The 104991-nt window shown below is 39.7% G+C and overlaps 2 protein-coding genes and 1 long non-coding RNA gene across 20 annotated transcripts; 1 reads left to right on the top strand and 2 right to left on the bottom strand.

The window, feature by feature from the left end:
• Nucleotides 1-14634: 14634 nt before the first annotated feature.
• LOC143421516 (uncharacterized) lies at nucleotides 14635-19916 on the bottom strand. The gene is made up of 3 exons (XR_013101193.1): nucleotides 19783-19916; nucleotides 17014-17090; nucleotides 14635-14816 (listed from the first exon to the last, which is right to left on the bottom strand). It is a non-coding gene; the product is annotated as an uncharacterized LOC143421516 (long non-coding RNA).
• Nucleotides 18691-93568, top strand: kcnt1b (potassium sodium-activated channel subfamily T member 1b). 16 transcript variants are annotated; one of them, XM_076891098.1, is made up of 37 exons: nucleotides 19286-19882; nucleotides 20333-20522; nucleotides 22655-22703; nucleotides 24352-24519; nucleotides 44596-44634; nucleotides 52887-52966; nucleotides 54841-54946; nucleotides 55941-55997; nucleotides 56114-56162; nucleotides 56357-56416; nucleotides 58104-58178; nucleotides 58400-58483; nucleotides 60622-60716; nucleotides 61332-61512; nucleotides 62051-62215; nucleotides 63249-63385; nucleotides 64271-64334; nucleotides 64487-64595; nucleotides 64702-64810; nucleotides 66095-66244; nucleotides 66350-66582; nucleotides 66910-66930; nucleotides 67593-67806; nucleotides 68917-69022; nucleotides 69179-69351; nucleotides 70325-70396; nucleotides 73177-73311; nucleotides 74007-74118; nucleotides 74361-74456; nucleotides 75580-75681; nucleotides 76052-76135; nucleotides 76236-76364; nucleotides 76830-76850; nucleotides 77048-77345; nucleotides 80668-80730; nucleotides 85049-85133; nucleotides 92189-93568. In XM_076891098.1, the coding sequence occupies exons 2-37, from the start codon at nucleotides 20486-20488 to the stop codon at nucleotides 92307-92309; spliced, it is 3879 nt and encodes a 1292-aa protein (XP_076747213.1). In that variant the 5' UTR covers nucleotides 19286-19882; nucleotides 20333-20485; the 3' UTR covers nucleotides 92310-93568. The 16 variants fall into 16 exon arrangements, 15 of the variants coding, with proteins under 15 accessions (XP_012778891.1, XP_076747215.1, XP_076747212.1 ...); XR_013101192.1 differs by lacking the exons at nucleotides 19286-19882; nucleotides 20333-20522; nucleotides 92189-93568 and adding exons at nucleotides 18691-19126; nucleotides 80974-83519 and having other exon boundaries at nucleotides 85049-85136; XM_012923437.4 differs by lacking the exons at nucleotides 19286-19882; nucleotides 20333-20522 and adding an exon at nucleotides 18693-19126.
• A 2796-nt stretch (nucleotides 93569-96364) lies between these two features.
• On the bottom strand, nucleotides 96365-103812 carry LOC101469607 (uncharacterized). Of its 3 annotated transcripts, none has more exons than XM_076891106.1 (17): nucleotides 103727-103812; nucleotides 103547-103642; nucleotides 101888-102412; nucleotides 101653-101796; nucleotides 101470-101556; nucleotides 101304-101372; nucleotides 101097-101195; nucleotides 100915-101010; nucleotides 100668-100769; nucleotides 100503-100577; nucleotides 100320-100400; nucleotides 100125-100226; nucleotides 99952-100026; nucleotides 99771-99851; nucleotides 98529-98627; nucleotides 98375-98431; nucleotides 96365-98284 (listed from the first exon to the last, which is right to left on the bottom strand). In XM_076891106.1, exons 1-17 carry the CDS (start codon nucleotides 103731-103733, stop codon nucleotides 97041-97043), a joined length of 3039 nt encoding a protein of 1012 aa, XP_076747221.1. In that variant the 5' UTR covers nucleotides 103734-103812; the 3' UTR covers nucleotides 96365-97040. The 3 variants fall into 3 exon arrangements, with proteins under 3 accessions (XP_076747221.1, XP_004566784.3, XP_076747222.1); XM_004566727.6 differs by having other exon boundaries at nucleotides 99952-100020; XM_076891107.1 differs by lacking the exons at nucleotides 99771-99851; nucleotides 99952-100026 and having other exon boundaries at nucleotides 96366-98284.
• Nucleotides 103813-104991: the final 1179 nt, after the last annotated feature.

Here is a 104991-nt window from a genome sequence, read left to right as displayed (position 1 = left end):
TGTAGATAAAACTGAATTACCAATCAAAAACACCAACAACAGCAACAATAACACCAGCACCAAGGAAGTATGCAAGAAATAGATTTTATTGTACTTAAATGCAAATCTGAGTTGGAATTCCAGTAGTGCTGCAACACTGCATTACTTCCATCCAGTACAGAATGGCTCAGTGATTATGTTACTGCTGTGCATTTGACCTTAGTTTCCAAGATGCCTGAGAAGCCACTATGGTACAACTTACTATCCAATGGCACAAGAGGACAAGTACAAAGAGGTACCACGAGTACAATGATTATATCAGGTTAGTCAGGATCAGACAACTGGTGCTTTGCTTTCAGTAAATGTCTGAAAGCACTACACAGTACAAAAGAAACATCCCTTGGGGAGAGCTGTTCGTGCAGTTTTGTATAGCAACACAGAGTAGCCTCTATTTAGCTACGAATGTTCCTCTCTGTTGGGCAACAGATTGTCAGCCACATCACAACCACTATCTTCCCTTGTAATGTAGTATGAATAAAAATCTTTTGAAGTACTGTATCCCGCCTCTGCAGACATCCACCATGATGTATTCTGTTTCCTGTGTTCTATGCATCACTTTAAAACCCTCTCGTCGTTTTCGTTCCCATACTGTATGTAATGACTGGCTTTAACAACAAATGATTCAGCATCATGGGAATTCAGTCGAATCTCTTGTAGTCAGTCATACACATCCAGGAAATTGTAAATGTGATCTGTTGAAGTGCTGCCTTGTGCATTTTCAGTCATGGCCACCAAAAACCATAAGTAGTTGCTACCAGGGTGGCCTTGGTTTTAAAATGAGGAGATGAGGCTCACACAATCAATAACCTCTTTTAAATCACTTTCTAAACACATTTTTTTCAGCCTTGCTTTTATATGATTCCATTATGCATCATATTTGACTTTTTGGGTATTTCTGTTTTCTTGATTTAATATGTCTATCTATCTATCTATCCTATCTATCTATCTATCTGAGGTAATCGATTGCATCTGCACCAAAGCAACATTTAAGCTGCACACTCTGAGTGTAAGTTTCTATGAAAACTTCTATAATGTAATATATACAGTGTTGTTAGAGCACATTACCATTTGTTATTTGTTTTTGTTTTTTGGAAAATAAACATTTGAAGGAGAATTTATATTACAGTTTTTCTTAGTGGCTTTGGTGCTTTTCCCACATCACTATTAACATTTGCACAGCAGTTAGTGTATTTCTCAAAACATTTGATGTGAACGGCAAAACCTAGTGGATAACCTGCAAAAGCAGGTCACTTGCTCAAAATCGATAATACATTCCTCAAAAGGAAGTATTGATGTCAATGAAACTGTCAGTGTCATCAAAATGAAAAGTCTTGACACCATCTTGATGAACAAGATAATCAAATGGCTTTGTCACGTTTTCATTCTGACAGTGTACACTATTCTCTCAGTGTCTTCAATGCAAAAAAAGGTCAGAACTCGGTGACACTACCTGAAAATGCTCAAGACAGCACTATCCACTTTTTGCACAGCCATGTACAGTAAAATCTACAGTAAAATTAGACATTCCTGTAGTTGTGGAAGTAAGTGAGTACAAGACACTGAATACGTATGTTTCACATTTTTACTGTGTAGGATGTTTATAATTCTACAACATTGTGCAAAAGGAAAATACTCTACAGTCACGTATTTAGAATAAACATGAGAAACACCCTTTTGGTAGAGCTGTGCACAAATGTGAACAATATAACAGTACAATGTAACAATGTAACTGAACTAACGTAAATCATTCTGGCACATTCAGACGTTCCTGTCTGTCTGGCCACATATTCTCATCTACATCACAACGGATATCATCCCTTGCAATGCAGCGAGGAAAGTATCTCCTGGAGTGGCGAATCCACCCTCTGCATGGCTCTGCTGTGATGTCGTCACATGCTGCATCCATGGCTGCTAGCAGGGCCATTTGTGCATGTGAATGCTGGTCATAAACCTTCCACCTCCAGGCAGGCAAAAACTCCTGTATCGGATTAAGGAATGGCGAGTAGGGAGGAAGATATTCAACAGGTATTCTGTCATGTGCTGCAAACCACTGTCTGACCAGATGTGAGTAGTGAAAAGGGACATTATCCCACACAACAACATACTTGTTGAGTTGACCTCCACCCCTCTCATTCTCAGGGACTATGGCATGAGAGAAATTGTTCAATTTCGGGGACAGGAAAAAATAATGAAAAAAAGGTATAACATTTGCTTGACAGCATTTGAAAACGAATTCACCAATTTTGTAATGACTCAAGCAATGAAATAAAGACTTATTTGTTTATATGTTTTATTGGGAACAACTATTTAGCATCCAAAAGTGTAGTTCATTTTGACTGACATGACATAAGCGAATGATAATGTTGTCGATGGCAGAGAATTGCACGAAAGCAACTGATACATGTCCAAGAGCATTTGCAATTTGTTCAGAGGAAGGAGAAATTGCTACTACGATGTGCACAAATGACTAAATGTTGTGGAGGTTGCACTAATGGTTTTGAGAATTTTCATTTTGATCTGAGAAAAGCACCAAAGCGACTGAGAAAAACTGTAAAGGTGAGAGGATCTACAACCCCCCCCCCCCCCCCCCCCCCCCCCCAAAAAAAGCCATGCGTTCGACCGAGCTATTGGATGATACAGTTAGTACCAGTGTGCATGATTCAACAATACAATTTCCTTTATTATGTCATTAGAGAGTGTAACGTCAGCTGAAAGAAACACTTGCTCAGAAACTTGTGCAGTTTTATAGTGGTGTGTGGGCTGGATATAAGCCTCTTGTGAGACTTGTCTGAGAATTCAATAAAGATGAGAATCTGATTACTAAGCCGTGTGTTTTCAGGAACCAGTGACCTCCTGCTTCTGGTTTGTCGTGCAGCAGTAGGTCTGCCCACACTCAGCTGTAAATTGCCTGTCTGGTGGCTGTGTGTTGAAGAACTGATTCAATGATGGTAATTTTGCATGTTAATAACAGAATATTTACAGGAAATATAATTAGTATATTTATGGTAATATAGTAAGAGGGTTATGATTCGGTTAGGAGGTTCAAAGAGTGAAACATGTCACGGTTGGCTTTATTGTTGCACTATATTTTAGTTGCTCAGGTTTTATTGCATTGTGAGGAAATTTTTGCTGTTGGCGTTTTTAATTTTTTAAATTTTTTTAAGATATTTGTGGAAACATGTTCTTCACGTCAATAAATTACTGTAAAATCAAAAGAGCTATATACCATATCACTATGAGGACTTCATCTGGGAATGTCATTCCGTGCTGCACATCCTAATATTTATTGCATTCCTTTACATACTGAAGGATTGTATAACGACTTGTATGGTGGATAAACTGTGTAGTTTAAAATTATTCCATCAAAGTCAGCTGTGCATTAGAGTGTAAGAGCATGAGGCCTTTTGCATATTTTTGTAGGTGATTAATTTATTAGTATTTTCTATATTTTTGCACACAGAAGATGGCATTGTTCAAAATAAAGATTTTTAAGTTTTCAAAATGTCAGATTTTGTATTGTATTGGGCTCTAGGACCTACTGTCTTCATAAGTGTAGACTTTTCTGCTGGGTATTGGGTGCTACACCATAAATGTAATATACTCACTAATTTCAAAATCCTGGTTATGGTTTATAGTGTTTTAGGCTATAGTGCTTATAGTATCAATATTCCCTTTGGTTGGGAAAAATTTGGGTCTGGTTTAGTTCCTCCTGAAAAAGTTGGTTATTTGCGAGTTATAATCTCCATCTGAGTTAGAGAGATGTAAAATTGCTCTGGAAAAGAGATTAAAACAGCAAATTTCACTATTAATAGATGTGGTTGACTTTGCATAACTTCTCACAGAGGCAGCAAGTCAAAAATGGTTTGTTAGAAATACTTTACATTATCTAAACATACAACATAGTGAAAACATTAAAGGAGCCAATATAAAGGCGAAACGCACAGTAGTGTTGATGAGTAATAGTTTGGGATCCTTTGCATGGCCTCTATATTACTTTTAAAGTCAGCTACACCATTTTTAACAACAGAAAAAACACTGGCATCACTAAAACCTCTGAACATCATATTTGGTACGTTGATCATGTACTTCTCACCTCTTGGTTCATCGTGTATCACTAATGTCTTTGAAGAACGGCTCTGTTTCATCGGGATTGGAAATGTTTTTCTTGTCTATGTTAACCACACCATTTTCAGGAGTTTGTGTGGGATGATTATACAATGACTCAGTGGCTGCTCCCCCTTCAGCTACAGTAATACTAATCTTACCCGTCTAGACTGCCAGTTTTTGAGTCGGCACAGCAGTAGAGTTTTCATTTTTCCTCTCCAACTGCTTCAAAGTTGAGGTTACGTCAGAAAAGCTATATATATCATCCAGCCACTGCTGTGAATCGAAATGCTATGTTAAGGTTGAGGTTCAATTATATCGGTATGCTGCTGCATGCTTTGTGGTTGTAACAGGAATGACGGTCCGACCACATAGTTCGTACATTCAGCACTTTATTTCCGGTTGCTGTTCCCTTTAAACCCCGGCTGCAGATTTCCAACACCTCAGGTGAGGCACGATGAGCTGATGGAGCTCCGGTGTGTCTCAGCCTCCCATGCAGCCGCGCCCAAGCCACACCATGCCACAGTGGTTATCAAATTTGACTCTGGAAACAGTTGTAGGAAGATGTTTCATTTGCTGGCTGTTTAACATGTGGATTGTCTTACATTTTAGAAGTGATCAGTAAAATAAATGTTTAAATAGGGATCACCTTCCGTTATGAATCTGTTTTAAATTCCTTATCTGAAGGATTTCCCTTTAACCAACAAATGGTCTTATTTGGTGCATTATTACCTACAGAAGGTTCTGAGATTTATCAACTGAACGATTAAATGGTAAGCTCTTAAGACTGACTTAAGGAAACAATTTATGTGTAAAATAGTCTGGGATGTGCTTGCTTACCAAAGTTCAAAGAGAATTGAGTCATATCACTAAGGCTTCCAATACTCTGACATTTGAGATTTACAGAGCCCATGGAGAAATCTTTTATCTCGTGTTCAGAAGTCATTTACCTCATGGGGACAAGTTGTTTTTTTTAATTTCACACCCTAGTACTTCAGGGTAGAGATTAATACGAATACTGCAATTTTAAAATGCTAAATTCATTCACTAAACCCCCAAAATGCAGCAGATGCATAAACAATATAGCAGTTTTAAAATAATGTGATAATAATTCATTTTATTTGTACATGTTGATTTTAATTATAAAGTCACTGGGTAGCTGAGAGTAATTTTTTCCCATTGATTCCAGATCGTGTACTGAATGCTTGAACTGGATAAGATTGTAAAAAAGCTTAGTTCATATATTGCAAAAAAAAAAAAAAAACCTCGCGTTTTCCTTTGTAAATAAAAATATATTTTCCCCTGTCTCCTAAGCATAAAAATGTATTATAGTTTTAAAATGTAATGCTGCTGGAAGTTGAATAGATATCTAGTTTTGGCTAGTGACTGAAGTCATCCATGAAACATCTTGATTTCTCTCTGACTACTTGAGCAGGGTTTAAAAAGCAACTGATATATTCAGTAATTCACATGCCTATTATTCATCCAAGTCAAAGAAGAAATGCCCTACATGCCTTACATAGAAATCTGTTTATGAGAAGATAGCTTGTCAGTATTTATTTTTCCCTTACAGACTTCAATAAATCCCTGACCTCCTGAAAATACTGGATTTTATTTTACAGCTGAATCACTCAAGAGGCCCTAGGGTGATGAGAGCAGCCCAGATACTGAGGTCACTGAGTGGCCAAATCAAATCTGCCAGTAGAGTGCACGGGTGTCACTGCTGAATCTGGAAGGAAACTACAGACAATTAGAGAGATCAGTTGTCTATCTTATACCCAAAGACTTTCGACTCATTTATTCTGCAGGTCTCGCTGACGGGCAGACGACTACAATTTAGCCTGGTGTAACTGTCTGTTTGTCTATCTGTGAAGTAAAGGTGAAGTGCGTTTATTACCAGATCTCATAAAACAAATATTAATCTTTACACTACACATTATATTGTTTCTAATGTGTAGTTAAGACACAATTTGGCAGTCAGCCCTGGAAAAAGGACCACAAGGAGGTAACAGAATAGTCATTTTTACATCAGAATTTGCATTTTACCGACTTTCCTTGACCAACAAATAATGAATCATTAAAACATCCGAGCGGTTCCTGCTGAGCAAAGAAATAGAGATTTGTGATGTGTGTTTAATTGTTATAATTTTTATAACCCAATAATTGATTAATTAGAAAACAAATTTTGCATCTAGAATTTGTACCTATACATACATATCTTCTACTTTCATTAGATAAGAAATCTAACATATACAACACCTTCATGGGCCACAGAAACCCTGCATGACTTTAAGTTATGAGGCAATCAAGTCCATCTGAACTTAAAATTGAGCACACGTCAGCAATTTCCTATTAAAGGAGGAGTCTGGGGTTTCACGGATGGTAGAATGAATCACCTGGGGAAGTTATATAGGGATTTGTGGAGCAACTGAGGGAAGGCAGGTTTTAGCACTTGAAATGTCTTACAGTTCAGAAAGCTATTGCAATACAAAGAAGACACATTGCAGGAATCAGAAATGTGTTTACAGATAAAGCACATAAGGTTGTTGCTTTCAGGCAGATTCACAAGTCTGACTACAGATACTAAAAGATTAAAACAAAAAATAACAGTAGGATAATGAACAAACTTCCAGCTCTCAATCTCAATCTTGAGTCTTTTGGCTGGAAAGATTTGCAGTAGCGAAACAAGAGGGGACATAATGTCTGAACATCACATGTCTTGTTTTGCATAATGCAATACAGGAAGATGTATAAAAACTTGTTTTTGTTAATTATTGGCAGTAGCTGGGAGAAAGTTATGAGTACACAGTCACTGTAATTTGTCCATGTCTGCTTTATCGCTTCATGTCACAAAGCAGCCCTACAGGAGCAAGAGGCCCGCCATATGCTGGTTTGTTGGTCAAAGAAGGGTTATTCTGCCATCATGGCATGTCAACTCCCCTCACTCTGCAGAGACAACTCAGCAAATGCATTCCAAAACATGTCCTCAACAGCATGTTTATGGGTCAGTTGATGCATCACAATTTGAGAGTTTAAAGAGTTCAGGAAAAGAACAGATTTTCTTTTTATTGCAACACTCAAATACAATATTGAACTGAAGAAATGTTATTATGAGATTGTATTATGGAAAGTGTACCTGCAGGACCAAGATTTTATTTATGCTTGCAGTCCTCTGCTTCCCTAAATATATATCATCTCAGGCACACAGCTCTGGCTGTCAGCACAGCAGCTCCACTCACCAATTGTTCAAACCTAATGTTTGCAAGGAGCAGCCAATTAAACTCAATTTTTGGCTTAGGTAGTATGGCTTTACAGGGAAAGGAGCTAAAACAGTCTGATAAATCTGATAAATAATTGTTATTGTAAATTGTGGGTTATTCACAGCTACTCTGCTAATGCCATTCTTCCAGAGTTGCTTCATCCGGTGTTTTGATAATGGTGTTAGAGAGCACTGTCCTACTCCCATAGGTGTTAGATTCAAGAAGAAAAACATGGGGCTGGAATGTCATAATAGGTCCACTCTTAGTAAACAGCTTTCGAAGGAGTCTGCAATCCTCATTAAATGAATGCATCTGTTCACTCTCTCACAAGACCAATTAATGCTGGATCTTGCAGTTTCAGTACCATACTGTTGTGAGACTGCTGTGGTCACTTTATTGTAATTGCTGTAGTCTGTCCTGGGCAGGCTTTTTGGTTAATAATTAATGGATGCCTGGTTAAATGGCAAATAGATCAAACTATTTTTCAGCATTTTTGTACTCTAACTTAGCACTCAAAGTGTTTTTAGTACATATTCAACCATTCACACATACACTATTCAGAGGAGCACTCGTCACACAGTTACTGCAGATGTTTCAGCTGCACATCCAGGTCCTAGTCTACCACACCCCAAAGGTGCTTTGTTAGATTGAGATCTGGTATCTGTGGAAACCATTTGAGTACAGTGAATTCATTGTCAGGTAACCAAGCCTAGCTCAGATATGAGCAATAGAGAGCTAACTGAAACCATACTGGTGTGGATTAACAAGGTCTGCGTCAGGTTGCAAGGAACCAGGTCACTGATGAGAAGAGGGCTATTTGAACACGAAGGCATATGTGGGAGAACAGGGCACTGTTGGAATGCTACTACCAAGTAACTCCAGCGGAAGGGGTTACACAGGGAGGATGTGGGACCTATGAAATACCCAGCATCTAGACTGACAGCAAAACAATTAGTAGCTCAGTGTTTCAACACTTGGATGAAACAGCTGCTATCACAACTGGAGATCAATGAGGTATAACACAAATACTGCGACAAGTGGGAGCTGGGATTGGGTACCAAGCCCTAAGTATGACTGAAGGTGCGCTGATTGCCAGAGCAGCTGACCTGAGAGATAGGATCGTGGCAAAGGTGGAAACCTGGTCCCTCCATGGCCAATTACCAAGACTATGTGAAGTACCCTCTGAAAGTCTACTAGAAGATGTGGATGCAGCATTACAGAAGATCCCTACTGCAACCATCACCGAGACTACACCATGGCAGCAGTGAACCAGAGGTGCTTGGCTATAAGATGAACAGCCACAAGTAGCAGTGTCCTCCATGGAGAAGGAAACTAGTGGCCAAAATCAAGGTAGCTCAGAGGGAAGTTAGCCAACTTTTGGAGTTGCATAAAAGGTGCAATGAAGAAAGGGGTGCCTAAGAAGTACAGACACCTGCCCATACCTGAAACTTTGGAAACTGCCAAGCAAAGACTCACAGCCTTGACCAGCTGCTTAAACAGGTATACCAGAGAGATAGAGGCCAGGAGAATAAACCAGCTGTACTACACTGAACCATCCAAGATATACTGTCGGTGGCAGGGGAACAATATGAGAACAGCTCCTCCAAGGATGGACACAGCGCAATCCTGGAAGAGCATATGGGAGAAGTAAGAAACCCATAATGGTGATGCGAAGTGGTTAGTGGATCTAAGAGCGCACCACAGCAACCTCCCTGAACAGGGTCCAGTATCCATCACAGTGGCCAGCTGCCAGCATTCCATGAGCATCTGGCAGCACAAACGAACCAGCTGCTATTAGACAAGAGACACCCAGAATGGCTAATTGAAGGCTGGACTTTCCTGATCCTCAAGGGTGCCCAGAAGGGACTGGTCCCATCCAAGTACCAGCCAATAACCTGCCTCAATACCACATGGAAGTTCCTGTCAGGCATCACTCAGGAACAACCTCTGAGATATATATGCAAATCATGGGGAAGTGAGATGTTTTGATATGTTTTTATACAAGATCTATACTGTGGGTAGGGGAAGATAACCTGCAATGTTACAGGAATGTGGGGAGTTGAGATAGTTTTAAAATGTCTTATGTGTGTACACTGGTCTTATTCTGGCAAATAGTTGTATTTAAAAATGACACTCTATGGAATAACTTCAAAACTTCTCCCCTGGTATTAACACTTAAAGCCCTTTAACACAAAGGATTTGTCACTGTGAGCATTTCACGCCATCTTCTGAGCAGATTGAGTTTTCATTTTCCAGTTAAACTGCTGACTTCATGAGAGGCTTTAACTGAAATGGGTTATTTTCATTTAGGCTAATTTTGTGGAACAAGATGATTCAACCTGCATTTCATTACCTCGCACAAGCAATCACAGCAAGGAAAGGTGAAAGGAAGCATGCTCGAGCTGGCAGCGACAATCTGAAGTCAGCTCTTAATAAGTACCAGCTGCCTGGCTCTAACAGAGAATTCCTCCCAGCTCGAGCTGATGAATGAAGTCGTGTAATGTAATATAGGTGTCATGTGGAGACATCAAAGTCGGTGAGTTGTGGACCAACTGCTGGCAGTAGGCTATGGGGTGCTGATGCTTTTTCATTAAGCCAAGGCTGGCAAAAGATGGTGTAAGTATATACGGTCCAAACATCTATATATTGAAAGACCTCTGTCCTATTGTTGATGTAACTTTCTTTGACCAAGAATATAGCATTGTGAAACTTGAATTTAAGTTAGACTTCATGGTTGTTTTGACAAATATAGCAGCAGGCTTGTAGATAAGTCAAACGCTGAGGGTACAAAACTTACAGGGCAAGACATTCTTCTCAAATTATGCTTAAGGTCAGTGTCGTATTTGTCAATTTATGACCGCATTCCCGCATGAATTCCTCCAAGGGTGGTCAGATTTCCTGGATATGATGGTTTGCCTCTCTCTTTGACTTCTCAGTAGAATAATTTCCCATTAGTTTGTGTAATACAGTCAATCTAATTTGTTTTCACTTTTATCTCAGGGGATACTTGGATCCACAAGTTTAATGTTCCTTTCTTTACAAAACCATCCCATTTCTCTGGACTGTGTTTGGGTTTGTGTGTTTCCTCCCAGTCAAACGAACCAACCTAACACAACTATTACCTTATAACTTGCATTCTCTTCATGACACATTACAATAAACTGTAAATTGTGGTGGATCTTGATTGAGACAAGCTGCTACATCACTGACCTTGTGTTTTTATTTTTACCCAACCTGAATCTGGTAATCTTAAAACTTAACATCATTAGCCATACACTTATTTTAAAGTACTGCTTAAACTGTAGATCAATGTTTCATATTAAATAAAAAGAAAGGCAACTGCTTTAAACTGCATAACTGTGTATGCTGTAGAACTAATGGGAGAATGAGAGATTTGTATTTATTTGCCGTTGTTGTTGTTGATAGTATTCGACAGAAGAGGTCAGTATTAAGGCAGAAATTTGATGCAGGTGCCTAAAAAAAAGTAAAATCAAATTGTAATTATAAAATCTTATTAGTGAGCGATGGACTGCCCCAAATTCTTGTTTTATAGGATTTTCTCCATCTCCTGATGTTTCTGGGGTATTTATTTCTCATAGGCCCAGAAAGTCCAAAATAAGCTATTTCACTCACACACACAGTGCACTAGTCGACGAGTTTCTCCTTCTTGCTCTACTTCGTCAGTTTCTTCAAATATCTCAAAGGAGCTGGCCAATTTCCCAGTTCCCACAGTTAGCCATTTCTTAAATGGATGCCAGCCAACTGACCCAATAATAATCATCCCAGCAGGCTCTTGACAACAGTATGGGGAAGACCTGCTCCAGAGTGATCAACTCTCTATGCATTGATCCTGCTAGCTCTTTTTTTTTTTTTTTGCCCCTTAGCCGACTGCACCTAATCTCTGAAGGGTGTTTACATCACTGTGCTGACATTTCAGGGGAATATCAAATGTCCCACTCAAGCAAAATTTTGCCAATTAGGAGAAAATATTGTTCTGTAGGATGTGGGTTTTCAACTAAGAGTCTTGAATACAGAGAAAACAATTTTAATAGCCTTCCTGTGGAGAGGAAACTCTTTGACAGATGTTTGCACAGATGCCCACACAACTAAAACGTTTTCACTCAGTGCGAACGTGTGTGTGTTTGTGTGTGTCTGTGTGCAAAAGCTAATGTATGAGAGTAGTATACTACTCTAATTAAACTAATACTTTATCTTCATTTTGAAGTATCTCTCTGGTAACTATTCTTATTTGCACTGTCATTTTATGCTACTGAGGCTAATAAGAAATTGTGGCTATATAAAGGGGAAAACAGTATTTGGCTATTGTAGTAAATGGGCAATTTGACTAATTCTGTCTGTTGCAAGACCCTCCTAAAGGATAGAAATGAACCAAAAGTGACATTCCCACACTGCCCCATGAACAGTGTAGAATGGTTTTCTATTTTTATTTGTGTGTAAGCTTGAAAAACTTTAAAAGTAGCACAAAGCACAAAGATTGCAAATACTTTTTTTTTTTTTAAAAGCTGAGTTTCTATGAAAGCATCTCTCTGTGACTTGTCTTCTCAAAATGTTATTGCCAGCAGCTGATATTATCTTCCTCCAACACTTTGACATCCCACTCTTTGATTTCCATCCTGGCAGGTACAATCCAGACACAGACAGCTGGAGTACAGATGTAGCACCCTTGAACAACCCCCAGAGTGCAGTGTGTCTGGTGGCAATGGACAGATATCTGTATGCCATTGGAGGACATGATGGCATTACTTTCATAAGTACTGTAGAGAGGTACTTTAGCACAAGTGCAAACTAAAGGTCAATATCTTACAAAATGAACTGTCATTCCACTTTGTGCAGACTGTAAACAAATGAGACTGTTTTAAAGAGCTCTCACTGAAATGAAAGGTCTCTCTTTAGAGTTTGCAAATAAAATAAATATGTATCTTCCATTCCTAACACAGTCTTCTAATGTGTTTAGTTTACTGTCCATGTATGAAACTTGTTTGTGCTATGAAAAAAAAATCTATAAATGTAGCTAAAACTAATCTAATCATTTTCTTATTTACCTGACATTTCACATTAATTTGATGACAAGCTGAAGAGGCTGACTCAGAGGAAGGAACAAAGAATTCAAGCTGCACAAAAATATCAATGACAGACAGATCACTTGCTAAAATGATAACCTTTGTTTCGTTGTTATAAATATGATCCAAAAATGAACAAATGGACCAAGCAGGTACCGGTGCTGACAAGAAGAACCAGAGCTGTGGCTGCTGTGCTGGAAGGTAACCTGTATATAATGGGAGGGAGTGATGGTGAAAGGACTCAGGTGTGCGATGCTATTGAAAAAGACTATCTTTGTCCTAAACCTCACAGATACTGATTACATCAACAGGATAAAAGGCTGAAATCGAATATTATGCCTAACTTCAATAAGGAAAATCTGTAATCACTCACCTGCATTCATCCCTGGCTGTTTGGCTAGTAGTCGATTCTTTACGTCACTTCCACTCACCCACATTCTCAAACTCAATACTGACATCATTACTGTAGTCCAATCATCTTCTTACGTGCCTCGTTTGAGTCAATCTGCTTACATTAAATCTCAGTACTCCTCTGTTAGTCTCCCTTTTAGATTCTGATTCATGCAGCTCACTTCCTCCCCACCTCAGTCAGAGCCTCCAGCTTCATCTTCACCAGCATCCAAACCCTGGAGTCACTTAAGTCCTTGATGATGGTTATCAGACTCTAATTGGCTAATAGATTTTCCTGTCTAATAATTTTTCTAACACAATAAATCATGTTCAATTCTCCCACATGATTTCTCCTTGTTGAATTAACAATTATTCACTATGAATTAATGTGAGCTAATCATAATAATAATAAAAAAATGTCTTTCATAAGACAGACTTTTTTTTCACCCACCGTGCTAACCTGCAACCATCCACATTTGGGCAGTTGGAAGCAACAAATACCCAGCATTTTGCTTTGCTTTTATATGAAGATTTTTTTTTAAACTAAAAGAATAATAAATAAATAAATAAATAAATAAAAGCTGAAAAATAGTATGTGTTAATATAGGAAAGCTATACTCACAAAAAATATTTTGTGCCCTGTTTGTGACCCGACCTCTTTCTACCCTCAAAAACTGAACTTGCCTGCTTTTGGACATAGGAGAATTTAAGAAACACTTATTGTGTATCTTGACCCCTTTAATTCCATGTATCCCACATTACCACAAGACACACACATGCATACACACTTACAGGCAACCGCTTCAACCTTGCCAAAGATAAACACGGGTCACTTGTTCCTAACTATTTTTGTCTGTGAGAAGTGCACATCGGTGCAATTCCCACAACCATTTTTTGGTTCCCATCAAGTTCTTGGACACAATCTTGGCTTGGAATATCCAACATGTTTTTTTTTACAAACTGAAAAATGTACGTATATTACAGGAAACACTTTTAGCTTATTGTGTAGAGTAGATTAGTAAAGCCTGTGTTATAGGTCTTAAACCCAGGGCTTAGTGTTTCTCTGCGGGTTCAACACTTGTTTTTAAGATTGCCTCTTTTTGCATATTAGTGCAGTTCACATTTTCCTTTGGCATTTATTATTTCCCCTGTCTGCAGTCTAGTTCATCTTCTTGGTTATGTAATATTTAGTTATCCCTTTCTATTTCCCCTGTCTTCCCCTGTGTTCCCATGCCTTCTGTCAAGTCTTTGTCTGTTAATGATGCCATGTTTAGTTACTTCCTGTTTTATTTTGCTAGTATCTTGTCTCTTGTGCACTCTGTTTGGCTTTGCTTTCTTTGTTTTGTGTTCCCAACAAGTGTCAGCTGTGTTCCCTGGTGTGTCCTGTCTCTCTAATTACTTGGTGTGTATTTATTGTCTGAGTCTCCCTCTGTTGTTTGTTTGTATCCTTCCCTCATGGCAGTTTGTTTACCTCCTCCAAGGGTCCTCATTTATTTTTCCTTATGTGCTGCTCTGCATTTCTTTTGGTTTTTTTTCTTAAGTTCCAGCAATAAAACTGAGTTTTTGAGTTAATTTCTGCCTCCTGGATCCTGCATCTAGGTCCACACTCTGCCTGCCACACAGTCGTTCCCATGACAACCTGGGCATTTTTCTACATAAACACTCCCAACCTGTAGTGCTACACACATGGTGTATATGGTTGTGCATTAAATAGTATACATGGCCTCCCCTCACTTGTGCTATCTTCTAAATGTTCCCCAGTGTAGCGGTACAACCCTGCAGATGGAACCTGGTCGATATGCACGCACATGCTGAGTCACAGAGAGAGCGCTGGTTGTGCTGTGTACCTGAGACACCTCTACATGGCCGGGGGCAAAGATGAGCTCAAGCTGGAGCTCCATGCAGCTGCAAAGGTTCAATTGTGACACCGTGAGGTTGATGCCTGTGAAACACATGAGGAGTGAGAGGGTAGATCGGTACAACAGACATAAACTGTTCTCTCTAAAAAAAAAACTTCTGGCCATATTTGCATACGAATGATAAAAATGGAAAATATGGAGCGAGGAAATATGAGTGACATGAATGAGAGAGGACCACATGATTTTTCTTTTGTTTTATTGTTTAATAATTTACACTGCAATAAAGGGTTCTTACTGAAAACATTTTCTAGCATGCTTTCACTGGATTGTGATGGTGCTGATGATTAAAATGAATTCATTATAAAGTTAGAGGACCCAAATGTAGGATGCTAGACGGGTAAGAAAGTTAAAAAAAAAAGTATAAAATTGAGTAAGAGAGCATGAGTGAAGCTAATCAGGGCAGGGAATGCAAACATACAAAATTGAAACAAGACAAATGCACAACAAAACAAGGAGATTCAGGAGACGTTGGGGAAAGAACGGTCAGGGTTTGAAAAAATAAATCAGGAATCAAAACTAAACAAATCCAGCACTGATAACAGTATAATGTTTTCAGTGCTCACCATCTCCGTTTCATATATTGGCATACCAGCTTTTGGCAGCTAAACAAAACACTAAGTGTCATTTAGCAGTTATGTGTCACAAACTTAGTTTGGCTGGATGATGGCATTTTCACACTATGGGCATAAAAGTATCTATCAAATTTGAGCCAAACCAACTATATTCTAAAATATTTGACTGAACATATTTGAGTGAAACATCTGTCATTGTACTCTGGTACAATGTGAAAAGTCTACACAGATTTATTTTACAAATGTAAAGCAGCACACTCGCAGGTCACTTTGTTAGGCACACATTTTCAACTGCTGAGTAACATAAATTCTGTTCGGCCAATCAGAGGTTTGGGGGAAGTGTTAGAATGATTGGAGGTGATTTAAGTGACCTTAAAGTGGCCAAGATTCGCTTTGCATTCACTTAGTGGCTTTTGAGCCACATGAGCTCAAGAAACACTGAGGTGCCAAAGTCTGAGTATTTCCCTCCATATCTTACAACACTACCACTGCTGATCCACTGGGATTTTCCCACACAAACATCTCTAGGGTTTACAGAGAGTAGCCTGAAAAAGAGAAAATATCCAGTGAGTGGCAGTTCTCTGAGTGCAAATGCCTAATTGTTCCCAGAGGGAGAATGGCCAAACTGCCTCCAGCTGACAGGAAGGAAGCAATAAGTCAACAAACCACTTTTTAAAATGAAAATATGCAAAGTAATAAATATGATAGCCTTATAAATAAATATATAGAAAACCATTTTTTTCTGGCACACTTTGGATCCCTTAGTACCACCTGAGCAATATTTAAACATCATAGCCTGCCTAACTATTGTTACTGACCATGTCTATCTCTTTATGACCACAGTGTACCCATCTTCTGATGGCTGCTTCTAGCAGGATAACGCACTATGTCACAAAACTCAAATTATTTCAAACTGCCTTCTTCAACATGACAACGATTCACAATTGATTTCACAATGATTTCACAACTGGCCTCCACAGTCACCAGATCTCAGTCCAACAGAGCACTTTTTGGGATGTGGTGGAACAGATTTGTAGTGCAGCTGACACATCTGCAGCAACTACGTGATGCTGTTATGTCAACATGGACGAAGATATCTGAGTAATGTTTCCAACACCTTGTGGAATCTATGCCACAAAAACCTGAAGCAGTTCTAAACGCAAAAGAAAGACTAATCCAGAAGTGTAATGTAAGTGTAAATAAATGCTAAATCTTTCCAGTAACTGTTGAGATTATTTACTTTTGATGAGAATGGCACCTTAATGACACAATTTCAAACATTGGACTTTGAGTTTCAGAAAGTTTTTTCTACTCTTGACTCTGTATGATATCAGTGAGATCAGATGTCCATAAACAGTCACGCTGGTCTGGTTTTGACAGCAATCCTACCGACATCTTGTTTAAACCTTCTGTATGTGACAGGTAATCATTTGGGAGAAAGTTTGCATGAAAGGGGTGGACTTAAAGAGATAGAGAATAAAATGGCTTGTTTCCCACAGTGGAAACAAGGCGCAGTATAAGATAAATGAGGATACTTCAAGAAAACACTTGGAATAGTTTTCAGCACTGAAACAAAGACTTGGTTCTTCGTAACATAATCTGAAATCCTGGGATCAACAAAGTATATATATGTCTTTCTCTATCTTACTTGTGTATTTTCAGATATCTCTTGTAGTCTTCAGTGGTGCACTGCTGGCTGTAGGAGGATCTGATGGTTTCACCCATCTGAAAACAACAGCAGTTTACAGCCATGAAAACAACACATGGAGGTAAGAGGAGAACTGAATTTGTGACAAAACTAATACAAAATGATTGCTACAAGCATCAAATGATGCCATAAGCCCTGACATAATTTTGTTTTGATTCCCTGTTAATTACATTTGCAGGAAACATGAAAGCCATAATGTAAACAAGCTATGAACTGAATCACTATTCAATGACATCAATTAGTAGTAGAGAGCTATAAAGAGGAAATGTATTTACATTTAAACATCATGAAGGGCACAGCAGGCCACGAATGCATTAGCATAAAACATTAAATATGTTGTATAAGATATATTGATACAATACATTATATTAATATTTTCCCGGAGGATTATTGTTTACACTTTGTTGGTAATATGGGAGAAGGATTAACTAATCAAAATAATTTTATGTTTAACTGGATTGTTCGAATCATTTATGTTTAGTAAATGTAATTACACTGGATGTGGCAGGTTCAGATAATGGTGTTAAAGGGAAAAATACAGACTCTTACTTTGGTAAAAATCAAGACACAAAAAAGAGGAGAGATGTCTCTTCCAAAATTAGTTAAAATTCAATGTAACATTACATCGATTAATGTTAAAGAAAGTGTATGCAGGATGAAAATATTATAAGCGAGACAAATATATAGTCTCTTTGTGATTCATGCACTGTGCTCATGTATGGCTCCTATATATTATATATGCCTTCAGGCTGCAAGCTGAATCTGGGTGCTTCACTGTCTGAGCATGTTTCCCTTTCCATCTGTTTTTAGACACTTTGGAAGCATGAAGAGTAAGCATCCAGGTGGGAGAGTGGCTGCGCTGTGCTGAGACTCAACAATACTCATATTATATGAGCAGGACAGAAGTGTTAGAGAAAAATAGCCTAATGGATAGGCTCAGGGACACATTGCAATATGGTTCAAGTAAAGGCAGTAGAATAAATGAATAATGGAGGAGTTCGCTACAAAATGAGACATAGCTGCATTAGTACATGGTGACAGCTAACTAAAATTAAAGCACATCACATGCTACCCAGTTTTGATCTTTTATGTCTGTTGTCTAGAAATTATAAACAGATGAAACTGTAGAAAGCAGATTTCAAGAATAGGTTAACTTTTGGATTGACAGACTTAAAATGTAGATTTTATACAATTCTGAAAAAGAAAAAGCAATCAAGTAAAAATGAGACAATCACAAAATGCTCATAATATGAAAAAGTGAATCAGTGTTTCAAGGGATAGCACCATTTAAGATGATTTCATTTTAACTCATGAGCTTGCTAATTAAATATTAATGTGGAGTAACAGGTGTTAGTCATGGATAAATCATAGCTAAGGCACGGATTTGGAGGTAAAAACATAGAAAGCGCATATTGTTAGTCTTACAATGAGGCATGGTTCATGTGAAGTGTGTTAAAAGTAACCAATCACAGCTCCTTTCTGAGTTATTTCAATAAGCTGGAGACATCTTTGAAATTTATGTAGACGTTAATCATATCACTGAATTTTTGCAAGTGGCTCAGTCTATTCAAAGTATGCGGGAAATGACTGTAAATGACCCACAGCAGTGACTGTAAATAAAGTGCTTCACCATATTTAATCATTGAGCTTGTGTAAACATCCACTGATAGGAAGGGTGCCTGCTGCGGTGTAAACCAACAAAATCAGACAAATCAAGTGGAGAAGAAAATCTGTGGGAATCAAGATCCTTAGCGAGACTAGTGAGTGAGTGAGTGAGTGAGTGAGATCTGACTGCTGGCATGGGAAAGCATAAGAGGCTGTGTGGGCTTTAAAACGATGACGCTCAGAGCTCTTTCCCCTGGAGAATAATGGGCTGAAATGTGGAGAGGCTCAGCACAAGGAACGCACACAGAGTAGCGCGGCTTTTCCACAGACACACAGGAACCAGCGGTGTCTCCCCAGTCGTGCCACTGTGCACACAGAATGAATATTTTCTTCAATGTGAGGGGGACAGTTGTGAGGCAAATAGCAGAGGACAGAGCAGCTGTTGCAGGTATGGTTTAACAGAAATACATATATACATTTATGTATGTAATTTTTCCCTGTGTGTTGTAGGAAGATATTGCAAGTGTAACTTGCCAAGACTCTACACGTGCTGTGTATATGCTCCATAAAATGTTGCTGGATATTGATAATTATAAGGATCAACAAATAACTTAATAATTTTGGGGACTGTTGTGATGTTTTGGTCTTTTCCTGACCAGTATGCAGCTAAGAGTAAAGCTCCCCCCACATGCAATTTATTGTGTGGTAGTGGAAATATAATAGTAGAAGAATAGTTGCACTTTAATGCACTTTTTTTCTCCAAACAAACGTGTTTGGATATATAGGTACATCTGTCACTACCCATTAAATACCACTTCTTAAAAATAAATAAACAAGAGCCAGTCTTTTGCCTTGACATAACTTTGAAAGAATTCTGCGCTGTCATGATTTGGGGTGGGAATAACCGTGACAGCGCAGAACTGCAGAATCTATTATTAGGTTGTTTTTTTTTTTCATTTCACTAAAAGCTCTTTTTAAATTAGAAATTTCCTGTCAGCATTAAACGCTTCAGTTTCCTCGGCAGACGACGAATTATTCCAAGGTTGTCCGGTAGGTGGCGAGGCACCGGTGGTGACTTCAGGTTAGGAAATCAGCGCCCCTCACCCGCTGTGTCCTGGGAAGCAAGGATGAGGATGATGATGTTGTCCGGACAGCGTGGAAACCCGGTGGACAGCGCGCTTACTTGATGTGTTACTTCATATGCGTAAGCAGACGTTACATGGCAGGAGACAACAGCGAAGAGAAGCTGTACTTTGAGTGATTCCGAGGGCAAGGGTTGTTATATAACAGCAGCTGACAACGGTTACAGGGGACTGCGAGCTAATTAAAAAGACGAGCGCAAGTTTATCGTTAACTTAACGTCCGTCCTCCTTCCGCCACGAAATGTAGTTCGGCAACAGTGGCAAACAAAGTTGTTGCTAAGCGACAAGGAAGTCAGTCGGTTGTTTTTTGTTTGTTTTTTTTTCGCCCATGAATATTTACGTTTAATGTCAGGTGTGCCATAATCGCGTACATGTGATAATGATAATGGCAGGAAGTTAGCAAGTCAGGCTTCGCGCTTTGCCGTCAGGAGACCCTTCTTTGGGTTGATGGGATTTAACTAAACCCCCAAAGCTCACTGTTGGATCCCTTTTCTTCCCACCTCTGATCACAGGAGCTAACTTCCACCCCACAACTCTTGCAATTGTCACTTTCCAGTGATGACATAGCTTTCGCGGGTACTCGTTGTTGGGAAGCATCCTGTGTCGCACACGCAGTGCAGTATGGAGAGCGAATGGAGATTATCTAAATCAAACCTAAGTTTACGATGCTGGGACCTCGGCCAGAAACGGGAGCACAGCCAGGTAAACGAAGTTAACAGGAAATCACAGGGTACAGATGCACCTATGTGTTTTAACGCGTATTAGTTCAGCGAATATCATCAAGTTTATTGTAAAGCTTTGGTGGCAGATGCTGTACCGTGAAGTAAGATTATTATTATTTTCTCTGTTATTTATATTGTGTTGCCATAACATCTGTGGTGGACGTAAATGCAGATGTTTTGGTTGTCATGAAAATATCATGACTGCATTTCTGCGTTATGTATGTCTGTATTAATTGTATCTGTATTAAAGCTGAACCCTTGGTAATTGCAGTGAGGATGGGCTGATTCGCTGTGGTGGAGAGCATTTTTCTGCCATTGTTCATCACTGCAAATCAATACAGTTATCAGCTTTATATTGATGCTCAGTGGGCTCTTCCAGGATTCCATTACCTTCATTCATAGGGGCCACTGAATGCCTTGATTGAGTCAGAAAATAATGTGAGTTTGCTTTAGAATAGCATCATCAGCTGGGGAAATCTTGGTGTCCTGCCTCTCTGTGGAGGTTAAAAACGTTTGAAGAGTCAATTCCGATGGCTCAATCATCCAACACCTTAATAAGTAACCCGCCCCCATTTTTCCACTAATTAAAAGTTTTGTTGTCACTAACAAACTTTTTTCAAATGTGGAATTTTGATAAATATGTTTCACAGATGATGGTTTTAATCACAGATTTCCTTTTTTTTGCTTGCAGACTGTGCTGAGCATTATGTCTAGATATTGGTCTCTGCATTGAAATCTGAAAGGCAGTTAGTCTCATCTGACCTTTTGAAATACATAATTCTGAAGAAGACGATTGCAGATTTTTACAGCCATTGTAAGTCGAATTTGATTCTTTTTAGTCTTCTTCTCGCCCTGGTTCCCGTTATTTATTTAAAGACGAGTTTTATGCCTTCCCTGCACATGCTTTTCCTCGCTCCATCTGCTCTCTTTGGTCTGAATCCACGACATTCGCTCCATTAAAAGGAGACACTCTCTTACCGCAAGCGACTCTTTTTCCCTTTTATTGTGGTCACTTTGCCTCCTCCATTAAGTGAGCTCTCAGAGGTCACAGGCTCTGTATTTTTTTTTCTTTTATACTGTATGGGGACGTGCTAATTTTACTTGCACAGCTGAATGTACAGTTCTCTGTCTCTTTTATCTTGTCATGTAGTTCTTCTTAACTTCTGATGTCTCCTAAAGTAAAGAACACATTGAGAGTACTATATTCTTTATTCTTCTGCATTCACCTCCTTTTGTTTCTGGTTTTGGCTTTCTTTCCTCTCCACCGTACTCGCGGTCATAACCCATCTCTCTTTTCTCTGTCTGCCCTTCTGGGGGACTGTGCCTTCACTGTTAATAAGGGAGATCATGTTTCTGGTTGCTATTAGCCCACTCAAGATTGCCCACACCGTAGTATGAAAACCACAGACACACACTTAGCTCTGTATTACCCACTTATTTTCCCTCTGTAGACAGTTTAGCAATAAACCAAAGGCACATCAACAGAAAGTCTAGGTTTATCTTTTAGCTGGAAATGTAAAAAAATGTCATGGAAGTGCAGACACGGATGCCCATCTTGTTCAACCAGACAGATGAAGCTTTGGTATATTGAACCTACACTGTATGTATTTAAGAACGGTCTTTGTCCTGTTTCTGAAATGACCTTCCATCTGTTTGTTTTGCTTCATGGGCAGAAAAAAATGTGCTAACAGCATCTTGACAAGGGAATCCCTCCTCACTATTGCAAAGATTAAAATGTACACTAGGGTGCCTTTAATAAACACATGCAGATAGTAGCTGATTAACCCACTTGCTGCTTTCCACTTTATGAAAAGATGCAATATAAAAAAGTTAAGCACCATCGAGTGGAGATGTTGGAGAGGGACAACTCGGTAATATCAAACTGTACCCTTGCATAAATGTGTTGGTGTAATCCTGCTCTATGTAAAAACCAGAAAGTTTGAGAGTGCGCACTGATCTTTGCGTGTAAGCTGTGAAACAGGCAGTGGATGTGATCGACCTCTTTCAAAAGGTCTTAAGAGGAGAGTTTTTATAAGTGTTGTTTAATCTCTCTTTTCCCTTTTCTCTCTCTCTCGCTCTCGCTCTCATTCATCATTGATGTCCCCCTGTAAGAGCCAGTGATGAACCCTCCACGCCGATCATCGAGTTCCCTCGGTGACAGGTAACTTCCTGAAGAACTTCCCTACATGTGTTACTGTGTGACAAGGTGGAAACGCATGCAATAATTAGCCACAATATTTGAAAAAAAAAACAGCTGCTTAATTTTGTGTAAATGCACATTGTTCTTTGAAAATGGTCTTTACCTGTAGTGTGCCTCCACTACTACTGCTCCATAGATTGCCTTATCAAAATGTAATCTGAATTTTCAAGTTGCTCTTTGCATTCCTTGAGTCATTTTGGAGCTTGAAATGAAAGTGTTTGGGCAAAAGCTTTAAGTGTTGAGTTACCAGCTCATGGAGACTTGCTTCATTTGCAGGCTACATTCATAAATTTGATGGGATTTAAATACAGTCAGCCAAACAGAAAACTAGACAATTTATTACATAAAGCACCACCACAACCACAATAACCTTGAGCTCTAGTCCATGACTTGAATTAGCAGAGCAGAAGCCTTGGAGAGAAGTGCTGACTACAGCTTGCATCCACCTGTTAGTTGCCATAAATTAAAGTTTTGTTTTAAAAAGTAAAATAATAAATGACAATAGGTGCAAGAGAAATGAAAAATGAAAAACATTTTACTTCAGCTTATTTATTTGCACCAATCTCATTTAATCTCAGTGTGAGTCATTAGGCTACTGCATAGTGCTGACATTTAAAGCTGCATTAGTTACTTCTAGTTCCTCCTTTTCCTTGAAACATATTGCATGTGGAGCTGGTGAGAGAGAGCTGATGTGAAGTAGTATTAATCAAGGTAATGGCGTCATGTAGTATTACACTAAGTGTAATATACACTTCTCAGCAATTGTTGCAACAAACCATCATCCTTCTGGCTTCATTTCTAATGTCTGGATTTTAACTGTTGACATTCTGGTTGCAGTAGTTTTTAATTTGACCGTCGTTTTATGTGACCAGGGAAATGTTTATTGGGGATGGACCAATAAGGCCGCAGCTGCAGCAATAATGTATATTGTAAAATGTAAATAGGTTGCATATTCATATGTCGTTCCCTTTCTTTTTGAATAATGCATGTATGCATGTTTGTATGTTTCCTTTAATACAATAATACATAATACAAGATGTTTGTGAAATAAGTCAGTTGCATCAAGTCACATGGTTTAGATTATTATCCATGTCAGGATTTAGGCTTAAAATAGGGTCTGTGTGCCCATTGCAAACCATTTCTGCTTAAGCTGTTTTCTCAGCTGTGTTAGCAGCACAAGAGCTTAATAGCTGGTCAAGAATCTTCATTGTCATTATCAGTGTGCTCAGTGTGTCATCCTCATAAATGCATGTCGTGTTTACTTGGGATTTCATGGAATGGATAATGGGCCTTTTCTGTTTGCTGTGGTTTCCTTTTTGTCCCATGTGAATAAATTGGCATGTGAGCATTACAGTAAAATGTTTGTCATTGTTCCCCCGAGCAACCACCTTTGTGATTGCAGACAAGTGCATTATACAACCATAACTTTCCTCACATATGTTTTAAAACTTTGTAATATGCTTTTTCAATTAGAGCCAGCCTCTAAATTAACAGCGTCACGTACACTTTTGTTGTGTCTGTTCTCAGCTGAATACGTTGTTTTAAAATGTCACCGTTGTACTAGCAGACAGGTTGCTGAGCAGATTCTGCTGTCTTTCTCGTCATGCAGGCCATCCACTGAGACCGTGCAGAAAAACAACAGCAGCAACTCTGGTGTTATTCTGGACATCTCAGCTCTCAAGATGGCCGATGTGGATTCAGGGGTGCCTCCGCTCCCACCTCGTTACCGATTCAGGGACTTGCTGCTGGGGGACCAGACATTTCAGAATGATGACAGGTAGCACGAAAAGCTCTCTTTAAGTTTGTGTGTGTGACATGTGAGAGACTGCCCAGGAATATTGTGGATCTTTTTTGTACAATAACAACAACAGAGAACCTGAAATCTTGCAGTCTTTATTAAGAAGAAGTCTCTCCTAGAGTAAATGACAATAAATTGAGCAAACTGATACTACTTTGGCCAGAATTCTACTGAAATAAGAAAATCACATAAAATAGAATTAGCTGAAAATTCTACTTGTAACAGCTGTAACGAGATTTGTGTTTTTCAGGGTATAGCTGGATTAAGTATATATATATTTATTTTTTTATTTACCCTTGACTGGCGCTACAGTCACCAGAGTGCTGTAGTGTTTGGGAGTACAGTTATCGCTGCGGTTGGAGAGGCAGACCAACAGATGCTGTTTGCTACCCAAGAGGGGAAAAATTAGCCTCAGGCATGGCTGAGTGCTGTGGAGCTCTCCATGGTGCTGAAATGAAGGCATCTCACTAAAGGATCAGCAGTCCATTGTATACTGGCTTGCAAAGAGGAAACTGGCAGCCAAAGCTTTGTATGGTGGACTTACTTTTGATTTGTCAGAGATTTGTGTGTTAAAATGAACTTTCACTATTTCAACTTGTGAGACTTTATATGAAGGCTTCCATAACGTTTTATCCTCAATGCACTGCGGCTCAGTGATGTTGAAGTTCCTGCTGTAGGTGAATCCAGTTCCTAATCCAGTTCCCCGTTCTACACTATGGAGAAGTATGGAGACGACACCCCCCCCCCCCCCCCACACACACACACACACACACACACACACTGCTTTGTTATATTTCCTAGTTGAGAAGGGAAGTGATATTAGTTTTCTAGTTTTCACAGCTTTCCTGTTAAAAACAACAGGAAAAAGGAGCAGAACCATTGAAGCTTCCAAAAGACGTGTGGTTGTGTTCTCAGTATTTTGTTCTGTTGCATTTGATCCATTTGAGTTCGAGAAAAAGACTTATGAATACTGGTGGTTATAAGCAAAGACTAAAACCAGACGCTTTGCCTACAATGTTATCTCACAAGGTGTCCAAACACTCTCAGACAATGAGTGAAAATTGCTTAAAGAAACAGGAATGACAGGGGACTTAAGAAGCTTTTTTTGCTAGGCTACAGCAGATGCTGTATCTGAAAACACACTAAATGGCATGACCCTAGTGGTATCTGGAGGTGTCTGACATTCTGCCAGTTCATACTGCAGTTGCCTGGACAAATCAGATGGAGCTGAAGGTGGCAATCACATCTAGCCGGCAATTATGGACAGTGTTTACGTGGGTGAACACGACCTCTCATGGTGTATTCACATAATAAAAATGTGCACCCCTAACATCCAACAAAAGGCAGAGGAGGAGGAGTACAACTGATAGCTTAAATCAGAAACATTTTTTCAGAACTTACCATTAAGTCCTATAATTTCACTCACTTCTCTCCAAGCCCACTCCTTTTCTCCCTATCTTTGTCTAGAAGTGCAGTTGAATCAGACAGCTCCAGCTGCCCACAAACACAGTCAATAAATTAGTTCTCAATTTCTCATCGTCAGCATCAGGATAATCCCAGCTCTAAGGGACATACTGAGAAGCAATTTTTCTTCCAAAGTTAAAATATTGTAATTCCTGCAAGATGCTGATTTCCCTTGATTTGTATATCAATTTGCTTTGCTGCATAAACTCTGTCTGAAATCTGGCCACAAAGAAACTTTGCTTTGCTTAGTGTAATCACAGCATAACAACTGTTGACAGAAAACAAAGCTCTCCCTATCAATGTAGAGGGGCAGTTGCTGCGCAGATACTGATTATGATTAACACTTCATTTTGAGTAATGTTCAAAGTAAAAAGATAGATGTTTATCTTGCCCTAAGGTCCAAAGACTTGGACAGTTTGTCACTAGAGAGTCTGTGCTGCTATTTAAATGAAGTAAAGTTACAATGTGTTTTTTGTTTTTTTCTGTTTTTTTTTGTCAGTACTGTTTGATTTCTGAGGTTTATACGATTTCAATAACTGATGTTTGCTCACAATGAGCCAGACCAAGTCTTAATTAATGAATTGGAATAGATAACTTGCAAATGCTTTGGTATACCACTACCTATCATTTTATTTCTTTGTTCATCTGCCTAGTGTCACTGGGGATCCTATCAGTTAAACGCCATCACTATGTTTTTAGAGAGAAATGCAAGGCATGTGTCTACAGATAACATTTAGAGCAGCAGAAAAATACACAATCCCCACCCCACCCCCACAACCCACCCCCCACTACACGCACACATGTTTATTGTTCAAGTGTGCTTTCCCAGAGTGCGCAAAGGTTTCCCTTTTACTGCATTAGCCATTTAATGTTGACAAACAAGTCGTTTGAGTGAAAGTGAGATAATGCACAACTTGTGTATAATATATCTCGCTGTATGTTTAACAGTGGAAATGCATGGAAAATATACATGGCAATATAGTCATTAGGTAACATATCTCTTATCTTTTGTCCCGTATGGGTTCTGTGTCATGTATCTTAAGACTGTTCCCCTGCAAATGAATGTTTTGCTGAACATTATTGAATTGCAGAAGGTAATTAGAGCTTGTTGCTTAGCTACCAGCACATGTATGCCTTAGTGTGTGTGTACATATGCATGCACATTCTTGGTGTTTCCACAGAGCCACGTAATTCACAAATCCTGCCAAGAAAAACAGAGGATAACCAAATCCAAACAACAGCTGTAAAATACATAGATACACATGTACATATACACAGGAAATCAATAGGAAAAGCACCAAAAAGTACACTGCTATTGATACTGTCTTATGCCAGTGCAGAGTAATCCCTATTTTCTGATCTCTGGAGTGGAAATTCAAACAGATGATGTCACTTTGCCTTGGGGACATGCTTTTTCTAGCTTGATGATCTTCTGCATGCTCATGGGTTGAGATGTTGACTATTTCCTGTGCTGAACCTTTGTGAAGTCTGAAGCCTGAAAACAAATTAGCTCCCAGAGGGAGGAATCAGCACCTTGCTGCCCTGATGACCTTCTGTATCTGTTTTTCTTTCATTTGTCATGATGTGCTTTTAGAGTTAAAGGCAGTGGGTTGCAGAGATAACGCACCAAATAAAGATACATCATTAAGGGAATCCACCAAGGCACCGGGTTATCAGAAGCACATAAAAGGGGAGGGGGCAGTTTGTTGCAAAGTGAATGAAATATTAATAAAATAATGGCGATAAGGCCATTCACTGCTTATGGCCTTATCGCCAAAAACAAAACATATTAGTAATCTGTTTCGTTTTTGTGTTATCTTCTACAGTGATTACTATCTTGCAAACCTTTCTAAGTTTTAATCCACAAAAATGGCTTTTTGGTTAGACGGTGTTCTCTCATGCATGTAGAGTTATTGCTACTCACTTTTATTGGCATAATTTAGATGAGATTGCTCAACTTGCTCATGTTTACTGGAACCTGCTTTGTTGTAGTCGTGTTTTAGATTTGCAAAGGACTGGGGGGAGACAAAAGCCAGATACTAAAACCGTACTTTTTTTGTGCCTGGATGTGAACTCATTTATTGTGGAGAAGTGCCTGAGTGTCACTGTGAATGTATTCTTTGCTGTTTTTCTGTTTGTACGCAAATGCAAATTGTTCAATGTGCGACGGTGCAACAGTATTAAGCCCTTCTGTGCTGTCTATGTAAGTGTTTCCCTTTATTTCCACTCATCTCTGTGTCTGTAGTGTGGATGTGGGCGTACAGTGTAGATGCCTGTGTGGGGAGGAGGGGGGTAATCTCCCTCCTGGGCTGTCATTATCTCCAGGGTTGGGTTTCAGAGGGCCATAATGACGACTTGGTTGTGTGGGCGCTGAAGAGCAGCATTCACACTGAAGTCGAGCAATTTGTGTGTGTGTGTGTGTGTGTGTGTGTGTGTGTGTGTGTGTGTGTGTATGTGCATGCACTAAACAGGTGTTCGTGTATGTGCCCTGAGTGTGGGCACGCTGGTGTATGGACCTGTCAATGTCTGATTATATATCTGAGTGTGTGTGTGTGGGTTTATTCCTCAGTCTGTCAGCCAGCTAACCTCAATCAAAGTCAGAAATGGAAACAGCCCACCAAATTCATGTACAAATGCCAATAGAGTTAAAAACAGAGCAGAAGAAAATTAGTTGAATCTGTCTTATCTCTGTGGTCTTTTTTGTGTTTTTGTGTTTTTTTTCTTCTGGCCTCTTATCAAGGCAGGGTCCCCTGGGTGTGAAGCTGACAGGGTGAGTGTTAATCGGTCACCTTATCAACTCGACACATCCTTGTGAGTCAAATAGAGCCACTTGCAGTGGTGATCTAATACTGACTTGTGATCTGCTGTCAAGGAACAGCTGGTCTCAGATTAGACTCATTCATTCATATTGCCATTTATAATTCTGAATTATTTCATAAACCTCAGTTGTTAGATTTTTCCAAGACACCAGGCTGTATGTTTCTGGTCAATCAAAAATGTCATGTTTTGTGAAGTGGAGTTGGACACACTTTGACTCAACATGGTTTTGTTTTGACCATATAAATACTGCAAAACCAAACTCCATGCAGAATTACACATCCTGAGACAATAATTGTGCACTGATACTGGCAGCAGCTGTTTGTTTGCACTGATTCTGTGGCAGAAGTGGCTATTGGGATTTGATGCCTGAATGATTTCAATCGGACCGAGTTTAGGAGGAGGATAAGATACAGAACAAAGCGAAAGGGGAATATGATGAGCAGAAGGAGCACAAAAACTCAAAGGAAGGGAACGTGTTGGAACGAGTAAATGGGATGGAGGAAAGAAGAAAGACAAAGGACCAGAGGGAAAGTGATGAGTCAAACTGTAAAGATGAGGATGGATTGGTCCAGCTAGATATAATCAGATAATACCAGGTGCAACGTGCACACAATGATGCCTTTTGTTAGTGAACAACTTGAATGCCATTTAAATGCATGCAGCAAATTCATTTCATCATATATAGGGGGCAGAAATGGAAAAACTTGTCCTTATACTGATGTCTTTATACATTTGTCACTTATTATCTTATGTAACAAGCACACACAGAGAAGTTTTTGTTGTACATTTACATTTGATGCAAAGTTACTGATGTTGACTTTTTCTTTTAAATAAAACAGCTAATGCTTTATGCTTAATATTTGCAAATAATTATGACTTATTTTTTAAAGAAGCCAAACAGAAAGTGATATATGGTTATATTTGACTTGATCTAGCTATACCCTGAAAAACACACAGCTAGTCACAACTTTTACAAGCAAACCCTAAGTGAAGTACCATCTGTAGGTCTACTAGAAGATGTGAATGCAGCATTGCAGACAATCCTTACTGTGACCATCAATGAAACCAACCAGCTGATCTACACCACAGCGCCTGTGATTTCTGAGATGCTTGGCTATAAGATGAACAGCCAGTAGATAAGATGAACAGTGCCGTCCATGGAGAAAGAGACTAGAGGCCAAGATCAAGATAGCACGGGGGGATGTTAGCCAACTATCGGAGCTGCAGAAAAGTGCGATAAAGAAACACCAAGCTGCCCGTTACCTGAAGACTGCCAGACAAAGACTCACAGCTTTCATCAGCTGGTTGAAGAGGTTTACTAGAGAGGTAAGAGAAGTGTACTCTCAGTGGAAGGGGAATAATATGAGAACAGCCCCGCCAATGCTGGACAAGGAGCAATAATGGTTGCGGATATGGAAGAAGGACAGCAATGCTTAGTGTCTAGTAGACTCCCAGAAGGGACCCATTCAACTACCGGCCGCTATAACCTGCCTTACTATCACATGGAAGTTCCTGTCAGGCATCATAGCGGCTAAGAAGAACAGGCACATGGCTCAATACATTAGCTGGGCACAAAAAGGAATTAGCAGTGTACCAGAGCGGGAAAACACCAGCTATTTGTAGACAGAGCTGTTGCCCAAGACTGCAAGATCAAGCTCACCAACCTGTGCACTGCCTGATTAAATACAAGAAAGCCTATGACTCAATGCCTCAAACATGGATCCTGGAAAGCCTAGTATACAAGATCAACAGGACCCTAAGAGCTTTTATTTGTTTACATGTGTATATTAAACAAAATACATTTTTGTACTTTGCATTCCTCTCCAGGACATATACCAAGATTTGTTGATTGGTCTTTGCATAAAAAACTTATGTAGTACCTATAGCTACAGGCAAGGACATAAAATGCAGCTGTACAATATGTGGGCGATGATAAACAAGTCTAATTATTCACTGCAGGAGCCTCTATACACTGACTGTAGCTTGAATAATTGAAGAATGAGGGAACAAAGTCTGGACTTTTTAGGATCCTTGGATATTCGGTCATCACGTTGTAACCACAGTGATAAAAAATAAGTTACTTCATAGTATAATAGTATAAATAAAATTAGTATAAATTAGTATACATTAAATGTAATGTCACAGAATATCACCATGTGACTCATTTATTCACTAAATATATTCCTTAACTCTACTGACATGTAACTCTGTAGTTGAATCATGTATACATCACCTACTTTGTCTCAAGTGTGTTTACAATTCCTTTAGTCTGGTCTGTTTATTGGTTTTCTGTCTTAAATCTCAGCATTTCAGTAATAGTGTTCTATAACAGTTTCCTTCTTGATCATTTCCAGGGGTACTCACTGGTTTCTGCCACCACAAAGTGTTTATGACTACAGTGACCTGACTCAAACTGCTGTATGTATGTCAAAACACTGTATATGAAGTCTCATTTCCTCCACTAGTTTTTCATTTGATTATATGATTATATGTAGCTAATAAGCAGTTACATATAGCAGCATTTTCCAAATTTTTGTTGATAGCAACAAATGACAGCTGTCGTTTCATTTGCTGTGGCAAGCATTGTAATTAAGCTATCGCCTGTTTGTGTCCCTAGTTTCCATGCTGTCCAAATTATTAGTATGTAATGATAAAGGAGAAACGGCAACTTGAATACCATGAGACATTTTGCATCGCCAATTTCGACCTGATGACTTCCAGACGTCATCTCACTTAAAAGTCTGATGTGCTTCAAAATGTGTGTGTGTGTGTTGTTACTGGTGACATGTGCATTTCCGCTTAGCAAACAGAGCTTGAAATTAAGACCATAGGTGGCATTAGTCATTGCAATCAGCGCAGAGTGGGTAGGCGACACTTAAGGACGGCAGACTTGTTCTCATTAGCTGCGGAGTGGCTGTGTTTTTCTTGACATGCTGTGAGTTTAAGAGTTGTTGTTATTGTCACAATGAAGTGCAGAACCCAAGCATGTTGTCCAATTTCTGTCTATTTTGAGACAAGTTTCTCTAAGGATTTGTTCAGCCAGTGAGCGGAAATGGTGGAAATGAGTCTGTCGAAGCGTTGCATTGCTAAAAAGCCCAATTTGTAGGGAGCTCTGTTTCGACGATTTCTAGCCAGATTTATTTCCCATCAGCGCAGTGGAGGTATTAGTGAAAATGACACGACCTGCTTAAGCAGAAAGGAATGAGCATGCAGCTCTCATAAAAGGTTTTATTAGTCTTTATATGAAATCATTTGGAACATCACAGTGTCTGAGTGCATAGTCTCAGAGGGATAGCTCAAGTGGGACGTGCAATTAGAGAAAGACTGCAAAGGGAGAATTATTGAAGGTGGTGCTTGAGAAGAATTAAGATTTCATTTACCCCCTCAGAATTTGTTTCTCTTCTGGGCCACTGCATCTTTGAGCCTTGAAATCTCTGGTGCATTTGCCATTTAGCTCTCGTGCTTTGTCTTGCCAACTTAATTAGCATCAGTGGACTTGGCTTGTCAGACTTTAATAAGCAAAAGCAATGATGGAAGTACTTGGTTGAGCTTGTAAACATAGACCAGGGAGCTCCGGTATTGAGGATGCAAGTACAGCTCCACATAGTGGATTATTTAGCAATGGCCAACCACATTTCTACCCACTAGTTCAAAGGGTCTAGCAAAACTGCAAAACCTAAATACTAAAACTGGCTTTGAATTTGAAAGCGTTCCCATGTTTTTCTTAAATGTTACAACAACTGCTTTTTCCCTTGAGTATAATAAGCTTTAACACTAATTATCACTTATAAATCTATCTTAAGTTGCTGTTGTATAGCTGTGTTGTAGGGTGATTTCATGTGTGCTGCTGTGATTATCTGGTTCTCCTGCCTAAAGGCAATCAGGTAAATGTTTTATAATCAATAAAGCTGCTATGGTTCACTGATCATGAATGTGCAGCAGTATTTTAGGAAAGAGCCCAGTGGCAGCCCTTTCAAGTAATTCATCTGCCTGCCAATCACCTGATGACTTTTTCATCTCCTGTCTACAGCACCTCACATCATAGCATTATAGCAATTTTCTCTGTTCCTTTATATTCAGTCTGTCCTGGATTCACTTTCCTGTCTTGTACATGAGTGTTAATGTAGCAGCATTGCTTGCTCATGAGCAGACATGTGCTGTGTTAGTAAACTGTTGACATAGAAGTTCTGTGGTATAAGCTTCTGAAATCTGCAATTGATGTGTGATGGTCTTAAAGGCTAAATAAGATAAAGTGGTGCACTTTCTTGTTTTAACAGATTTTCTTTTTCAAACTGTGCAAACTATTAACTAAACTGTGTGTTAATTTAAATGCATCATTAAAGTTCTTTATGCTTGTATGTTCCTTCAGGTTGTTTACACTGAGTGATCAGTACTATATAGACTGAACAGTAATTTTATTGTAAGTGAAATGAAAATTGCAGGTATGTTTTTGAATTATTACATGATTCAGCTGTTCATTTAGTAAACGAGTATCTAGGTAAACTAACTGGAGTATATAGTGGATGCTTTCATGTAAGGCAAATGAAGAGAACCGTGCCACTCATTTTTGGTACAGCGTCATGCTGGGAGCAGCTGTTTTATTCATGGAACTGTCGATTTGTTTGCCATTAATGTGGCTTAACGAAAGTGCCAGAAAAGGTTTCAAACGTATTTGTATCGGGGGGAAAATATTCAGGAGTTTACCGAGATGGTTGTGGTGTAAATACATGTTGCACAAACTGAAGTAGTGTTTCTTATTACTTTAGCGAGTTTTCTCTGTTCATAAATAACTTAACAGCTCAACTGACATTTTGAAGAGTTGATGGCGTGTTTCTTCTAATTATTATTATTATGGATGAATCAAGCGCTCTGGCATACTCATTCTACTCAAGTAAAGTTCCACAGTCATCTTCATTTTTGGAAGAGAACATAAGGTTATGACTGATAAATGGTTGTTGAACCTTTTCCGCACCAAACAGCCTCTGGCAAGTTTGCAGTTAGCAAGCAGTAGGATCCCCGTTTGCAGTGCTCAGATGCATGTGTACACTCTTGTGTGTAAGCCTGCCAGTGGAATTGGCTAGACTTCTTCCTCCTCTTTGGCTATACTGAGCACAGGGAGACAGCTCACCCACAGCAGTGCTAGCTCACTGCGTTAATATGTTTTGACAGAGGAAGCATTATCACAGCTCTCAACTCTCATCTGCAGCACGAAGCACGATGCTGAGGCGACCCCAGTGATCACGGAGATTTAAAGGGAGACTTATTAGGCCCACCAGCAGCTTTGGTTCAGTCTAACAAGCTTTTACCACTTTCAAAACATTAAGTGCAAATAAATGTTGCTGTCAGGTGACTGCTTTTAAAAAAAAATCCCACTATATCAGTGTCCATTTCTAAACAAATAAATTAGCTGCAGTTGTGCATCCAGCTATACAGCTCAACAGTGACAGCAGTAGCACTATGGCACAGCATGATGTTGCATACATCAGCTCTGCCCCCAAAACCCTGTTTCTTTTTTAAAAGAAATGTCTTTTTCCTTTCATCTTTGCAGCTGGAAGTTACTCATCTTGCATAATTGTGTTTAGTTCTTCTGCCAAGCATTTCTAAGTGGAAGGCTGTGCCAGCTATAGCCAACCAGCAGGCTTCACTCCTCTCTTAACATGTTTGTTATATCCCTGCATTGTGCTACCCACTAATGTAATTAATGCAAATATCCAGTGTGAACAATGGCACTCGTTCGACTTCTTTTGTGCTTCATTAAATCTCGTTTTTAACCCTGAGTTGGGTCTGGGCTTCACCTGAAGTAACTGCAAGGGTTGAACAGCTCGTTCAAAGATGTTCGTTACTGCAGCCTCACATGAGATAAAACCCAGGACTATACTGCCATCTGTGTGGTTAGATATACTGTAAAATACATGAAAGCGCTCTCTCTCTCTCTCTCTCTCTCTCTCTCTCTCTCTCTCTCTCTGCTACACTGTCTGCAATCCTCTATTTCACCACTAAGTGTCTCTGTGCTCAAATCTGTACATTTCTTCCTGCTACTCGTGAACTCATTTACAATCCACTGTCTGGTTTTATGCCACATACATTGTTGCTTTTCTCTTTCCATTAACTGTCATTTTATGCTTCGGACTGTTTCCTTATGGTCAGCTATTACCTTTCCAGCACTTTGGATCACAAACACAGTCTTGGCGAGAGTATGTGTCACATGATACAACATGATTCATTTATCAGTTTACAGTTTGAAATGCAGCACCGCGCTGCTTGACAAATATTTATACAGAGATAAATGACTTTAGTACACGGAGACAGCATTATTGTCTATGATTTTACGAGTATGCACACATTGATTTTTAGAGAACATGAGCCTGTTAAAAGGTACTGGGTAATATCAACAAGTGTTCCTCGAATTTTATTGACCCTGTTTCCCACTAAAGCTTGGTAAAATGCAATAAAGTATAAGACTACCGTAAACTGCAGCCTTCAAAATAGAGTTTAATCAGCATGTTTTTAGAACAGTGCAATATGAAAAAGAACATAAACTAATCCAGCGATCAATCCTACCTTCGGAAAAAGGGCTGTTGTAAAAGGTTGGTTTCATTTGTACTTAAATCCAAACTGACTGTATGCTATAGTTACAGATGGGATTGTTAAGGTAGTTGTGTAGATCCCACTAAAACTGAAGACGTAACCGTTCAGTCATCCACAAGCCAGCCTCTCTAATCCCCAGGGTACTTTAAGCAGATAATTTAAAATGTTTCCTGCAGGTTGAACTGAGATCAGCATCTGCATCACAAATGGAGTGTGTAATGTGTTTTGTAAATGCATTACCAATGGGAGTTCAGCATGTATGGCTGCTTTGGCTAAATTAGGAATAAACCACACTGTAAACACATAACCAACAATAGGTCTGTGAGCTTGTAATCATGAACAGAAGATGAGGAATGTAACTGATTTTGAGTAACTATTCTAGATTAATGCCTAAAGAATCTTTTCAGTGAGCAAGACAGTTTTTATTAGATGACATAAATTTGAATTATAAATAAAATGTGAAAAATCTGGCAATCAGACTTGGGTTTTTGATGACAACATCCATACTGTACAGAGTTTAAATATATTTGCAAGGCTACTTACCTGTTTTTACCTGTCCTGTTTTAGTCTAAAGGCCACTTTTGAGGTGACTACCAATGAAGTTAGTTTTTGTATACATCGCTTTGTATCAGCTGTGGTTGTTTAAGAAGTGTTTTACAAGTAAAATTGGTATGGTGTGGTATGGAAATTCAGGATAAAGTAATTGAGCAGATAAATCAAAAGAGGTAAACTATTGCAGAATACCTTCACATCTTTAATCCCTGGTTCAGTATGTGTTAAGCAGTTTACATACAAAATGATCAGTGGCTGCAACGTTGGTTTCCCTTTGAATGACTTAATATGTACATTATGGGTCCTTTATCTCTGACTAACTGAGAGAGCCCTCCTTCCGTTACAAGACTTGAAAAAAACCCAAAGGACATATAATTCGGGGTTAAATTCATGTTTACATGTTGAGTTTTATTCTAACAGTTCAGGCTTCTTAAAAACACTTTTTAATTAATATTTTTCTTTAAAAAATGACTTTGTAAAATCAATTCCTATTTTTTTGTCATTTACAACTTTAAACTCTGGTGGTTTCTTTTTCATCACCTGCACACTCTCACACTAATATCATGTCAACTCCAGGTGTCCCGTGTTCCCATGCAAACCAGCACGATCATGCCTGAAGTGTTTGCCTATCCACCTGCTCATTTGTATGTGGTTTTTCGTCACTCCTGCCTGCAGCTACTGAAAGGATAGCACTTCTAAAGCTTCCAGTGAAGTTGAGATGAGGACAGCTTGATTTATTTTCAGCACTGTTTTTAATCATTAAAACGGTTTCAATAAGGTGTAGGCGCATCTAAATCTTCAGCTCGTTTTAGCTGACTGGACGATTTACTGCGGGACAGGACTGAAGAAGAATGAAGGGCACGTTGGCCTGATCAAAAGTAATCGGCGGTCATTAAATTTGAGCATCTTGGTTATGTAACATGCTGGGAAGCCCGGTTGGTCGAGCTCTTGGCGCTACACCGTGACGACGTGAGGATCTCACAGACGCGCACGGGGACCTCTTATCTCCATCAGGGATGGAGGTAGATTCGATTAACAGGAGACAAGTTCATGCTTCCCTCAGTGTGTCTGAGGACCCCGTGATGCGACAGGGAGAGAGACAGTCTTCGTCCTCCTTCGTGCACCACCAGTGAGACCGGGATGCGGTTTTCCGGCGGTGTCGGTCGCTAACTGAGCCCATTTTGACACCAGGAGGAAAAAAACATATTGGCCGTTATCTGCTGGAGGTAACACTCGGGAAGCATGGCAGGCGCAAAGCTGACGCCCTCTCCCTCGGAGATCGACCCAGACGTCAAGACCGATGTGCAGAAAACACCAGAGCCCACCTGGGTCAATCCCTCCACCCCTCTCCGGACCATCGGCTCTTTGGGGAGCGATGTCGACCAAAGGTAGCTGCCGCAGATCCGCACCAAAGGCGCATGTTTCTAAATGCAGCTCGCTTGCACACACGCAGCATCCTCACGGTAATACGGTGTTGCAAGCGACCGGCACATCAAGTCTTCCTAATAACTTGGCTGGTAATTAACAGTAGTCGTAATCAATATTTCATTACCATTAAAGCTGTCCGCCTGTAAACTGACATTTCCCACAAATTTACAGCGTAGTGTGGGAACTACGGTAGTTACGCATCGGGTCCTACAGGCTATATTTTCCCATTGGGATTAAACATTAAGGCAACCAGTACGACTCTTTGAGTCACTTTCACGACAGATGGCTGAATGATCGCAAACATTTCTGTCGTGAGTCATTTTGCTCCAGGCATCAATGGGATTCATTTAATGACTGCAGTGTATGGGATTACATAATTCAGTGGATGCTGCATTCCCATTACAATTTTATGAATCTGAGAGTTTGCGTGGGGTAGAAGTAGTCTTTTGCAGGTTGCATGAGCTAAGTTTTTTTTAATATTATTAATGCATATATATTAGATTGATAGATGAAATAAAAATGCAAACCACAGGAGAGCTCCTCACATACCCCCTCCCTATATAAAAATACTACATGTTATTTCACAATGTGCGGGCACCAGTCCATAAAATCTGCTTTTACTCTGCTACAATTTGATAGACAAATTAGATGTGGTTCCTGTAACAACTGAGGGATGCATTTTTTTTTTTCTTTCGGAGACAAAAGAACTCAAGAGCTGCAGAAATGCTGCTGTTCAAGCTAATATTTGCACTGTTATCTGCAGGTTATGAGGTTGGGTTGACTGAAAACAGAGTGTGCTTATTTGGCTGTGCTTCAGAAACTACTGCACAGCCAGTATGCTGGTGGTGCAGTGTGCCCTGTCTCTCAATATTTATAGCACATATTTTTCTTCTCACTTTTTATGTGAAATACTGATATTTATCTGCATGTTTGATCAGATCTGCTGGGATTTAATCTGTTCTGAATGATGGAACATTTGCTGTTGGTTGTGATTTTAATATCCATATTGAGGCTACAAAAGCAACAGAGTGGCATGGGAAATAGCTAAACAACGTGATTACAGGAAGAATGTCAAATGCAGCACATTTGGATCAAAAAATCATAATCCTAAAATAATTGGCTACATTGTTTATTAGAAACTTTAATAAAAACAAAACAAAAACAAACCCCTTTAATTAAATATCGAGGATAGATTAGAAACATTCAGTTTTTACCACAGAATCCACCCTTCACTTTCTCAGCTAAAACCATGGGCAGAATACACACACCTCTGCAAAGCTGCCTCCCCGAGGCAAACGCCTCAACTTTAGCTACTGGATTTTGGATGACAGATCTGGAAGGATGTCAGAGTTTGTTACAGAGTTGGCAGAGATGTCTAAAGCCCTGAGAATTCAGGTGGACATAAATCAGAGTTGAGGCTTGAGCTATCACTAAATGGGAGCCATCTATTGATTCCGTTCAGTTCCAATTATTCATATAGTCCATACTGGTTTCTCAAGAACTTTACCTTGCAAAGTAAAGCTCTCACAACATCACAGGGACAAACCCAGTGATTCATATTGGATTTTTGTCTTCAGTCTTCCTTTTTTCAGTGTTTTTTGTCAAGCTTTATTAGCTGTCAAATCCTAACCGTTATGTTCAAACGGATGTTCAGTGTGGTGAACATGACAGTAGAGCAGATAACAAAACATGTCTACTAAAAATTGCAATTACAGCTGTGATCAGGACAATGAAGACAGAGGTTTAAAGTCCTATATATGCAAACAGGTGAGCTCAGTCATCAGTGCTACCAAAAAAAATAGGAGAAATATACACTAATGAAAACATTATTCACAGATGACACATCAGTACTTGTGATGATGATGATACTGGCAAAGACAGTGAATAATTAGCCAAAATTATAATGTGTGATTTTGACACTGAGGGAGGAGATGAAGCTTTTGAAGTTACTGGTGTCCTGTAGGTGGATATAGTCAAAGTGACAGTTCAGATCCATAAGAGCAATTAAAACCCAACAAAAGCCAGTAAGTCTGTTGGCAGCTGAACACTGTAAGAATAGGTTTAGAGACACTGAACAATATTGACTATTGCTTTATTGCCATCCAAGACTGTTTAAAGGGTTGTCTAGTACACTATCTACAAACGGGTTGGCTGTAAAACCTAATGCATTAATTGGCCAGTTGCCCTGAGCGCGGTCCATCTCCTTTGTTTACAAGGTAGCGAGTTTTGTTGATAAGGGCTTATATCTTAATTGAGGACATAAATTAATAAAAGTTGGCCTTCATTTTCATCCAATCATTACATGACCAGATTTTTGCAGAGATAAAAAAAAAGTGTATTAATTTATCCAAGTCACTTGCAGGGTGATGTCTGTAATCTGAGAGCTTTCTGGGTTGTGAAATGTGGTCAGCGGGGATTTCTGTCCAGCGGGCGATTTCTGTCCAGCTGGCTCAGGAATGAAAGGATGCGGAGAGAGTAAAAGAATCAATAATCTGGTCCATCGTATAGCACGGTCTATAGGGAATTCATCTATTTTGGCATAATTTACAACACCTCTATGTTTGTTTATATCGATTCTCTGGCCGTTATTGACATCTTAATATTGCAGGCAGTGAGAGACTAATTAAGTCTTGGAGGATTTTCAATAACAGAGAGAGAAGGATCATCTTTTAAACGCGGGATGTGGTCAGAACTGATAAACACATGCAGATTTATTTTGGCTTCGTCCATCTTCTCCACCACTTTGTCCTCGCAGTGAAAAATGTGTTTGCAAATCGAGCATTTGGTCTGCCTTGCTGAGGCACTATTATGCACTGTATATTCTCACTAAGAATGGACCAGGATATTGCAAAGGATGATTTGAATTTTTTAGGTCAGCTGCGTAAGAACTTGATAAAAGGCAGAGTGACTGATGTGCAGCGTAGGCTTTATCCCATTTGACATTTCAGCAACGCAGAGCCTTTCACGAAGCTCACGTCTGTCAGTCCAGAGTGCTTCTGCTTTTTTAGCCAAGTTAGCAAACTACTTGTGTACTTGTATCCTTGTACACTTAATATTACCTCTTCAGTATTAAAGCATCAAAGTTGACTTTAAATTATTAAATTTGTGCAAAAATGCTGGGCAAGTAGAAGGTCGTTGGTTCAGTTACAGTCAAACAAACAAATCACCATTGATGTTTTGTCAGGGAGGACAACCAGGCTAAATCAAAAATGCAGAGCTAGCTGCTGTGCTGACCCCGTCTGGCAGGGGAGTAGCCGAAAGTAGCTTTTATAGTAGGATTAAGTAGAAAACTCAATACGGCCACAAAACTGCTGTTCGATTAGACCCAATAATCCCAAAGATATAAAAGGGACAAATTCCACAGTATATATGTAATATGTGATAAGGTTTGTCTTTGTGATGTTTATTATTGCATCAGCAGAGATATTATAGGTAATAATTCTTTACTGTACCTGCTCTAAGTAGTAACTTATGCTAAGTAATATTTGACACTGTTGCAAAGCATATAACCTCCCTTCATTCATTTTGTTACTCCAGTTTTCAAGATTTAAAGTGGAAGAATAGTATATATTATATACCAGAATGATACTTTTGCTGTTAGCTTTTTCTGTGAATACAGACAGAAAATGTGATGAGGGAGCAGGGGAATAACATTAGGTAAAGGTAATGGGAGTTGACTTGGGGAAGGTGCGACTAAGGGCATTTTGACCATTTAGTATCTTTACCATCTAAACTTCAGTCTAGGATTACTGTATGAAATGGAGATGCTGCAGTGTGAGTCTCTTGAGTTGCTTCTGGGATGTGTGGAGAACAGTATGGCAAGCTACCAGACTGAAAACTACACTTCCCATTTGCCTTTGTAATTTCTGCAATCATAAAGTATAAGTGCATGAAGCCCTCCCACATTATCTCTGTAGCTCTCACAGCTGAATGTTACTGGAAAACATACGTTGAAAGTGCTGGTCATGTTGCACATAACTCAGTACCTCCGCTCACACCTTCGCTCCAGATCTGCTCCAAAGAGGTGAGAATCAAGTTGTTCTTTACTGTAATTATTTGATCTTAAGTATACTAAGGCATGACGTTAATGACATAATCTAATAACGTCTGAATTATAATTGAAAACGGGACAGATTAGACTCTGCATGCAGTGTATCTGTTGTAAGCTAGTCTCCATTCATTTTAGCCTCTAAATTGTTTAAGCTCTTAGTAGCCAGATAGCATCTTTATTGACCAGTAAAGTGCTGTGAAATATCCACCAAATCACTAGCGGGATCACAGCAGAGCAGTGATGGTCCTGTTTTTATGTACATTATCTCTTATATAAGCCGACTAATCATTTGCTCATTGGTTTAACTCTGAATTAACATCTCAAACTGCTGAAATGTAGTAATAAGCAATGATAATATACTAATAAAACTGTTAGAAAATTAGTAAAGTGTTGCATTGCAAACCTGGTTCAGTGTGTTTCGTATGGTTCAGAAATTTCCCAAAAATGTCCAGCAGTCCACATTTTTTTTTTTTATCTTAAAGTTCTGTGTGTGCTAAATTCTCAAAGTGAATTTACTGAATTGAATCTGTCTTTCAGAAGTGGAAAATGTGATGTTATTAATCATTTAAGGTTGTAGAAATGTTTTTAACATCATTCTAGATTACTTGAAGAAAGAATTGCTTGGTTTCAGGTAGGGCTGCACGATTTTGCGTAAAATGAGAATCACGATTTTTTTGCTTAGAATTGAGATCACGATTCTCTCACGATTTTCTTTTCCAGTATAAATATTTATTGCACTTATTAACTGCACATCAACTTCAGGTGAGACTGAACATAAAAACAATAAATAAACATAAAAACAACAAATGTCTCACATTATGTCGTTGCCGCAAAACGTTGTACTGCTTGAAATTCCATCTCCACCGTTGCTCGACGCTGCGTGTATAGAGCAGGTAGTGCAACAATAGAAAAATAGTTGCGGGACGGCACTGTGTAGCGTTTGTCTAGGGTGTTGATCATTTTCCTAAATCCCTCGTTTTGCACAGTGTTGATGGGAGCCATATCTTTGTTCAGGTGATAAGTAATAGCCTCCGTAATTTCTTTGTGCCTGCGGGAGTTCGACGGGTACAGGGAAGCGCTGTATAAGGTTCCCGTTATTGATGTTTGGGTGGTTGACGGGGTTTTTTTCCCCTGCCAATTTTAGCAGCCAGCTTCTGTATCACGTGGTATAAGGCTCCGCCCTTGTCATTTGTTGAGCAGGAAGAGTGAGCGCTTGTTTTCATGCAGATTACGTCCCGGATCAAAATGCGGTACAATCGTCGTCTTTTTTTTTTTTTTTTTTAAATCATTGTCATTTGGAAATGAGATCGCACATAAGTATGAATTGAGATCGCAATTTTCTAACGATTAATCGTGCAGCCCTAGTTTCAGGATATTGAGCCATTAGAAGAAAGTTGCAGATAAATGAGTGTACATGGACACTGATCTTTGGAAATTAGAATGAAACCCATTTTCACTGGCATGTTGGAAGTGAGAGCCATTGTTGAGATGGTAAAACGTGCTTGATTAATTACTGAAATGGCAAAGTCCTCCCTTGTGACCTCTCTATTTCCTGAGTGGAATGGACAGTCCATTAGTCCATTTAGAGTTTTGACAATCTTCTCAACGCAAACCTCTCAGCTCTGCAGTCTTTATTTTCAACACATATTCCTCCACCACCTCTTTTTTTATAGGTTTGACTGATATAAAGACCTTGTTCATGTAGAGATTTCAAAGACAATTCAACCCACCCTTTGTCCATTCACTTTTCCCCAAAATTGATATGGAATATTTTTAAATATACTCCAGACACTGAAGCAGCTTACTTACTAGATTAACAGTAAATTCAAATTTTTTTTGAGTTTTTGGGGGTTATTGGGATATTTTCATAGGTCATAGTGAATATTTAAGGGTGGAGTGGGGGCAGCTGAACATGTGGTGTTACCTGACTGAATATAGTATACATATAGTATGTATACATACCGTTTACAAGAGTTAAAGGAAAGGGCTGTGCTGTGATTTCTTCTATATTTACTTTTACCTCAAGTTCATAAGTACGAAGACAGAATATCACATTTATTTTTCTCTCACACAAAGCTAAGGTATATTTTCTCACTTTAAAACAAAGGAAAGTAATGTCCTAATCCCAAAGTGATACTCTGAATATATACCAAATGAAAGCAGTGTACAAAAGAAGAATCACTGGTATTAAAATGAGAAAAATCTGTGTAATAAAAGTCTGCCCCATGAATGGCCTTTTGACTCAGACAAGACCCCAGACAAGATTTTTTTTTTCCATGAAATTTGTACCTGTGTAATTACTGTGTTCATGTTGTTTCCATTTTTGAATCTGTGACGTTATGTATTACAGTATAAAAGAAAAATCCCATTTAAAAACTCATACGTTTTGATTTGTTGTCAGACAAAAATGCACACTATATTATATAAAATACTACAACTTTCAGCCTCAGTAAGAAGAATGTAAGAAAATAATCGACGTAAGACTACTTCTTCTGCTTCAAATCAAATTGTACATTTAACCTGTGACCCTTTGCGCCTCAGATCTATTCATTTGTTAGTGAGTGAAATTATCTGGGTATGTCTCTGTTTGTCACCTCCCTCAGTGTTACATACTTCCCTTCTTTTAACGGTCATCTCAATATGGCAACTTTGAGACTGACCCTGAGGATGTGTACACTGACTCCCTGTGGTTTGCGTTAAGTGTTCCATCTGTTCTTATGGTTAACTTAATGCTTTTTTATGTCACGTTAACCTCAGATATAACCAGTATCCACTGTAAATGTTTATATTTACTTGCATGTGAAGTTTAATGGTGACTTAATGAAACCTGGTGGAAAAGTCTTGCAGTAAGAAACAGCCACTCAAATATAGTATTTGGTTAACCTGTTTATTTTATATGCCTTAGGTAGAATTCCTTTAGGAATTTCACTAACATATTGTCACATTCCACTTTGGCCTTTCTTGCTGCACAACTGATTTAAAATTCTCTCTGAAGTTTAAATTTGGCTCCATTATAACTAAGATGCAAGTAATGAAACTACATTGCAGTGGCATCCTTTTCTTGCTTTTCATCCTTTCCTTCCCTTTCCTGCTTTCTTGACCCCACTCTCTCCTAACCTGTACCTATCTGTGTCCGTGTGTGCTGCGTCCAGGTATCAGGAGGAGTACAGTATGGACTCAACCAATGCCCAGTAAGTCTCTGGCAGCATCATGCTTGCATGGCATGGATTGTGTCTGCAGTGATAACTGGACTGCGAGCACCAAAGCATATGCATAAAGCACTTTTCACTGGATTTTGCCTACACCATGTGTAAACATAATGCCATTACTGTGATAAGTTGCAAAGTTGGTAGATGATGCAGAAAGGTCATTCTTTGGCTACCTTTTCAACAGTTGTTGTGGAAAAGATGTTTGGTCCATTTATGGAAACTGGCCACATTTGATCATACCACTGTAAATGTTGGAAAGGTAGCTTTCAATAAAGTAAATGCTGGTGTATTTGTTTTTCAACTGAATGTGCACGCCAGGCTTCACCACTTCAGTGTTGTCAATGTCCATTTGTGGGCTTGAAACATGCAACTGTGTGAGCAAATATGACAGAATTCCTAGAAAAACAAAGAGCTAAATATTGTTGAAATGGGGGCTGAAAACACTAACATGGAAATGATTCATGCCTTACTTACCATATAATGTGCATGTTGGTGAGTTGAAAATCATTGAAATGTTTATCATCTTTTAGACCGACTGAGTTAGATGGTCTTTTTTTTTTTTTTTTTTTTTTTTTACTGCAATACCTTTTGGGAAATTGAGACATTTCAGTGATAACTCAGATTTTGGGTTGTGGCTGTAGGTGATGGATCATCAATAACGTGGTAAAACCTGAATATGGAATCTGTAGAATTCCTTCTCTTCTGTAGGTGGTTTTCCTTTAGCTGTTATGACTATGAGTTATGACTCGAAATGACAAGTACAAAGTGTAAATGTATACCAGTCAACAACATCATCGAAACCTTTTCTACAGTTTCACATTAAAACAATACATTTTAATGAGATGATCAATGTTATTTGCATCCCCTGTCAGTGGTTATTATTGATGTGACTGACTGGTACAAGTCACATCATCTCTATGCTGCAATTGTTAGTCATGTTGCAATGAAGTGCTGGGTTCTTTCTGTGTGGGGCTGTAGGTGTGAATGTGACCGTGAATGTTGGTTTTGCCCCTGATGTTGCTCCTGATGGCTGGAATAGATTCCATCCATGAATTGGATAAGTGGATGTTAAGAAAATGGATGAATAAATGGGGGGGGGAAAGATTTTCCAGCATATATATATTGGTGTTTCAATTATTCAGATCTAAAAGTTTGAATAAACAACAACAAATTTATAGTCAGATTATGGTTTATTTATTGAACTTCCACAGATAGAGGAAGTTTGTAGTGTTTATGGGAGCAGTTGTCTTGTCTTGTCCAACATATGAATAATGTGCAATAGCAGCTATGGTTAACCTGTAGATGTAAACACCTGCCAAACAAACATTGAATTTGTGACACGTTCTGTAACATTATTAATCCTTCAGCAACATTAATGCTCCAACCTTTTACCGACACACCGCAAAAGAAGCTGAAATGTCAAGATCCTCCCTCCTTTGTCAGAAATGACAGGTCATTTGACCTTTAAGGCTGCGGTTTTATTCTTGATTAACCATCCTGTCAGTAAACTGGAAATGGTAATGTCACATACACTAATGACAGTGAATCTGTGTGTGTTTACTCTATCGGTTATCTGTTCATTTATTTGTTTTTTCTGACTGTCTGTGTAACAAATGTATATGTTTAACTTAATTTAATGAAACCACAGTTAACAGAAAACATATTTGATTACTATTCATTTTCCTTTGGCTCTTATTGAAAACGCTTGTTCAAGAAACACTGGTATAACTTGTCAGCAGCAGACCTTTCAGCTGTGGTTGCTAATAGAATACTTTGTACTGCTGTGTAATGCTACTTTGTTGGCTATGCAGTTGGAGGTTGGGTTGAACATTGTGGGTGTGTTGAGCTATACGCATGTGTTAACTAAAAAGTGCTTAATTAAAGGCAGTGCATTTTAACACGGTGTTAAAGGATATGCCTTTTAAACTGTATTCACTGTGGGGTGATTGACCTTGTTTCCGTGGTGCAGCAGTTGCATTACCCTGGCAACACCATGAGGAATCTTGAAGTCATTTTTAACTAGGATATGTCCTTCAGTGCGCATCATCAATATGTAGGACTGCTTTCTTCCATTTGCGCAATATCTCCAAAATTAGAAACATTGTGTCTGAGAGTGAAACTAGAAACTAGTATTACTTCTAGGCTGGACTACTGTAATTCGTTATTATCAGGATGTTCTACCTGTACCTGAAAAGTTTTCGATTGATCCAAAATGCTGCAGCAAGAGTACTGACAGGGATTAGAAAGAGATAGCATATTTCTCCTGTAATGCTTCTCTTCATTAGCTCCCTGTTGAATCCAGAATTAAATTTAAAATCCTGCTCCTTACATACAAGGTCTTAAATAATCAGGCCTCATCTTGTGTTAATGATGTTTTAGTACCATATCACCCCTTTATGGGACAGACTTCTCATTCCTAGAGTATTTAAAAGTAGAATGGGATGCAGAGCCTTCAGTTTTCAGGCCCATCTTCTGTGGAACCAGCTTCTAGTTTGGATTCAGGAGACAGACACTATCTCTAGTTTTAAGATTAGGCTTAAAACGTTCCTTTCTGATAAAGCATATAGTTGGGGTTGGATCAGGTGACCCTGAATCCTCCCTTAGTTATGCTGTAATAGGTCTAGGTTGCTATGAGATTATCATGATGCATTTAGTGTTTTTTCTTTAATTACCTTTTTCACTATGTTGTTTATACATTCTGCATTTCATATTCGTTATTATTAATCTGACCTTGGTTCTGCTGGAGATTTCTTCCTGTTAAAAGGGAGTTTCTCCTTCCCACTGTCACCAAAGCGCTTGATCATAGGTGGTCATATGATGATTATGGTTTTCTCTGTTTCCTTTGTATTATTGTAGGGTCCTTACTTTACAATATAAAACACCTTGAGGCAACTGTTGTTGTGATTTGGCACCATATAAATAAAATTAAATTGAAGTTGACGCAGTGCAGTGGTTACTTAACCATTTCTTTCAATGATTACAATTTAATGAAACATTAAAACAATATTTAACTGCATTTTTATTTGCCTGTGAAACATTTTCATACAATTCTTGCAAAGGAGGGAAATTCATGAAGTTAGTATTTCCTCTACAAAAAGACATTATTAGGGTATTTTGACATTATTTCTTTTTTTTTTTTAAATCCAACTCATGAATAACTTTTTTTTTTTTTTACCATTTTATGAATTAGACCCTTCTGTGGTCTTTAACATCACCCCAGTGCCATTATCCAATCTGACAACCTTGTGCTTTTAAGTCTTATCCAGGCACTGAGGTCTCTGCACTTTTTACAGTGCTAAGCCTTAAACTCAGGACCTCTGTAAATCTGGAGTTCATGCACATTCTGATTCTTTCATAGAAAAGGATTATCAAAACTCACACATGGAGGCTAGATCTAAATTATTTCTGCACTTAGAGCACTTGAGCAGTACCCTGTTAAAAACCTCAACATTTTGTACCTTTTCGTTTTCTGCGGACAAAGGAACATCTCTTTTATGTGATGTCGCTTTCGTTTTATGAAACTATTCGACAAACAACATTGCTACAATGCTCTTGAAATATTCAGTCAAGAGGAGGATAAATTTGGTTTTACAAAACCAGCACAGTCAGCACAGCAGGCAGCAATCTTAAAGCTGCACATTTGTGTCAGAACTCCTTAATAAACCGTGAAAGACATATGACAGTTGCTTTGAATAAGCAGCTTTCAGATGCCTATTAAAGGCTTCATTGCACTAACGTTTGCTCATACATTCATAAGTATTAGGAACAAAACCATTCAGTGTAATCTGGGTCCGTCAGCGGTCCACACCACCCACGCTCATGTGCAGCAGCTTACAAGTTGTACATATCCTATAGACAACCAGAAATCACCATCCCTGCCCTTTCATGTTTCCCTTGTCTATCCACTGAACACACAGGTCCTATTAAAGTTAGTGAGGAAGGCTTCCCCTCCAGATGATTATGACACAAACACTTACACATCCTTCTTGAGGATTGTGGATTCAGTGTCCATTTGATAAGCTGCCTTCACAGTTAACACAGTCGCGTCTGAGCTGAAGTCCATATTCTATCTTTGCACTATAATAAGGCTTTGGAAAAGTACCTGCAACAATTGGGAAGTTTTGAGTGCTTTAGAGTGATAGAAGTAGAGAATAACAATGAAGCCACTGCTTTTTATTCGAGGAGTATTTTTAGAAGCCTTGCAGCGTTTATATCAGGAACACTTTAGTGGGAGGTGAATAGGACATTTTCTATTTTCAACTCTTTGCTTTGTCAGAGGGGCAGCAGAGCAAATCCGCCATCAGAAAATCTAAAACTGTATTAAGGCTGTGATGTGAAAGAGGTTTTTTTTTAACACTGTTTACAGGTAAGATGCATCATTAATGGTCTGCATAGTGATTCTGTGGCCTGGTTATCATCAGAAACCTTGAATTAATGGGTCGCTTCACTAAGGCTGCCTGGTTGGTCAGGGATAATCAAACTGATGTGTTACAGATTTGGTTCTTTGCAACTAGTTGCAACTGGCAGACTGCAAACTAAAACATACAAGGCAAGGTTGCTGTTGATTGGGCTCTGCAATAGATGCAGAGCATGAAGCATCTGAGTACCATCTTAGGACTGATATCTGTTGTAGGCTCCTTCTTGAGTGACTATTACGACCCCCATTGTCTTGTTGTGGTGTTTGCCTGTGCTTGATTCTGCAAAACCCTCACACATATTCCATATGGCGCAGAGCATCTGGCGGCTGTTAGACAGAATTTGTTTTTTGTTCGTTCTTTTTTTTTTTTTTTAAATCTAGAATGGGGCTTTGAACAGATCTGTTCTGCTCGTCTGATTATCCCGAGGTCAACAAGCTGTTTGATGTTTATTTACATGGTCTACAAAGCAGTTGTAGTTGTTCAGTGTCTCACATGAGGAGCTCATAAAATTGCAATCCTGTCACAGGCAGCGGTCACTGTAAACAGCATTTGTATTTGTGTTTGTTTGTGTGCCACCTCAATACTATACATATATGTATATATATTAGTGTTGAAGCTCTATATACCGTAAAGAGTTGTTAGTTGAGGACTCAAGGTCATATGATGCATCTATCCTGTGTGCGAACAAAGGGACTGCATCTTCTTAAAGTTATTGTCTGTTGTGAACACTGTGTGACTCCTTGGATATACAGACTACTAATCATCTTACCCTACAGTCATTGGTGGTGGTTGTTTGCAGACTCGAGATGCCAAAGGAAAGAGAGTATGTACTTGAAAGGTATTGCTGTGGGTTCACAGCTCCTGGCAGCCACTTTATGTGTAAGAAGACCTTTTTGTACCCTTGGTCAGAAGTGTTTTATAAGCACGATAAAAGGTAAGGACAGCAAATGTTTATCCTTGTGTATTATGTGGACAGAAATAAGTGTGATGAGAAGTGCTGTAAGGCCATAATTTTGACTGGCTAGTTTAAAAAAAAAAAAAAAAATCCACAGAGGCAATTCAGTAATTTATAGCTTCTTATTCAAGTCCATTTTTTGCTTTTTCAGTTGTGAAGGACCATAGCTTAGAACTGTATTCTGAATCTTTGTCAGTAAAATATTGTTTATATGGTTCAAATGACTGAAATTATAGAACAAATGCACAGTTTTGAGACTACTGAATGTTGGGTTAAGTCATTTTTAAATATAGTCTCAGGAACATTATGACATGGAAATTGAGAGCCATTGGTCTTAAGAAAGTAATGGAAAGCTAGAGCCATATGCAAGACATGTCTGAATGGCATATTGAAGTCCTAGTTGTTGACATATTTCTTGTTGTGTACTTTGTGTAGCAAAGCATATACAAAATCGACTTTTCTTCAATCCAAAATACTTTATAATGTCCCCCCAAACTACAGTTTCTTCTCTTACTTAAATAACTGAAAATGCTCTGCTACTAGAAAGAGGTATAAATACTTACATGAAAATCTGATCTATACACCCACCTTTACCTGGCATGTTTGAGCTTACCAAACAAAAGCAGCTGCAACAGATTTATATAACACATCAGATTACAGTTACTTACATCATTTTCCAGTATATTTATACATTCACCAGATAACATGACATCGACCCTTTTCTCCCTTTTCACTCATCTCCATCTTTGGATATCTTTACCTTTAACCACTTTGCCTCCATTAGCCTCCTTAAAATGTCCATGTTCAGCTGGGTGAAGGTGATTTAAGTGTCTGATTAGGTTTATTGTTAGGAAGTTTTTATGATGGTCCCTCCATGATTTTCTTTGGTGAAGTTTGCCTTCGCTCCAAGTGAGGAGCTTCCATGCTAAAGACATGTTTTTTTGTGGATGTGAATATGCGTGACAATTTATATGCACCACAGGACACATGTTGTACATGCATGAAGCAGGCCGGCTCAAAATCAGAAATACCCAAAGCCAAGATTGCTGGAAATTGGCCTTTTCCGGTCCCTTGCTGGTCGATTGCTGTGTCTGTAGTATTTTACAGAAACATAAAACTTAAATAATCAAGTAACCTAGAATTAAAACTTTGCGGCCTTTTCATTTGTAAAGTAGCTACTCTCTGTAAAGAATGTATTCGATTTGCTGCTGGGCTTTTTTTTCTGTTAAATGAGTAATTCCCAAAGTGTTCAGTTAAGTATTAATGTACTCAGTTTGTGTTTTCCTTTAGTCGTGTCTTAAATCAAGATTTAAGTTTTATAAATAAGTAATCAGTCTGTAAATCCACAAATTTTATTTTTCCTTACAACAATGGTTGGCTTAGGTTTTGCTCTGTTCACATTTGTCCATGTGCTTATAGGCAACAGGGTAAATAAAAGGCCCTAGTAACTTTCATTCAACTTTATAAGTTCTTTTACAGCTTCTTAGGTGACCGATACCAGTGAGTGAGATATGTGTGTGATGGAGTCTGTATGGATGGGGATTTGGAGATGATGGCTTCTACATGTGTGTCGGTGTGTGCATTTGGCTCCGTCTGTCTCTGACTAATTCCTCGTGCAAGGAAAGCATGCCACACAGACACGTGAGTGAACATTTCCTGCACTGAAAACTGTCTCTATGGCAATACGGAAGGAGGAGAGAGGGGATTAGCTGGGAAATGGCTCATATCATGTTCTTTCTCCTACCTACACTCTTTATCTACACACACATAGTCCCTTTGGAGTAGGCTGCTGTAATTGCCCCTTAGCTCGCTTCTCTCCTCCCTTGTCTTTTCGCACCCTGTATTCATCTTGTCAGACAAGGTGGAAAGCTGCAAGGGTCCCTGCTGTGACTGTAAGACCATTATTACTTTCCCTTCATGTTCTTTACTGACAACAAGCTCTGTATATTACTGAAATGGGCAATAGGCCTGGCTCATTACCTTCAATTGTCTAACCTACCCACAGTTCTGTAGCTACGTCATCATTCATGCTTAAGTGATTGTTTGGTCCATTATGTCTGCTCAAATCTTTAATAGCTTTGCATGTGTCATAGTAGGTGTGACCACTTAAAAAGCATTGCTAAAGTGCTATAGTTTTTAATAGGGAGATAATTGTCAATTATTAATGGAAGCTTTTTTTTTGGTGCTGTTTATAAAGCGGGCTCTCCACTTGTATTCTCTCTTATTTATGTGAAGAAATAAGGCTAGACTCCAGAGGTACTGATTGTCTCTCAAATTGTAAACAAGGTTTCAGAGTGCTGAATGTGTTGGCACTCTTAAAAGTCGCAAATAAATATTACAAATTTTATGAAATGTTTAGAAATATTAAGCAATCAGAAATGATTCAGTCCTATTTTGCCCTTTTCACAGAACAAATTAGTCAATTTGAATAAATATCTCACTAAAGTAATTAAAAAAATACTTTAAAACAAAGTATTTCTCTGAATGTGGAGAAGTTTCGCAGTCGCTGTCGAGAGATTGTCAGTATATTTACATAAATCTTCATTAATGACTGCAGATGCTGTACGTTTGAATTTCAAGTTAGATGTGAATGTACTTGTGCTCAATATTGTTATTGTACATGGCAGACAGTAAATGCTGGGTAACAGAATTAGTGAAAATAATATACAGCTTATTCTAAGTCTGTATAGATTTGCATGTGATCTGCTGGCTGGAGTTTACTGGAAAAAAACTCAATTCTGTTGACAAGAAGTGAAAAATCACAATAAAATGAAACGTACGAAACATGAAGACTTCTGGGAAATGTCACCATATTGTTACTGTTTTCTTCTATGCTTAACCTTTCTGCATTGCCCCCACAGGGTTCAGGTAGAGTTCTATGTGAACGAAAACACCTTCAAGGAGAGGCTAAAGCTTTTCTTCATCAAAAACCAAAGGTCAAGTAAGTAACCATAAACTATGCTATCTTTTAGAGTGAAAATGGTAAGCGGCTTGCTACTGCTAGATACTTTCTGAGCCAAATGAATAATAAGTGCATAATAAAGGAAATGACAGCCAATGATGACATATTTCCACTTTGTGTCTCAGTTGGGGCTTTCATTATTACATTAGCTGCCTCATTGTTGGGGTTTTAGGTGTTCAAGCTGTGACCCAGCGTGGACAGAAGAATATGGCTCATTTGTGGAGAGATGAGGCAGAGCTGCAGTGTTTTTCTCATTAGGACATGCCACATTGTCTCTAAAGAAGACACTGGCATGACTCAGCAGTTTGGTGCACTGTGTCTGGAAGCTGTTCATTTGCATGTAGTTATAAAAATGTACACTATGGGAACTCTCCCATATATAGTTGGACATGTTGTTACCGGGTCCGTGACGCTGGCTCTGCTTTCGTTCGCTCAGCTTGTTGTTGTCACTAGGCAGCCATAGTCTTTGACATAAAACAGCAGGTTTTAATGAAAATGTCACATCGTGCTGCGGGGGTCTTCTGCTCCATTTGTTGTTTGTTTGTCTGCCCTGTTTCAAACCTTTTTAACACTGACGCAGGCTTCATCGCAAGGGGTCGTGTCACTAGGGATTAGCTAACTCACTGGCTGGATGACACTGCTAGATTTAAAAAAGCTTCTGTCATCTTCTGTCAGGCTTTAGTTTTTATGTGTATTATTTAGTGTTGTATGTAGCAGGTTGTATGTGAGTTTATCAGTACACTTATGTCCACAAAAAAAACCTTGTGACTTCATAAACATTATTATCACCCATTGTCATGTTTAGGCTGTGTGCAGGCAGGAGAGGACCCAAACGCAAGCTCACGGGAAAACAGGACTGAACTCAAAATACAGCTTTATTGCTGACGGAAGTTAAGGCGATACAAGATAATATGGAACTAAACTGGGACGCATAAAGGAACTGACTCACAAGGAAACACACGGCGGAGCACACAGTCATGAGGGAGATTGCGACACTGACACAGAGAAACACAGGGCTTAAATACACTGGGAAATAACGAGGGGAATGAGACACAGAAGGGGAGCACAGCTGGGAGAAATCGGACATAACGAGACCCAAGGGAAGCGAAACTCAATACATTCACGTAGGACACAGACCTTCAAAGTAAAACAGGAAATGTAACATAGACGCAGACTTGACTAGGGGAGACAGAGCAACTAAGAAACACAGAGAAAAATAACAGGGAGACACAGAGGGCGGCTAACTAAATATTCAGAAAACTAAAGAGAATACAAGAAAGTCAAACTAAGACACTAGACTAAAGAATAAACTGGGGCAACAAAGAGAACTAAGATCATAATACAAAAACTCAGAGACATAAGAAACTCAAAACACTGGGTCACCAACCCAGGACCGTGACACCCATGGCTATTTCTATGCAAGCCCACCAGGCATTCATACTGCTTTGTAATGCTTCTGCACATTGTTAGGATACAAAAGTGCTAGTGTTATTTTTGTGTTCTTCTTGAAGGATTTGAAGGATGTGCGTCATGGAAAATCAGGTGTGCCAGGCTGCTGTAGAGGCATGGAAATATAATAGTTATGGTTCAGGGGTAAAAGCATTTTATGCACCCAAACGACCACAATTTGAGCAGTAGCAGTTCGCTATGATGAAGAGAATTTGCTGGATTTGTTGTTGACAGCAGTCTCTGTTTGAACTTCAGACTGCAGACAAAGTGTACACAAAAAAGAGTGGAAAAAAGTCAACACAGAGCTTTAAGTCTGAGCCTGTGAATAATGTGAAAAGATGTAAGCAAGCTCCTCTTTAAGTCACTCAATTTAAGCTCCAGCTTTTTTTGTTGTTGCTCCACAGGCCTGAGGATCCGCTTGTTCAACTTCTCACTGAAGATTCTCACCTGTGCCCTCTACATATTAAGAGTCAGCTTGGAAGATCTGAAGGAGAAAAATGGGAGCCCATGGTGAGAGTGAGACTCTACCTCTCCCTATTCAATCACTGTTCCTATTCCACTTGTACATAGTAATTCTTTTTTATTAAAAATCAAAAATGGAGGATAAATAAAAGCTAGAAAAGAAGAAAGAGGAAAAGGGTGATAGTCATGTCATCACAGGGTAAGTAAATGTTAAAGCAGTCCTTCCAGATACTCAAACTCTACCGCACAAAAAACATTAAAGCTGAGATAAAATGAGTGAGATAAAAACAAAGCCATGTATGTGTAATGTTACTTTATTAGTCCATCACTCCCTCTGTTATCTGGCTTCACAGAGCCCAATATCAGCTGTCACAACCAAAGTCTGTTATTAACAGGTCTGCACATTAGGAAAAGTGTATTTACAGCATTTTAATCTAGCAATTCCAAACAATTTCCAAAATATTTTTTTTTGTTTTCCATTGTAGAAAACGGTAAATGTAAGTGACTGCAGCGTGATGGCTTAGCGCTTAGCTCTGTTTCCTCATAGAGGATCCTTGTTTCAGTGGCTGGTAGGGCCCATCTGTGTCCAGTTGCCTCTGGGGACTCACAGATAAACATGTTAGGTTAGTGCTGCCTGTACTGGACTATAACAGACTGGCCAATAAGATTCTTCATCTCGAGGGTTTCACTGAAGGTTGTCAGGAGAGCATAAAGCATAAAGGATACAGTACCATGAAGTATTTGCCACTTCCCAATTTCAGCGAAAAAAACAAAGAAATCAGGGAAAGGGCAAATGCTTTTTCTCGACACTGTAAGTATATGTGAAATATTCAGTTTTTTACTTTCACAACAGTTATTTATTTTATAGTAATTATATAATTTTACTCATGTTGTGTGCGTGTTTATATGAACAATGTGAAAAAGTTGCTCATCCTATGCAGTTATGTGGATGTTTGACTCCCAGTAGACGTGTTTCCTCCCATTCAGACGTTCAAACTGTTACTCTGTGTTTATCTTTTCCTTACTCCTGTCCGTAATACAGTGCAATGAATCGAAGCAATGGTTGGAATGATACATCAGAGCCACCACAAATCAAATGGTATGTTCATGTTAACATGGCACTCCATAGTAAAATTAGTGGTGCACAATAGTAAGGTTGATAATAAATGCAGATGCAGTGAAGTGTGAGTAAAAGTTTCACATTGTTTGTGACAGGGAACGCATTTTCTGGGTGAACAGACGAGAGTCTGTGTGGGCAATACAGGTGAGCATAATACCGTTTCTGTGTGCATAAATCAAATTCCATTCCATGAACTCAGTCTCAATGCATAATTCAGCCCAGAAACACCACAAGCCATTTATTAGAACAAAACACTGCAGAGTATGGACGTTCCCCGCTGAAGGCCGAGAAGAGTCTGCATTTGCAGGGTTCATTTATCTCTCTCCCCTTTGCTCCAGGTGACAGTGGCCTTAATCAGTTTTTTGGAGACTATGCTTATCACATATCTCAGCTACAAGGTAAGAGACTGACTCACACTACAAATTTTATCTTTTTAATTCTTATTGTCCTCTTGCAGCTTCTTGATCTAAGTCCAACGCTTTGTTTCCTGTCTTGCGAACCAACACTTTCCAGCCTCATTTACATTCCCCAAAGACAGCCCCATCACAGAGCCAGCAGTCTTTGCTGCAAATTTTCAACTCAGACATCTAGCACACTGTCTCAGAAAGAAGTTGAGATAAAGGCTCTACAGAGCTTAAAGTGCTGTTTGTGTTTTGTCTACAAACACGTGACAGAAAGATGCATCACAAGTGTATTTAGGTCTGATTTGCGAGCCTTGCAAACCTTAGCATTGATTCTAAAGTCGCTGGAACTCTACCAAAAGATTTAAATATCATTTTTCTCAAAGTTATTCCCTCGTGTGGTGTTTTGATGATTTTGGAGGGTGCGATCAAGCACATCCACCTAAAACCTCCCACAGGGGCTCAGCTGAGTGCTCATTTTCATATTGATCAAACCATTAAGTGAGCGCTGGTACCTTATGAGTGGTGATGATATGGTCATTTAAAGTGATCACTCTCATCAGGAAACCATTTTTTTTTATCGTAGGATAACAATGATCACTTATTGTACTGGTTTTTCAGCTAATCTTCTCTCCCCGAACCAGCCGAATGCCACAGAACACAATCAGTTCCCTTCGCTGTAGCTGTCAAGAGTTTAGGTTCAGCTTTCCTTGAATCTGTGACACATCTGAGTATGCACTTCTTTTCTCAGTCCTTGTGCATGCAAAAGGAGGATTGTGCACATTGCAAGTAAAATATAAAAAATATGTGTTAGTGAAGTGCACGGTATATAGAAATACAGAATATCTGATGGCAGACAGAATATTTGAAACATTTTACAATCCACACAAACATATCTTCATAACAGACCATTCAGTTAGCTGTAATAGCTCTTCTCAGATATTTATTGAATTGAGCAGCATCACATACTGTCCATATTTTTTTCTTTACTTTTTAATCTGTTAATGTATTTAGAAATTAAGATTTTAGGAATGAACACACTATTAGTTTGGATTTGAACATCTCCCACAGCTTTCCCTGACTCTGAATCTAAGTTGCACCATTGCTTTCATCTCCTGTTGAGATCCTCAGATGTTTGCATCACAAGTGTAAATTTATAGTGTTCTGCTTCTTGAACATTATACCTTGACAGTGAAAATATATGCAGATATATTTTTACTTATGTTCTCATTCACTGCTATATAATACCAAATGGAATTATAGTGCACAGAGACATTATGTAACACACGTGTAAATGAGCAGAGGCTGCATCATACAGTCGATTATGTAAACCCTTCATTATGAAAAGAGATTTAAGTGGTATATATATATTAGAACCTTTTTATCTTCACTTTAAACTTTGTATCTTACATTTAACCACAGTAGCTAAGCATAACAGGGAAAAACTACAAACAAGCACATTTGAATGCTTTAAGCACAAAGTCAGGTGTTATATTCAGATACTGACACTAAAATTGTTAATTTCAAAGAACCATCTCCTCTCAACAAAGATTTTAGACGTTAGCACAGAAAGTTGTTGTTGTTTTTCCTACATGGTGTTGTTTTATGTTGATGTCCTCCATCTACCGAAGGCAGACCCCTGCAGCAGATTCATTAAATTGTATCCCATTAATTTCCTTTCTAGGGAAACATTTGGGAGCAGATCTTCCAGATTTCCTTCATCCTGGAAATGATCAACACAGTGCCATTTATAATCACAGTGAGTAACTTAATCAGTTCGCCTTGTCCACAAAACAAGATCTTCAAATATCAGATATGTACAATTTTGAATTTAATGAGAAACTACCTAATGCATCTAAATTTCTTTATTATTTGTATTGGGGATTGTAACGTCATGTTATATATGAGGTATGTTAACTAAATATCGCTTTACTAATATACTGTATATTTTCACCCTGTCTCTTTCTTTTCTTCTTTAAGATTTTCTGGCATCGATTAAGAGACATATTCGTCCCTGTGTTTCTTAACTGCTGGCTAGCCAAAGGTGCTCTGGAGAATATGATTGTAAGTTTTTTGCCAATGTAAATAAAGTGTGTGTTGCATCTTACACACTAAAGCTTGATTGTACTAGAGAGAATAAACAAAACTGTATGTTTTCTTTATTACTATGGGCTTTGAGGTTAAATTATCTGCCCTCTAGCAGCCATATTAGAGCTCATGAGTAGCATTGTGTAAGTGCTCAGTGGGTTGATACAATGTAACAAAACAGAATTTAATTGACTAGGCTAATTCATTTCTTTCTGGTTAGCTGACACTCTCTTTTTGTCGACACTGATATGTGCACAAAACAACATATCTTTTTGAAGCTACATTTATCTGTGTATTAGCAGTAACAGTGGTTACTTTGATAAATTAGCCTGCTGTCTAATTAGCTGGCTACAAAGCTAACACAAGCCATGTTATTCATGTTTAGCTGACGTATTTAGGAGAAAACAAAAGACGTGTTTTTTTAATCGAACAGCAGACTTTCATATTCACGCTGCAGTAGGCTTTCAGACATACTGTGTTTTCTCACTAGAAGCTAGCATAAGGAATAAGCTAGAACTTTTTCTTTCTTTTAGAATTGACTGCATGTTCTTGAGGCTAGTGCACGGCATGCACGGCAGGTATCGTGGCCTTACACTCATTGGTCCACTTTATTAGAAATACCTGTTCACTTTCTCATTTATACAAATTTCTAATCAGCCAATCACACAGGGTAGGTGTGAAAATATCCAGTGACCATTAGTGACCATTAGTAAATGCCCTGTTGATACCAGAAGTCATAGTAGAATGGTCAGACTGCTTGAGCAGTTAGTAAGGCAGCAGTAACTCAATCAGCCACTTGCTACAACCAACGAATGCAGAAGAGCATCTTTGAGCAAAACTAACTTTGAAGCAGACAAGCTACTGCAGCTGAGAACCACACCAGGTGCCACACCGAGGGAACTGAGGCTACTGAAGCTACAAAACTGAGTAAAAGAAGACTGGAAGAAACATTACTAAGTCTGAGTGTCAATATTAGTGGTTCAGGCTGCTGCTGGTGGTGTAATGGTGTGGGAAATACTTTTTTGCACACTTTGGGCCCCTTATCACTTATTGCTCATCACGTGATTCCTTTATGACTACCATATACCCATCTTCCTGTGGCTGTTTCCAGCAGGATAACACACCATCTCACAAAGCTCAAATAATCTCCAACTGGTTTCTTGAACATCACAATAAGCTCATTGTACTCAAATGGCCTCCATAGTTCCCAGAGATTGCCATCATGGATGTGGAGCCAACAAATCTGCAGCAACTATGAGTTGCCATCGTGTCAATATGGACAAAAATCTCTGAGTAATATTTCAAACACATTGTGGAATCTATTTCGTAGAGAATAAAGGTAGTTCTGAGGGCACAGAGGTTTCAACCCAGTACAAGCAAGGTGTACCTAACAAAGTGGATAATGAGTGTATATTGTTTAAAGTTGCAAGTAAAGCAGTATATGTTTAGAGTACTACCCAATATCAAGAGCAAGTCGAGCCAAAGCAAAAAGTACAAGTGTGGGCACGGCGAAGTTTAATAAAACACAGAGTTCACAGAAATCTGGTGTTGTAGTATTAGTGTTGCCCAGAAGGGTTTAACAGGTACATGAAATTCAAAGCAATTCCATTGGATCCACCTGGTGCAGTGTGTGCTCTTGCTGTGATTCAGATGAGACAGAGTAAGAGCTACATGCCAAGACGGTAGGTGGCAGATGGTTGAATCTGTGGCCAGGGGGGTGGTGGCAGGCAGAACATGCTAACAAGGTGCAAGTGAAAATGAGTCGTGAGCTGCCACGTTGGAAGATGGACAGTATGCTAATATAGGAGTATAAAAAAAATCTTCCAAAGAGGAAAGGGCACTCGTTTTGGTGTAGTTTGTGTGTTAGTAAAATAATGGACTACAGTTACGTAAGAGATCTGAGCTTTGATTAATTAAATTAAATGATTTTAATTTGGTTTGGAAGGTATTTGTACGTGTGATGCAGATGCCCTTTTAATAATTTGTTTTGCAAATATATTTTGGTCCAGTTGTCCTTGAGAAATTGTTTATTTTTGCTATCACAATTGGAAAATGTGTCATATTTCTCAATCAGCGGTATGACTAATGCACTGAACCTCTTTTCTTGTGTCCAGAATGATTTCCATCGTGCCATCCAAAGGACCCACTCTGCCATGTTTAATCAGGTGTTCATCCTCATCTGCACCTTACTGTGTCTGGTTTTCACCGGGTGAGTCAGCCTCTGTTCTCGCTGTTAGTCACTGAAGTGCATCTCTGACCGCTGGGGCAAAATCTGTTCTCTGAACCTTGTACCACGTAACCCCAAAAACATCGTCTCACAGTTGGTGGTCTGCATGGCTTATTATCTGGTAGAAGCAATATTTGTTGTAGAAACGAAAACTGGAAAAAGCAAAACATGTAGCTATTCAAAGATCTGTTGAAAGCAGGCATTGTGAGCTACGGTTGGTTATTGGTTAATGTTTTTTAAGAGGTAGTATCCATGAAAGAGATATGTATTTGCTACTGTTGTTGGAAAAAGAAATGCTTATAAAAATGCACTGATGATCAGCGTCAGAGTAAACAGACCTACAAACACTGTTATTGTATTGATAACCTTGGTGTCACTTTAAATGCCATACTGAGGAGAAGCCCACGTTGGGCTGACCTTTGGGCCATTGTTCTTGGTCAAATTGAATTGTAATATCCAGTCTAGACATGACTATATTACCATAGTGAAAGAGATTGCCTTAGTAGAATATATCCCCATTCATATGTTATATTTTAATTATCTTTACCCGTAGGACATTTGTCTGGTGTCATTGTATGATTCCTCGTTTTTATGCAGGGCTTGTGGGATCCAGCATCTAGAGAGAGCTGGGAAGAACTTGACCTTATTTGACTCGTTCTATTTCTGCATCGTTACTTTCTCCACCGTGGGCTACGGGGACGTCACGCCACAAATCTGGCCCTCCCAGCTGCTGGTGGTCATTCTCATCTGTGTTGCCCTGGTGGTCCTGCCGCTACAGGTACCGACTCTGTGCTAAATTAAAAACCAGCGATTCGCAAAGTGCAGTGAAGGGTTGCGGTTTGTTGTAAGCCTTGTGTTAGGTCTTAATCATAAGGAATTCTTTAATATTCTGCAGTCAGTGATGACCTTTGTGTGGGTATCATCAGATATTAAATGACATTTTCATGCTGGCCTGCAGCTCGTAAAAGTCTAATTTGGTCCTTCGCTTCTGTGACATTTTTTTGGCTGCAGAAGAAGTTTGCAAGTGCCAGTCAAAATCCTGGCTCACATTTGCTGCATCATTAGTCCACATATATACTGTGTTATTTATATTTAAAGACTGCGAACAGGTTCATCCCTTCACATGTCTCAAAAAGTTTCTGTCCCTGTGGAGCAAATGGAGTGAGAAGTGGAGATGAACTCCCACTGCTGCCAAATTACTCCACTAGTAGTTTTCACTCCATCTGTGTCCAGACAGAAAATCTATCTCATTTTTTATTATTTATTTCATTCTTGCTGCTTTTGACGTCACTCCACCTTTGCTGTCATTGTGTCAGTTTGAAGAACTAGCATACCTGTGGATGGAGAGCCAGAAGTTGGGGGGGAACTATAGTCGACATCGGGCGCAGACAGAGAAGCACGTGGTGCTGTGTGTCAGCTCGCTGAAGATAGACCTGTTGATGGATTTCCTCAACGAGTTCTACGCTCATCCCAGATTACAGGTACAATGAAAAGACCAAATGATATGTTAATATGCTGCTATTTTGCTTATTTCCACTGTTTCCACTATATCTTCTATATTTCTATTGCATGCTTTAATCATGAGCATGAGACATGAGACCGGTTGTGTAATTAGCTAAGTCAGTAGTACACAGTGACTATTCAATATAAAATAAGGCAAAACCTTTCAACTTGCCAGCCTAAGAATCAGCTGATTTTTCGCTCAGCCCGTGGAAGGACAGATGAACTGTATGTATTGTTTTCATAAGTCAGAGGAATCACTACTCCTCCTGCAGTATTTGGTAGAACTTAGTGAAACCTCCGTGCAATGATATCCTAATAGGTCTTCACCTAAACTGTGCTCAAGGTCATATTTGTCATTCTCAGTGGATTTTAATTGTTATTAATTGGTCCAGTACAGCTGACCAATGACAAGAAAACTTCACTGTCACTGTACTTCACACATACAGCACAACACAGTAACACAATAAGCTGTGCACTTTGATGAATATTGAGCTGGATAAGCTACCATGCCACTAAGATACTGGTTTATATTATAACTTTTTATATTATAATATTTTTGTACTTTATTGGATGTTTTACTGTGAAAAAGTTGCAGCTTTTTTGTTTTATATCATTTTTTTCCCTCAACATTTGGTATCAAGAAAAAAAGAGCACTTTGCCTATGGATCTTGACATTGGAATGGGTGTAAAGTTGATTTGGTTGCAGTTGTCAGAGCTAAAATGTGTTCATCAGTCATGAAAAATGTATGTTACTTTCTCCTGTACCAATGAATTTATGAGGGTTTAAAAATACTGGGGGAAAAAAATCAAAGGTCAGCTCATGCCTGTGTACTTCAAGGGGCTGTAACTCTTTGTAGGATGAAGGTAAATGTTTTGCATGGCTTTATTATATATACACTTTGGACTGACTGACTCACTTTTTATAGATTTATCCAGGGTTTTTGTATTTCATGTTTGTTTTGGGTTTTTTTGTAGATTTTAATTTTCTTGTTTTTTTCTCTCTTTCTCTAGGACTATTATGTGGTGATTTTGTGCCCGACAGAGATAGACATTCAAGTTCGTCGAATTCTCCAGATCCCCCTGTGGTCCCAGAGGGTTATCTACTTGCAAGGATCTGCTCTCAAAGACCAGGACCTGATGAGGGCCAAGTGAGTAAACGCATAACATGCACATATTAAGACCAACACCTAAAAACAAAGCTCTTGTGCGTTATCTTTCTGAAAGGTTCAGATTTCAGTAGAGCTGAATCTGATTGGTTTTATTCTTTTTATTTTCTGGATACGACTTGGAATGTAATTTAAAGTGTTGCTTCTCAACTGGCAATGCAAAGCCATTGAAGTGCAGTTAGAGGGTGAGATACTTACAAATCAGCTTGGCTGGCCTCTGCTTTCACTTCAGTGTAATGCAGTTTTACTCCACATCGATCATCTCCTCACTTCAAAGAGCAAACTCTGCACAGAAGCAGCGAGAGAGATTGTGACCTGTCAGTTTTGTTTTCGTCAATCAAACCCATTACTGCACAACCGCGGCATTCGTATCTCGTAGCTCGGCTGCAGATGTTGAATTACAGCCCTATATCCTTTTCTTTGAAAAGTCTTAAGTTTGTCCAGAAGTTCACTCCTCTTTTCCAAGATGCCCTCTTTAATGTGCAGCTGTTCAGGTGCTGTGTCATTTCATATGCACCGATATGTGACCACACAGCCAGCTTACCTTCAAATGACTAACCTCTATCGAGAACATGCAGAGGGTTGGTGTGACAGAAGAGGATGCTAGGAAGGGTGAGGTGGAAGCAGATAAAAAAAAAGGAAGAAGCAGCTCCTGTGTTGCAAGCACTGCATTCTGATACGGTAGTGTTTTCAGAGATCAATTGGGCTTTTAACCTTTTGAGCCTTTGTAATGGCATATTAACGCTCATCTATGCCTGGCTTTAATTTAATGCACTGATCTGTTAAAATGAGGTGTTTCACACCTGGTTGAATGACCTCTTTCCTGCCTTTCTATCTCTCTTTTGTGTGTCTCTTCCAATCTGTCAGGATGGACGATGCTGAGGCCTGCTTCATCCTGAGCAGCAGGAACGAAGTCGACCGAACGGCAGCTGTGAGTCTCATCCTAAACTGTGTCATGATAATGATTATTTCAAATAAGCAGTTTCCCTTTACACCCTATTTCCCTTTGATATTTGCCAGGGAAGTTGTAGATGAAAATGAGCCACTGGACAAGTGAAATAACACAATTTTGCTCCCTCACAGGATCACCAGACTATTTTGAGGGCATGGGCTGCAAAAGACTTTGCTCCAAACTGCCCTCTCTACGTACAGATTCTCAAACCAGAAAATAAATTTCATGTTAAGTTTGCTGGTGAGTGTGCAAAGAATTCATAGCTTCTGAAAAACAGTAATTTGGCATGTTGTTGAGACACAGGCCAGACTTTTTCTTAATTTTGCAATTATTCCTTTTCAATTAGATCATGTAGTTTGTGAAGAGGAGTTCAAGTACGCTATGTTGGCACTCAACTGTGTGTGTCCAGCCACGTCCACTTTAATTACGCTGTTGGTTCACACCTCCAGAGGACAGTGAGTATCCGCCAACATTTATTTGCAGTTATTATTCTTTCCCCTTTTCATTTTTTTCTTTTTTTTTTTTACAATTTTTTAAAAATACATTTAATTTACTTATTAGTGCAGCACGATGATGCAGTGGTTAGCACTGCTGCCTGATTATTTTGGGGAACCTGTTATTAGACTAGATTTTCCAGTCCTGCAAACAGGAGGACGTTTTTGGTTCCTTTGGATAAAGTCTAATTTCAACACCTGCTTCTTTTCATTTTCCTACACTAAACCAACCATATTTGGTATTTTTCCAGTAAGTATGTGTTACTGTAACACAAATTACCCGGATAAAGTAACAATTATTTGGCAGTTAAACTAAATCTGCATGTATGGGTAGTATTATACTTAAGGAAACAAGTAATGGAAGCCCTGTGTAGTTTTTTTAAGTGTCTGTGAGTTCTGTAATTGCTCTAGAAGACATAGTTTGTTGTAGCCTGTGGACATTGTTTTTGGATTTCAAGCTAATAAGACCTATAAAAACCATATTTTTACTCCTTAAGAATTTACTCAACAAATGTCTGTGTTTCTGCCTACATAGCAACTCAGCTTCTCTGAAAGGTTTCTATTCAGTAAAATTTCTAATCTTCGCTTTGACTAAAGAGTTGAATATTTGTGGAGAGATTAAATCTCTCTTTGGGATTAATTTGAGAGGAGGATGACTGTGTGTTCTGCACACAGTCTTTACAGTTACACAGACTGCACTCGGTACAATCTCACTACTCTACTGTCACCGCTGCCTCGACTTGTCACTGTCGAGTCAGTGAACATTACACTTTTTTCTTGTCAGGCCATAAATCTGGCTGTTTTTTTTTTTTTTTCACATTCTGTTCAGTCCGCAGGAGACACACATCCATTTTCATTTCCATTATGGAAACTGGCCCCAGTTTGTGCCTTAGACAAGATGACAGAAGACTTAATTTGTGCCAGGTTTCAAATATAATTATGATGTACACAATCTGTCTTACATCAATGACCCTAAAGCCTGTTGTGTCCTGATATTGTTTGTGACTAGAGTTGAGGAGGCTGGAGAAAACAGGGTCAGAAAAGGTCATGAAAGGTTTGATTTATCAGTACCGAGAGACAAATAAAGTGCAATTTGATTTAAATGTCTTCTTTCTCTGACATTCAAATTGGTTCTGCGCCAGAGTTTAAGATCACAGTCTAAAATATAGTAAGAATGTAGCATGTAGCAAAAAGACTATGGGACACGAAACATCAGAATGAATTGTTCTGTTAATACAAATTCAGGGAGGGGCAGTTATCACCGGAGCAGTGGCAGAGGACATATGGACGCTGCTCTGGAAACGAGGTCTACCACATCCGCTTGTGTGACAGCAAGTTTTTTGGGGAGTACGACGGAAAGAGTTTCACCTATGCTTCCTTCCACGCCCACAAGAAGTTAGTACATTTTCTTCTAGCTCAGTAGAGTAAGATCCTTTCACATTAGAGTAACATCTCTGAGAGCAAAAACCATGTTTGTGTCATTTTGATTTCAATCGTCAGGTATGGCGTGTGTTTGATTGGAGTTAAAAGAGAGGACAACAAAAGCATCCTCCTGAACCCCGGACCTCGCCACATCATGGCTGCCACCGATACCTGCTACTACATCAACATCACCAAGGAAGAGAACTCTGCTTTCATCTTCAAGCAAGAGGAGAAGCACAAGGGCCTGCCTGTCTCCGGGCTCTATGACGCCCCCTCAAGGCTACCTGTGCACAGCATCATCGCCAGCATGGGTAAGACTGAAAGCCACAGGCAGGAATAAATGATGTTTACAAAAAGCGCAGCTGATAAAGAAAGCAGAGAAAATAGGAAGATGGGAGGGTTCTGTTTGTGTGCTTACTAGGCTCACTATCTGATGGCTGAAACGGTTTCCATAGAAGAAGAGAAAATGGATGCTTTGTTGGTGGTTTACTCTAAATTGCACTCACACTGGGCCTTTCTGAATGCTTAGGGCTGCCTTGCTGATGCTTTATGCTTTCACTGACTGTTAAGCATGATTTTTTTTTTTTACTTTGTTGGCTGACATTGTTGTGTTGTGCTTTTTTTTTAACCTGTGAAAGTTGATCAGGCCACTTCATTTGGTAAGTTTGTGCATGAGGCATCAATTTTCTATTATTCACACATTTTATTTGGAATCATTTGCACAATAACACCTCACACTTAGCCTAAAAATGTTTCAACAGAATGATATATGTATAGTACATATATCAAATCTGATATTGTGCATATATCTTTGCCACATATCTTGTACAACTCTGTATCCAAATAAGTTAGGGTGCTTTAAGTAACAACACTCTGCAAATATTAGCCTTTTTTAATTGATCAATTTGTTCTCTTTGTACATTTTTTAATAAACACGAGCTTTGAATAACGCTAATGCCAATATTTGCATTCTGTTTTAATCACCTTTCTTCGTCACAGCATCCTAACTAGTTGGAAACAATTGTGCTTGATATAACTGATCTATCTATTTTTCATATTTATGATATGATGTATATCATACATCATAGGGATATATTTACTGACAGATATGCTAAGTCATTACTATATGCATGCTTTTCATGGTAGATGGTAGCTTTGTGCTTCAGAAAGCAATACATTTTCTCCTCAAGGTCAAACTTCTGAGACTCAAGAGAGTAGTAGGAATATTACAGGCCAAGATAATGAAAAGTCTCAATATATACATAAAGCTATTTCTATATAGCTTTACAGTTGTGATAATATAACCCAACATGATTTCCAGGCACCGTAGCCATTGACCTGCAGCATCCCGATCCTCCTGAGGAAACCGGCAAACTTGCCCTCCCAACAGAGAATGGAGCTGGAAGCCGCCGACCGAGCATCGCCCCCGTTCTGGAAATCGCTGACTCCTCCTCCATCCTGCCCTGCGACCTCCTCAGTGACCAGTCAGAGGATGAGACCAACCAATCAGATGAGGAAGGCTCTGTAGGTTCAGAGTAAGTTTTTTTTTTTTTTTTAAACTGAAATGTGCCCGTGGTATCCTTTGCTCTGTGCTTGATTGATCTCACCTCCCCTTCTCTTCTTTGTCTCTCAGCTGTTGTAGGATCAAAGATGGATGAGTTTGAAATAGGCATGTAATCAGTGTGTCGTGATGCTATTAGATGTGAAGTACTAGTGATGAATGTGTACAATCATGTCAGTGAGGATAGCACTTTTTCTCAAGTGAGGTTCTTGTATGGTGTCCCTGTATTGATTGCTGCTCTTAGCGCTCATTTATCAGTTAGCCAGGCAGAGTCACCCTGAAAGGGTTTTAGCACGTCAGATGTAGGCCAAGGCCCATGTGCTTTATTTTCTCCGTCTATGCGGTTTCTTAAAAGTGAGATAAGTTCAGGATAGATTAGGTACTGATCCCTCAGCCCATGAAAACCAACAGCTGTTAGACCCAGACAATGGTGAGTTTCATAAAGGTGGACCTAACATGGTCCTTCTGACCTGTGTGCCTCCATTACTGCACCCGTTGACGCTTCAGTAGTTTTTCTTTTTTAAGAGTTGTCAGTGCCGCATAGAAGAAAATTCAAGGTCCCACAGTGCCATCGTGTGGTGATCAGTAGGTTTACATCTATGATCAGCTGGAATTTCTTTTATTGGCAAACTAGAGGGCATCGTGAAACTCATTAGGATAATTGCAGCTGACCCATTACAAATCAAGGAGCACAGAACCAAACGGACACACAATCAAGACTTGATTAAAAATAAATAAACTTTGTAATGGAATTAGTCCTTCAGGCTTATAAACATCTGTAATTATAGTAAAGCAGCTGCAGAATCTAATAACAAACTGAAAAGAAGAAACATTAAACTGGTGATAATTCACTTAGTTTATATCATAAAGTAGTGATGAAAGAAGGAAGAGGGAGTTGGTGATGCTTACAGAAATTTTGTAACAGTAGAAGCCTCTTCAGAATCTCCTTAAATAAAGTTAAAAATTAACAGTCGCATAATATCCTAAAATATGTCACCGCTGATATTTGCCTGATATTTCTTTAAAGCTTTAAAGGTGAGTTCTTTGAGTGTTTAAGTGTTTTTTTCTGTTTCTTTTCCACAAGCTTTGTGAAGGGCTATCCCCCCAACTCACCCTACATCGGCAGCTCTCCAACCCTGTGCCACCTCCTACCACAGAAAGCTCCGTTCTGCTGCCTTCGCCTCGACAAGGTAAGACTCAATGAAAACTCACAGTACAAAATCAACGCTTTTTTTAAACATCTGTTTTATCGTCGTGGTAAGTAACTGCCCTGTGGTTTGTTTCCTAAGCGCACAGGAATACTAGACCTTGACTACATTTCTGTTGAATTGTCTGTCTCCATCCAGGGCTGCACACATAACAGCTTCGAGGATGCCAAGGCATACGGCTTCAAGAATAAGCTGATTATAGTGTCTGCAGAGACGGCCGGAAATGGTCTCTACAACTTCATCGTCCCTCTGCGGGCTTATTATCGGCCCAGAAAAGAACTCAACCCCATAGTGCTGCTACTGGACTACCCGTAAGACTGTTCAGTCTAACATCCAACACATCCAGACCAGCGTTTATTAGATTTCCTGACAGTGATGCGAAAGCCTAAAGCTTTTCAATATCACAAGAATTTGAGAGTCTTATAAAACTTGTTTTTTTGTGTGCTTTTTAAGAATAGTTGATGATGATATAACCAATGAAGGAGGCCCTCTCTTTGTTACATGGATGTCAGTGTTACTGCACAGTGTTGATGAGACTGGTTTATCATTATTGCAGTGCATGGACTTCTCTATAGGATCATTATTTTAGCAGTTTCAGATGTTACAGGCAGCAGATTATGGTGCAGGCATGAAAATGACAGCAATATAATATCTCTATAAGGGCTTGCTTATTATACCTGGAAGGATATACTTGTTAACCTAGCCCCAACATTGAGAAAAAGCTGTGTACTGTATATGATTAAGTTCACCAAACAGAGAACTGGAGTGAATTTCAGGATTTACAAAAAAAATTATGTTTGCAATTTAAGAAATTCAGTCAATCAGTGGATGACAAAAGATGAAATTATATTTTTTTTTTTATCTCTGTTTCTTTTTTCTCTGCATTATTCATAGACGTCTGCAGTGTTTGTATGTTAGGGCATGTATATTTTTGTGCATGCATGTTGCAGTGGTCCATTTTTTCTGCTCTAACCCACTGCGGGCTTCATTAACTTTGACCTCATTTCTGCAGTTTGCTGAAACAGATGAACGATAAAAACACAGGTCCAGGAAAACAAAGTGGCCCCCTCAGGAATTTAAATGTCAGGCAGTTTTTTATAAATCCTCCAAATGCATTGAACAATTTATTTCTCTCTTAATCCATAATGAATTCAAACAAATCTTTCCTGCCCTCATCAACAGGCAGATTTCAGGAAATTACTTGTACAGTTTCGTAATCTGTCACTGGGGTTTACAAAGATAATTAGTGTGGGATGCTCAATTCATGTTTCCCGTTTCCCGCAGGCCAGACAACCATTTCTTAGAGGCCATTTGCTGCTTTCCAATGGTTTACTTCATGGCCGGCACAATTGATAAGTAAGTGTTTATATTATAAAAGAAAACGCACTCGGTTAATCACCTAGCTTAATGTATGAAATAATTTTTCATCCAGCCAGCAGAAGTACAGCTCCAGGACATCTTGGACATCACAGTTACACAACAACTTAAATGCACTGTAATCTTTAATGGCTCTTGAACACATTTGCTGCTGATTTGATTTTGTGTTTTATAGGCACATTTGAATCAAATGTAGCAGTTTGATTGCAAACTATATAATACATTTTTAAATCATTTTAATCTTTTCTGTGTTACCTGAGGAAGAAGACAAAGATGCTTGTCAGTGACGTTCAAACGTGCATCTTGCAGCTGTTACTTGCAGATTTTTGAGCTGGAACAAAGCAAGCACTCAGTGTTTGACTGAAGCAGGGAAAGCAAGTGGTAGTTAGTTTGAACCTAGTGATTTAAAAACTTCACTAATGTGTAATTAAGCTGTCAAGAAAAAATGGCTTCTTTGCAAACAAAAATGAATGAACAATGTAAAGAGGGAGTCACCATAGCATTATAGTCTAAACATTAACAAAAATAATAGCTTTATGGAGACAACTGTACATTGAAACCTAACTTTTAGTTCTGCAAATATGATTCTTTTAGTTGAGTCATGGAAAAAAAACAAATGGAAAACATGCAGTTGAAGATGTGCTGCGTTTATTCAGTCCCGTAAACCAAAGGCGTGTACTACGAAGCTGGATTTGTAACTCTGGTTTTCAGTTTCATGAAGGTAGTTCACCTCTTACTGGTGTGCATCACCATGGTAACTTATACTGAAGATCTAACCTGCTTCGGGGCAGGTTGTACTCGAGACGAGAGCAACAGGCACGAAAGTCCCGCCAACTGACCAATCAGCTCTCTGGAAAATATTCTTAGAAGCAACTTAAGTTTTTAAATGTTGACTGCAAACAGTTTTACAATAATTATTCTAAAAACTTAAATTTATAAAAAACAGGAGACCTGTTTCTTGAACTTGTATCAAATTGTTTATAACCACATTCGACTTCTGTTTTTAGATTTCTTTCTTTTCATTAATCGCCATGTTGCCACAGCTAAAAGAATAAAAACTCAAACTTTACTATGCACATCTACATATTATTTAATGAAATAACAGTAAGAATCTCAGCTTCCTCCATGTCTTAAAGTGCTGACTATGTAATGCTGCTTACAGTCAGCATTTTTGTTGGTTTTGCTTTCTGGGTTTATGGCTAGACTTTATTAATATACTTACCATCACTAAAAGCATATTTGTAGAAGCACGTTTCTTACTAAACTACTCAATAGTGTTTTCCCGTTAGATGCTCACACCACTAATTTGTCTGCTGCAGCTGTGTTGCTTTCAGCCAGCATTGTGTGTTTAACCTCCAAAATTACCAGTAGACTCGTCCATCAGACGGTCAGGCCTGTCAGATGCTGCCAGTGCCGGTCGTCTCATGTGAACATACGAATAACTAGATGGTTAAACCCCAGTTTAATCTATCGAGTTGATAAAACCTTTCATGCAACTACTTTGTCTAGTTCTTGATGTTAGATGTAGGGTAAGCCAGACAACAGAAATATATCCTGGGTATGTTGAATGTGCTTGGTAGTGCACGTCAATTCTGACAAAAAATAAATATATTTAGTAACCACTAACCTCTATCTAAAACTTGTTTTTGCAGTCCAGCTCATTATAATTTATTCATGCATAAAAATCCACTTAGTAAACTCCTCACCTTCTTGGTCGATGCAGATTTGGACATCATAAATCCAATTTCTGTCTAAAAGAGGCAACATTAAAATGTTTAAAATGAGAGAAATGTGCCATAAAAAAATCAGCTCAATTTGAATTTGATGGGAGCAACACATCTCAAAAATGTTGGAACAGGGCCGTGTTTACCTCTATGTTGCATCTGCTCAGTCTGTAAAACTCTATGTAACTCTGTGTAGCCTGTAAAACCTGTATGTAACATTCTGCATTGATAGTGGCATTAAAGATATGCATGCTGACAATTGCATGTGCACTAATGTGCACCACACTACATAGAGACGTGCATATTTTTGAATGGAGCTCTGATAACAAGCAGAATGGTCCCTCTGCTCTTTAGTTCAGAGGACGCAGCATCCATGTTTGCATCACAGAGGTTTAACCTGGTGAACTATTTTAACAGACAAAGATTTCTGGAAGTGTTCCTGAGGCCATGCAGGCATCTCCATGACAGCCGCCTGAGGGTCCGAAGACCACGAACATCCATTATTAATTTTTGCTGTTTTGATGATGTTATGTACTGTAGATGATGAGATATTCACAGGAACATATTGAGAAACATTATTATGAAATATTTCCTAAATTTATAAGCACTGTTTTTTGCAGATTAGTGAACCTCTACCCTTTACTATTCCACAATGCTCTTTTTTTAAAATATATATCAAATCATGTTACCGATCTGTTGCCAGTTAACCTAATTAGTTGCAAAATGTTCTTCCAGCTGTTTCTCTCATTCACACTTTTTTGAAAGGTGTTGCTTTCTTCAAATTCAAACTTGACTAATATTTTTCATGAAATAGGAAAATGTCTCAGTTCACACATTTGTTTTATATGTTTTATATATTCTTTAGTGAATACAATGTGGGTTTATCAGATTTGCAAGTCATTGAATTCTGTTTTTAAATTTTACATGATTCCAACTTTTTTGGAGTTGGGGTTGTATTTACTATATTACTCTTATATTTACCGTTTTCTAACATGTCATAACCTATTAATCACTGCTGCTTTCTGAATGGGACAGCTTGGACAACCTGCTGCAGTGTGGTATCATCTATGCTGACAACTTGGTCGTTGTGGACAAGGAGAGCACTATGAGTGCTGAGGAAGACTACATGGCAGATGCCAAGACCATCGTCAATGTCCAGACAATGTTCAGGTAACATAGAGCGTGCTTTAAAAACTCAAAGGTGTCCTCCCACCAGTCTCAATTGTTCTCACTCCCCCACTCATCTTATTGATCCAGGAACAAGTTCATTAAGTTCATCTCAGCTTCTCTCCTCTTTGTGCGCTTGGCCTCTGTCTTTCTCACTTTGCAGAGAAAAAGGTTCATGATTTTATGTATTTTGTGCCTCTGTTGGGGAAGAGGTGTCATGCTTGTTGATTACTGTACTAAAGCATTTTTCACAGAGACAGCTGTCGTTGAGAACATGTTGGAGTTCTCGTTAGCTCTTGTTAACATGCCCACGTCTAACAAAACCAGAGTACGGCAATCGCACTTAACACAGTGAATTTTGGGGAGTCTAATGTTTTTGACCACAGTATAGATCGCCTTGTGCGAGCTCACCCTTGTTATGTATGAGTCAAGATTCTGGTTTTGGCCCAAGTGTGCACCAGATTCACTTAATTAATGTCTTCGTCTGTTCTTACTGCAAAGCCAAAGAGCAAATATAAGCTTTTAGAGGGGGTTTACAGAAAGGCAGAGCTCATCTCAAAGACAAACTACAGCTGCCAAAGCTGTGAAACTGCAACTAAAATTAAAAGCATTTATCACTGCCACACCATGTCTCTCTCAACACAAAGCATTTTGTCTTTCCACTGACATCCCTCTCACTTTATTTCCTCCACACTCAGGTTGTTCCCCAGTCTCAGCATCATCACTGAGCTCACGCATCCATCCAACATGAGGTTCATGCAGTTCAGAGCCAAGGACTGCTACTCACTCGCACTCTCCAAACTGGAAAAGGTGAGTGTTTCGTGTTCAGTGTCTTTGACTTAGATCGTTTTATTTTCTGGACAATCGAAAAATATCTCAGTATCCCAAAGAGAAGTGTAAGCACTTTGGGTTGTGCATTATAACTTGCAGCCTATGAAGTCTTCTTTTCTTTTTTTTTCTTTTTTTTTTTACCTTTTTGCACTGTATAAACTCATCTGGCCAATTTTTGTGTACACTTTGCTAGTTTTAAGTTGGACCCAATTTGCTTTCAGAACTGCTGTAATTCTTCGTGGCATAGATTCACACAGCTGCTACAGATTTGGCTGCACATCCATGATGACAATTTCCTGTTCTACCACATCCCAAAGGTGCTGTATTGGATTGAGATCTGGTGGCTGTGGAAGTCATTTGAGTACAGTGAAGTCTTTGCCTTGTTTGAGATAATTTGAGCTTTGTGACATGGTGTGTCCATGTTCTGGAAGCAACTGTCAGAACATGGTTACGCTGTGGTCATAAAGGGATGGGCATGGTCAGCAACGATACAGCAGGCTATGGCTTTTAAATGATGCTCAGCTGGTACTAAAGTGCCAAAGTGTCCCAAAAAATATCCTTCACACCATTATACCACCACACCAGTCTGATATGATATGCAAAGCAGGTGGATCTATGCATTTATGTTCTTTACACCCATTTTCTGAGCACACCATCACCATTGCAACAGAAAACCAGACTAATCAGACCAGGCAGTGTTTTTTTCAATATGCTTTTTTTTGGTTTAGCTTCACCACAAATCTGTTCTTAACTGTCGATAGGGGCACAAGGTGCTGCTGTAGCCCATCATCTTCACATTTTGTTGTGTTGTGCATTCAGAGAAGCTTTTCTGCATACCTTGGTTGTAACAACTGGTCATTTGAGTTACTGTTACTGTTGCCTTCCTATGAAGCAGCGTGGCCATCCTCCTCTGAATTTTGGTATCAATGAGCCATTTTTCTCTTTTTCAGATTATTCTATATAAACCCTAGAGATGGTTGTGCAGGAAAATCCCAGTAGATCAGCAGTTTCTGAAATATTCAGACCAAACTATCTGGTAGCAATACCCACACCACATTTAAAGTCACCTTTCTTCCCCATTCTGCTGCTCAGTTTGAATTTTAGCAGGTCTCTTGACCATGTCTACATGCCTAAAATCACTGAGTGTTGCTGCTTCAATCAGCCGAATAGATTTTTGTGTTAACAGTTAGTTTAACAGCTGTACTAAACAACATGGTCGGGTGAGTTTATATGACATTTAAAGAGTTAGCTTACTTTCCAGGAAATCAAATAAACCCATTAATAATTTTTGTCACACTTCAGGCCTCTTGTGAATGAATGCATTTGTTTAATGCAGTTAAATCATCATTACTAACAGATAAAGCTTGTATGTATCCCCACTCTTTCTTAAATCTTTTTTTGGCTCCTTTTTTTTGTTTGTATTTTGTTTTTTGCTTCCAGATAGAGCGTGATAAGGGCTCCAACCTGGCTTTCATGTTCCGGCTGCCGTTTGCTGCAGGCAGAGTGTTCAGTATCAGCATGCTGGATACACTACTTTACCAGGTGGGATAACAGACTTTGAACTAGTTCGTTATGAAATAGTTAAATATAGACCTGTCTGTCAGCGATTTCATCCTTAGAATTTGTGCTGCACTAGTTCCTCTGTCTGAAAGTTGTCTAAAAAGGTAACGGCTGTTACATCAGTATTTCCTAGTAAGGTGCAGTTTATTGTCTAAAGTAAATGTGGGGTTTTTTTTACGTGTTTAAGCCTCAAATGAATATCCTACAAAAGAACATTTGTGCCATTAAATATTAATGAGCATAATGCACAGGATAAAATAATTTATTGCAGGTGTTATAAAGAAAACTTCCCCTCAGAGCAATTGCAAAATGTGTTTGCGAAAGCTTTTAAACTTATTTTTTTAAACCACAGTCATTTGTCAAGGACTACATGATTGCCATCATCAGGCTTCTCCTTGGTCTGGACACCACGCCTGGTTCTGGGTACCTATGTGCTGTATGTGGAAATTTACTTTTGCATCTTACCAAGTGATTTGTGCATTTTAGTAATTTCATCTGTGATGTGCAGCAACTTTATCGTCAATCTCTCACTTCAGATGAAGATCACAGAGGAGGACCTGTGGATCAGGACCTACGGCAGACTCTTCCAGAAACTTTGCTCCTCCAGCGCTGAGATTCCCATCGGGATCTACCGGACCGAGTCGCATATGTTCTCAACCTCAGAGGCAAGTTCACTTTGATCAGATACTCAGTATCTGAGTCCTGGTCTTGGATTTGGTGTCAGCTTTTGCCTGTGGTTTGAATTCAGCTACCATCTATTAATCATTCCCTCCTTTAGTTTTTGCTTGAGTCCTTCTCCTTTGATACTCTTGCTTATTCTTCAGCTTGTATGTCCTATTCCCTAAATTGCCTTTCCTTTGTTTGAGGCTGCACATTTACCATTCATTTCTTAATACAGATACATTCCAGCTGACAGAAATTCATGTCAAGCAATGAAATTAGATTTATATTTTTGACTGACTCTCACATACTGCTATTAATACAGTTATAAATAAATAAAATATTAAATACAGCATATGTAAGCTTCCATATGCTGATGTTTAAGGGTTCGAACATTTGTTTGCTCTGAATGCCCTCATCTTTCATTGCATCTCTTTTTGTTTGGATGTCTGTCTGTCCTTGTATTCCAGTGCAGGGACAGTAATGCACAGGTAAGGTCCAAACAGGCTTGATTCTGTTTATTACGTCAGCTGACTCCTTTTTGCTTAAAGCAGGCAAAGTAAAAAAAAAAAAAAAACCTTACTGGTATTTTTTTTTTTTAATATCAAAAGTTTGTTTGCTTCTTATTCTTATAGTGCACGCTTTCCTCACAGAATCCAGCATTCACATTTCCATCTTACCATTCCAGTCTCAGGTGTCCATCAACGTGGAGCAGGGTGAGGAGCACCGTGATCGTGGAGGATCCTGGAAGGAGAAGACGGGCTACAGAAACTCCACCACGAGTGACCAATCGGAGCACCCGCTGCTAAGGAAGAAGAGCATGCAGTGGGCTCGGCGGCTGAGCAGGAAGAACGTCAAACCGTCGACCAGAGCGGAGCGCATCTCACAGCAGAGACTGAATCTGTATCGGCGCTCCGAGCGACAGGAGCTGTCCGAGCTGGTCAAGAATCGCATGAAGCACCTGGGCCTCCCCACTGTGGGATACGGTGAGTGGAACAGCTGATGTTATGATATATGAGGATATATTGATGCTTTAGGTTGAAAGATATTACTCAGTATAGCTTATTGTATAGGACTAGATACAGTTCAGCTGCTCTAATCAGTTATTTTAATTAATGATTGTATTTCTTTGTATTTAATTTGTAAATATTAGTCATAATGTCCCAGAAAATGAATAATAATGCTAATTATAATGTTTGTTGCAGATTGGAGTCTCAGTTCTGTAAACATGACTTTGAGGTCACAGAAGCTTTGGATGCAGAAATCCTGTAACTGGTTGAGTTAAATCGCAGTGAGTGAAGCCTAAGAAAAGTCAAAGAAGGAAACCTTTAGTTCAGAAGTCACAGACATTCAAGTCCACACAGCATAGTAGTGTGAATCCAGCTATAAAGATCTGATTAAAGTCATATAAACTGAAAGCCCAATTTCTGAGAGAGGGTTTTTTGAAGGGTTCAATTCAATTCAATTCAATTTTATTTATATAGCGCCAAATCACAACAAAAGTCGCCTCAAGGCGCTTCATAGATACAGAGAAAAACCCAACAATCATATGACCCCCTATGAGCAAGCACTTTGGCGACAGTGGGAAGGAAAAACTCCCTTTTAACAGGAAGAAACCTCCGGCAGAACCAGGCTCAGGGAGGGGCGGCCATCTGCTGCGACCGGTTGGGGTGAGAGAAGGAAGACAGGATAAAGACATGCTGTGGAAGAGAGACAGAGGTTAATAACAGATATGATTCAATGCAGAGAGGTCTATTAATACATAGTGAGTGAGAAAGGTGACTGGAAAGGAAAAACTCAATGCATCATGGGAATCCCCCGGCAGCCTACATCTATTGCAGCATAACAAAGGGAGGATTCAGGGTCACCTGGTCCAGCCCTAACTATATGCTTTAGAAAAAAGGAAAGTTTTAAGCCTAATCTTAAAAGTAGAGATAGTGTCTGTCTCCCGAATCCAAACTGGAAGCTGGTTCCACAGAAGAGGGGCCTGAAAACTGAAGGCTCTCCCTCCCATTCTACTTTTAAATACTCTAGGAACAACAAGTAGGCCTGCAGAGCGAGAGCGGAGCGCTCTAATAGGGTGATATGGTACTACAAGGTCATTAAGATAAGATGGGGCCTGATTATTTAAGACCTTGTATGTGAGGAGCAGGATTTTGAATTCAATTCTGGATTTAACAGGAAGCCAATGAAGGGAAGCCAAAACAGGAGAAATATGCTCTCTCTTTCTAGTCCCTGTCAGGACTCTTGCTGCAGCATTTTGGATTAGCTGAAGGCTTTTCAGTGAGTTTTTTGGACATCCTGATAATAATGAATTACAGTAGTCCAGCCTGGAAGTAATAAATGCATGAACTAGTTTTTCAGCGTCACTCTGAGACAGGATATTTCTAATTTTAGAGATGTTGCGCAAATGGAAGAAAGCAGTCTTACATATTTGTTTAATATGTGCGTTGAAGGGTGCGGTATGTAAGCATCTTATTCTAAAAGGATGCTACTAGCCAGCTAACCCTGTCCATCTCGTCTCCCAGTTTCTGCTAGCTGCTCAGGTGTGGTGGTTCTTGATGTCATTAAGTGGCTGCTCATAGTCCTTGTTGCTAAGAACTGGGGGACCTGAACCCTGTGGATAACTGATTTATGATGTTGCCACAAAAGCACCCTGGCTATTTGGCACAAGAGACTAATCAGGCCAGGCCTGTGCTCTTATTATTCAAAATATTTATAGCCCCCTGAGAACCAGCCTATTCATTTATGTCCTCTGTAATGGATGTTTGTTTTGGCGTCTATATCTTTTGACTTATTTGAGCTACTTACGACGCTTTTTCTAGTAGTGAAAATGGTGAAAATGTCACCCCAGATGGATCTCTTTAGGCTGCTTGTTTTTTAATGATCCAAAAACCAAAGATTATACTACAGAGAATTTTAGAAGCTGGGACAGGCTAAAGATTTTATTTTTGTATTGTTCCTGAACACTGTAATCTGCTCAGATCAAGAATAGCATGTGACTGATTTCATGCCACAGGCAGTTACACATACAGTGCCTTTGTTATCACTGCCTTATGTGAGGAACTCCCATGAGTTCCTTGATTAAACACGGGTACCATTACTACATACAGCTGCAGAATGAGTTCTTGCATTTGTTTGAGAACACTTGTTGCCTTTCCTCAGTTGCCTACTCTGTTACCACCTGTTGGTTTTACTGGGCTTTGCTCTGATGCGTAATAATAATGATATTGACCATCTCAAAGTCTCAAAGTCACATATCTATGCACCACCACAAATTTCATTGTCACTGTGTTATCAGTTTAAATCGAGATATAATAAACTGGCCCTGTTAGCCTTAATAAGATTGCACGTACTGAATCAATGGGCCGTAGCATCAGCTGCAAAAGTACTTTCTGAGCCTGGTGGTGAAGTATATTCATGAGCTTAAATTTTAGAAGCAAGGACACTCTAGAGTCTGATAAGTTCAGGTTTCAGGATCAAGTTCATGAGATTCTTTTGCTTCACTAATTGATGCTTCTCTCAGCTGGTTAAATTATTTCTGCAGTGCAAGCAGCTGTGTTTGAGAAAGTTATTTAACCCTCCGATCTGTATTCCAGTCATTTTTGTTTTCTTTTACCTCATCTCATTTCCCATGAACACATAGTAATGTGAGGCTTGTTAGTACAGATCATCGACATTGCACTGCATCGTCACTGACCTTCAGAAAACCTCATTTTCTCACATCACTTTCACACCCATCAAACTCCTCTTCCGTGTGTCATAACTCAGACGCACACCACCTCGCAGTCATGATCATACCATCATGTGGATGTGAACACATCACGCATGAGGATGCAGGAGCACGAACCTCGTCTCAGTTGCATTCAAGACTGCAATTACAGAGTGAAATTGCCTGCATTCTTTTCAGTTCACTTTTTCTTTCGTTTTTGCCTCCTCCCAGCTTCACGGCTCAAAACAAAAAAGCAGAATCATGCTCCAGATGTGTTGTAATGTGTCAATTAAATACGTTTCAGGAAGAACTCCTGAAGTTCAAGATCTTCTAAAGAACCATGAATGTCAGTGAGGATTTCTGCAGCAGGATGTGACAGATTAATAATTTGGAAGTGATTCTGTGCACACACTGATGCATGGCCTCTTTGCATTGCTCTCACACTTTTAAGAGTTTTTTTGATTGTTGTTTTCTTTTTTTTGAATCTGCAGATGCTTTTGCTGCCTGCCTGATATTTTTTTTGTTTCTTGTTCTTGTTTTTTTTTTTAACCTCCTTTCTCTGCCTCTTCTGTCTTCCTTCCCCTTTTGGCTTGTAGAGGATGTTTCTAATCTCACTGCGAGCGATGTCATGAATCGAGTAAATCTAGGATATTTGCAAGGTAATTTGTGTGCTGTTTATAACTCATTTGCAACATGTGAGTGATTACGTCCACCTTGTGGAGAAAGGAATTTGTCCTTTCGCCAGCATCCAATGAAGAATAGCATTTGCCCACCAAAAAGAATGCTTAACTGTAGCTGTTATCTTATCTCTTTAGTTATATAATCTGTTTTATTTGACGTATAACTTGAGTACAAATGAATACATTAGGACGTTGAAGTTAACAGTGACTGCCGTTGCTTAGAGTTGCAGGCCATTTCAGAGCACCCGTATTCAGAGGGGACCAGGCTGTCAGGTTAGCTGGTTGATCACAGTACTGCAACTTTACTGCATGAGTGTGAGTGTGCGTGTGTTTTTTATGTGAGTGTGTCCCCTGCCAGAGTCAGCAGTAGGTCAGCAGCAAGTCTCTCACTCTACTCTCTCCCTCTCTTTTTCGATCTCTATCTGGTCTTTCTGCATTGTGTTCCTGTGAGGTGACGTCCCAAATGGCTAGAGTACTGCAGGGCATCAGAGTATGGCTTAAAGAGTGGAGCGGAGTGCATTATGTCTGTGGATGGAAGGATAGATTGTATTCTATAAATGTATAAAAGACGACGAGTGTCGGAGGTGGTCTGATGTAGAAAGTAAACATGTTGGAGGAAGCGGGGCTCTTTTCCTCCTCCATGTCTGTTACTTTCACATGTCAGTGCACCTCAGAGTGTATTAACTTTATGCCATGGCCACTTCCCCAAAGAAGTCAAGTTTGAGCTGATTGTAGTCAGTTTGAGCTCTTTTTACCTCTCAGCGTTTTTGCTCTGGTAATATATCTTGTGGTTCTGTACTCCTGCACACTGGAGTGCTCTCAATTTTATTTAAAGAGCAACTTAACATTCACCAAAAATATTGCTTTTTTAGCGACTTCCAGTGGTTTAACTTCTCGCTTTAGTGTAGTTATGGAAAATGTGCACGCCAAGAGCACTGTGTGGAAAGAATAAATATAGAGGGAGGAAATAAAAATCAGAATATAAAGGCGGGTGATACTGAAAGACTGCAACACTCTGCTGGCAGGGTGGAACAAAATTATTCCAAAGATATTTTCCTTCACTGCCGTAACAGTGAAAGTCTTACAGCGGTGTTCGATTGGGTTGAGTTCTGGTGACTGTAAGGATGATAACATATGTTTCACACACAGACTCACTATAATGTGGACATTATGCTAGTGGCTCTTAAAAGCAAAGCCAGCAAGGATGTGTCATCTCAGTATTAGCAGGGGGCAACTCCTCTGGCTCCAGAAAGAAATCTGATTGTAGAAGTCTGTAGGAAATGACCCAAGTGCTCTCTGGTGACTTCAGAAAATGCTTTTCTAATGAGTTTACAGTCGTAATCGATGGTTCCAAGTCTTATTTAACTCAGCACATGTAAATTATGGCCCCCATTAGAGCCTGAAAGGGCAATAAAACCAGGGTATGCTTTCAGACAGGCCTGCCTCATGATTGGAAAATCTCTTTTGAATGTGGAGCGTCCTTTAGTTTCTAATTTTATTTTTAATACACAGTCTGTGGATTGACAACATTTTCATACTTATAAAAGTGCTTTGTGGTCATCTTGTTTGAGGCCAGCTTTTGAACCATAAAGATAAAGGTGCTCCCTCAGAACAAATGATGACGCACGGCATAAAAGAGGATCGAACAGGATTCGGTTCTTTTCCTGTAATTTGTTTCACACGTTTGAGCTAAAAATCGAAGGTTTCTAAATTAGAACAAGACCAATCTATAGTTATTTTAGTGCCACAATAACTAAATGACTACATCCTAAATTGCTACATTAAAAACTAGGATTTTGATTAATGGGAAAAAACACTGACCCTAATAAATGGGAATAATAGGAACGCAAGCAAAAAGAGACCAACTTAAACGCTGACCAGTCCAGAATCATGTTTCCAGAGTTGGATAATTACCAGTGTCAGTATATTAAATATAATATTTAAATATTCACACTTCCGTAGCATGAATAAGGCAGGGGTCTAGATCATCTTTATTTGTTGCTTTGGGGGATTTTAAGCTGTTGATTCCAAATTAGTAGCATTAATAGGAGCAAAACTGTTTAAAAAAAGTATACCCTCTAACATGAGCAAAAGTAAGCATTGTTATAACTATAGTTATGCTGGATTACAGAGCCACAACAATAAATCCTTTGCTTTTCTTCAGCTGGTTACCAATTATATATCTGCCGCCATGGTATAACCCATATTTAATACACTGAGTAGTCTGCAGTAACGATGTGTGGATGAAGGGCGAACAGAGAATTACCGTAACTGTAAAGTGTACCTGAATAGATGAATAGATGAAGCAGCAGGTTGACCTCTTCCACTCTCACACTCCCAATGTGCTTTGCTTCACTCTGTTTGGTTTGAGTCGCTCTGCGTTTGGTCCAGTCTGACGGATGCTGGAGCATGTTCCTCTCTGTCTGTGCGTATGTCACATGTCAGTCGGGGGGAGGCTGGGTTGTGGTGGTGGTTGGGGGGGGTGGGAGGCTGAGTGTCGTCAGTTAGCATGGCAACCTGCCGCCTTAGCAGCCTGTTGGTCCCGTGTGGAATGCGCAGGACGTAAAAGGAATGCGACTTAGATCGATCTGTTGCGTAGCTGGGGACGCTGTCTGCATGCTGGCTCCGTTCTGAAGCTGCGCATGGGGTGCCATTTCAGTCAGCAGGCAGCATGTGGGCCTCCCCTTATTCCACAAAGTGCCCTGTCAGTAACGGTTAGACCTTCTCTCTCTTTCACCCCGCCTGGCTTTATAAAGGGCCACAAGCAGGTGGGTTTGTCACGGAGACACACGTGCCCTCCTTTTCCTTCCTCCGCCCATCACACGACACAAGTAGGAGACACTGCCGGAGTGCAATCACCACACATGCATGCAGACATGATTAACACACACACACACACACACACACACACACACACACACACACACACACACACACACACACACACACACACACACATAATATGACTCATCTGGAAAAATAAAGGTTAAACTCTCATAGGTTTCCTCTCATAAAATCTAAACTCTTCATAGTGCAGAACAATTTCCTTGGCCTAACTGTGTTGTTGAAGCAATAAAAGATGTTTGTTACAACTGTTAATGTTTTTAGTGTTTATAACAGGATGTAAAGGACTGAATGGGGGAATTTAGCAATTTATGAGTATCTTTAAGTGGTTGATTTGAAAACGAATTAAAATGCTTTTCAAATAAAAATAATAAGATTTTCTAAATCAGTTTAATATTTTGTGAAATATTAAATTTTCTAACAGTAATTTATAATCACATGGTTGATTTATTGTTCAATTAGCTTGTTGCAGACTGGAAGAATTGTTTAACTATTAAAGTGAATCCGTCCTCGTCCCCAGTTGTCAACGTCTGGTACTTCCCCTGCAGTACTCATCAGAATCTAATCAAACTTGCACACACTGATCGCTTAATGGGTCCTCACCCAAACTGTGATCAAGGTTGAGGTAACATTGGTCGTTTTACGTGCAGCAACCTGTGAATTGTTATGAATCTTGAGCCTACGTCATTTACATCCTGGTTAAGGAACTAGTTAAAGGTAGAGAATATATGCAGGATTGATTTCTTCTACAAGAAATTGGTGAATATGGCAAACTGGACTCTAAAGGCTTTCAAAACTCTTTTGCTAGTCAAATTTTATTATACATCTTTAAAATATACAAACCATAAGAACTTTGAATACTGTGTAAAATGTTTAAAAAAGGAAGAACTGAATGATGAGCCCAGATCAGTCACCCATTGAAAACATTTTGCATTAATGATAAAAAATAGAATAAAAGACATCCTGTATAAATTGATTATGTGAAAAAAACTGCGACTGTCCTCCACTCACAGAGTTTGTATAAGTGTGGTAAAGCTGCCCCTGCTCCAGCTATTTAAAATGACCGTGTAAAAATGTCAGATTCTGGAGTTTGTATGTTCTTTTTTCTAATCCCATTTAAATACAGGCTTTACATTACTTAATGACAGGCTTTATTCATGCTAAATGTGTTTAATAAGATCATTTGTTTCCTCATATTAAGATTTAAATGATCATTAGCAGTTGTAACAAGGAACCCTCAAATTATTCCCGCAGTTATTTGCCTCCGATTTTTTGCACCACTTGCTCGTTAAGTTTTACTTTACTTTTGTCCTGACTGAAAGGCTGAAAACAAGGCAGTGTCATATTTTAAATGGATAAAAGGCTCATTTCCTGGTTGATGTTCTGTATAATGGAGGGGGACGAGAGAGGGCTCCAGAGCAGCACTGAAGGCCATCTCTGTCTGTTTCTACAGATGAGATGAACGACCACCAGAACACGCTGTCCTACGTCCTCATCAATCCTCCTCCTGACACCATGCTGGAGCTCAACGACATTGTGTAAGGACCTCTCTCTTTTATCCTCTACACTTTACTTTGTTAACACCTTTGTGTTTTATCTGTGTGTTGTTAGTTACAGTCAGACTAAATTACAATCTAAACCATTATGTTTTTTAGACTGGTCAGCCAACACTAATGGTACTTAAATGTAAATTAAACTGAGTAATAAATTACTGAATAGTTGACATGTGGAGCTCAGCTATGATATACACAAATCAAAATCTTATATATTGTTATTAAAGCCTGGAAATTATAATATGGTATCCATCCTCATATGTCAAAGCATTAACCAATATTAAATATCACCTTATTACCACTTACTGCCACAAGTCATAATATAAATATTAGAATATAAATATATTAAAATATTAGGGGTGCAACGATACACAAAATTCACGGTTCGGTTCGGTTCGATACTTTGGTGTCACGGTTTGATATTTTTTCGATACAAAAAAAATGTTCATGCCTTTTTAATTTGTCATTTATTAAAATTAGAAATATATATTTTAACTCAAAAGTACAGTTTTTAAATTTAATGAAACAAAAGTAATTTAAAAAATAAATCTGATTGAGGAATCACTCATCTTTGGAAAAGAGAGTTTATTACAGAGAAATGGCTCTTTCCAAAATAAAAGCTATACTATACGCTTCTTCTGGGCTATATTCTCAGCAGCATATTGTAGCGGGTCAGGGCTGTTCGGGTTCTGTTTGTACAGTTATGTTTTGTTTATGTTGCCATAGTGACGGGTGACGCCCTCTCGCTGCGACGGTGTGTCCTTCCGGGGTCAGAGGGCGCCCTGTGTGTTGTTCTTGTTGTTGCTGTGCGGTTGCCGCGTTGAGCAGTTAGCTAGCGGCAGTGTTCTTCTGCAGATGTCAATAAACGGCTGTGCTCCCTGGCTAGCTCACGGGAAGCAAGACCAAACGACACCTCCGTCTCCTCCTTGTCTGAGCTCGCCACATTGATGTCAGAAGTGGGATGATGGTGGCACCCCATGTTCTGACCCGAGTGACTTTTCCCCCGCCGGTCGTGACCGGCCGGTGCGCCAAAAGAAGGCACCTGGACATTTGCAAAATGAAAGCAAAAAACAAGCGCAAATTCAAACGCGATTTCAATATGTCACATATTGACAGTGGCTCACCGATGCCAATGACATAATTACCCAGCTACATTTCCGAAAGAATGCAAAAGCATTGACATATATTTTTCTTCCTACAATAGCCCGACGGGCAGGGCAGAGATAGCCCGACTGGAAAAATCGCTAGCCCCCATCGGGCTAGCGATTTTGCAAGCCCTGTGTTACAGGCATGGCCCTTTAAGGATGAAGCCTGATGGGAAATGTATTCGGAATGTGTGTAGCGGGACTGCCTGGTGTGTGTGTATGTGAAGAGAGAGAGCGGAGAAGGGGAAAAAGTAACGGTTAGCTACAGAAGAGACGAAAAGAAAATAAATAAAAGGAATATAATAACTCCCTCGACAGCCAGAGTTGTGTCGGCGATGCTCGCTGTGAGTAAACTGTTTCAGCCCACTGTACGCGGTGTTCGTGCCTTAGAGAAGAAATAAAGTTCGGTGAAGCAGTTTCCTACGCCTCTTTCGATCTTTTTGCTAGCGGAGTTGACCTGTATAGTAAGCTGTTGCCGGCTACGAGTCAGTTACGGAACCTTCAAGTAACTGCCAGAGGTTTCCTTACTACGGTTCGGGGCCGCGGATCTGGCGCGGTAACACCTGTATCTGATTGAGGAATCACTCATCTTTGGAAAAGAGAGTTTATTACAGAGAAATGGCTCTTTCCAAAATAAAAGCTATACTATACGCTTCTTCTGGGCTATATTCTCAGCAGCATATTGTAGCGGGTCAGGGCTGTTCGGGGTTCTGTTTGTACAGTTATGTTTTGTTTATGTTGCCATAGTGACGGGTGACGCCCTCTCGCTGCGACGGTGTGTCCTTCCGGGGTCAGAGGGCGCCCTGTGTGTTGTTGTTGTTGTTGTTGCTGTGCGGTTGCGGCGCTGAGCAGTTAGCTAGCGGCAGTGTTCTTCTGCAGATGTCAATAAACGGCTGTGCTCCCTGGCTAGCTCACGGGAAGCAAGACCAAACGACACCTCCGTCTCCTCCTTGTCTGAGCTCGCCACATTGGTGTCAGAAGTGGGATGATGGTGGCACCCCATGTTCTGACCCGAGTGACTTTTCCCCCGCCGGTCGTGACCGGCCGGTGCGCCAAAAGAAGGCACCTGGACATTTGCAGGACTTTGTGTGGGGTAATGGGGTCGTCGGGGACGACTGACCCCTTAGGTGGGGGCTATGTAGCGGGTCAGGGCTGTTCGGGGTTCTGTTTGTACAGTTATGTTTTGTTTATGTTGCCATAGTGACGGGTGACGCCTTCTCGCTGCGACGGTGTGTCCTTCCGGGGTCAGAGGGCGCTCTGTGTGTTGTTGTTGCTGTGCGGTTGCGGCGCTGAGCAGTTAGCTAGCGGCAGTGTTCTTCTGCAGATGTCAATAAACGGCTGTGCTCCCTGGCTAGCTCACGGGAAGCAAGACCAAACGACACCTCCGTCTCCTCCTTGTCTGAGCTCGCCACATTGGTGTCAGAAGTGGGATGATGGTGGCACCCCATGTTCTGACCCGAGTGACTTTTCCCCCGCCGGTCGTGACCGGCCGGTGCGCCAAAAGAAGGCACCTGGACATTTGCAGGACTTTGTGTGGGGTAATGGGGTCGTCGGGGACGACTGACCCCTTAGGTGGGGGCTATGTAGCGGGTCAGGGCTGTTCGGGGTTCTGTTTGTACAGTTATGTTTTGTTTATGTTGCCATAGTGACGGGTGACGCCTTCTCGCTGCGACGGTGTGTCCTTCCGGGGTCAGAGGGCGCTCTGTGTGTTGTTGTTGCTGTGCGGTTGCGGCGCTGAGCAGTTAGCTAGCGGCAGTGTTCTTCTGCAGATGTCAATAAACGGCTGTGCTCCCTGGCTAGCTCACGGGAAGCAAGACCAAACGACACCTCCGTCTCCTCCTTGTCTGAGCTCGCCACATTGGTGTCAGAAGTGGGATGATGGTGGCACCCCATGTTCTGACCCGAGTGACTTTTCCCCCGCCGGTCGTGACCGGCCGGTGCGCCAAAAGAAGGCACCTGGACATTTGCAGGACTTTGTGTGGGGTAATGGGGTCGTCGGGGACGACTGACCCCTTAGGTGGGGGCTATGTAGCGGGTCAGGGCTGTTCGGGGTTCTGTTTGTACAGTTATGTTTTGTTTATGTTGCCATAGTGACGGGTGACGCCTTCTCGCTGCGACGGTGTGTCCTTCCGGGGTCAGAGGGCGCTCTGTGTGTTGTTGTTGCTGTGCGGTTGCGGCGCTGAGCAGTTAGCTAGCGGCAGTGTTCTTCTGCAGATGTCAATAAACGGCTGTGCTCCCTGGCTAGCTCACGGGAAGCAAGACCAAACGATACCTCCGTCTCCTCCTTGTCTGAGCTCGCCACAATATTAAACATATCAGGTCCCCATAAGGAGAATCATGTGCTAACGGCTGTCTAAATGACTCGGGTAAAGTTTGTAGCATGCATGCTTGTTGTTTTTGTCTGCTTCCACTTGTCTTTGCACTAGGATGATGTCAGTGTAAATGTGCAGTCATATTCGTTGTGTTCCCACTAGTGCTGTCAGCATTAATCTCCTTGAAATGACGTTAACGCCACAACATGGCAAATCTCCGTTAACGAGCTACCCCTGCATGGGGCTAGACGGCCAACACGTTAACGAGCTAACTGCGCTAACACACTAGTTCCCACCCATGTAATTGAGCATTGCGTGGCACATCCAACATACTGTTTTACTTTAGTCCATGACGCGCTTAGCTTCAGGGTCATACGTCACATGAAAACCAAAATAATTCCAAAAGCCAGATCTGAATGAGGGTGGGGGAGGTTCAATTTGCCATGTTGCAAGGAGAGCTTAACTTCTGTCTCGCTAACTTGCCCTGCGCTCTTCCTTCTGACAATGCTGTCTGTGTTGAACGCTCAGTGGATCTGCGCTGACAGTGCAGCCTAGGCGGAGTAGTCGAACGCAGATTCACTGAGCGCTCAACACAGACAGCATCGTCAGAAGGAAAGTTGATAAAATAAATTACAAATTTTGTATTGTTCATACATATGCGTACCGAACCGAAAGCACTGTATCGAACAGTTCAATATCGATACGAGTATCGTTGCACCCCTATAAAATATATAGTATCAGAATACAAATATATTGTAATGCACAGATATTGCAATTTTATTGCTAGTAGGTTATTATTTTGTAACCAGCACATTGTTTTACTATATTTACCCCGGGTTTCTTGAATGTTATTACCCATCCATCCATCCATCCATCTTCTTCCTCTTAACTGGGGCCGGGTAGTGGGGGCAGCAGCCTAAGCACAGAAGCCCAGACCTTCCTCTCCCCAGCCACCACCTCCTCCAGCTTGTCCGGGGGAACACCAAGGCGTTCCCAGGCCAGCTGAGAGATATAATCTCTCCAGCGTGTCCTGGGTCTGCCCCGGGGCCTCCTCCCAGTGGGACATGCCCGGGACACCTCACCAAGGAGGCATCCTTATCAAATCCCCGAACCACCTCAGCTGGCTCCTTTCGATGTGGAGGAGCAGCAGCTCAATCTGACCCCTCCTGGATGGCCGAACTTCTTACCCTGTCTCTAAGGGAGAGGCCAGCCACCCTTCGGAGGAAGCCCATTTCTTTCGCTTGTAACCGCAGTTTTGTTCTTTCGGTCACTACCCACAGCTTGTGACCATAGGTGATTGTAGGGACGTAGATCAACTGGTAAATTGAGGGCTTTGCTTTTACACTCAGCTCTCTCTTCACCACAACAGACCGGTGCAGCGTCTACATCACTGCAGCTGCAGCACCAAACCGTCTGTAGATCTCCCACTCCTTTCTCCCGTCAGTCGTGAACAAGATCCCAAGATACTTAAACTCCTCCACTTGTTGTTACCCAATAACATAATTTCAATGTAATATCACTCAGCTATAACAACTATTGATACAAAATTATTATTTGGATACACTTACAACTTCAGTGGGGTAATTAAAAGGGAATGTTACTATGTTATTACTGAGCTGTAACAAATTGTTACTTTGTTATCTGATCTGGGGGAAAAGGACAAATTATAAGTTTATTCAACTTAGTATTTACAGTCATCCTGTATATCCAGACATGCAGCTTGCAAACAGCTACAAACAATGACTTCACACTGTTTCGTAAATATATCTTTTGCAGGAGAACTGCAGGAAAAGTCTGGTATTATGTGAAATATTCCATTTATAACACCTTTCATGTAAACTCCAGCTGTGTCGCAAAGCGTCACCCTTTTTGATGTGTGAATCGATGCCTGCAGCACACGCGCACAGGTAACGGTTAACACCTCGAGCAGAGAACCAGCAGGGTGTGTGGATCTTAACAGGCGGCGATATAACTGGCATGTTAACTGGCTAACACTAAAAAGTATAGCTATTCTGAAACAGTCAACAACGTAACACGAATATTAATTAATACGAGGCATCAGTAAAGTTCCTTAATAATACTGGTGTCACCTTGTTAAGCGTGACTGCTTCAGAATTATTTCTAGCCTCATAAGAAAGGCAAGTAAAAAATGGCTGAAATGAAGTCTAGTTGTTATTTAACTTGCAAAGGCTTAACTTCAAACTGCGCACTGAACTTCCACTTTTGAAGCCTCGCCGCCACAGACTCCAGGGTCGAGCTTATGTAATTATAATGAGCAGCCAGAAGGGACAGCTGGCAAATCATTCTGCTTTTGAGTAATGCACCAATCAGACACAACATTATAACCACTGACAGGCGAAGGGAATTGCATATCGCTACAGTGCCACCTGTTAGGGTTGAGATATATTTGGCAGCAAGTGAACTGTCAGCTGTTGATGGCAATGTGGATCTGAGGGACTGACATGATCCAGCTTGAGGTGGCTATATGACTGTGTCACAGCCTGTGAACATGGTGGGTCTTACTGGGCTACATTATTAAAAAGTTCAGTGCAGGCCGTGACAGAAAGAGGGCAGGCTGTTGCCACACTACAGAGCTGGTCATGTCGACCCCTGTCCACAGGGGAGGCATTGGAAGAAGGCGGCCTGGCCCCATGAGTAATGTTATCAGAAAAAGCAAAAGGATTTACTGTGTAAAAAGGCAGCCTGAATGAAGCAAGTCCTTGCATTTATGTGGGTGTTACTTCAACCTCTGCCTAAACATAGTTGCAGACCATTTGTATCTGCTGATCGTAGCGGGCTCTTTGAAACAGCTACAAATATTATATGAAGGACCCTGGTTTAAAGAAGCTGTGTGCACACAATACCTAATGTTAATGTTGGAGCTGATTGGTGTAGTTAATAATTTAACTGTTAGAACCAAACTAGGATTTTAAAGTTTCAATTAATTTGCACTCATCCATACTACAAGTTAATACACTACCCTGTAACTGTCCACTGATTGAGATCATGACAGTGCTTTAATAATAGAACTGTTCCAGTATTTAAGATCTCATCTGTTATTTATTTGAGATCTCTATATTTTTTGTTTCATAGACCTTTATTATATTGTTTTCAACTTGATAGTAACTAAGTAAATCACCTGGTAATAATAATTAAATTGTTGCTACTGTAGACAGTAGTATAAAAAATACAACATGTGTTTGATCACGCCAGATGTCCTTCCTGACAGAAACACCAGCTGATTCCTGTCATCTCCTGGGATAAAACCAGGGCTCATTCTCTTGTTAGGTAAATGTGTAAACCATTACACTGTGGAGCCACTCTGGAGACTCAGTAAGAAAGGAAGGTGAACAGTGCAAACCTCTTGAGTAATATTTAGCAAGTACATGGTTGGAAAGTTACTCTCACAGTAAGTTTTAGACTAATTAACAGCTTAATTTAGTGATAATGCTCAACTTTCCTAGAGGTGAAACCCCCGGCTGCCATATTTAAATGCCAGATGTTTACATGTAAGTACTCGTTTGGGAGTCCAAGTCTGTAACTGCTCCATGCTGGCAGATAATGTCAGTTTTTGTCTTTGCAGGTATATAATCCGCTCAGACCCACTGGCGCACGTGCCGGAGGACTCGCAGGTGGGACCGGCTCGTTGTAGCAGGAACCAGCAAGACTTTGGCACAGAGACCAGAGATGAGACTCACCTCTGAAACCCACCCACGCCCCCAGAGTCCTCTACACACCCTGACCCTTAACCTCTGAAAGCCGGCCTGGGCCCACTGAGCTAGTTTGTCTCACACAGATAAAGGCTCCTATCGGGCCGAGATCAGCTGTCCATAGTGAATGTGCATTAAGTGCGTCTCAGCTCGAGACCAGAAACGATCAACATCTTAAAAATTCACCCCTGAGAGATCTCCTGTTTCCCTACCGAGCTGCTATAGAAAGATGCATGAAGAGTGCCTCGTCATCACCTGCCATTCAAACACACGCAAACACACATCACCCACGAAAACAATCTGAAACTGAGAACCCTCCTCCGAAAAAAAAGGACGGCGAGAGTAGAGCTTAAACAGAATATCTTCACCGTCACTTCGTTCACCAAGCAGTGCGGTTGACCTCATACCATGACCTCCTCTGTGCTTGTTTCTACCTGAATTTACAAAAGAACAGAAACCTGGGGCAACTACACCCTCCTTCACATCTAAACGATCATGTCATCTAAAGACGAGGGTAAATGCTTTGAATTTCTTCTTTTTTAGGCATTTAACCTAAAATTACACTACCTGTGCACTTCTCTTTACTTATTTATTTTAGCTTAATTCAAATTTTAAAACTTTGTTAGACAGGTTTTTTATTTACTTACAAGCACAACCTTTTTTTCTGTAAATATACACACTGCCGTGCTACTTTTATCAGCCAGGTTTGCGGTATATTTCTGGAAATGACTTTGTTGTGATCATTGCTAGAAAGTACATTTATTCCTAATTTATTTCATTAAGTTTTCCAAGTCATGTCTGCTCTACTGTATGTGCCATTCTGTTTACACTATTGCTTTGTGAATATCGTTGAATTATTTATAACTTTTGTGCCATTCTGCATCTTTTTAGTATGGAGCCTGTCAGCAGCAGTACAGGTGGAAATAAAACGTTCGTTATTCCTTGTTTTACTGCAGTGGGTGCACAAAATGTTAATTCATGTTCTTAAAGAAAATGCAGAAGTGCCAAAATCTGCAGTTTCGTAGGTCATCTCCATCAGTGAGTCAGTCCCCATAGACTTGCATGCCTGTCGGGGTTTCCCAACGTCAGCTATGAAATGTACATATTTAAAGCCTTTAATAATCAGGGTGTGACAGTACTCAACAATTAGTTGCTGAACTGAACTACAATGTTTGTGCTGCTGGTGCCATTTAAAGCATTTCTGACGTAATATTATTTGACATAAAAATATATATGGCCTGCTGTGCAGCTGATTGTACAGTCTGACAATTTTGTGCTTAAATTTTGGTGTACCTAATTTTTTTTTATTAGTAAGTAACTTATCAGTACTAATCAGAAGTTATTTTAGTTTCGACTTTCAGCCCTACGGTTTATGGACCCAGCTTGCTAACCAAGCTAGCTGCAGAACATCCTCCCAATAAGAGCTAAACATAGTGAGCTTGGCCCTGCACAGTGCTTGTTATCACAGCAGCACTATCCTTCTTATCACATGCTCATTATTTAGGAAAAGTCTGTAGGCTAGTTTTTTAATATACGCACACAAATTACATCTCATGTCAGATCACATTTTGTGCATTCAGTTTAGTAAAACATGGCATCCCCGCCGCCGCCTGCCAACGACAAGCTCTGTACATCTGTGACATCAGTGTTTATTATTACAGGAGCTGACCCAAACATCTGCAGCAGCAAAAGGAAAACTGTTCATCAAAAAAAGGAACAATTTTCTAAATTTAGCATTTAGAAACTAATGTTAACAACACAAGCCTTTTTGCTGCTGTACTTATTACAACTCAGTATTTATCTGAAGTATTATAAGCTGCATTTTTAATTTTATATTTAAGTGCTATTTATCGTTGAATAGGATAGAATGAGAAAATTCTTTTTTTTTCTGGACTACTAGTTTTAACAAGTTAATTTTTAACTGTCAAGTGTCTCCGTCACTCAGTACATATCATGGTCACTTTGTAAGGTACACCTGTTCAACTGCTTGTTAATGAAGATAACTGATCAGCCAATCACATGGTGAGAATAGAGTGCATTTAGGAATGGATGCCTGTTTGAGACAACCTACAATTCAAACCGTGCATCAGAATGGGGAAGAAAGGTGATTTAAGTGACGCGGGAACAGGGTAACCTACATCATTTGAAAATTCACGGTGAAAATCTTTGGATTATTGCGTACATAAAGATGCAAAATGTGACTACTTAGCTGTAGAATTTAGAGAGAGTATTTAGATTACCCAATTATCTAGCAAAATAAGATGCTCAATTAAAAAAATCACCACTTGCACTAAAATCAAATCATAAAATGTTTAAATGACTTTCAGTTATCAGTGCCACAATGGATCTGTTGTGGTAAAAATTGGAGAATTGATATCTCTAACTGCTATTTCACTCGGTCACTTGAAAATAAAGATCCTCATCTTTTGCTAAATGCTATCAGATGCATCATCGTTAACTGTAATTAATATCAACAGCAGTCAGGCTCCAGTGTTTTCAACTTGAATTCATTTGATTGTTGTCGGGGTTTTTTTGTTTTTTTGTTTTTATGATCATATCTGGAGATGAGTTGCAGTGCGACCGGTAGCAGAATAGTTTTGCACAGATATCGACAGGCACAGTCAAGTCTGTTTCTATCCTGTAAATTTACTGTATTTCCAAATTTATTTTGGAACGAGCTGAAAAGCAAAATGCGCTCCTTTCTGAACCGTACGGGCACATTGTGTATGAAACAATATTTAATCTTGATTTATCTTCTTTCAGCTGTACATTTGGTTTGCTCAGTGTATATAAAACCTTAATGTACTCATTGTTTGCCAGTTTGTTATTTTGTGTGACGAAACGTGAAACTGTTGGACTTGAACTATTTTTGCACTATGCTCTACGGGAATGCGTAGAGCATAACAGCACCCCTTTAATATGAATCTGCAGAACACGGCGGACAGTATTCAACCGTTCCCATGAAGCAGAAAAAAGCGTGATGTGCAGTAAATTATCATGCATCTGTTGGTTTGGTTTACCCTGTGAATGTTTACAAAACTTGATTCGATACTTAATTTTTCATTTGTCAAAGAAATACCCAGTGACGATTTGAGAAATCAAAGTGTTTTCTCTCACTGAGATGTGCCATTTTTTCCCTTGTTTGTTCTGAAGAAAATATAGGATAGGCTTTTTCATGCTTATTACTGTAGGCATATTTGTTCCGCTGAAATGTACTGTTGATCTTTGTTCATTGGCCCCTCTGAAGTGTCAGTTTACAGGGCAGGGAGGTGAGGAGTGAAAGCGTGAGTGACTGCGATGGAGGATGCAATCAGTGTGCTGATATACTCGCGTAACATCTTCCTAGGTCCTCACTTGTGACAAATCCGAACACTCTAGAAAGGGTTCACTTCACATCTCCTACTGTCCACACTTACAATACCACACGGGGCATGTTAACACGAAAAAAAGAAGCATGTTTTGATATACAGGCTTGCCAAGAACAAGACATTTTGTACGTTGACAGGGACATTTACCAGTAGTCCAATGTCTAGAGAAACCCATAATCGAGTCAACTGCTTGCAAGCTGGAGTCATTATTTGATACTGTGTATTTATATGAATGGAACATGCATGTTGTCTCTGTGTTAACAAAAGCCTACTATATGTATTCTGTTTACCTCCACTTTGTTTTTGAGTCATTGTCCAATTTTTGTACTATTTCTTATGAGAAGTGTTCTTCTCCACATTCATAATATGAACAAATAAATGCTGCATGCAGCCAGAGCGGATGAACCTAACACAAACACGGATGTTTTATTTCATTTATGTGAGGAATGCGGGGATAATGACATATATTTTGTGCCGTATATAGATATGACCCCACCTATATAGGTGGCTGGTATGTTATGTGTGTGAGCTAAAAGACTCTTCTGATGTGTGCCGAGAGTTACCAAACAAAACTTATTTTGTTAACATCTTTTTTTTCGTCAAAACAAAATATGTTGCTAGCTCAAATTAAATATTTTTTCTTTTGCTCTTTTATTTACATTTCCATATTTGTACACATTCAGCAATAAAGTAAGCGATGAAAATTAGCTTCACCCTAAAACGTCTTTATTATTATTATGTATCACATTATAAGTGACACTATCATTTTTTTGGACAAAAATTATGTATTAAATTAAAGTTGAAACAAGATATTGAAACCATAAACTCAGAAATTTAATAAATCAAGTGAGCAGGGCACACATTGCATAAAAGGAGAGCAAAGTAAAATACAGGGAGGAGAATATTTAAATCAGACATGCAAAATGATTTACTAACGATTGCAACATGCAATTTAGCGCTAATTGCACTGATATTTAACGCTGAAAAAAAGCATGTCTTATCTTTTGAGCTTGATATTGAAATTCACCTCAAAAAGCTTTTTTTTCCAACTCTAATCACAATTATGAGCACTCTTGGGTCTAGTTTAGAAAATCTGGCCTTTAAGTAGACTTCTATGCAATCTGATTTCAAGAGCTGCCCTCTGCTAGCCATTAGAAAGATTGCTGGGTTTTGGAAAATGGGCTAAATTCAGCCAGTCGTCATATTTAACACGCATGCATTAAGAGGCAGAGGCTGGACTGCACTGTGCCAATACAGCAAACTTTCAAGTTACACTTAGTGTAAGAATCAAGTGAGAATTTCATTTTACTTGAAGAGTGATTGGATAGCCATGATGATCTCCTCTGCCAGCTCTCTTCTAACGCCGTTGCTTGTTGGCATGTGTCTGCTTCCACCTCTGTCTGGTCCAACGGCCATTGTTCTGAACGACTTCATGCAGCAGGTTCATGAAGGCGTAGTCGTTCCCAGACAGCAGCGTTTCGTCATCAGGTGATGCACCACCAGAGGGAGCCTTTGAGCTGGACGCCCTGTTTTCTGCCCTCTGCCTGCTGTGCACAGCTCGTTTCGATTCCTTCCTCTGATTGTCCTCCTTGCTGCTCTTGATGTTGTTGTGTGCTGAGCTTTTTCCAGATGTCTGATGTCGATCCTGATGGAGGTTTTCCTGATTCGCATTTTGGTTTTGTGCAGTCGTTTGTGTCACAGTGGTAGTATCACCCACTGCCATCCCTTCTTTCTTCAGGTGTTCCTCTTCAATTGGTTTTAAGGACTGCGAGTGTCTCAGGTCCATGAGAGCCCCCATTTGATTTTTCATAGTTTCATCTTTCTCTTTGTCCCGATCAAAAGCGAAGGGATGGCCTCTATCATTTACAGTCTTCTTTATTTCATCTGAAAACTTCTTTGTTACATTTTGTCTCCAAACAGTCAAGTCATCACCATCCTCCTCATCTTCTGCTTTTCTTTTGCATCTTTCCTGCCACTGAGCTGCAGCGAGGGGCCAGGTAGAGATCCTCTTGATAATTTTGCTGCCTTTTGATCTTAGACCAAGACCTTCAACAGACTCTTCAACAGGAAGTGATTTGTTCTGGTCTGTGCCGATGCTCAGATAAGGTACCATGTCAGTGCTAACAGGAACACATTCAGGGTTTTCATCTAGATTTGTACCAGGATTGGCTGTTTTTTCATTCTCCTTGATCGTGTCTGTGGTGTTTGCGGGATTTTCTGTCTGAAATCCTCCTGCAGCTCCTGTGGCTTCAGTTTCATTCACCAGCTTCTGCTTTCCCTCAGCTGGGTTTTCAGTGACTTTTGCTTGAGCCTCTGTCTCAGTATGCAAAGTCACAGGATCCTTCCCAGATGCACAAAAAGGAGACATGAGGATTACAGCATTTGCTGACTTTGCTCTGATTCCAGTAAAGGATGTTATCCGAGCCATCTCTGCATCCTTATTCTCAGAGGATCTTAGAGAGTCATGACTTGATCTGCTTTCTTCTTCCAGCTGCTTTTTGTCTTCTCTCGAATGCCCGGGTGTCACACTTTTTTTGTTGTGTTTCCTTCGGTGTCGCACAGCCAGGAAACACACCACAAACAGCAGCACACAGAGGACCACTGTAGAGAGGGCCAGGTAAACAGAAAGACTATTTTAGCTACGTATGTATTTTCAATTCAATCAAACAGAAATATACAGTAGAAACATACCAATCACAGCAATGAGCGCACGGACAATGTTGGTATCTGACGGTGGTTGTGATGGAACTGGCCAAAGGAAAAAAAAAAAAAAAAACAGCACAGATTTCATGCATTAGTATTTCAGAATTCTGATGACAAACATTTTGAGAAGAATCCAATGTACCTGTCACTCCAGCAGGTTCAGAAGCTGTTGTGGATGAGTTTGTGAGTTCGGCGTGGGGTGAGGCTTCTGTCCTTACCAGAGGTGATGTCTCATAAGATCCTGAGGAGAATAAGAAACAAACTAGAGAGTCCACAATGTTGTAAAATGCAGAATGTTTTCACTTCTTAAAAGCAGTAATTGTGCAAAATGTTTTAACAGTTATATACAGTTCAGGACCGCTGGGCTATGGTCAGATTAATCGTGTTACTCTGGCGCCATCTGCAGGTCAATAACTGACAGAGTTTCAGGATGACTCATACTAAGGGTGTGTGCAGATTTTCCCCAATGCGGTTACGGTAGATTCTGTCAAACTGATATAAAATTATTTTTTCATAGCAAAATAATAGACAACAACATAAAACAAAACAAAAAAATCTTAGGAATATTCGTAATCAGTGATTCAGAGCTATTCTGTGACACAGATTTGATGCTGTCAAAGTTAGAGACCCTCTCTTTGCCTTCCAAACTGCCTTAATTCTTCATCACAAAGATACAGTAAGGTGCTGGAAACGTTACTCAGAGATTTTGGTTTATATTGAGATGATGACAAGACCAGATGACTGTGGAGGCTGTTTGAGTCGACATGTTCAAGAAACCAGTCTGAGATGATTTGAGCTTTGTGACATGACTGTCATGCTGCTATAGGAGGAGACATCAGAAGATGGTACATTAAGGGGTTCTACTCTATTTAAACAATGCTCAGTTGGTACTAAGCGGCAAGAGTGTGCCAAGAAAATATCCCCAACACCACTGTACAAGCAGCAGTGGCATGACTCATTGATACAAGGAAGGATGGATCCATGGTTTCATGTTTAGACCCTATCAATCAAATGCTGCAGCAGAAATCAAGATTTATCAGATCAAGCAAAATTTATGTTGGCCAATTTTGGAGAGCAGAATTGTAGCATCAGCTCCCTGTTCTTATTTGACACGAGAACCACCTGATGTGCTTTTCTGCTTCAAGATTTGATGCATTGTGCATTCAGAGATACTCTGACACAAAGAAACAGTCCATGTCTCCTTGCATAAATGCATTGAGTTGCTGCCATGTGATTGGCTGATTAGATATTTGTGTTAATAAGCAGTTGAGCATGTGTACCTAATAATGTGGTCAGTCAGTGGTATGAGTTGTGTGTGTGGGGGGGGGGGGGGGGGGGGGGGATAAAAACAATAGAAACAAAAGACAGGAAAAGCCACATGTACCAGTGAGAGAGGAGCTTGTGGGTTTGGTTTTGAAAGAAGTTTCTGTCTTTGATGTTGGTCGTGAAGGAGTTTCCACTTTTACTGCAGGAAAAACGGAGACACTGATTGCTAATGTTTTAAAGAGATAAGAGTATTCTTGTCATAATGGTGAATTTCAAACAAAAAAAAGAAGCACATGTACCAGTGGATGCAGGACTAGGTGTATGTACATAGATAGGCTTAGGGTGGATAGAGGTCTCTAATGATGAAACTGTCACTAGAGAGAACAGCCGAGACATAAATACGCACAAATTTAAAATGTAGAGAATTTCACATTTCTAATAAAAACTGGGAAACGAAAAAAAAAAAAAGTACCAGTTTGAGAAGAGTTTATTGTGGATGCATCAGTGGATGAGGCTTTGAAAGAAGTGCCTGAGTTTGAGGTTGGGCGTGATGGAGTGGTTGTCACCACTTTTACTGCAGGTAAAAATAGAAATACTAAGTGCCAGTTAATAGTATGCACACACTGAAATGTAAAGAGTTTCACGAAATTTTATTAGCCACATGTACTGGTGTAAGAGCTTGTTGTGGGTATATCAGTGGGTTTGTGTGAGTTTGATGTTGGTCGTGATGAAGGAGTTTCCACTTTTACTGTAGGAAAAAAAGAGAAAAGCATTGTTTTTGTTTTTAAAAAGGGGTGAAAATATTTCTGTCAGAATTTAGAATTTTTATGAAAAAAAGCAGCACATGTACCAGTGGATGCAGGGCCAGATGCGTGTGCGTAAGTGGGCTTAGGGTGGACAGATGTTTCTAATGATGAATCTGTAACTACAGAGAACAAACGTATGCACAAATTTAAAATGTAAAGAATTTCAAACATCTAACGGAAACTAGGAAAAGAAAAAAAACTTCATGTACCAGTGTGAGAAGAGCTAATTGTGGATGTATCAGTGGATGTGGGTTTAAAAGAAACATCTGAGTTTGACGTTGGACGTGGTGGAGGCGTCCTCACCACTTTTACTGCAGGTAAAAATACAAATACTAAGTGTTGGTTATTTAAGTAAAGATATGTAAATACTCTTGTCAAGTGTTACAAATAAAAAACAACAACTCTGGCACAATTTAAAATGAAAAGCATTTCAAAAAAAGGATTAGCCACATGTACCAGTGTGGGAAGAGCTTATTGGAGGTACATCAGTGGATGAGGCTGCGAAAGAAGTGTCTGATGTTGGGCGTGATGGAGTGGTTGTCACCACTTTAACTGCAGGCAAAAATAGAAAAAAAAGGTGCCAGTTACTAGTACGCACAAAATGTAAAGAATTTCACAAAATTGATCAGCCACTGTACTGGTGTGGGACGAGCTCATTGTGGCTACATCAGTGGGTTTGTGTGTAACAGAAGTGTCTGAGTTAGATGTTGGTCGTGATGAAGGAGTTTCCACTTTTACTGTAGGAAAAACAGAGAGAAGCATTGCTTTTTTTTTTTTTTTTTTAAAGGGGTGGAAATATTTCTGTAAGAATTTTGAATTTTTATGAAAAAAAGCAGCACATGTACCAGTGGATGCAGGGCCAGGTGTGTGTGCATAAGTGGGCTTAGGGTGGACAGATGTTTCTAATGACGGAACTGTCAGTGGAGAGAACACAAGCACGCACAAATTTAAAATGCAAAGAATCTTCAGCATCTAACGGAAACTGGGAAAAGAAAAAAAAGCTTCACGTACCAGTGTGAGAAGAGCTTATAGTGGGTTTGGGTTTGACGGAGGTTTCTGTCTCTGATGTTGGCGATGGAGAGGTCGTCACCACTTTTACTGCAGGTAAAAATGTAGATACTACGTGGCAGTTATGCTTTTAGACTTGTAGACTTTAATAAAAACAAATAATTAGGCAAGAAGAAACAGCTGTACCAGTGGATAAAGGGCCCACTGACGGTGTTCTTGATGGTGATGTCACGCATACCGTTACGTTCCACACCAGCCGACCCCTCAGGGATGGAGGACTCTCACAGGTCACGTCCATCTCGTTTTCCAGCTGAGATCTGCTCTGTAGAGCTGAGGGGAGAAGCGACTTTACATTTCTTTCTTTCTTTTCTTTTTTTTAATAAAACCACATTAATAATGTAGTTTCTCACTTTTCTCAAACCTTTCATAAAGGCGACAAAGTCTTCAGCTTCACACGAACAGTCCCAAGGGTTCCCACCTAATCTGATCTTGGTGGAGGTCAGAGATCTGAAGGCTTGTGGTGAGACCCAAGTCAACTTGTTCTTGGACAAGTCTAACTCAGCCAAGGCGGCCTGGGAACTGAAACTATTCTGCTCAATATTCCTGAGCATGTTTTTATTCAGCCTGAGGCTTGTGAGGTTAGCAAACTGTCCGAGCGTGGACTCACTCAAGACTTCAATGTGATTTCCCGTAAGGATGATCTCACTCAGGGCGGCGGGCTCTTTAAACCAGTTTGAATTAATCTGCGACAGATTGTTTAGCTCCAAGCTGAGATACTTAAGATTGGTAAGTGAGCTGAAGGCTTTTTCAGCGATTCTCGTGACACCTGCGTTGTTGATCGTGAGCCTGGTGATAGAAGCGAGGTTCTCACTCTGCAGCACTGTGGAGTTGATCTCTCCGACATCCTTCAGGACCATCAACAGAGATGAGGAACCAGGTTCAAAGTCTAAGTGGGCAGAAGTGTTTTTAGAGGAGTCAAACACAAAGCTGCACATACATACATTTGCATCCTTTTGCTAAATCAATCTGAATCAACAAATGAGCTCAAAGGAGAAAACATGCAGTGAAACTATAAAATCAAAGCATCCTGCAGATATGCAAACATCTGAAGAGACTATTTTGTTGCCTTTGCTTCCCCCTAGTGGTTGACAAATGTGTGACCAGAGTAAAACTTGCAGCATCTGTTACAAGTCAGCAGGTATCATTAACTGTGGTTTGATCACGTTGAGTATTAAATTGTTAGTAAATTGTAGTAAGATCAATAAGAGAAAATAAAACTTCTTGATCAATCTTTACAGCCTGACAGAACTGAAATCAGACTTGTCCCAATGACCCCAGAAGCCTCAACATCATAGACTCAGTCTGGGACTATAAAGGCACAAAAGACAATGAAATCATCGGAATCCTCCGAAGAACTTAAAAAATATATAATTGTAAAAACTTTGGTCAATGGAAATAAAAAAATTCTGAAAAGTAGAGTTTAGGGGTCATTTTCTTTTTTATATGAAATTCTATTTTTTACTTGTAAAACTACAGGAAATGGTTTTAGCTTTGAATCATTTGATCGGACTGTTTTTTTTTAACCAGCGTGAGCAGGTTTTGGTTCATGTGTTTATTCCTACAAGAATGTCTAAATCTATATCTGTGCAGGTCAGCCGAAAGGTTTCTTCTTAAAACCACATTCAGGGAGTCTCAGGTATTTAACCCTTAGTGAGGGCCGTCCCTTTGGCTCATGTGACAGGTCACATGATTAACAGTGGATCAACAACCCTGGGGACCTCCAAGAGACCTGCTCCTACTAAGGGTTAAATATCATGCACTCTCTGCTTGTTGTTTGACAGCTGAAGAAGTTTATTAGACGAGAGGTGAAACATCTTGTCAGAAAAGGCGACTTTAAGGCCAGTTGCGTTTTTTTCAGTATACACATTTGTGTATTAAATTGAATTAAATTAAATGAAGAAGAAATCCATTTTTCTTCTTGGTATGAAGTTAATTGACTTTATTTCCGATATATAAAATGTTGCTGTCTAAGCCTATTTTAAAGGTCACCATTAAAGGTGTAGTAAACAAAATTCCTTACATGTTGGGATGTTGAAGCAGATCGTGATCGTTCCCTCTTTGATACAAGGACGGCTCAGGTGGACAACAGCCAGCAACAAAACACCACCAGCTACAACTGTGTGGATGCAGACCGATCACATTAGTTAAAGCTGAACATTTGATGACTTTCTGTGTGAGCATTAAAACCAGCAGCACTTACCCTTCATGGTGACCTGCTGGATGCAGTTCTTCAGCTCGGACTGTGGAGTGAGAGTTTGCAGATTGTGATGGTCTCGTGATCACCTGAACTAACAGGTGTGAAAAGAAACAGAGTTGCCATGACAGAGAAGAGTCTGCCATGGTTATGGTTGTGCGTTTGAAGGCGCTGTTCCAGTTGGCTGATGAAGCACGAGACAGCTTTTAACAGTGGGGGGGCCTGAAGATGTTTTCACCACTTAAAGGGCTTTTCAGTTGAATACAGCACCAATTCAAAAATGTTTAACTCAAGCACTTTATATTGCAAAGCAAAGATCCCACAATATAAGAGAGAGAAAGCACTAAAGATACCACAACTGTTTGGGGGGGGGGAGGAAAAGTGAGAGCATAGAAAGATGATGATCAACAACAGATTATGGGAGAACATAGACCAGTGTAACGTTGGCATATAAACATATGGGAGAATATAGGTAGGTTCTCAAGCATGTGATAGTCAATTTTCATTGTGGGCTACATTCGGGTCCATTTTCTTAAATGGGCTGAACCAGTGTAATGTAGTTTAACTGCAAATTTAACCCCTGAGATATCACAATTTCAAGAGGACAACCTGTTTTCTCTACATCATAAAGAAATGCTGCTGTAGGTAATGAAAGAGACCTGTCAGAAACTAATGTGTAAAATTAAAAAAGGTTGAACTTGAATGTTTTTTGGTTCATGAAGATCTCTCTCTCTCATATCCATCCAAGAGTCTTCTTCAGTCTCAGGTATTTAACACATAGTGATGTTGTCCCTTTGAGGTGATCCTGATGCTCAGTGAGCCTTTATCAATAATGCGAGTCCTATCACAGAGCTCTACAGTTGTTATAAAACTGGCTCTTGGGTGACAGGTGAGACATGTTTTTAAGCCAAACAGTTGCCTTCCTTTCAAGCGCTCAAATACACGTGGGTTCATCCTAGGAAACATCCTTAGTGCATCATGAGAGGACTCCCAGCAAACCGTATCGAACATTTAAAAACATTTTAAGTAGAATTTTAGTAGCAGAGGTTTTGGGTTGTTTGTTTTCTTTAAACTTAGTGAACTCTGAGTTAAGTACTTGATGGGGTTAATATGCTTCCTCGAAGTGTGATGCTGGCTGATCACTCAGGACTTTGTACATGTGTAGAAGGATTTTAAATTGATTTCTATATTTAAGGGGCAGCTAGTGAAGAGAAATGCAAATCTCCCTCTCTCTAGTCCATTTGAATGCGCTTGCTGTGGAGTTTTGAATG

Source organism: Maylandia zebra, linkage group LG12 (assembly GCF_041146795.1).
Source record: "Maylandia zebra isolate NMK-2024a linkage group LG12, Mzebra_GT3a, whole genome shotgun sequence".
Classification (NCBI taxonomy): domain Eukaryota; kingdom Metazoa; phylum Chordata; class Actinopteri; order Cichliformes; family Cichlidae; genus Maylandia; species Maylandia zebra.
This window is presented reverse-complemented; position numbering and strand designations above follow the sequence as displayed.

Excerpts from the sequence above, each read along its gene's own strand:
- LOC101469607 (XM_076891106.1), bottom strand. Across the intron at positions 101,557-101,652 it reads AGTGGGCCCTTTATCCACTG|TAAAAGTGGTGACGACCTCT; the intron begins GTACAGCTGTTT and ends TTTTACCTGCAG. Across the intron at positions 98,285-98,374 it reads TGCGCTCATTGCTGTGATTG|TGGTCCTCTGTGTGCTGCTG; the intron begins GTATGTTTCTAC and ends CCCTCTCTACAG.
- kcnt1b (XM_012923437.4), top strand. The coding sequence starts at position 19,057 with ATGAATATTTTCTTCAATGTGAGGGGGACAGTTGTGAGGCAAATAGCA. Across the intron at positions 58,179-58,399 it reads CAGTGCCATTTATAATCACA|ATTTTCTGGCATCGATTAAG; the intron begins GTGAGTAACTTA and ends TTCTTCTTTAAG. Across the intron at positions 80,731-85,048 it reads AAATCTAGGATATTTGCAAG|ATGAGATGAACGACCACCAG; the intron begins GTAATTTGTGTG and ends CTGTTTCTACAG.